The sequence below is a fragment of the Budorcas taxicolor genome, chromosome 21 (assembly GCF_023091745.1).
Source record: "Budorcas taxicolor isolate Tak-1 chromosome 21, Takin1.1, whole genome shotgun sequence".
In the NCBI taxonomy this organism is placed as follows: domain Eukaryota; kingdom Metazoa; phylum Chordata; class Mammalia; order Artiodactyla; family Bovidae; genus Budorcas; species Budorcas taxicolor.
This window is the reverse complement of record NC_068930.1, coordinates 63,951,331-64,094,515: the sequence shown is the minus strand read 5'-3', so window position 1 is coordinate 64,094,515 and position 143,185 is coordinate 63,951,331. Positions and strand designations below refer to the sequence as shown.

The following is a 143,185-nucleotide window of genomic DNA, read 5'->3' as shown; positions in this document are numbered from 1 at the left end:
CTTCCCACCCTCGGCAGCCTTACCATGCTGTGTACCCTCTGAGCAGAAGGTTAACCCCCCAATTTCTCTGTTCGTTCATCTCCCCCACACACACACATGGTGAGCTCCCCAGGGGAAAATCCTAGTTTCGTGTTTTCTCTGCTGCACCACTTGGCACCTATAAAGGTTTCTTGAACAAACGAAGGGCACTGAATACACAGAGCAGAGATTCATTCATTCACTCACCACCTCCTTGCTGAGCGCCTACTGCACACCAGATGCTATGCTAGACAGAGGGATGGAAGAATGGACACAACTGGATATTTTGCTCTGATGGAACTTACATTCTAGTAGGTTCTAGAATCATCAACCTTCAACCAGCAAGCAGTAAGTAAACAGACCTTATCAGGAGGTCACCTGCTGTGAACAAGATGCAAAGGAGAAGCGGCATCACCCAGCCCTGGGCAGCTGCTGGTGGGCTGGAGGCCGCAGGTCCATGGAGGGGAAGTGGTTCAGGCTCAGCATGTGTGGCTTGCCTCCCATGGATGCAGAAAGGATGCACCTTCCCCTGGGTGGTGGCAGCCCTACTGTTGAGTGTGGTCAACTCAGGAGGGTGGCATTTGCCTTTCATGCAAACCTGGTAGGCTATCAGTCCGTGCAAGATAATCCACTAAAGGGGACTTCCCTGTTGGTCCAATGATTAAGAATCCACCTAGCAGCGCAGGGGATGTGGGTTTGATTCCTGGTCGGGGAACCAAGGTACCACTTGCTGTGGAGCAGCTAAGCCGGAGAGCCACAGCTAGAGAGTCCATGCACTGCAACAGAAAAATCCCACATGACGAAACGAAGATCCTGACTGCCGCCCTAAGACCCGATGCAACCGAAGAAATAAATAAACGTCAAAAAGGAAAAAAGGGAAAAAAATCTACCAAAGCTAGCATTGTGCAAGAGGAAGGAAACGCAGTTTAGAAGGCCACGTGGTGTTTTTGTGCCTGGTGGGGAAGCCCCGTATGTCTGCCCTGGGCCCTTGTGGTGGGAGTGCAAAGAGCCAGGCTCACGTGCTGACCGCCCCTCTCCCCCACTGGGTGGGGGAGCTTGCCTGGCAGCAGGAGGAGGACCAGGGGCTCTGCTAAGGGATTGTCAGAGAGCCCAGTTTCTTCTGGGGAGAGGGATTAAGCCCCCCTCATCAGGGACATAAGGAGGGAGAGAAGTCTGGCACTGCACACCACAGTAGGGTGTTGTCTGCTGGGACTGATGGGGAGCTCAGCCCCAGACACAGGCCTGTTGGGCGGGAGGAGTGGAGTCCAGGAGTGCCAAACACCCCTTTCCCGGGAGAAACGCTGCTCCAGAGCCCCCCGTGGCTTCTCCCGGGGTGCTGGTAGTTCCTGGTGCTGACGTCCAAGGGGGCACCTCTGCCTCTACAATGGACCTGGCTAACCCCCGCAGGTGACCCCCTCATGGTGCCCTTTCCCCCAGAGAGTGAGGAACAAGTGAGTCCCCAAGACTGATGCCCTTGGCTTCACAGAAACACGTTGTGAACCTGGTGTCTGAAGCTCTGGCAGGAACCGGCCTGTGCTAATTATAATCTGCACAGCCTGCTAACAATTGACCTTAGACTCCAGGGAGGCAAAGGCTCCTGGAGGAAGGTCTCAGGGTGCTCTGAGGCATCCGGATGCGAGACAGGGGTTCGTGGTGCAGAGGATGGGCTCTTCTGGACTCTTCAGCGGACACCACCTTGCAGCTCCGGCAGAAGGGAGACAGTTCTAAACTCCCGGGCTCTGCTGAAGGACTGTTGGGGAGAATGAGGCAGCCCGATTGCCTTCTGTGTGACCTTGGGCAGGTCATGTAAGGACCTTGATTTCTTTATGTAAAGAAGACCGTCATTCTTACTTAAGAGGAGTTGGGAGACCTCCATGAGCTGTGTGCGAATGCCTGGCACAGGGACTTACACCTGGAAGATGCTCAACAGTGTTAGTTCTCAGCCTGTTACTCTCTGAAAAAATCCTGGAGGGCTTCCTGGAGGTAGTGATGTGGAGCTGATGAGTGAATGCCGGCAGGCAAAGAAGAGCACTGAGGGGAGAGGCCACATGGTGTGTACAAGGAGCCCCGGGGAGCTTTGGCTCCGAAAGAGGAGGTGGGAGGCAGTGGGAGGTGAGACCGCAGAGATGGATGGAGAAGGACCACAACTTTCCCAGGACACACTGCGGACTTTCTCAGGTGTGGGCTGCGGAGCCCTGGAGGGATTAACTTAGAAAGGCCTTTGACTCTGAGCCTTAGATGCCAAAAAGAGAGGGCTGTGGTCCTTCTGCCTCCTCAAGGCTGGCCAGGAAGAGGCATGCTGGTGCCTGAGCCCCTACAGGGCCGTGGGTCTCCCCTGGGTTCAGCCAGTGGTGCTCCAAGAACTCACTTACTCTGAAAACTCCCATTTGGAACAAACCCAGTTTCCTGATGGCTCAGACAGTAAAAGAATGCCTGCAATGCAGAAGACCTGGGTTCGATCCTGGGTTTGGGAAGATCCCCTGGAGGAGGGCATGGCAACCCACTCCAGTATTCTTGCCTGGAGAATTCCATGGACAAAGGAGCCTGGCAGGCTACAGTCCATGGGGTCGCAGAGCTGGACATGACTGAGCAACTAACACTAATTAACTATTACCAGCTGCCTTCCTTAGACTGTTCTTCTCACAACTGGGGTGCTATTTACTTAAAAAAAAATTTTTTTTTAAGTTTTTTTGTTTTTTTGAAGTGGACCATTTTAAAAGTCTCTGTTAAGTTTATTACAACATTGCCTCTGTTTTATGTTTTGGTTTTGGTTTTTTGGCCACAAGGCATCTGGGATCTCAGCTCCCTGACCAGGGATTAAACCCACACCCTCTGCCTTGGAAGGCAGTCTTAACCGCTGAACTGCCAGGGGAAGTCCTGTGGGGTACGATTTATTAAATGAAAGTGGAGTTCAAGTTGCTCTGTATCTTTGGTAAACCAAACCTGAAAACCATAGGAGGGGTTTTCCTTAGTTGGGAAGTAAAGCATACCTCGTTCCTGGGGATGATAGAGACCACGGTCAGCACAATCTGGCCTGTGTGAGTCCTGTGGATGTGAGAGCTGGTGCTTTATATGGAGGGTCTACTGGGCCCCAGGCTCAGTGCTAGGCCTTTGCATGCTTGTTGGTGCCACTGATACCCTCACTTTATAAACAAGGAAACAGAGGAACAGAGAGGAGGATAATAGATGGAGAAGCTAGACTCAGTTCCGTTCTGGCCATACTTCATAGACCACCTTTTCTGTGCAGCTTAATATGAAAGCTGGGCTTCCCCATTTAAACTTATTTTTAAAAGTCTAATGGAACTGTGAAATCTCTTAATTTGTTGCTATTGATCGCTTGTACCCAGCTCTAAAGTTTTTTAAATTTCCTTAAAAATGGCTACTACTTAAAGAAATTGACATGTAAAAAATGTACCTGTGGTTCCAGTGCTCTAAGAGAACTTCTTCCTTTTTTTCTGCGTTCCTTTCAATCTTTATCTTTTTTTGACACAGTTTTTGTATAATTCGCACAGCAAGGGTTGGCAAACAGCAGCCCACTGTCCACATGCTGCGTGATTTTGTCAACAAGGTTTTATTGGAACACTGCCACACTCGTCATTTACATACTGTCTGGCTGTTTTCACACGACAGCTGCAAATTTGAATAATTGTGACAGAGACCATCTGGCTTTGCACAGCCTAAAATATTTACCATCTCACCCACTCCAGAAAAAGTTTGCAACCCCTGGTCCAGAGGGCAAAGAGTTTTAATTGGAGTATAGTTGATTTACAGTGCTGTGTTAGTTTCTGCGTTAGTTAGCAAGGTGATTGATTCAGTTACGCACACAGATACAGGTGCTCAGTTGCTAAGTCGTGTCTGACTCTGAGACTCCATGGACTGTCGCCCACCAGGCTCAGACTTTGTCCATGGGATTTCCTAGGCACAAATACCGGAGTGGGTTGCCATTTCTTTCTCCAGTGTATATACCTATGTATATATAAATATATATATGCGTTTTCATATTCTTTGCCATTATATCAATAGTTTATTAGAAGATACTGATTATAGTTCCCTGTGCCATACAGTAGGACCTTGTTACTTATCTATCTTATATATAGTAGTTTGTATCTGTTAATGCCAGACTCCTAATATATTCCTCACCTCCGTTTCCCTTTTGGTTACCGTAAGTTTGTTTCTTTTTTTAGATCTGTGAGTCTATTTCTGTTCTGTAAGTAAGTTCATTTGTGTTGTATTTTAGAATCCACGTATAAGTGATCTCACCTGGAATTTGTTGTTGTCTGCCTCAGTGTGATCATCTCTAGGTCCATGCATGTTGAGCCAACAATTATTCCATTGTTTTTTATGGCTGAGTGGTATTCCACTGTGTCTGGGTGTGTGTCTGTGCGCATATGTATGCTACATCTTACCCATTCATCTGTTGATGGACATCTAGATTTCTTCCATGTCTCGGCCACTGAAATAGTGCAGTGTGATCTTTTTCCTCTTCAGACACAGCAGTAGCATTCATATCATGTTTCTCAGTGTAAATGGCCCAGAAAATTCCATGGGATGGATGTCACCAAATTCCCTTTACCATTTTCCTTTTGCTGGACAGTTAAATGACATCTTTTCCCCCCTCAATTTGCAGATTTGTATTATCTAAAACACTTTAAATAATGCCTACTGCTTACCAGCACTGTTTATCAATAATACTCAATCAGACCAATGATAAGAAGTTCATACAATTATTACTCCCATTTCACAGATGGGAAAGTGAAGTCAGAAGAGTCAAATCCGCCTTATTTTTCAGCAGGAGAGTTGGGTCTGAATTTGCTCGGCCAGTTGATTCTGAGTCTATGCTCCTAGCAGCTGTTAGGAAGAGTCCTGGGTGAGGCAGGCCTTTGTGACTGTGGCTGTGTGGGGGTGGAGGGGGATGTCCAGCCCAGTGACTCACCAGGAGCGAGCCCCACCCTGCCTGGCCCAGCCCAGCCGGCCCACCCCACATCACTCAGATTTGCTTAGCCCCTGGTCTTCCTTATTACAGGCCAGGCAGCTACAGCCACGTGACCACAAACATTGTTTCTTAGTGGAAAACAGCCCCCCAAAGAAGCCCAGCTACTGACCCTGAAGGAAAAGATGATTTCTGGTCAGAAAAATGCCATTTGGGAGGGATAATACAAGAATAGATGAGGCTCTCCTTTGTGGCCAAAGGAGTACTGATCTTGCGCAAACGTTAAATCGGTGATAAATTGGCAAGTGTTCTAGGTGAACTGAGAGGAACAACCAGAATGGGACGTAACCATCCAGCAAAATGGCAATGGTTAAGGAAAGTCTGTGACACCCTCTCCAGGGAATATTCTGGGTCATTTACAAGGAGAAATGTTAATAATTAACACCAGGGGCTGGGTGTAGCCCTAGTCAGGGAACTTTGGGAAGCTGATGGAACCTGTAGATCTTGCCAGGAGAACAAACATAAATGCAAAATGCTGTGTGAAATTTTAGGGGCCCACGGAGCCTACATAGCCCAACTCAGGGGTTCCACCTGTTTTTTGGGGTGCATGCTTAGTCGCTCAGTTGTGTCCGACCCTTTGCGACTCCATGGACTGTAGCCTGGCAGGCTCCTCTGTCCGTGGGATTTTCCCAACAAGAATTCTGGAGTGGGTTGCCGCTTCCTCCTCCAGCGGATCTTCCCCACCTGGGAATCAAACCCATGTCTCCCACATCTCCTGCGTTGCAGGTGGAGTCTTTGCCACTGAGCCTCTGGGGAAACCCGGGGTTGTTGGGAGAGGCAGATTAAAACCTCTGGTCCACAGAGACATTTTGAAAAGTGAATTTAGTGAGTGCTACTCACAGGATGTTTGGGAAGTGAGCTGGTGGATTTCAGAGGGTCGCAGGCTGAGAAATGCTGTGCTGCAGAGATTGGGGGGGAGGTGGGGGCAGAAGGGAGACTTCGTATGTTGAGAACACTCTGAACGCTGTGCCCACCTTCCAACCTGAGCTGTCAGGTCACCCAAGGGTACAGGATCTGGTTGGTTCTGTTCACTGCTCTGATTTTCAGCACCAACCACAGGATCTGGTGTAGAGCAGGCATTGAAACCAGATTTGTCATTAAATGAATTGAGCGTCTCGCGAGCTCTGGAGCAGAGAGCAGTCGGCCGGGCGTGGTTCTGGGTGAGATGAGATGGTGGCCTCCCTCTGCCTGCTCACTCGGGTCCTTTGAGGGCACAACTGTCAACATCACCCATGGGTGGAAGGAGTGAGAGACATAAAGGGGGGTAAGCCAGAGAGAGCTGGGTTTTTCTCAGCCAGTTCCTGGAAGCCTCGGCCAGGCCCCCGCAGCCTGGCTGGTGTCCCTGCTGATCTGATTTGTTTCGAGCCTACACTGAGAGGCCTGGCATCACCAGGCCCATCGAAGCCCCTGCAAGCCAGGCATAGCTCTTGGCTTGTGCTCCATCTCAGGTGTGCTCAGAGGGCCCAGCCTGGGCTCGGTGCCTCGTCGGTCTGATCCACTGGGGTTCACCCCCACGCCCACCTCCGCACCAGTCAAGTGTGGGATGGGCCATCCTGCTCTGATTCAAAGAGGAACCCCCACTTCTTTCGCCTTCCTGACTCACTTCCTCCTTTTGCGGGTCACTTTGTAGCATGGCACAGCTGCCGGGGCCCCACAGGCCTGGGCTCGCTCCCGCTTCAGTAGCTGTCTGGCCTGAGCCCGAGAGCTGGCCCCTCTGAGCCTCAATTTCCCCATCTGTGAGGTTGCACGGTCACCCCTTCCTTGGAGGTTGGTGGGTAATTGATGCACCACATCTGCCCAGTGCCTAGCACTCAGCAGGTACCTTATACATGGGAACTCTGGGTGACATCTTCCCCAACACACAGGGGCTTCCTTTGTCATCCAAAGGTCAAGACGCATGAGGACCTTGACATTCACCCAAGCGCAATCATGGGGTCACGGATGACCTGGGGTGGGGATGAGGGGGAGCAGGCAGAACATTGGTTATTCACCAAACAGCACTGGGTGTGGTGAGCAACTGGGGGCTTTGCTGGGAGGGGCCCGTGGGGACTGGCGTCGGGGACAGACACCCTGGGGAGGGATAGCTGCCCCCCGCCGCTCATCAGATGCTTGCACTTGGAGTCAGCTGCTAGTAGGAAAAGATCCTTGGACCTGAACTCTGGTTTCTTTGTCAAGGAGCAGGTTTCCAATAAAAACAATGCCTGGGAGTAAACGGCACTTCACAGGGTTATTTCCTAGCAGGTGAATGAAGGTGCCAGGTTGCTAGAAGCCTTTTCAGAGCAACATTGTGTCCAGATAATTGGTCAAAGGCTGCCCTCTGTTGCTTGTGAGTCTGTCACTGACCAGAGCCTGCCCCTCCCTTGCTCACAGACCCTCACCAGCTCCCTAGCACCCACAGTGAAGTTGGTGCACCCCTTTGAATCCTGAGCTATTCAGGCTCCCCCCACCTGCCTCTCTGACACGGCGTCCTTTTTTAAACATTACGTTTCTGTCTTTTTTTTTTTTTTTTTTTAAGGTTGGCTTTATTTATTTTAAATTTACTTCGTTATTTTTGGCTGGGTTGGGTCTCTGGGAGTTGGTGATGGACAGGGAGGCCTGGCATGCTGCAATTCATGGGGTCGCAAAGAGTCAGACACGACTGAGTGACTGAACTGAACTGAACTGGGTCTTCATTGCTGCATGGTCTTTTTCTAGCTGTGGTATATGGGTTTAACTACTCCTCAGCACGTGAAATCTTCCGGGATCAGGGATCGAACCTGTGTCCTGTGTTGGCAGGTGGATTCTTTTTTTTTTGATGGATTTCACCATTTTTAAAAATTTATTTATTTTTTTTATTGAAGGATAATTGCTTTACAGAATTTTGTTGTTTTCTGTAGCAGGCAGATTCTTAACCTCTTGACCACAAGGGAAGTCATGATTGTTTCTTTAAGAAAAGAAATCATTTTATTGATATATATTTCAAAATATACAATTTAAATGGGTACATTTGAAGTGCACAATTTGATGCCTCTTTGTATATTCACAAATCTGTACAAACATCACCACAATCATCTTTAGAATATTTTTATTACCTCCCCCCAAAAACCTATACAACCCCCAGTTTGCCCATGCCTCCACCCACCCAACTCCAGCCCTAGGCTGGACTCATTTTCTTTCTGTCTCTGCAGACCTGTTCTACACATTTCATATAAGTGAAAGAATACAATATGTGATCCACTGAATTGTGATTGGCTTCTCTGATTTAGCATCATATTTTCAAAGTTCCCGTATGCTGTAGCCCCATCACTACAGTATTCCGTTTTTATTGCTGAGTAATATTCCTTGGTATGAATATAACACATTTATCCATTTGTAAGTTGATGGACATATGAGGTGTTTCTACTTTTTTGGTTCTGATGAACATTTGTGTACAAGTCTTTGGGGGACATATATTTTCATTTCTCGGGAGTATGCCTAGTAGAGGAATTGCTGGGTCATATGCTAACTCCATGTTTAATCATCTGAGGAGCTTCCAGACTGTTCTCCAGAGTGGCTGTACTTTTTATAGTCTCACCAGCAGTTGTGTTTCACTTTCGGCATCTTCACCAATACTTTCGGTATCTTCACCGATACTTTGTTATTGTCTGTCTTTTTGATTATAGCTATTGTTACTGGAGTGAATGGTATCTCCTTTTGGTTTGAATTTGCATTTCCCTGATGGCTAATGATATTGAGCATCTTTTGATGTGCTTATTGACTATCCGTACATACATCTTCTTTGAAGAAATGTCTATTCAGATTTTTCGCCTATTTGATAATTGGGTTTTTGTCTTTCTAGCGTATGATTTGCAAAAATTTTCTTCCATTCCGTAGGTTGTCATTTCACTTTCTGGATGGTGTCCTTTGAAACACAAAAGTTTTTAATTTTGATAAAGTCCAGGTTGTCTATTTTTTGTTGTTGTTATTTGTACTTTTGGTGTCACTTCTATGAAATCATTGCCTAATCCAAGGTCATGAACATTTATGCCTATGTTTCCTTCTGTGAGTTTTATAGTTGGGGCTGTTACAATGTGGCCTTTGATCTGTTCTGAGTTAATTTTTGTATATAGTGTGAGGTAGTGATCCGGGTTCATTCTTTTGCATGTGGATATCCAATTGTCCCAGCACCATTCATTAAAAAGACTATTCTTTCCCCACTGAATTGTCTAGGCACACTTGTTGCAAATGAATTGTCTGTAAATATGAGAGCTGATTGTTACTTATCTGTGGGTTATTTTGAAGAAATGTAATGTTTCCTTCAGAGGCCCAGGATGTTTTTATACCAAGATGCGTCTTGGCCATAACTCTGCCACTGAGCTACGGCAAGCTCTTGGGTGGGTCTCTCTCCTTCTCTAAGCCTCAGTCTCCCCATCTGTAAAATGGCACAGCTAGATAAGAAGATTCCCAAGAAGTGGTCCAGTTATTACATGGTGAAATGCAGGGAGGTTTCCGCAGTTCTTTTCACTGGCTCCTGGAGGTGTCTATCGCTAAGCCTCTTGGGACAGTTTCAGGAACTCCCTATCCTGGTCTGACCTCATGGGAGCCAACCTTGCTTTTTCCAAGAAAGTTAGTGTCAGGCTCACTGAGTAAGCATCATTATTATCCTTCTCCCTGCTGTCTGCACTCCAGCCCTGGGTATACAGAGCAGGTGGGACACGGCCTCCGCCCTTGAGAGCAGCAGTCTAACGCAAAGACAAACACCAACAACAGGTGTGGAGCTGAGCTGGGCGAGCTGGTTGGTGCTGTGTATCAAGGGCTGCAGCTGCAAGGAGGGGCAGGGGCGGATGGCGAAACTCGGTTTAGTGGATTGGGCCACAGGCCCGGCCCAGATGTGAACGCTTGCTCTAGGCGATATCTGGGAACAGTAGGATGAACTGTAGAGTATATGTCACAGCCCTTTCATCCACCCAGCAGCAGCTGTTTCTTACCATCATCTAAGGAGCCCTAAGGCCCTGACCAGGCGGCTGCTGACCACTTGTCTCCAGGCAAGGCACTGTGGTTAAAGGGAAGGCTCTGGGCAGGGATGAGTAAACTGAGAGTTTGCGATGAACATGTATACGCTGCTTTAAAAAAAAAAAAAAAAAAAACCAGAAAACCAACAAGGGCCTACTATTTAGCACAGAGAACTCTGCTCAATATTCTCTAACAATCTAACTGGGAACAGAATTTGAAAAAGAAGAGATACATGTATGTGTATAACTGAATCCCTTTGCTGTATACCTGAAACCAACACAACATTGTTAATCAACTATATTCCAGTATAAAATGAAACTTTTTTAAGAAAGGTGGTGCGGGGAGGCTCTGAAGCCAAGCTGTTCAAGTTTCAATCCTGCTCTGGATGCTTTGGGGAAAGCATTTAACATCTCTCTGCTTGCAAGCGAATTCTTTACTGAGTCACAAGGGAAGCCCAAGAATACTGGAGTGGGCAGCCTATCCCTTCTCCAGAGCATCTTCCTGACCCAGGAATCAGACTGGGGTCTCCTGCTTTGCAGGCAGATTCTTTACCAACTGAGCCTTTATCTACAATCAGTTAAGTTCAGTCACTCAGTTGTGTCCGACTCTTAGCGACCCATGGACTGCAGCACACCAGGCTTCCCTGTCCATCACCAACTCCTGGAGTTCACTCAGACTCATGTCCATCAAGTCGGTGATGCCATCCCACCATCTCATCCTCTGTTTTCCCCTTCTTCTTCTGCCTTCAATCTTTCCCAGCATCAAGGTCTTTCCCAGTGAGTCAGTTCTTCACATCAGGTGGCCAAAGTACTGAAAATTTCAAAGTATTGGAGCTTATCTACACTATGGGGCCTATAATAGTACCTTCCTGGTAGGCTATTTCTTTCTAAAACATTACATATTTTAGAACATGGCCTGGCACAAAGAGGCGGTTCTTATTAAGGTCTCTGGTTATTACAGGTTGGAACTGTAGCTTGGAGCTTGGAACAGTGTAGCATTGACTCCAATATGCTAAGCCCACTTCATATTATAGCCCCTGGTTATTATACGCTGTAACATGATAACTTGGTACAATTAGCCTGCAGGTTGCCTGAGGATCATTATTATAGTTCTGTGTATTTGAATACAGCAGGGCTTCTTGGAAGCATATATTTCTCCTTCCTAACTGCTATTCTGTTAAAAAAAAAAAAAAAGTCTGGAGGTGAATTGGATGTGTTCAAAACAACTTTTCAGTTTCAAGCTCCCACATCTCTGATGGCATGCAAGTCAGTTCTTGCTCTTGATTGACCAACAGGGAGGCTGGAGTTTGGGAGTTGGTGGGTGGTGGAGCCTGCACTGGACCCAGGGCTCCCTAATCCCATCCTGGGGCCCACTCTGTCCCCAGCCGTGGCCTGAAGGAAGGCTCTGATAGGGGGTTAGCAGTCTGTGCTGATGTCCACCCTTCCCCCATCCCTGCCTTTCTCCAGTCTCCCTGAATCTGAAGCATGAGTGTATCAAGAACCAAATAAGGCTACAGAGATGCTGCTTCTGGCTCCACACTTCTTTCTAATAAAAAAGAACAGAACTAGCAATTACCAATTTCCTACTAAGAGCCAAAGGTGGTAAATATTAGTCTAGATATTTTCCAGATTTACGTATCTGCTCATGTATACTTGTGAGCACTGACTCTGTATGAGTGTCCATCTCAAGTACCCTGATCAAGACAGCAGTGATCAAGATGATCAGGGGCCGGTCCCAGACACAGTTCACATTCAAATGAGAACAGCAGCCTGAGAGTTCCATGGAAGTTATTGATTTCCATCCCTGATGCTAAGAGCCCCCATGGCGGCTGGAGACCCCATGGCAGCCACAGGAGTTGTTGAGCAGACACCCGGGTTCCTTTCGAACCAGGGACCCACAGAAGCATGGAATTAGGGGCCAAGGGAAGCACTTTGGGGACGCTCTGAGAGCCGCATGCACACGTGAAGGACTCTGTTTATCTGTTTCTCCACACTCCTGGCTGTCAGTTTAGGAGTCAGCTGGCAGCGCCCTTGAAATTGGAGCAGGTTTTTGTTGGCTTGTGTCTCCCCATCACTCAGCTCCTTACTCCTTCAGCCTCCATCCAGCAGGCCCAGCGCTGGGCACACCAGTAATCTTAAAGGAGGAGGTGCCTGGGAAGTGCTGAGCGCAGTCTGGAGCTTAGGAAGTTGTCCTGAAGCAGGGATCCTCAACCCCTAGGCCACGGACCTTACTGCCCCACAGCCTGTTAGGAACCCAGCAGGAAGCGAGTGGCAGGCGGCGGCAAGCTTCACCTCTGTTTAAGGTTGCTCCCCAACCACTATACTGCCTGAGCTCTGCCTCCTGTCAGATCAGAGGCGTCAGGTTCTCACAGGAGCTCAAACCCTACCGTGAACCGCGAGTGCAAGGAATCTAGGTAGCGAGCTCTTTGTGAGAATTATCCTCAAACCATCCCCAGACGCAGGCCCGTGGAAAAACTGTCTTTCACAAGACAGTTCCTGGTGCTAAGAAGGTTGGGAACCGCTGTCCTAAAGAACAAACATAAAAGGCAATCAGATGGTTCGCCGTTTGGGACTGCAAATTAAAAGAACAATGAAATATCACGGCTGGTTAAAAAGGGCTAAGATGAAAAAGACTGACCATCGAGGGCTCTGTGGGAATGAGAACTCGAACACACTGCTGGTGGGAGTGAAGAGTGGTGTGGCCGCTTTGGCAAATAGTGTGACAGTTCCTTAAAAACGTACACATGTACCTGCCATCAGATCCAGTCACTCCACTCCTAGGTATTTTTGCAACAGAAATGAAAGAGTATGTCTATACAGATGTGTTCAGAGCAGCTTTATTTGTAAGAACAAAAACAGTTGATCGACAAACCTCTGCATACTATGGAATATTACTTAGCAATGGAAAAGAGTGGACCATTGATACAAGGCAACAGCGTGGATGAATCTCAAAGTAATTGTGCTGAGTTGAAGAAGCCAGAACCACACCCCCTGCCCCTCTCACTACGTTCATTTATGTAAAGATCTCCAAACAATGCGAGCTAACATCTGGTGACAGTAAGCACGTCAGTGGTTGACTGGAGCAAGGTGTGGGCAGGAGGGAAGGGTGATTAGATGGGATCAGAGAATTTTTGTGGTGATAGGTGTTTGTTATCTTTGATTGGGGTGGTGGTTTTAAAGGTATATATGTTAAAACTAAAAGGTATATATGTTAAAAAGTTGGCTTAAAACTGAACATTCAAAAAACTAAGATCATAGTATCTGGTCCCATCACTTCATGGCAAATAGGTGGGGAAACAATGGAAGCAGTGACAGACTGTATTTTCTTGAGCTCCAAAGTCCCTGCAGATGGTGACTTCAGCCATGAAATTAAAAGATGCTTGCTCCTTGGAAGAAAAGCTATGACCTACCTAGACAGCATATTAAAAAGCAGAGACATTACTTTGCTGACAAAGGTCCATTTAGTCAAAACTTTGGTTTTTCCATTAGTCATGTATGGATGTGAGAGTTGGACCATAAAGAAAGCTGAGCACTGAAGAATTGATGCTTTTGAATTGTGGTGTTGGAGAAGACTCTTGAGAGTTCCTTGGACTGCAAGGAGATCAAACCAGTCAATCCTAAAGGAAATCAGTCCTAAATATTCATTGGAAGGACTGATGTTGAAGCTGAAACTCTAATACTTTAGCCACCTGATGCGAAGAACTGACTTATTTGAAGAGACCCTGATGCTGAGAAAGATTGAAGGCAGGAGGAGAAGGGGACAACAGAGGATGAGATGGTTGGACTCTGAGCGACTGAACTGATGTTAAAACTATCAAATTGTACAGTTGAAATGTGTTTTTTGTTGTTGTTGAGTTGCTCAGCTGTGTCCAACTCTTTGTGGCCCCATGGATTGCAGGATCCCAGGCTTCCCTGTCCATCACCATCTCCTGAAGCTTGCTCAAACTCATGTCATCCAAACTTATTGGTGATGCCATTCAATCATCTCATTCTCTGTTGTCCCCTTCTCCTCCTGCCTTCAATCTTTCCCAGCATCAAGGTCTTTCCTAAGAGATGAGTTTATTGTTCTTCGGTTTTACTCCCAATTATTTTTAAACTGTTAAAAATAAAGGCCACCGCATCTACAATCAATCAGTAGGATGAATCCAACCCTGCTCTCCTTCAGAGAACTTGTTTGTGCCAATAGTTATGAACAGAAAGGGCTTCCCTGGTGGCTTGGGCAGTAAAGAGTCTTCCAGTAATGCAGGAGACCCAGGTTCAATCCCTGGGTCAGGAAGATCCCCTGAAGAAGGGAATGGCAACCCACTTCAGTATTCTTGCCTGGAGAATCCCATGGACAGAGGAGCCTAGCAGGCTACGGTTCATGGGATCCCGAAGAGTTGAACACGACTGAGCGACTAACACTTTCACTTTATGAACCGTAGAGCATGAACAGTGAAGTCAGACTTCTGGGTCCCATCCTGGATCCGTGGCTTGCCTCCCTGAACCCCAGTTTTCTCACTGAGAGATGGAACTGATCAGATTACCTACCTCCTGGGGTTGTTGGGAGGGGAACATGGGAAAATTTAGAGTGTTTAATTGACAACATGCATAGGGTCCTGCGGGGATCCAACAGAAGGGGGAGGGAGCTGTTACTTTGCAGGGGAAGGAGGCTGGAAAGGTTTCTCCATTTTACTTGTTGGGAACTGAATCTTGAAAGAACAGTCATCTAGAAGGAGGTTTGTGTTGGGGAAGGGGAGGCTTACCTGGCAGAACTAAGCTGGGGAGGCATCACAAAGACTTGAAGCTTCTAGAAGCTTCAGTAGTTGCGCTGCAGCTGGCGCTTAGAGACCAGGAGCATCCTGGTGAGTTAGGGCTGTAAGTTAGGTGGGAGCCTCATCCCTGAGGGTCCCCAAGGAGTGCTGGCTTCATCCTCCAGGGCAGGGTTTCTCAGGCTGGGATGTGAGGAAGTTTTCTCCAGAGACCAAGAGTTCTCTGAGAAATTTTGAATTTTTTATGTAATAAAAGACAAAAATTTAAAAGCCTATATTTTCATGCAATGCTTTTGAATTGAGAGACATTTTCACCTAGTAGAAAGTACTCATTTCTGAAGACCTTCTTGATAAGGGTGGTTCTGAAAATATATTATTGTGCAGCAATAATTTTCCTTAAAAATTTTTTTCACAACTATATATTTTTTAATTGAAGTATAATTGATTTACAATGTTCCATTAGCTTGTGCTATACAACAAAATGATTCAGTTGTATCAGTTCAGTCACTCAGCCTTGAACAACTCTTTGCTACCCCATGGACTGCAGCATGCCAGGCTTCCCTGTCCATCACCAACTCCCAGAGCTTGCTCAAACTCATGTTCATCAAGTGGGTGATGCCAACCAACCATCTCATCCTCTGTTGTCCCCTTCTCTTCCTGCCTTCAATCTTTCCCAGCATCAGGGTCTTTTCCAGTGAGTCAGTTCTTCAGATCAGGTGGCCAGAGTATTAGAGCCTCAGTTTCAGCATCGGTCCTTCCAGTGAATACTCAGGACTGATCTCCTTTAGGATGGACTGGTTGGATCTCCTTGCAATTCAAGGGACTCTCAAGAGTCTTCTCCAATACCACAGTTCAAAAGCATCAATTCTTCGGCACTCAGCTTTCTTCACAGTCCAACTCTCACATCCATACATGACCACTGGAAAAACCTTAGCCTTGACTAGACGGACCTTTGTTGACAAAGTAATGTCTCTGCTTTTCAATATGCTGTCTAGGTTGGTCATAACTTTCCTTCCAAGGAGTAAGTGTCTTTTAATTTCACGGCTGCAATCACCATCTGTAGTGATTTTGGAGCCAGAAAGATAAAGTCAGCCACTGTTTCCACTGTTTCCCCATCTATTTGCCATGAAGTGATGGGACCAGATGCCATAATCTTAGTTTTCTGAATGTTGAGCTTTAAGCCAGCTTTTTCACTCTCCTCTTTCACTTTCATCAAGAAGCTCTTTAGTTCTTCTTCACTTTCTGCCATAAGGGTTAGGGTTTTGGTTCTATACATTTTTAATATTCTTTTTCATTATGGTTTATCTCAGAATGTAGAATCTAGCTTCCTGTGCTACACAGTAAGGCCTTGTTGTTTATCCATTCTATACATAATAGTTTGCATCTGCTAACTCCAGACTCCCTCCCCAGCCGCCCCCCCCCCCTCCTTCCTTGGCAACTGCAAGTGTGTCTGTGAGTCTTTTTGTTTTGTAGATAGGTTCGTTCATGTCATTTTTTAGATTCCACATGTAACAGATATCATATGATATTTGTCTTTCTCTGACTTACTTCCCTCAGTATGATCATCTCTAGGTCCACGTTGCTGCAAATGGCATGATTTCATTCTCTTTTATGACTAATACCCTATGGCCTGTGTAGATTTAGGTATGATATGTGTATGCCACAGCTTCTCTATCCACGTCCATTTATCTGTCAAAGGACATTTAGGTCTGTTGACGTGTTATCCAGGTTTGAGGGCCACAGGAAGTGTGTGTGGTCATTGTGGTTGAACCCGCTCCCTTGGCTGCTCAGGAAGGTAGGGCAAGTCTGGGGCGTTCAGGGGTGACTGTTGGAATCGCCCCTGCTGGGGGAAGGTTCCTACCTGAGGTGAGGAGAAGGCATGAGGCGCTGGGGGCTTGGCATGGGCTCTCGATTCCCAGGGCCAATAGGAGAGAAGCCTGGGGGTGGCGGCGGGGTGGGGGTGGGGGTCTTAAGCGTCTGTCACTGCCACGCTGTCACGGAGAACACTGCCCTGGGCCAGTGGGGAAGGAGGGGGAGGGGAGGCGCAGGGACAAGGGGCCAACATCGCATCCTGGAAGCTCTTCACCCGCTTGGCCGGGTCTTCTCCAGGCAGGGGGCCTTGGAGGCTGGGGCGGTACCTGGGATGCGCCTTGCCACGGCCCAGATGGAGCCCTCTCTCTAGGCCCTTGGAAAGTCCATCTACAGGGTACTCGGGAGTGCAGCTGGCGTTTTCACTGCCGAGGCCTGGGGTTGGGCCACGACCCACAGTGTGGCCAAAACCAACTCACCAAAACTAACTCACCAAAACTGACCCAAAGTTCCTGTTTCCAAATCAGAGTCCAAATGGGCAGCGTTGATTGGCCTGCCCATCCTCATGCCTGCGGTCTGCGACACTCAGGGTCCTTGCCAGGCCCAGACTAAGTCCCCTGATGCCCTGCCCACCGCCGCTCTGTGACCCGCAGCTGATGGCCAGTCCCTGCCTCCCCATCCTCTGGTCGCCTGCCACGCTGCAGCAGGTAGGATCCTCTCTAGGATCCCTGCAGGGAGCCCTCCGGTTCGCACCCCCTGATTGGCTGCCCTCCCGGCAGTTTGAGCCAATCACACCTGGCCTGAGGATCTGAAGCTCCACCCCTCGGAGCTGCTGGTTTGCCCAGGGACGCTTTTCCTCTCTGGGTAGTCCAGCCTTCTGTCCCTCATTCTCTCATGCTTGCCCTGCGCATTCTCTTCCCTCCCAGAGGTGCGTATTTGACCATGCGTTGCCAGGTCAGCAGGCCAGCATTTCTTGGGTGGAAATCCTCGGTCCTCCACACTGTGCCTTTTGATGGAATGCTTGGGCTTTGTTAATTTCAGTGATAGGACATACTGTTTTATAGTCAGCTGCCTGGGAAAGGAGGTGGGCCAGAGAACGGTGGTACCAATCACCATTTATCAGTGATGACAGAGCACTTGTCTTGAAAGCAGTCCCCTTTGTGGGAACTCGGCCTGTCCCCTTTGCGGCTAGAGTTGTAAAGTGGACCCCACAACCCTATTCCTAAATGACGTTTCTTGTATTAACATTTACAACGCCCTGGACGTGGATGGGTTGTGGAGCCCTGCAGTCTGTGTGGCTTTGATCCATCCAGTCCCCAATCTCCCCGAGCTGGTGGTTACCTCTGATGGGAGAAAGCCCAGCAATTGTTCCCTACTCTAGATTCAGCTACCTTGGAGGGTGGTTGTAAGTTTCAATAAGATGATGTGCGAATTCCTGGTCCAGTGACCCACTGAGCTGCTGTGGAGAGTTCTGGCCCCTGATATTTATTTATTTACGGCTGCCCTGGGTCTTGGTTGCCGCGTGGACTTTTCTCTGGTTGTGGCGTGCGGACTTCTCATTGTGGTGGCTTCGCTTATTTGAGAGCACAGGCTCTAGGTGCGCAGGTCCAGTAGGTGTGGCTCACGGGCTTAGTTGCCCTCAGGCATGTGGAATCTTCCCCCACCAGGGATTGAACCCATGACCCCTGCATTGGCAGGCAGATTCCTAACCACTGGGCCACCAGGGAAGTCCCTCCAGCTCCTGCTTTTTACACACTTGCTCTCAGAATCACCTTCCACGAATGTCAGGTGAGAAAGAAGGGCCGAGGACCTCCCCGGTGCTCTGAACGATGCTCTGAGCCCTGGCCTCTCTGCAACATTGTCTGACAATAAGTAAACAAAAAAGAGGTCCCAGAATCCACTTGGAAGAGGCTCGGGGATTAAAACCAGCTGCCTGCTGGCTTCCTGAAATTCCATCTGTGAATGTGAGAGGAGTGGGAGCGCGCAGGGCGGAAACTGTGTTGCAGGGCAGGAGTGAGTCACGGGAAAGGCGAGCGTGGCACGGGAAGGAGAGTGAGCCCCGTGCCAGGGCTCTGGGTCAGCTTGTCGGGGGGGCCCCTGGCCAGGTTGGCGGAGGAGGCATGACGGGCTCTAACTGCTTCTAGGTCCTGCCGTGGGAGCTGGGGTTTACTCGGGTCTGTATCCTAAAGTTTCTGCATTCTAGAGCTGAATGCCAGGGGGCAGCTGGATTGGCAGAGGGCCAGAGTGACTGGGCACCATGGGACTGGGGCTGCCCGGCAGTTCAGGACTCAGTCTATGATCTCCAGGTCTAGATTCTCAAGCTGAGAGGCCCAGATTTCCACACTGCAGTCTTCTTCCTGGAGCTCAGATGCTTGTAGAAGATGACCTCAGAGGTTCTGGGGGGCACAGGCAGGGGCGTGGAAGCTAGATGGCACCATGGTGTTTGAGAACATAGGCTCTGGACGCAGCCATTCTGGGTTCCAGTCCTGCCCTCAATATTTAACACCCATTTGACTTTGGGCATTGTTCTTAGTATCACTGATCCTCAATGATCCTCAGACTCAGATGGTAAAGAATCTGCCTGCAATGCAGGTGACCTGGGTTTGATCCCTGTGTTGGAGAAGGAAGTGGCAACCTATTCCAGTATTCTTGCCTGGAAAATATTAACACCATGGACAGAGGAGCCTCGTGGGCTACAGTCCATGAGGTCACAAAGAGTCAGCCACGACTGAGCAAGTAACACTTTCCTTATAAAGTTGGGATAAGTGTCTCACTGGTCTTTGTAGGATAAATGAATGAATAACTGTCAGCCCTTTATCACAGACGCAGGCACGTACAGAATGCAAGACACATGTGGGCTGTTACAATTATTATTGTTAATCTAGGATCCACCACTTTCTGGCAGGCTATTTGCTTTACTGAGTCTCAGTTTCTAGCTTTATAAAATGGTACTAATAATGTCAGCCAAATAATAGTCGACCATAATGTCAGCCAAATAATAGTCAACCAGTAGTTCACTCTGGGAACCTGACTTTGCCCCCCTCTTCCCTGGGAGGGGTCTGGTGTCATGCTCTACAGGGATTTGGCTAGGTCTTAGGCAGGATTCTTAGAGTGTCTGGATCACTGAATGGCACGCAAGTTCCCTTTTGTCTCCTGGTAACTTCTCAGCTCCTTTACCTGCACATCACCAGGTCCCTCTGGTTTGCAGCTGGACTCAGAATGGATTCACCTTGCCTAGTTGGACCCTGCTCAACCAGAGTCACCATCCTTCCCGGGACAGTTCTGCCAGCTGCCCTGACATGCAGTAGAGTTGAACTTGGTTTTAGAAGCAGGATGGTTTAGTGAGATGAGATGAGCATGGGCTTTAGAATCCAACAGAGCAAGGTTCAAATCTCAGTGCCGCCCTGATGGGTCTGTGCCCTGGCCTGGTCACTCCAGCCTCAGTGTTCTTATCTAGGGTTGTGCCCACTGAGTGCCTGGTCCTGAGGAGGTGCCCGACAACTACCCCCAGATGCTAAGAGAAAGGTACTGTGGACGGGGAGGCGGGGAAGGAGCTCTTCCCAGTGTTCAGTTGCTAAGTCGTGTCCGACTCCTTGTGACCCCCTGGACTGCAGCATGCCAGGATTGCTTGTCGTTCACTGTCTCCAGAGTTTGCTCAAAGTCATGTCCATTGAGTTGGTGATGCCATCCAACCACCTCATCCTCTGTCGTCCCCTTCTCCTCTTGCCTTCAATCTTTCCCAGCATCAGGGTCTTTTGCAATGAGTTGACTCTTTGCATCAGATGGCCAGAGTATTGGAGTTTCAGCTTTAGCATCAGTCCTTCCAATGAATATTCAGTATTGACTTCCTGTAGGATGGACTGGTTTGATCTCCTCACTGTCAAGCGACTCTCAAGTCTTCTCCAGCACCACAATTCGAAAGCATCAGCTCTTTGGTGCTCAGTCTTCTTTATGGTCCAGCTTTCATATCTGCACATGACTACTGGAAAAACCATAGCTTTGACTACATAGCTCTTCCTAGGCTCCCCCGCTAATCAGCCGAAGCTCTCAGTCCCAGAGGAGGCCCTGCTGCTCAACCTCTGCTGCCTCCTGCGTGACCTCCCCAGGAGGACCGAACGAATGACTTGTAGACAAGTGCTTAGCACGACGTAGGCCTTTCTTCATTACAGAAATGGCAGCACCCTTCTCTTCCCAGGTTGGCTTTTTAATTTTCAAGTCCGCATCACGTTTTCCAGCACCCTCTATCCGCCACACACTTCTTTAGCATTTTTGCCTGCTCATTCACCCTGAGCCTTTCCTGAGACTCTAACTAAGCTCTCCCTTTTGACATGATGGCCCAGGCCTGGAGTTCAGATTCTGGCATCGTCTTGGCCTCCTTTGAAGGACAGCCTTACAGTCCATCCCTGGGAGAGCTGTGTCCTTAGCCACACGTGGGGGTCTTGTCCATCTCCTGTGGATGCGCTGATCTCACAGGCTGATGCCTTTGACCCGGGATCCATTTAGGCACATGCCGTGCCTTGTGTCTGCTCCTCTGCTCCATCGTCTGCCCTGCCCTGCCTTGTCTGTCATCAAGGAAGAAAGATCATTTCTCTTCCGGCTGTCGTTTGTGATAACCACACGGGATGCTGAAAACCAAGGCTGCTTCCTTTCCAAGCATCTCCTCTGGCAGACCAGCGCCAGTCTGAATCAGAAGGGGCCTGCATCCTGTCTCTCACTGCTCAGGGACAGCCCAGAGGCACACTCGGAGCCCTACCCCCTTGCTGCCTGCAGCCACACCCCAGGGCTGGACTGCGTCCCAAGAAGGGACTTGGAAATGGAAACAGCTTTTTAAAGAATGCCTGAGTACATTTTTTTTTGTTTTTGCCAAAATGTTTGAAAAATGCATAGTTCCTTTTTTTTAAATGCTGTGTCCATTCAGCCAATCCAAGAAGGGCAAACTCACGGGAGATAAGAATTCTCCCCTTGCTCCCAGAGGCCTTCCCGCGTCGTCCTCAGCCTCCTGCAGCTGCTTGACTCTGCACCTTGACTCTGCCTGAGCCCATCCGCCCCCCCGAGTGTGCCTCCACCGACCGCATTGGCAAGGGCTTTCATTCTGCACCTACCCTGGCAAAGGTGACTCACCTGAACCTCAGAATCAGTCTCGTCCCCCCGACCTGGTGTGTGCTGGCTCCCGATCGCCCCCAGGGGCAAGCCTGGATGTGGCTCTGATCTGGCTCTTGCCCCTCACCCACTTCCCTCCCCCTGATTCTCATGCTCCAGCCTCCCCATCCCACAGTGTGTCCAGAGTCTTCCCAGGATTCTCAGACTGCAGTGCCTCCCACTCAGCCTGCACTCCCCTCCTCTCAAAGCTCACTGTGGTCCCCTCACTGGACACAGAACCCTCTGGGCTAGAGCCCCACCTGGTTCATCCAAATCTTGGGGACCCAGCAGCTGTAGAGATGTACAGATGCATTCGTCTATGCCCACTCACCTGCATCCTACCCTACATCCAAGCTTGGGATGGTGTGAGAACCGCTGTCTGGATGCAGCTTCCTAAGGAAGGAACACCCTCCACCTGACTCAGAGGAATTGGGGGTTAAAAAGAACTGCTTCCAAGGATGGAAGCTAGGTGGGAGGTTTTTTCATTTATCAAATCTAGGGGGTGTTCCCATGCTATGGTCTGAATATTTATGTCCCTCCCAACCCCTCCCTGGACTCCTAACCCTCAATGTGATGGTGTTAGGAGTTAGGGCATCTGGGAGATGATTAGAATGTGAGGGTGGAGCCCTCGTGGATGGGACTAGTGCCCTTTTAAAGAGTCCCCACAGGGCTCCCTGACCTTCCTCCACGTGAAGATACGGTAAGTCTTCGACCAGAAAGAGGACCCTCCCGACCAAGCTGGAGCCCTGATCTCTGGCTTCTAGCCTCCAGAACTGTGAAACGTACATTTCTGCTGTTTATAAGCCATCAGTCTGTGATATTTTATTATAGCAGCCCAAACAGACTCAGACACTCCGTTTCCGAGTAAGGGGGTGGGGACTCAGAGAAGTTAAGTGACTGGCCAGAGGTCACAGCTCCCGAAGGGTGGGGCCAAGACCACCAGGACCAGTGATAGGTCCTTCTGGCCTCAAACATCTGTCCAATCCCAGGACACGTGCCTGTGGGTGGCTTAACCAGCTAACTGCCTGCTGGCTGCTGTAGCTGCTGTGGCTGCTGGTTGTAGCCTTGGAGCATCTAGAACTGTGGTTGGCAAACTAGCCCATGGGCCACATTTGGCTGATGGTCTGTTTTGGTGTGGTGAATGTGAAATGGGCTGCTTTTTGGGGGGCTGCGCTGGGTCTTCACTGTGGCACGTGGGCTTCAATAGTTGCAGTGTGTGGGCTTAGTTGCCCCACGGCACATGGGATCTTAGTTCCCCAACCAGGGATTGAACCCACATCCCCTGCATTGGAAGGTGGATTCTTAACCACTGGACCACCAGGGAAGTCCCAAGAGCCTTACATTTTTCAGGGGCTATAAAATCAAAGAAAATGTAGCAGAGACTGTATGTGGCCTGCAGCGTCTAAAGATATTTACTACCTGATCCTTTATGAAAGAAGCATGCCCCTCCGCCCACCGCCCCTCGTATCGAATCCGACTCTGCGACTCTTGGACTGTAGCCCGCCAGCCTCCTCTGACTATGGGATTCTTTAGGCAAGAATACTGGAGTGGGTTGCCATGCCTTCCTCCAGGGCCGGGGACCGAACCCGTGTCTCCTGCATTGCAGGTGGATTCTTTACTGCTGAACCACCAGGGAAGCCCAATATAAAAGTTCCCTAGGACCATCTCCTTCGGAGTTTACATGTAGCCCTGGGAGTCTAAGGCAGGCCTTGCAATTTATCTCTGCTTGCCTTAGAGGGGCCAAATGCTGGAAGGGGTGCTGGCTGAGGAGTTCTGTGGTTGGAGAGGGGAGCCAGAGCCCAGACCAGGCTGACAGTCTGAGAGTGGAAGCTGGTTCCTAGACCCAGCTCAGAGCTGGACTTGGCATGGCTCATGGAGACCTTAGTAATATGGACCCTTCCAACCCACAACCTCAGAGACCCTTTGTTCCGTACTCACGGTGTGCAGATGGGGACACCGAGGCCCAGAGTCAGACGTACGTGCTCAGGGTCAGTGTGCAGATTCCAAGCCCAGGGCTGTCTCCTACCTTCCCCGCCGCATTTCGGAAGCCTTCTCGCCCTGCTCAGCCCAGGTCTGTGGGCCGTTTCCTTGGTTTCTTCGCTCCTTCAGTCGACATTAGTGAAGGGCTGGTAACTCGGTTCACTAACACTGGGGCGCGGAGGTGGAGAGGCAGCAAGAGGGGAGGCGGCCTGCCCAGAAAGTGTAGCTGGCGACCACGAATGCTCTGGGGCTCCGCGCCAGAAGGCAAGGCTTGGGGGGGGACGGGGATTTGCTTCTAGCAGAGGGAGCAGAGGTTACGGTCTTGGTCTTGGCTGTGTCAGAGTGAAGAACTGCAGGTTTGCCCTGGGGTTGCTGTGAGGAGATACAGTAGGAAGCAAGGCTGGAAACAGGATCAGGCTCAGGGCTTGGGGGTCGGTCGGAAGACCACGTCGCGCTGTATCTCGTAAACAGGGCACGGGTCAGCTGGCGTGGTGTTTCAGGAAGCCCCCTCTGGTTCCCACCAGGAGGGATGGGGGCTGGGCAGAAGCTTATTGGAGTCCATTGAGGTCACAGAGGGAAGGCCATGACCTTCCTAGTGAGGGAGGTCTTCTTGGTCCATGAACCAGTTGTGAGTGGGTTTTTCTGGAGCTGCACATTTACTTTTCAAGTTTAAATTTTTATTTTTAGTTTACTTTTTAAAAAATAATTTCGGTGTGTCCCTGGTGTTCCAGTGGCTAAGACTCCATGCTCCCAAAGCAGGGGGCCCAGGTTCGTTCCCTAGTCAGGGAACTAGATCCCACATGCCGCAACGAAGACCCGGCAGAGCCAAATAAATGATTAATAGAAAAATAATAATTTTAAGTAATTAAGTGTTTTTGGCCACTCTGGGTCTTCGTTGCTTTGCTCAGGCTTTCCCTAGTTGCTCCGAGAGGGGCTACTCTCCGTTGCTTTGCTCGGGCTTTCTCTAGTTGCTCCGAGAGGGGGCTACTCTCTGTTGTGATGCAAGGGCTTCTCTTGGCGGCGGCTTCTCTTGTTGCGGCTCGCAGGCTCTAGGCATGTGGGTTTCAGTAGCTGTGGTTCACTGGCTTAGTTGCCCCGAGGCATGTGGAATCTGACCAGACCAGGGTTTGAACCCATGTCCCCTGCATTGATAAGCAGATTCTTAGCCGCTGTGCCACCAGGGAAGTCCAGCCTTAAACTTTTTAATTTCCATAAGGAAACAGGCTGTCCTTTCTGTCGGCCGTGGGGTTTACAGCAGGATCCTTACCCAAGTCCATGGACTGATAGAAGGCAACAGATTGAATTGCTGCTGACCTCTGACTGAGGCAGTTTCTTCAGTGCACAGGAGGCCAAGCCCAAACCAAGCCCACTCTGCTAATAGCCCGGCTATAACTTTGTCACATATGTTTTTATGTTGCATTGTGGTCATAGTAGATATCTTGAAATGTAGTTTTTGCCCATCGCTATTTCAAAAGCCTGGCAGTTATTAGGCCCATCGTTATTAGATCTTGTGATTTAGTGTGTTGATAAGATTGTGTGTGTGTGATGAATTTGACTTTTAGTATTTTTTTATTTTTAGTATTTTATAATAATTATTTTTTCTTTGTGAATTCTGTTTATCTATTTAATTTATTTATTATTTTGGCTGCACTACTCAGCTTGAGGGATCTTAGTTCCCCAACCAGGGATTGAACCCAGGCCCTCAACAGTGAACGCGTGGAGTCCTAACCACTGGACTGCCAGGAAATTCCTGATTTTTAGTATTTTGTTGACTACGTTTTAATATGATTGGTTTCCTTGTAATCCTAGCTTTTAGTCTCAGCATTTAAAGCCTTTATTATGAGAAGGGGTGTACAGTAACAGTCCATCCCTCTCCCCTCAAATCCTCAACCTGGCTGCAGCCCTTACACATGTTCAAATGTAGCTTTTCTTCTGGAAGCTTCCTGGGGCAGGGATGGTGCCCACTTATTTGCTCCCGAGGTTGTAGCATCAAGCCTAGCTAGGAGCACGTGCTTAATTCTTGTGTGTTTCATTGACCTGGAATGAAGTGGTTTGGCAAAACCGGCCAACAGACCCTGATCTCTTGAACTCTGCCTGCAACTTCACCAAGCTTACCATTAGTGGTCCCCCATCCGAGGTTAGAAACCTACCTCTGAGACTGATTCGTGGGTCTGGGGCCCCTCTGCTCCCCGCCCCACCCTGCTGGATCCCTAGTGTTCTATGCGACATGTTTCTGGGTCTCCAAACCACCACGCCTCCCAGGCCCTAGGCATTTCCAACTGGAAGGAGTCTCCAAAACCACAATGCCTTTTGGTGCTTAGAGCTTTCCCGTGCCTTGTCATCTGAAACTCTGGGAGCTTGCTTCTGCTCCTCCCATTCATCGCTTTATAAACACATAAAAGCTGAGCTTTTGGAAGCCAGTCAAGTCACACATCAGACAAGAGATTTAAGCCACAATGAACCAATTTAAACGCCTGCACATTCTAATGTGCTTTTCAAAGAAAGCTTTCAGAGGCAGGGGGTGGCTGCAGGGAACATATTAAGCTATTAGAAAAACATCAAAACAGCTCTGAAGGAGAAACAACAGGTTGAGAGACTGAGCTCTGGGAAGCTCAGAGGGAAGCCCACCCTGGGTCCCCCACTGCCTTCCCCTTGTCCAGCGTGCATCTCGCCGTCTGATGGCAGAGCTCCCCGTGCAGGGCCAGGGTGGGGCAGGATGCCCAGATTCCCAGTTAACCTCTGTTGAACAACCGACTGATGATTGAGAAACAACAAACAATTCAGCCAATGTTAAGGAATTTCTTTCTTTCTTTTTTTCATTTTAATGATTGCCCTTTCTGGAAAATTCACAAAGTGCCTGAGAAGAAAAATAAGGAAACAGAAAAACGTCCAACTGTGATTCCACCAACCAGACAATGGTCCTTAACCACATGGCCTCCACGGACAGCATGCCGGGAGCAAAGAGGCCTGAGGTCACGTGGGATGTGGCTTCTGCCACTTGCCCACACCCCTCTCTCCAGTTCACCACGTGGACACTGTTTTTTGTCTGTTTGTTTGAGCTGCACTGTGAGGCTTTGGGGATCTTAGTTCCCTGACCAGGGATTGATCCCCGCCCCGTGCGGTGGAAGTGTGGTGTCCTAACCACTGGACCACCAGAGAATGGGCTGTGTAATGATGAGACTTACCAACCTTTTGTAGGCATAATTTTTTGTGGTTTTGGTCTTTTTGTTTGTTGTTATTGTGTTTACTTTGTTAGCCACACCATGCAGCATGTGGGATTTTAGTTCTGAAACCAGGGATCAAACCCATGCTCCCTGCAGTGGAAGCAAGGACCACCAGGGAAGTCCCTTCGTTTTTATTAGCTGTAGAGCCAGGGCTCAGTCATGCCTGACTCTTTGCAACCCCATGGACTATCGCCCAACAGGCACCTCTGTCCATGGGATAACCCAGGCGAGGATACTGGAGTGGGTTGCCATTTCCTCCTCCAGGGGATCTTCCCGACCCAGGGACTGAACCCACATCTCCTGTGTCTCCTGCATTGGGAGGCGAGTTCCTTACCACTAGTGCCACCTGGGAAGCCCTTTGAGCCAAGGCTGTTAAAGATAAATTTTGTTGCATTTTTTTGTATTATCATTAGAGCCTAAGCACTCTCCATCACAAACTCATTTCAAGCTTACTTTTTGTTGGCTGCATAATATTCTGAAGTACAAGTATGTCATACATCCCGTAATTATTCCTATTGCTGGGCATCTGGGTTGTTCCTAGTTTTGTCTGGCCATTTTAACAAATACTGTGGTTCGTGTGGGGCGCATGACAGTTTATACCAAGGCAGGGCTGTTTAAATATTGATGGAGGCTTTACTCTGTGCAAGGCATTGTGGGAGAGTGGAGGATAAGCTAGACACAATCCTTTCACCTAAGATGCAGATATAAATAACTAATCCGAAGTGGGTTATAGTTGCCATAAGCAGACAACTAGAACTGAAACACAGAAGAGTTTTTCCTGGGCTTAATGGGATTTTAAGAAAATGACAGAAGAAAAATCTGAAACTTTGTATCCATAGCTAGAAGGTAAGAGAGGAGGGGGCAGGATGGCAAAGGGGTTGGTTTAGCCGGGAAGACCTCTGCCTGGGGGTGGGTGTCCCCGAAGGCACTGGGTTTCAGAACAAAGGCAAAGTCAGTGGGTTGTCAGTGACTGCCAGGTGTAGGTCGTGTATGCTGTTTTGTGGTCAACTGAGCCTGAATCGTGCCTGACTCTCTGTGATCCCACGGACTGTAGCCCGTCAGGCTCCTCTGTCCATGGGATTTTCCAGGGAAGCATACTGGAGTGGGTTGCTGTGCCCGCCTCCAGGGGATCTTCCCGACCCAGCGATTGAACCTTCATCTCCTGTGTCTCCGGCACTGGCAGGCAGATTCTTTACCACTGAGCCCCTGGGGAAATCCCAGGTGGTATGTAGGTCAGTGGAAGCGCTTAGCCAGTATCTGCCTGGGACCCAGATTGGTGGAACAGTAGAAGTCACAAGACACCAGGCTTGCAGGGGTTCCCCAGCCTGAGATGTTCATTCCAGCTGAGGTTTAGGGGCTGACATCAGCCTGGCCGATGCCAAAAAACTGTGTTTTTTTAGTTTAAAGGTTTTGTTCCATTCCGATCAAGATTCAGTATCTGTCACAGACATCTCAGCCTGTGCGTGTTTTAGGACCGGCTTCTGAAGGGATTTCAAACCAAAGAGAAGAGAGTGGCTCCCGAGTCCCACGGTAGCATCAGAGGGGCGCAGAGAAGTTAGGACAAAGAGTCTTTGCCAACTCAACACCCTGGGCTCGCTCTCCCTGCCCAGCGCCCCTCCCCGCCCCCCACCCCGAGAGGCCAGACCTGTTTTTCCTTCTCAGGCCGTTTCCAGTCCTGTGGCTCTTTGACAAACACAATTGCCTCTGGCTGTGTCAAGTCAAGCATCAGAGCATCAGGAAGGGGTTGGGGTTGGAGGTCTGGGCCCACCCCCAGGGTCAGCCTCCCTTATCCTCGCCCACTGCCCATCAGCCAGCCGGGGCCCCTCCACAGCACCCCCTTCTCCCCTGCCTCCCTGTCCCCCCTACCCTGCCCCCAGGCATTCTCACCTGTCTGTCTGATCTCACATGGTCCTGTCTTTCAGCCCCCACAGGCGCCATGACTCAGCAGCCCCAGGAGGGCTTCGACAGGAGCGTGGAGGACGCCCGCCAGTGGATGAGGGCTGTGCAGGAGCGGCTGCAGATCAATGACAACACCCAGGGGCCCCGCACGGCGCTGGAGGCCAGGCTGCGGGAGACCGAGGTATGCGGAGGCCGTGGCCTTGATAACCCTGTGGCCTTGGCCTTGTCCGTCCATCTCAGGCCTCAGGTTACTCCCCAGCTGTTGCATGGCAGAAGTGGACAGACCAGTGTTTCTTAAACTCTGCTGTCTTGGAGTCTCTGGGGTTTAAGTGTAGGTTCTCAGCCAGGAGATGGACGTGACATTTCTGACATGCTCCTGCCGTGGGTCCTAGGATCACGCTTTCATTGTAAGGCTCCAGAGGCCATTCTCTGGCTCGCCCATCCTGCCAGGAGGCCCCATGCAGCCAGGTGGTCTCTGCCCCTAGCTGGTGCCGGCCCTGCTTCCTACCCCATCTTTGCTTCCCTGTGCCTGAGGTCCCTGCCTCGGGTCTTCTCGGGCTGGAGTCCGGCTCTACCCACTACCTGGCACAAGGCAGAGATTGGGAAGGCCAGAGTTGAAGGGAGGGGCCAAGCCTGGTGGGGAGAGGAGTTGGCAGCCAAAATCCCTTCCCTTGTCAGTCTTGGCCTTTGTCATCATTATCATTGTCACCGATCGTCGCTTATCAAATGGGTGCCTCTGCCAGGTCAGTGGGAGAAGGGTGGTGACGTTCATTCAGCTGCTATTAAGTGCTCGAGCCTGTGCTGTCCGCTTTCATCTTCAGTTCCCCAGAAGCCCTGAGATGGTGATGTAGTGTCCCCACTTTTCAATAATGAAATGGATCCCTAGACACAGCGATGGGCCAGAATGAAAGGAGTCGATCTTGTCGGGGCTTGGACCCAGGGCTGAGTTCAGAGAATCACCGGCCATCTCCATGTAGGAGCCTGGACCAGTGGAAGGGGTGCAGCACACGCTATGCTTGGGTTTATGGCCTAACAGGGACAGGTATACATGTAATCTGGCAGCCTCACAAGTATGGAAGAGGTACATCCCTAACATGGGTTCATGACACTATTCTCCTCTACAACCTTCCGTGGCTCCCCATTGCCCACCAGAGAAAAGCCAGCTTCCCCTGACATCAAAAGTCCTCCACCATCTATCTACAAGACCCTATTCTCTAGCCTCGGCTTCCCCTGCCAGCCCACCTCCCGGGCACACATCCTCTCCTGTTGGCAGGAAACCTAGATTCCCTGTCACCAAGCCTTTGTGCATGCTGTCGCTTCTACTTGGAATGCCCTTCATTTGGGTCTGAGTGTGCAATGTGAAAAGAAACGCCTGCCACTTTGCCCACAAGTCTTTTCTGATCCCCTCCCCCAGCCCCAGTCCCAGCTCCCGATGCTCCCTGTCTGCGAACAGCCCTGCACGGCACTTGCTGTCTTAGCACACTATCCCTTTGCGCCTTCCATGGTCTGGGGGCAGCTCAGTACCCCGTGGTGGTGGGTCAGGCTTAGTTAGGTGAAGGCAAGGCGATCCTTAAGGAAGGGCTGTTAGCAAGGGCAAGAGAATGGGCCCTGGAAGCCTCAGGAGCACTTCTATCGGGTGAAACCCTGAGTGTCGGGCCAGGAGCCTAGGTGGAGGGAGCCGCATCCTGGGCGCCCCACCATGTGCTCGCCCACGGGGCTCAGACCCACTCGTTTTCTGTGTGCTTCGATGTTTCAACATCGATTTTGCAGTAAGAAAACATTTCACTCCTGCCTTCTGGGGAAAAGGAGCAGCAGTACCTTCCCCGCCTGCAGTCCGTGGGCCCTCGCCCTGGGGCCTGGGGCCTAGGTGCCTTCCCTCCACCCGCTCAGCCATGCGTGTCCCCGGTGCCCATTTGGAGAGTGACTGGATGGGAGTTTCAGTCCAGCTCTGAAGCTTAGTAGCTGTGTGGCCAGGAGTAGGTCCCATGCCCTCCTGTGTGCTGAGGGCTGTGGGGTGCCCTCCTCTGTGCAGAGGAGCTGCGGAAGCCTGCCAGTCCCTCACGGAGGTGGGCATCTTCTGTGGAAGAGACTGGAGAGTGGCTGCTCCTGGGACAAGCTGGTGTCCCCTAGGCTGGCAGGTCAGGAGAGGCCTCGGGGGACAAGTGACAGCACTGCTGAGGCTTGAATGAGGATCAGTGAGCCAGGTTGGGGGATGCAGGGGGAGGGAATGGAGGAGTCTGGGGGAGGGGGAGAGCTTGGGGTCTGGGGCGGGCAGGTCTGGCATTGAATTCCCGCTGTGGCCACAGCACCCGCGGAGAGTTTCCGTTGCCCCCTGGGCTTCAGCTTAGCTCCTGGGGAGAGTGCTAGTTATCGCCTTGCAGCAGAGAGGAAGGACCAAGGCCAATAGCTTACTGGCACACTTGGCGAAGGGCAGGGCATGCTGGCAGAGCCGGCCCAGGGCAGGAAGTGTCCCTCACGGCTTCAGTGCAGGGACTCCGTCTATGGACTCTCCCAGGCCTCGCCCCGTACCTCCGGGGCTGGTCTCCTAGGCCACAGCATCTTGTCTCTTCACCCTCTGGTTCCCAGCCTCCTTGGCCCTGCACTTGGGGCCTCAGCCAGGCTGCTTCCTAACTGGTTTCCAGGCCCCTTAATGGTCAGAGAGCTGCCACATCTCCTAGGACTTGGCTTCCAAAAGTCTGATGCCCTGAACGTGCCGTGTGTTTCCAGCTTTGCCGAAGCCCCCATCTCACATGTCTGTACAGCACTGAGGCTCGGTGACAGTGCTGCCTCCTCATGAGGGCTTCTTGGATTGCCCACACCCCTCCTTGGAGCGCCGATTTTGTGGCCTTTTATGGCTCTTTTATAGTCATCTGTGCTCTTGTCTACAGACTCCACCACAGCCCGCAAGCATTGGGCCATGTTTATTTTCATCCCAGATTCTAGAACCCAGCACAGTACTCAGTATAGTACCCATCATAGTACTCAACATAGAACTTAGCATAGTACCCACCATAGTACTCAGCACAGTACTCAGGAGAGTGCCCATCATAGTACTCAGCATTAGTACCCAGGGGAGTGCCCATCTGGCCTTGACTGCATAGAGGGAAAGCCCTCACTACATTCCCCCAGCTTTCCTGACCTGCTTCTCCTCTCACTGAGCTTTTCCCTCCACCCAACCCCACCTAACTGTTGCCCTCACCTGGCTCCTTTGAATCAGAATTGCTTTGCGGTTGCAGTTCTGTGACGCCTTCCTAGCTGGCTTGAGTCTCTTGCCAAGCTCTCCTGGACTTCATCCTTGCTGGGGACAGGCTGTAGAAGAACCCCACACCAGCCCAAGAGCAGAATCACTGGGCAGAGAAGGAGGTGGAATCTGCTTCTCAAAAGTTGTTTGTCAGCTCAGCCCCAGCCTCTGGTCCCCTGGCCCCAGGCCCTCAGCAGACCTGCCTCTGGCTGATATTCCAATTTGGGGGCAGAGGTTTCTGCGTCAGGCCAGGTGGGGCTTGTGAGCTGCCGGCCTTTGTGACCAGCTCCACTCTCTTTGGCAGGAGGCAACAGGCAAACCCCCCTGCAAAGGGCAGTGAATATTGAGGTCTCCCACATCCACCTGATCCAGCCTGTACCTCCCTGGCCAGGAATCAGAGGGCAAAGGTCCAGAGGCCTGGGGCAGATCACACCTTCAGGACACTGGACTTTGGGGGAGGGGCCCTTGACCTCATGGGGCCTTTCCAGGCTTGGCTGGTTCCTTCTGGTGTGGCAGAGACTGAACTTCGCTTCTTCTCCAAGCTGCTGGCTCTCTTCATTCACAGAGCTGGGTTCTGACTGAACTTAAATTGGGCAGCAGCTCTAGAGGGGGCCTCACGAAGTGCTGCAGAGATGGTTCTGCAAAGCCGAAGTGTCTGCAGGTCCCCAGTATCCCTGCTTAACACTGGAATCACTGTGGTGCCCATCTTGCCAGCTTGGGAGTGGACGTGCGGTCTCCACAGCCCTGGATGTCAGAAACATCAGATTCCCTTTTTTTCTAATTTATTTTTGGCTGTGCAGGGCCTTCATTGCTGCACGTGGTCTTTCTCTAGATGCGGTGAGCACTTCACTGCAGTGCTTGGTCTTCTCACTGTGGTGGATTCTCTTGTCGCAGAGTGCGGGTCTAGAGTATGCAGGACTTGGTAGTTGCGGCCCATGGGCTCAGTTGCCCCTCAGCACAGAAACATCAGATTCTTAATTATTATTATTATTATTTCTAATCGAAATAGATCTCCCTGGTTGACAAGATACTCATCCTACGCCACCCTGCGGGACCCCTGCTCCCGAGTGGTGTGAAATGTTCTGTGCAGGGGTTGGGTGATGATCTTACTTAGTCCAGAACCTTCCATGGTGGCCCTGGATCCTCAGTAGCCACCAGTCACTGTGGTGTCTTTGTCTTCCCCTTTGCTGTTTGCTACTAAGTGGGACTTGGGGGTCCCTGTTGGGTCTTTGCTGCCCCCATTACCTTCTGGAGTCCTGCAAATCCTGCTGCTCAGCCTGGCTCCTAAACCCCAAACATAAGCTCTTTCCTTCTCTTGAGAAATCTCCCCGTTCTTCACCCTTCAGATCCCAACCCCACCCCACTCAGAGCACACAGACACAGCCCTTGGAAGGAGCTTGTTTAATCTCATTCTTTGCTAATACATGTAGGCGGGGAGGCCCTCTATACTCTCATCGTTGTCATCATCATCATCGTTAACCATTCTCATGTGAAAGTCTCTCAGTCGTGTCCGACTCTTGGTGACCCCATGGACTATACAGTCCATGGAATTCTCTAGGCCAGAATACTGGAGTGGGTAGCCTTTCCCTTCTGCAGCAGATCTTCCCAACCCAGGGATCGAACCAGGGTCTCCTGCATCACAGGCGGATTCTTTACCAACTGAGTTTATCAGGGAAGTCTCATATGAAGTAACAAAAAGGATTGGAATCATTGCCCATTTGCACATGTTGGGGGAGGGTCTGCATAATTCAATTCAGTCACTCAGTCGTGTCTGACTCTTTGCGATCCCATGGACTGCAGTACACCAGGCTTCCCTGTCCTTTACCATCTCCTGAAGCTTGCTCAAACACATGTCCATTGAGTCAGTGATGCTATCCAACCATCTCATCCTCTGTGGTCCCCGTCTCCTCCTGTCTTCAATCTTTCCCAGCATCAGGCTCTTTTCTAATGAGTTGGATCTTCGAATCAGATGGCCAAAGGACTGGAGCTTCAGCTTCAGCATCAGTCCTTCCAGTGAACATTCAGGGTTGATTTCCTTTAGGATTGACTGGTTTGATCTCTTTGCTGTCCAAGGGACTCTCAAGAGTCTTCTCATAATTGCTCAACGGTTCATAAAGTATACTCACATGTCAATGATCTAATTAATAGTATTTTTAAAAAGTAATTTTATAGCCCTATGAAGTGGACAAAGCAGGGTGTTGTTATCACCGTCTCAGAGTGATTGAGTGACCTGCCTGGGGCCTCACGGCTATCAGTGGGGCAGCATGGCACAGGGCAGGAGGCCCTCCCCAACCCCACCCACACAGAGGGCTCAGATGGGCCAGCCCACTGGGCCCTCAGACTGAGAAATCCAGTTACCAGCCTCAGGGAGACAGGCTGGGAACAGCTGGAGCTTTAGGCAAATGCTGTGCTGTCAGTAAATACAATCAAAAGGCAGGTAAAAGGTAGTAATAACAGTGAACAACTGTGGAGTGATGGAGTATCCCGTGTGGGTCAGGCCATGTGCTAATGGCTCTCCTATCACACAGGTTACCATAACCGTGGGTAGCGTAACCACTGTCTTCCCGCATTTCACGCCCTGGAGAATTTACATACCAAAGGTCACACAGGTAGCCGTTGAATTGGAATCCAGTTGTATTTTGACTACAGGGGTCAAGCTTTATTTGCCAAAGAGCTGGAATAATAACAATGAGTAATGACAGTAGCTGATGCTGATCAGAGTTGTACTATTTGCTAGACGTTGTGTGTCAGCCTTAGTCCTCCAAAAAAGCCAAGGCCAAGATGGCATTAAATGTGCAAGAAGTTTAAGAGGGAATCATCTGTGAGAGAAAATGAGGCAGGAACCCGGGAGGCTGGGAGGGACCAGGTCAGTCCAATGCAGGTCTGACCCCGAGTCCAGGAGGACAGGAGCTTCTTAGGCTGCCCTACAAGTCTAAGGGAGTTTGGTAAGGCCGTGGGGCATCCTGAACCCATCCGAGGAGCCCAGGGTCCCCTAGGGACAGAGCTGCCCTCACATTCCTATTTGTGGTCACTCGTGGCAGCAGCTGAGGGATTGAGGCCTTGGTGCCAGCTCTAAAGTCAGAGATAATTCTGGAGTCTCAGCAGGGGGCCCTGGCCAAGCCTGCTCTGGGCAGTAGACCCGAGAGGCAGATTCTCATGGCCGTGCATCCTGGGACATGCACTTTGGGTGCATTTGCTCAGTGAAGTCTGAAAAAAAAAAAATCCGAGAGCTGAGTACGACTATACTCCCACTTTACAGACAAGAAAAGCAAGTTCAGGGAGAAAATGACACTTATCTGGATTTACACAGCTGGAAACAGGCCAGCCTTGGAAGGGAGAGGACTCCTATCATCGGAATGCTCTGGCCGGTTCTGTGCTAATTTATCTCCGTCAAGGCTTGCTTCCACCCCAGGCCCCTCGGCAGAATGTCTGAGGTCACGGGAGAAGGGGCAGGGGCCGTGAGGCCCCTCGGCAGAATGCCCGAGGTCACGGGAGAAGGGGCAGGGGCTGTGATTTGAACCCCAGCTCCTCTGGTCTCCATGTCCTGCCTCTTTCTGCATCATGCCACCATCTTCTCAAGGCTCCGGCTGTTGTCGTGTTGTCTAACTACTGGCTTCGTGTCCACAACAGAAAATATGCCAGCTGGAGCCAGAGGGTCGCGTGAAGGTGGATGTGGTGCTGCAGGCCGCCGAAGCCCTTCTGGCATGTTGCCACGAGGACCAGAAGACCGAGATCCTGGCTCAGCTGAGAGACATCAAGGCCCAGTGGGAGGAGACGGTCACCTACATGACCCACTGTCACAGGTAGGGCGGCCGGGGACCCTGCCAGGCCTTCATCTGCAGGCCTGCTGCCGGCCCGCCACGCCCACCACTGTGCTGGCCTGGGGCTCCCTGCCCAAGCGACAGCTCTCAGTCCAGGGATGGCTGGGAACAGGATGCTCTCTTGGGATGTCAGCCAGCCTGCCTGCCTCTTTCTAATAATCGAGCTTAAGGATAATAATAGACAGCGGGAGCCCATCGCGTTTTGCCCACAATTAGTTCCTAGGAGGCTTGCCTTGTGTGCACCCTCCAGCAGAAGGGGCTGAATGGCCCCGGGGGGACGAAGCCCTGTTGCCTTGTTAGCACTGTAGTCTAGATTTTCTCTTTGTACCAGGGAGCCTGGTGGTGGTGGGCTCTGCCCTGAGATTGCTTTTTGCTCTGCTGGTTACTTGCTGTGTGGCCTCAGGAAAGCTACTTGACCTCTCTGAGCCTCGCATGTCTCATCTGGACAATGGATATCACTGAGGGATTCCCTGGTGGCTCAGATGGTAAAGCGTCTGCCCGCAATGTGGGAAACCCGGGTTTGATCCCCGGGTCAGGAAGATCCCCTGGAGAAGGAGATGGTCATTAAGTGTTTCTTAAAGAAAGTTATTAGGAGGATGGCGGGAGATACAAATGTCAAGAGCCAGATGCAGCCCTCGGCATACAGGAGGTCTCTGATGGGCAGAAGCTACCAGCCTCCTCTCCATCTTAATAAAATCAGAATGAGTGGACTGGCAGGGCTTGCATCGTGCTTTCTGCTTCTCAAGCTCTTTCATTGGAATTCCAGACAAAGTGGCTGGATGTTGGCTTTGCCGATAGTCCATCTCCATGTTACAGATGGGAAACTGAGGCGGGTGCAGAGGCCGGGTGAGGCAGAGTTCGTGACATGCCTGGGAGCCACACACAGGCCCCCAGCCCTCTGTCCCACACTGAGCAGTGATGAGCCCACAGGTTCTGTTTCCTCTGCAAATGATAATATACACACACTGCCCATGGCAGCCTTCTTGGGACAGCTAGTGGGCACCCATGTAGTAAGAGACAGAGTGGCTGTGTGCGGAGTCCAAACACCAGAGAGAGTGACTGGAGGACACTGTGCCTCTCTAATGGGAGTTTTGGGCTAGGATTTGGGGTTCTGGTGGCCAAGGGCATCAGCAGGCCGGGGTTCTCAGAGCAGGTCTGGAATCCGAACTACCCCGATGGTCAGCCCCATGGGGCTTGCTTCCCAGACAGGAGGGTCTTGTCTAGTAGGACTGGGGTGAGGCCTGAGAGGGTGTCCTTGTGCCCGCCACCCACTGTACCGGGGAGGGGGCAGTGGTACGGACTCCCCGCCCTGAGCCAGGTGGGGGCTGCTCACCGTGCCCATGGCTTCCACCCGCAGCCGCATCGAGTGGGTGTGGCTGCACTGGAGCGAGTACCTGCTGGCCCGGGATGAATTCTACCGCTGGTTCCAGAAGATGACGGTGGCGCTCGCGCCCCCCGTGGAGCTGCAGCCCAGCCTGAAGGAGAAGCAGTGGCAGCTGAGCCACGCCCAGGTGCTGCTGAACAACGCAGACCACCAGGCAGTGCTCCTGGACCGGCTGCTGGAGGAGGCGGCCTCCCTGTTCAACAGGATCGGGGACCCCAGCGTGGACGAAGATGCCCAGCAGCAGATGAAGGCTGAGTATGAGGCTGTGAAGGCGAAAGCCCAGGTGGGTGATGGGCTGTCTTCACCCATCCATGCGTTTATCCCATCTACCCGATCAGCCACTCATTTGCTCTCTAAACATCTATCCATCTGTCTATCCACCATCTACCATCAACCCACCACCTCCCATCCATCCATCTCCCTACCCTCCTATCCATCTTTATCCACTCACCACCTATCTCCCCACTAAACTCCCAAAGCTCCCATTCACTGTCTACCCACTCACCACTGCATCTACTTACCTACCCAACCTTCCATCTACCCCCCCTCTTTTTTACCCATCAGTTTACAAACTCGTCCGTCTGCCTCCCCATCGACCTAACCAGATCTCCTATTCTCTCTATACAACCACTTAATCACTTAGCCACCCGTCTATTCATTCACCTGCTCATCAACCCACCCTTGTACTCTTCACGCGCTCATGTACCCATCCATTTCTCCACCACCCACTGTCCACCCTTCACCCACGTACCTTCTCTCTACTTGTCACCTGTCTCTTCACCCACCCACTCAAGCATTTTGTAGCTACCTACCCATCAGTCTTCCACCTACCCATCCACCCAGCCCTCTACCATCCATCCGCCCACTGACACATTATCTACCATCCAGATGGCCAGTGTTGCTCATGCTTAATACACATCAGCAGCAGCAGCAATACACATGTGGGTACTTAGTATGTAGGTGTTGACTGACTGGCTGATGGACCGTGAGCTTCACTTCCGCCTGACTCGCCTCTCCTCTTCCTCCCTCTCTCCTCTTGTACTTTAGTCCTTCCTCTTTGCTCTCTCTTGCCCTTCCCACAATCCCTCTGTTCACTGTTTGTCCCTATCTCTCATCTCATTCTTTTTTTAAAAAAATTAGTTTATTCATTTTAATTGGAGGCTAATTACTTTACAATACTGTAGTGGTTTTTGCCATGCATTGAGATGAATCAGCCATGGACGTACATGTGTCCCCCATTCTGAAACCCCCATCCCCCTCCCTCCCCATCCCATCCCTCAGGGTTGTCCCAGCAAACCAGCTTCAAGTGCCCTGTTTCATGCATCGAACTTGGACTGGCCTCACCTCATTCTTGCCTTGGTTTAAACCGTCCATTGAGTTATTATGTTCAATTTTGTTTCGAGACATTCTGTTTGGTTTTGTGTTATGTCTGTTCTTTGTTCCATTGTCCTTTTTCCTTTAAACTTTGCACTTCACCCAGATAAGGATGCTATCCGTAGGCATTCTAAGCATGCATATTTTACAGTCATCAGGCTGCTCCGGTGGCTGAAGTTCCAGGCCCGATGCTTCTGTCTGGTCTCCTAACATGGTGGATTGTTTCTGTGGGGGCTTTGTAATTCTGAGCCGTGAGCTCATCCTATTTGAACCCTATCTGCAGAACCCCGTGGCTGGGCCTGGCACTCAGAGAACTTGTGTTTATTCCAGCCAGGGTGCTGTGGGAATTTACCTTCAGGATTTCTGTTTTCATGTCACTAAATTGTCTTGGGGGTTCCTAAATCAAGTGGGTTCTCTGCAATCGAAGTCCCAGCCAAAATAGTGCAGAGGCTCCTGGCTACATACTCTGAAAGGCGAATGTTTCTTCATTTGTTTTCTTAGACAGAGCCCAGGTTGAAAGACATGTGCTTCTTTCCTGGACTGTGCTGGCGGGAAGGTTTCTGTCTCTAGTTCACCCTTTGACAGAGGAGGAGCCCCTTGAGGGTTCTGCCTTTGTGCAGTGGTCTCCACCCTCTGGGAGCCAGAGTCTAACCTCTTCCCACAACCTGAGCAACCAAGGAGATGTCAAGCACACTTGTGAGTTTAGTAACCTGTTTTCTGTAGCACCTTTGCATCTGGTCCATAGGAAACTGCTTACCTTGGCGTGTGTGGTGTGTATGTATATGTGGTTCTGCATTTGAAACATGCCTGCTACATTTTATCCAGCATTTCTGGCTGGCTGTGGTAGAAGGGTATTCAGGGTTCTAGTCTCCTGTGTTGCTGGAGCTGGAAGTCTCCTGGGTCCTTCAAGTTATGGGAGACGGTTCTATAATAAGCCCAGATCTGAGAATCCGCAAGCAGGAATAGGGTGCTAGCCTCTGAATGTTTGGGGAGGGACCTGGGTTCCAGGCAGCCTCTGCTGCTTCCCAGCTGTGTGGCCCCAGGGCCGCTCACCCTGAATGAGTGTGCATCTGAGCTCTTTAAAGACTGGAGATCATTTTCCCAGGATAAAGGATGACATCTGCTCTCAGTAGCTATGATAAAAAAATAGCCACAACAGTGGTGTCTGCCATACAGCAGGTGCTGGGAGCCATTCCCTCAATGAATGAGAACCCCGCCTCTGCAGCTTGGAGGCTTGGAGGACAGGCAGGTGGGTGGAGCTTGTCTCTAGGAAATGTTACCAGTTGGCCCTCCCTCTCCACATCCAAGTGACTGGAGCCCGCTTAACAGCAATTCTCTCTTCAGGACTGCCCCGTGGGCCCAAGCAAGGGGAGATGCCTGCGCATGGCCTCCTTGCTGTGACTTTACAGGAAACAGGTTCTTGTGTCAATCAACAGAGAGCTACTCATGCAGGAAGTGGAAAGTGGCTTTGTGTATGTGTGTGTGCACATGTGTGCGCACGTGTGTGTGGAAGGGACATACTTGGGGCACCCATGAGCACCAATTCTGAAAAATGATCACCTCAGAGGTTCTCATCGTCCCTCCAGGGGATTCTCCCTCCATTGGATCCAAAAAATAAAATAAAATCATAGAAATCACAGCTCTTATTGGCGACCACTTCTTTTTCTAAGTCCCTTCATGTCTTTGACCTCACTTTATCCTCCCTGTCTTCTTATGTCGCAAATAGAGAAAGTGTGTGTGACTGGGACCCCTTTTTTTAACTTAAAAAATTATCCACAGATAAACAGCAAGGTCCTGTTGTATAACACAGGGAACTATATTCAATATCCTGTGATAAACCGTAATGGAAAATAACGTGAAAGAGAATGTATGTGCCTGTATAACTGAATCACTTTGCTGTAGAGCAGAGATGAACACAAAATTGTAAATCAACTATACTTTAATAAAAAAATTTTTTAAAAAATAATTTAAGGGTTGGATACCACTGGCCCTTAGAAAGAACTAGAAGTCCTGGCGACTTCCTACGTGGGCTCCTCCTTTGGTGGAGCCCCAGGTCCTGGATGAGCTGCTGCACCTGTGCCCGTCAGAGGAGAGTGGAGGGGGGCAGCTGGAACTCTTGTGGGTCAGGCTCAGAAAGCGGAAGCAGTGGTACATGGGAGGTTTCGAGTTCCTGGATGAGGAAGCAGGTTTTTTCCTAAGGGTTTTCCCGAGGCAGAGCCCAGCTGGCAGCCTCGTGGGCTAGGAGTGTGGGGGCTCTGCCTTTTAAGGATGAGGTTGGGGTGGCGCAGGGAGAGCTGCCGCCCTGGCTGAAGCCCTTGGAGTTGCCAGATGAGCTGATGAATTCTGACCTTGATGTGGAAACTGGAGGTTGGGAGGGGGCGTGGCAGGATGATTGGACCCCATGAAAGAAAGCAGTTTGGTTTGGACTTTTGGGCTGTTGGCTGAAACTCACAGATGCTTGATTTTCTCTTTCTGGATGTCAGAAGTTTGGGAGCTCTGTTGTAACTCATGGAAGCCCAGGTAGCTCTTGGAAGGGGGCTGGGATGGGGATGGCAGATGTGGAGCTGTTTCGTCTGTCCCAGAGCAGGCTGCAGAAGGTTGGAAGGTGCTGGATGGGGAGGGGCCAGGGCCGGCCCCTGCAGAGCCTCTGAGGTTATAGTCAAGCTGTCGTGTGAACGTGCCCTTTGCTGGAGAGAACAGCCATAGTCTCCATTGGATTCTTAGATGGTGCCGTGACCTTCAGAAGACAGAAGCTACAGAGAGGGGCAAATTTTTGCAACACCTTTACAAGGTTCTTCATTAGTAAAATGGGAGTAGCCTTCCCACATTCCCTGACATCAGCCTCCTAGGCATACCCCATACCGGGCCTTCCAGCCCCAGAAAAAAGGAGAACACTCTGGCCCCATTCTATGCGGGGTGGGGGACGTTGCATGTCCAGTAGCCCTGAGGTTCTTGGTGACCCGGATGCCTCCTAGTCACCTGCTCTCTGTACATTTGATGAAAGCCTCGCCTTGTGTTCAAGGCAGATGAGAAAGCCACCCTGAGGAGACAACTGAAATCCTCCTACCCTGGTGACGAGAGCTGTGCAGGGATCCCTAGAGGGCCAGGCCTATTCTCAGGGTGGGCACGGTCCCTGGGATATTGTCTTAGCCTGCTTGGGCCAGACAGAAAAGAACACCATAGACAGGGCAGCTTTAAAAGCAGGAATTTCTTTCTCACAATTCTGGAGACTGGGAGGGTGGAACTCAAGGTGTCAGCAGATTTGGTTCCCACTGAGGAAGAAACGATGCTGAAGCTGAAACTCCAGTACTTTGGCCACCTCATGCAAAGAGTTGACTCATTGGAAAAGACTCTGACGCTGGGAGGGATTGGGGGCAGGAGAAGGGGACGACAGAGGATGAGATGGCTGGATGGCATCAATGACTCGATGGATATGAGTTTGAGTGAACTCCGGGAGTTGGTGATGAACAGGGAGGCCTGGCATGCTGCAATTCATGGGGTCACAAAGAGTTGGACACGACTGAGCGACTGAACTGAACTGAGGAGTCTCTTCCTGACTTGCGGACATCTGCCTTCTCTCTGTGTCCTCACGCAGTGGAGAGGGAGGTGTCTGCAAGCCCTCTGATATCTATTCTTATAGAGGCACTAATCCCATTGTGAGGACCCCACCCTCATGACTTCCTCTGATCCTGATTACTTCCCAAAGGCACCCCCTCCAGATATCATCACTTTGAGGGTTAGGGCTTCAACAGATGAATTTGGGGAAGCAGCATCTTAGTCCACTGGAAATACTGTATGTATTACTTTCATTTATTTATTTACTTCTGGCCACCCTGGGTCTTCACTGCTGCTCATGGGCTTTCTCTAGGTGCGTGGGCTTCTCCCGTTGCCAGGCATGGGCTCTGGGGCACACAGGCTTCAGTAGTTGTGGCACATGGGCTTAGTTGCCCCGCTGCATGTCTGGAATCTTCCCAGACCAGTGATCAAACCCATGTCCCCTGCATTGGCAGACAGTTTCTTAACCACTGGACCACCAGTTCAGTTCATTTCAGTTCAGTTCAGTTGCTCAATCGTGTCTGACTCTTTGCGACCCCATGAATCACAGCACGCCAGGCCTCCCTGTCCACCAACACCCGGAGTTCACTCAGACTCACGTCCATCGAGTCAGTGATGCCATCCAGCCACCTCATCCTCTGTCGTGCCCTTCTCCTCCTGCCCCCAATCCCTCCCAGCATCAGAGTCTTTTCCAATGAGTCAACACTTCACATGAGGTGGCCAAAGTACTGGAATTTCAGCCTTAGCATCATTCCTTCCAAAGAAATCTCAGGGCTGATCTCCTTCAGAATGGACTGGTTGGATCTCCTTGCAGTCCAAGGGACTCTCAAGAGTCTTCTCCAACACCACACTTCAAAAGCATCAGTTCTTCGGCACTCTGCCTTCTTCACAGTCCAACTCTCACATCCATCCATGACTACTGGAAAAACCATAGCCTTGACTAGACGGACCTTAATCGGCAAAGTAATGTCTCTGCTTTTGAATATGCTATCTAGGTTGATCATCACTTTTCTTCTAAGGAGTAAGCGCCTTTTAATTTCATGGCTGCAGTCACCATCTGCAGTGATTTTGGAGCCCCCCAAAATAAAGTCTGACACTGTTTCCACTGTTTTCCTATTTCCCATGAAGTGATGGGACCAGATGCCATGATCTTCGTTTTTTGAATGTTGAGTTTTAAGCCAACTTTTTCACTCTCCTCTTTCACTTTCATCAAGAGGCTCTTTAGTTCCTCTTCACTTTCTGCCATAAGGGTGGTGTCATCTGCATATCTGAGGTTATTGATATTTCTCCCGGCAATCTTGATTCCAGCTTGTGCTTCATCCAGCCCAGCGTTTCTCATGATGTTCTCTGCATAGAAGTTAAATAAGCAGGGTGACAATATACAGCCTTGACGCACTCCTTTTCCTATTTGGAACCAGTCGGTTGTTCCATGTCCAGTTCTAACTGTTGCTTCCTGACCTGTATACAGATTTCTCAAGAGGCATAGACTTGGATTACCGGGATATTGAATGGTTTGCCTTGGAGATGAACAGAGATCATTCTGTCATTTTTGAGATTGCATCCAAATACTGCATTTTGGACTCTTTTGTTGACCATGATGGCTACTCCATTTCTTCTGAGGGATTCCTGCCCACAGTAGTAGATATAATGGTCATCTGAGTTAAATTCACCCATTCCAGTCCATTTTAGTTCGCTGATTCCTAGAATGTCGACCACCAGGGAAGTCCTATTAACATCTCAACTTTCACCAAGGAGAGTTCTTTCCCTCATTTATTCTGCTAGTTAACAGGCCACTATCTTTGCCTCTAAAAATCCGGTTTTGACTTCTGATATGTTAATTAGCAAGGCCTCTGGTGTTGGTAGGGACAGGACCACAGAAGCATGGTAGGGCCCACTCTGGACTGGGGCCTTTGAGACCACCCTGTGGCGTGGGGCGGATTGTTGACCAGGACAAAGGGCTGAGCCTGGGGATGAGCAATGGCACAGTCAGCCGAAAGCAACTGAAAGTCAGGAAAGGACAGAGCAGGCTGGTTGCCAGGAGGCGGGGCCTGCTTGTTTACTTTGCTAGTGGTTTTCAATCCAGTGATTCTGTTTTCAGAGGGCCAGGCAAATAGTAGCATCCGCCTCCTCCCTGCCTCCCGGGGCAGGGGCCGTGTTTGTTTGGCATCTCAGCCCGGAATCAGGGCCCTTCCTGCAGCTCTTTGCAGAGGCATGATTCCGCTGCCCCTGTTAATTGGTTGGGTTTTGACATTCCTGACGACTCTGCCCACACAGATGGGTTAATTGTTGGGTCTAACGAGAGGAGGTGGAGCGCTGTCTCATTTGTCAGGCACATTCCTCCGACGTGGCCCGCCGGGCCGCGGCTGAATTGTGTTCTGTGATCTTGTTCTGCCTGGCACGGAACGCGGCTGGATGCCTGCCCTACTCGGCCGCGTTCCTCTCTGAGTGCCTGCTCACCATCACAGAGGCTTTTGTTTACTCTGGATTTCCCCGAGCACCAGCACCTCGTCCTTCACACACGCAGAGCCACCAGCCGGCACTTTTCTTGGACAGTTGGCTTCGGTACAACATTTATCACCATCAGCGTCAAACCAGGGGCCCAGCCTTTAATTCTCTGCGTAGTATTCTTGACCCACTTTGTTTTATGAGTTAATCTTCCCGTGGAGGGAGGAAGCTGTGAAGGATGCTGGTGGATGCAAATAACCCCGGGAGGAGGAGGAGCCAGCAAGGGAGACATGAAGGAGCCTGTCACTGTGCCTCTGTCCACTTTCAGAATTCAAGCAGCCCCATGTTTCCCATCCGCCAGGTGCTAATGGTGAAGTTCTGAGCCTCACTCCCATAGGAGAATTTTCAGCTCTTTACTGAAAGACTTGGTCTTGTACCTTGATTTCCGCATCCCTGAAATGGGGATATTATTTCTCACTTGCTATGGTAGTTGCAAAGGTTTAAATGGGGCTTCCCAGGTGGTGCTAGTGGTAAGGAACTCGCCTGCCAATGCTGGAGATGCAAGACGGGCTTCATCCGTGAGTCAGGAAGATCCCCTGGAGTAGGAAATGGCTACCCACTCCAGCGTTCTTGCCTGGAAAAATTCCATGGGCAGAGGAGCCTGATGGGCTACAGTCCGTGGGGCTGCAATGAGCCGTGTATGACTGAGCATACACACAGCCATGCTTAGATAGCTAGAGACTATCTTAATAAAACATATTTTTAAAAAGGGTTTCAGTGAATCAGTATTTCTAGATTTGATGAGGAGCCTTCTCCATGGGAGGCGAAGGCACATACAGATAGCCAGGGAGGTTATTCCAATCCACGTGTCTATCTACCCTTCCCAGTTAAGAATTGTTGACTTAGCATTGTAGAAGGTCAGGACCTTCCTGAACTCGGCCTGGCCCCATGGCTGAGAGCTGAGGTCAGCAAACTATGGCACGTGGGCTCAAGCCAGGCTAATGCCTGATATTTTTATGACCTGTGAACCAAAAAGAGTTTTTATATTTTTCAATGATTGGGGGAGAAGTAAGACAGAACATTTCATGACATTGTGAAAATGGTAGGAAGTTCAAACGTTAGTGTTCATGATTCATTTGACTGGAATACAACCCTTCCTTATGGATTTGCCTGTGGCTACTTGTGTCCTACAAAGTAACAAGCACATAAATGGTTGAGAAGTTGCAACAGAAACCCCGGGGTGTCTACCATCTGCCAGAAAGAAAGGGTCTGCCACCGTCTGGGCCTGTGCAGTGATTTTGGAGTCTGGGACTTGCCATGGTGATCATGTACACGGAGGTCTTAGGGCAGCGCTGGCGCCTCAGTAAGCGCTCGGATGGTGGTGATATGTAGTTGTTGCTGTTCAGTTGCTCAGTCGTGTCCAACTCTTTGCGACCCCATGGACTGCAGCACGCCAGGCTTCCCTGTCCTTTACTGTCTCCCAGAGTTTGCTCAGATTCATGCCCCTTGAGTCGGTGATGCCATCCAACCATCTCATCTTCTGTTACCCCCCTTCTCGTCTTGCTGTCAATCATTCCTAGCATCAGGGTCTTTTCCGATGAGTCGGCTCTTTTCCGATGAGTCGGCTCTTTGCATGTAGTTGTTGCCACGGCCACTTTCCGAGGATGTGGCAGGAAAAGAGCCAGCTGTGTGGTTGACAGACCCAACGTTGACATGCTGTGGTCTGTAAAGCCAAGAGTGTCTTGGCTGGTAGCTAATAAGGCAGAAAAGAGTGTCTGAGATCTTTGTGTCCAGTGAAGGGGTTGAGAATCGGTTGCATCACATGCTCTACACACACACACACACACACACAGAGTCAGGTCTGGGAGGCCAGGGACAGGCTGGGCTGGGGACCCTCGTGACCCTCTCCTCCTCTCCCACAGGACAGAGTAGACCTGCTGGAGCAGGTGACCCGTGAGCATGAGCGTTTCCAGGAGAGCGTGGACGAGTTCCAGCTGTGGCTGAAGGCGGTGGTGGAGCGGGTACATGGCTGCATGGGGCGGAAGTGCCGGCTGAGCACCCAGGACCGTCTCTCGGCACTGAAGGTGACCCTGGCGAGTCTCCGCCAGAGGAGGGAGGGGTGCTCAGGGCTGGTGGGTCTCTGTTAGGGTTTATTTACTAGGATGGGGCCGGGAGGGCGGGGAGCCCAGGAGGTACAACCATCCCCACATACAGGCCCCGAATGAGGATAAGCATGGGATCTGGTGTAGAACGTGTCTGGGGCCTCAGCTGCTTTATGGAAATCTCTGAGCCAGCAGGACGTTTAGACACCAAGACCACGGCAGCATGGTCTCACATGGGGACATCTGGCCATGGAGATGTCTTTGGCTATCACAGCTGGGGGCAGGAGTGCCCCTGGCATCTGGTGGATGGAGGCCAGAGATGCTGCTAAACATCCCACAGTGCACCGGACAGCCCCTACAGCAAAGCATTATCTGGCCTCACATGTCAGAATGTGAGCGTAAGGAACCCTGGGGTAGGCATGGAAATTCAGCGGGGAGAAGCTGGGTCCACTCTGGCCTACCTGACTTCCATGACCTCAAATGTGCTCTGCTGCTGCTGCTGCTGCTAAGTCGCTTCAGTCGTGTCTGACTCTGTGCGACCCCATAGACAGCAGCCCACCAGGCTCCCCCATCCCTGGGATTCTCCAGGCAAGAATACTGGAGTGGGTTGCCATTTCCTGCTCCAGGGGATCTTCCCAGCCTAGTCATCAAACCCACGTCTCACATGTCTCCTGCAATGGCAGGCAGGCTCTTTACCGCTCTGCCACCTGGGAAGCACGTACAAGGCGTATTTGTCACTAAAAAGGAATAAAGTGCTGTTATACATGACAACATAGAAGAATCTAAAAACATTATACTGAGTGAAAGAAGCCAGTTTTAAAAATTAACTTATTCTATGATTTCAAATAGATGAAATTCTAGAATATTCTGGCATGTTAGACATGCTCTGTATTTTGATAACAATATGAACTTCATGGGCATGTATATTTCTCAAAACTCTTTGAACAGTAATACTCAGGAGCTGCATGCTGTTGCTGCTGCTGCTAAGTCACTTCAGTCGTGTCCGACTCTGTGCAACCGCAAAGACGGCAGCCCACCAGGCTCCCCCGTCCCTGGGATTCTCCAGGCAAGAGCACTGGAGTGGGTTGCCATTTCCTTCTCCAGTGCATGAAAGTGAAAAGTGAAAGTGAAGTCGCTCAGTCGTGTCCAACCCTCAGCTACCCCACAGACTGCAGCCTTCCAGGCTCCTCCATCCATGGGAATTTCCAGGCGAGAGTACTGGAGTGGGGTGCCACTGCCTTCTCTGCTGCATAGATTTCCTCAGTTTACAGTGTGGCTGCATTTGGATGAGCCCATCATTGGTTGAAAATACTGTAAGCTGAAAATACATTTAATATAGCTAACCTACAAAGCATCCTAGCTTAGCCCAGCCTACCTTAAGTATGCTTAGAACATTTCCATTTGCCCAAAACCTTCTAACACAAAGCCTGTATTATGATCGTGTTGAATATCTCAAGTAATTTATTGAATACTATAGTGAAAGTGAAAAATAGATTGGTTTACACTCATTGCCACTGCCCAGCATCATGAGAGAGCATCGTGCTACTTATCACTAGCATGGGAAAGGATCAAAATTCAAAGTGAGATTTCTGCTGAATGCATATTACTCTCATGCCATCGTAAAGTCAAAAAATTGTTAAGTTGAACCATTTTAAGTCAGAGACTGCCTATACTTTACTCCATGTAAATTACACTTCAATAAAAGGTGAAAAAAAGATTTTGAAGGTATTTTCAAGTAAACCAGACTTAAAAGTGTTTATTTAGGAAGTTTTATAAAAGCGTTTATATTTTTAAAGTTAAAAGTTGATGAACATTTATTTTAAATGAAAGATTGTATCATTGTTATGAATGAAATACCAGTTCTCATTCATAATTAGTAGATAACGATACAAATATGTGTAATGACGCCAGATGGGGTCGTTAGGTTCTATTCAGGTCTGTACTTTTGCCAGCTGAAGGCTCCAAGCCTGAGGCTGCCTCTGTCTTTGTTAAAAATGAAGCTTAGGGTCTTCACTGCAGGTCTGTTCATTAAAGACTCCACACTTCCGATGCAGGAGGCATAGGTTCCATCCCTGGTCGGTGAACGAAGATCCTGCGTGCTGCATGGTGCAGTCAAAAATAAATACGTAAAAATTTAAAATAAAATAGGAAGATTAACAAATGTCAGAGAGTGTTGAAAACAGAGAAGTACCCAACAGAGACTTTCCCTTTGGCTTAGTCAAATAGCTTGTAAATGACATGGGAAGGGAATTACATCCTTAATGTTATAAAGGCAGACAGTCCACCCCTTGGAAAGGTGCCCAGGCTCCAGCCCAGCGATAGGAATTAGCACTTGGCATGATGTTCCCAGGGGCCTTGGGAAATGCAGCAAATGTTTCCTTTTCCTCTCCTATTTTTTTTTCCCCATCCTCTCTCCGCTCTAGGGCATTGCCGATGATTTTCCTAAGGGTGAGGAGTCCTTGAAGAGGCTGGAGGAGCAGGCCGTGGGGGTCACCCAGAACACCTCTCCTCTGGGTGCAGAGAAGATCACCAGAGACCTGGAGGAGATGCGGGACGTTCTGGAGAAGCTGCGTGGGCTCTGGGAGGAGGAGGAGGGAAGGTTGCGGGACCTAGTCAAGTCTAAGGGAGCCTGTGAGCAGCAGAGGGGGCAGCTGGAGGCCGAGCTGGCAGAATTCAGGAAGGACCTTCAAAGGCTGGCAGAGGAGGGCCTGGGGACCACAGCCAAGGCAGCGACCGAGGATGAGCTGGTGGCCCACTGGAGACTCTACTCGGTAAGCGGAGTTTGGCGACGCCACAGGACGATCCAGGTGCTGTGTGTGCCTCAAGGCATCCCCACTTGAAGCTCCTCCATGTAGTGGAAAGATCCTCTAAGTCTCAAGCAAACTTGATCTGGTTTTCTTGATTTTGGATCATCTAAGTTCTGAGTATAGTAGGCAAATTGAGTGCTTGTACCCATTTTCCAGATGAGGAAACTGAGACCTAGAGATTTTTTTTCCCCCCTCAACACTCCGAAGATGACATGGTAAATTGGTGGGTAAATAAGAGGTATATTGGCTCCAAGTTTGCCATTTCCGTGCCTGATAGTAGGATATGGGGGACACTTTCTGAGCACAGAGCAGGGACTGTGACATCAAGGGAAGGCTCTCAATGTAGGGAAGATCAGGTGTGTACACAGCAGGAACTCTGAAGAGGCCGAGCAGACGATGCCTGTCCTGGGGAGGGTGGAGTGGGTTCCAACCCAGACACGGCATCCAATTGGAGCACCCTCCCCCTGTGCACACCCACTCTCGTGCACACTCGCGAGAGGTTTGGCTTGAAGACAGAGAAATTTTTTAAATAAGGATTGCCACCACTCCTTTCATTCCTTATTGTACCAGCAGCCTAGCTCGTCAGTTCCATTAGGAGAAATACCTAAAAGAAAAGCCCTCGGGCCTTACCTCCACTCCTCACTGTTCTGTTTTTTTCTCTCCCGTCTAATGTTGCTCATATGCAGAAATATTTGTGCATAGATAGAAATAAAGTACACACACACTGTAGCATCAGTCAGCCTTGCAGGAGACCAGATTCACCTCAAGGGTCAACTTGGTGCCATGGTGGGAATTGCCTCCTCTGTGGGATTGTCCTCCTCGGCAGAGGGCAGGGGTGGGGTGGTGCAGCAGTGAAGGGCGGGGACTTGTGGGTCAGATTGCCCGGGTGCAAATCTTGGCTCCTCTCCTTGCCAACACGCTGACTTTGGGAAAATTGCTTTAGTCTTAGTTAAACGTGATGTGGACGTGATGATAACAGGATCTGCCTCCCACATTCCTCATGAATGTGTGAAGACCAAAAGTGCTCAGAACAGCAGAGAATCAGCACTCAGGGAGTGTATGGCTTTTACTAGGAGCTCTAAGTGAGGGACAAGGTCAAAGGGTGCAAACTCGGCAGGTTGGGGGAGAGTAAGTTCTGGAAAGCCCCGGAAACACTCGCCTGTCCTTACAGTCACCTGTCTGTGCAAGTTGCTCAGTCGTGTCTGACTGTGACCTCATGGACTATAGCCTGCCAGGCTCCTCTGTCCATGGAATTCTCCAGGCCAGAATATTGGAGTGAGTAGCCGTTCCCTCCTCCAAAGGATCTTCCCAACCCAGGGATCGAAGGTCTTCCACATTGCAGGTGGATTCTTTACCAGCTGAGCCACCAGGGAAGCCCCGTGCCCGGCTACGATTCAGAAGGCCTTTCCCAAAGCAGGAGGCTGAACACATTCCTGCAGGCGCTGTCTGTCCCTCCCGATTCAGGTGTCAGTTATGACCAAGATATGACTAACTGGAAATCAGTGAGAGGGAGTTTCAGGACTTAGTAGAGGACTTTTCTTCTTAAGCTAGCTCTTATGTTGTAAGAAGCATTCCTGCTCCGTACTCGGCGCCTGACAAATGGGGTGGCTCCCTGTTACCGTGGCAGCCGGGAAGTGGGTTCTCAGGCCAGCCGGGGTCCTGCCAGAGCCCATTCGCTTTCTACTTCCCCACCCTGCCTCCTGCTGAGTGTGGACCCTGCAAGGGTCAAGGTGAAACTCATCACTTCCTGGGACTGCAGGAAAAGGCTGTATCTCAATGCGATCGGGGCCTCCCAGGTGGCGCTAAGTGGTAAAGAACCTGTCTGCCAGTGCTGGAGAGACAGAGAGATGTGGGTTCAATCCCTGGGTCAGGAAGATCCCCTGAAGGAGGAAATGACAACCCACTCCAGTGTTCTTGCCTGGAGAATCTCACGGACAGGGGAGCCTGGCGGGCTACAGTCCATAGGGTCACAAAGAGCTGTACATGACTGAAGCAACTTAGCCTGCATGCCCTCAAACGGTTGAGTGGCGTGGTTCGGGTTGCCAGGTGGAAATATCCTGTTGACTTGCCGACAACAATAACTGCATCTGCAAATGACCTGGTTTTTTAAAAAAATTATTTGTAGTTGTGGCAGACAGGATCTTGAGTCTTCATTGCAGCATGCAGAACCTTTTTCTATCTTAATTTCAGCATGTGGGATCTAGCTTCCTGACCAGGATTGCACCCAGGCCCCACTGCTTTGGGAGCGTGGAATCTTAGCCACTGGACCACCAGGGAAGTCCCGCAAAGCATCATTGTTTCCCTCAGTGCGGGTGAGAAGTGTCAGGGGGGCCAGCTCCGACATCAGGTCCACCGTTTCCCAGCTCTGCAACCGTGAGAAAACTCTTAGCCAGAGTTTCCTTGTGTGTAAAGTGGAGATGCAGAGGACTACCCTCCAGGATCATGGCGAGACTTAGTGAAGGGGACCCCAGGGCACTGAGCACATTGTCCTGGTTCCCTGGGTGTTAGTTATCTGTGTAATTCGGTGCCAGTCCATGGCCACGCGGTGAGGTAGGTGATGAGAAAGAGAAAAACCAGCTCATCAGGAGTCAACGTTATTTGGGGGTCACAGAGCGGGAGCAGGGGGTGCAGGGGCTGAGCTCTCGGGGCCCCCGTCACTGCCGTGGGCGACCGTGTTCCCCCAGGCTGGCCCGCCCCTACGGCCCACGTTCAACCCCCTGCTGTCTCAGAACCTCACCCGCCCCCTGGGTGTCATCTGTTGCTGCAGGCGACCCGGGCGGCGCTGGCCGCGGAGGAGCCACAGGTGGACCGGCTGCAGGCCCAGCTGAAAGAGCTCATCGTCTCCCCCCAGGACCCACAGCCACTCTCAGACAGCGTGGTTGCTGCCATCCAGGAGTACCAGAGGTACCGGGTGGGCCGAGGGAGGGCCTGGACCCCACGCTCAGGGGCCTCTGCCCATCTGGCACCAGCTACAGCCAGCTTGTGCCCTCTCGCTACCTGATAACTAATAATTCTTGCTCCTCTCAATGACTGGCTGTTATAGGGTCTCCCTGGGCTCAGGCACTGACCCCTTTCCATAATATTTTGCATTCTGCTTCCAGAAAGAGACATGAACTTTGCTTTTTCCTGTGCCAAGTGGCCTTTTCACTCATTTCCATTCAGTCTCCTTATGCAACTTTGCACCAGAGACGGGTCTCCTGTGTAATGGTCCAAGGGAAGGGCTTTCCACTAGGCCAGCATCATGCCCCCACCTGCTGGCGGTACTGATGGAAGCACCTGGGCCTGACTTCAGGCCAGCTTCTACCTCCTGTCAGCCCATGGGCTTGGGCACAGTCAGAGCTCAAGGCTCTTAGCTCAGCAAAGACCAGCGGATCAGATATCCACCCCGTGTGGAACTGGGCACAGTTTAAATTTGGAATCGGTGCCTGTTTTTACTATGTGAGGCTCAGAGGGGTTTGGAACACAGCCCAGCCGTTCCCATCTCTGTTGCTGTTGTTTTAGTCGGTCAGTCGTGTCCAATTCTTTGTGACCCCATGGACTATAGCCCGCCAGGCTCCTCTGTCCATGGGATTTCCCAGACAGGAATACTGAGGTAGGTTGCCACTTTCTTCTCCAGGGGATCATCCCCCACTCAGGGATCGAACTCGCATCTCCTGCCTTGGCAGGTGGGGTGTTTTTTGTTTTTTTTTCCCCCACCACTGAGCCACCTGAGAAGCACCCCCGTCTCTGTAGCATCTCTCATTCCCTTGTCTGATACAGGAGGTTCCCCGAGGAGGAACTCAGGGAGCTCCCCCCTTGCTGGGTGTCTCTCACCCCACAGTGTTAGCAGGCCACCCTTCTGTATATTCAGAGCAGCAACCTGGTTCCCCCAGGGTGCTAGTGGGCAGTGGGGCAGGGTGGCTGAGGTCTCCTTCGCTGCTCTTGTTGAGGTGGCGGGTGCTGGTTATCTATGACTGATGCTAGACAGTCTATATACATTATATATATACATATGTATATACATGTGGGCTTTCCAGGTGATGCTAGTGGGAGAGAATCCAGCTGCAGTGCAGGAGATACAGGTTCGACCTCTGGATCAGAAAGATCCCCTGGAGGAGGGTACTGCAACCCACTTCAGTTTTCTTGCCTGGAGACTCCCATGGACAGAGGAGCCTGGCACGGTGTAGTCCATATGGTTGCAAAGAGTCAGACACGACTGAAGCGGCTTAGCATGGCGTGTCACGTGTAACTGATTTATAGTATTTTGTTGGTTTCAGGTGTACAGCAAAGTGATTCAGTTATACATATAATATATATCTATTCTTTTTCAGATTCTTTTCGTTGTAGACTATTATAAGTTATTGAATATAGTTCCCTGTGCTACATGGGCATTATATTTGAAAAATTATCTGTAGGAATTATTTGGGCCTAGTGTAACGGCATCTTACTCAAGAAGGGATTTTGTTGCTTTTGTGAGTTGCCGGGGGCAGGCCGCCTGAGTCTGAGGTCTCCATAATTCCTCTTCGAGGCTTGTTTCTTTCCCTGGTCTGGAAGCTGGGCTGCACGTCTGTTGGAGGACTGGCTTACCTCCAGAGCACTTGTATCCGGAAAGCCTAGGCCTCAGGGTCCCCTGGACAGCCCGGCAGCCTATGGAATAGGGAAGAGCTTGCCCCAGGGGCAGCACACGCGAGGTGCTCTGGGGGTCCGGGGGGAGGCCTGGCCCCTGGACTGACCCACTCTCTCCTCTCTCGGTGCCCCCTCTCCTGCGCTCACAGAATGAAGGCCAAGAGCAGCAGGCTGCACAACACCCCAACCACAGAGCTGTGGCAGCGTTTCCAGCGGCACCCCCAGAACCTGCAGCTGTGGAGGGAGCTGGCCCAGAGACTCCTGGATGTCACCGCCAGCCTGCCAGACCCGCCCTCCATCCACACCTTCCTGCCGCAGATCGAGGTAAGCCTGGTTCTGTCGGGAGGGATGGTGGGTGCCCCTGGGGGAGACCACCAGCCAAATGTGGCATTTCAGCCATCCCCGCAGGGAAAGACGTATCTCTCGGTCCTCCGGGTATCTGGGTAGAGCTCACTGTAGCAGCCTGGCGAGTCCCAAGTGCACACTTGTAATTATCAGGGATAAAAGTCACCCTCAGTTCTTGGAGAGAAGGCGAAGCCTGGTGCTTGGTGTGGCCCCAGGACTCTGCCGTGATCCGCCCACACTGGTTCTCTTCCCGACCCTGCTGCAGACAGTCCTCTGCTGGAAGTCTGAGGATGTCAGGCCATTACCTTTAATGTGTACCCACTGGGATGCGTGTGACAAGTGGTAGAAAACTGACTTTCTGGTGGTTCCAGAGCTGGCTTGATAGCTCAGTGGTATCTTCCAGAACCCAGGCTCTTTGCAGCTCTAAACTACATCTGCCTTCAGGTCCCGGGGTGGCTGCCGGCACTGCCCGTGTGCATCCTAACTGGTGTACTGGGCTCATGATATATGGCTGTGTGTCCTCGTATTTTCAGTTGACACATCTGAGCTTTTTCTCAGCATCCTTTAAAATGGTTCAATAGCATGGTTCAGTAAATCACTTTAAATGGATGCAGACTATTCCATTTGGGGGCATGCCCTTTTATTTTATTTTTTAAGTAGCCACAATTCGATTGTTGAGGTTGTTTGCAATTTTCATTGTCATAATGAATGTACATTGAATGTGTATGTACACGGAGTTTTATTTCCATTGCTAGCATTCTCCTCATTTTACTGATGAGGGATCCGGGCCAGGGAGAAGTGAGAGAGCATGTTCAAGGTCTGGCTGCTCAAGAGAAGCAGAGCTGGGGCCAGAACTGTGGGTTATAGAGTCTTGGCTAACATTCTCAGCCCTGTTTTCACTTTGGCTTCTGGAAACAGCTCTGCAGAACAAGCAGAATGATTCTTATCATTTGACTGTTGGGGAGCCACTTGCTTGAGGTTAACACAACCGTTGAGTGACAGGGCTGGCTTTGACCCAGGCCTGTCCAACTTTCCCTGCTGTGTCAGGATATTGCCTCCTGTCCTTCCCACTGGGGCAGAAAGCAAACGGGAACCTTCTAGAGGCAGGAGAGAGGTCCTGTCGCTCTAGAGTGGGACCCAGGACTCCCAGGGCAGGACTTTCACTGAGCAGTGGGTTGGAACACGTGGGGCCAGGACTTTGGCTTACTCACCTTTGGAGTCTGTTTGCTGGTTGGGAGTGTGTCTTGCATCACTCCCACTGGCCCGCCTGGGCAGAAGGGATTTCACAGGTCAGGGCTCAAGCTGCCAGCCCTCTCTTTTTTGGCCACACCATGCGGCATGTGGGATCCTAGTTCCCCAGCCAGGAATTGAGCCCGTACCCCTGGCATTGAGAGTGCAGAGTCTCAACCGCTGGACTGCTGGGGAAGTCCCAGCCCTCTCTTTTCTCGACTCAGCTTCTGCATCTAGCCTCAGAGCGGCTTGTGGATTGAAAGTGAAAGTGTTAGTTGCTCCATCATGTCTGACTCTTTGCGACCCCATGGACTGTAGCCCTCCCAACTCCTCTGTCCATGGAATTCTCCAAGCAAGAATACTGGAGTGGGTAGCCATTCCCTTCTCTAGGGGATCTTCCTGATTCAGGGATGGAACCCAGGTCTCCTGCCTTGCAGGCATGTTCTTTTCTGTCTGAGCCACCAGGGAAGCCCTGTGGGTCTGCAAAGCTCCAGCCAAAACCTGGGTGTGGCTGGTATGTTAGTTCTCTAGGGCTGCTGTAACAAAGCACCAAAAAGTGGTGCTTTTATATAAAAAAGAAAACAACAGAACTTCATTCTCTTAAAGTTCTGAAAGCTGGAAGTCCGAAGTTGACGTATCAAGAGGATCTTGCTGTCTCCAGTGGTTCTAGGGGAGACTCCTCCCTTGCCTCTTCTAGCTTCTGATGTTCCCTGCCGGTTGCTGGCATTCACTGCTTTGTAGATCCACCACTCCGATCTCCGCCTGTCATCATGGACCATCCTCCCCCTAAAGATCTCCACCACCTCTTCCCTCTGTGCATGCTGCTGCTGCTAAGTCACTTCAGTCGTGTCCGACTCTGTGCCACCCCATTGACGGCAGCCCACCAGGCCCCCCCGTCCCTGGGATTCTCCAGGCAAGAACACTGGAGTGGGTTGCCATTTCCTTCTCCAGTGCATGAAAGTGAAAAGTCAAAGTGAAATCGCTCAGTCGTGTCCGACTCTTCGCAACCCCACGGACTGCAGCCTACCAGGCTCCTCCGCCCATGGGATTTTCCAGGCAAGAGGACTGGAGTGGGGTGCCATTGCCTCCTCCGTCTGTGCGTGCATCCGGGTCTAAATCTTCCCTTTCTGTAAGGGCACCAATCAATGACCTCATTTTAACTTGATTGTCTCTGTAAAGCCCCTCTCTCCAAAGAAGGTTGCATTCTAAGGTGGTGGAGTTGAGACTTGACCAAACCTTTTTCCCCCCCACCATTTCTCTTTTGAAGGTCACAATTCAACCCAGAACAGCTGGTCAAATAATAATGGCTGAGAAGATCTATCTTTTCTTGTGAGTTCAGTGAGGGTCCTGCACTGTGTTAAATGCTTTTTAGGCATTTAAGCCTCGTGACAGCCCCACGTGCTGGGATATGCCTATTGGTCATTTACCGATGAGGAAACTGAGGCTTGGAATTACCCAGGTTCTCCCAGTCAGTGGTGGTGGTGGTGGTTTCGTCACTAAGTCGTGTCCCACTCTTGGGATCCCAGGGACTGTAGCCCACCAGGCTTCTCTGTCCATGGGATTTCCTAGGCCAGAATATTGGAGTGGGTGGCCATTTCCTTCTCTACTCCCAGTCAGTGTGCCATCCAAACTCGTGATTGCAACTTCCCAGCCTGAATTCTTCACCCTTGTGATATTGCATCTGAGTCTGGCAAAAAGGGAATGAAGGTGGCCCCCTGCCTCAAGAGGCTTGGCCTCTGTGTGGCTAATCACCAACTATACACATCATCAGCAGGTCACCTACCTGGGCTGCAGTCTTACTTCCTCTCCCAGCCCCATGCCCAGCTCATTGTCTCTGTAACATCATCAGATATCAAGTGGAAGGACTCTGGCCAGCTGAAAACAAAACACCTGACCTCCAGACTCCTGAGCCCTTGGTGAGAGAAGCAAGACATATTTACCTCCAAGAGTTGGTTGATCAATAGGACCCTGAAGTCGGGCAAAGGGCTTTGGGGCAGGAAGAGTGAGTGTCAGGTGGGAATGTGACCAGGGCAGGCTTCTTGGAGGAAGTGGGGCCTGGGCTGTGCAGAGTTCAGGCTATCTGCATGGGAGCTGGCTGCCCGTTACACGAGGCTGCAGAGTTCCCTGTTGGTCCTCTCTCTGCCCCATGAGCTCCTGCGCATCACGACCCCACTGAGATGCCACCTCCTCTGGGAGGACTTCCTGAATTCCCTCTGATCATGCTCCCCTAGGCCCTTTTGTGGTTGTTCAGTTGCTAAACTGTGTCGGACTCTTTGCAACCCCATGGACTGCAGCACGCCAGGCTTCCTTGTCCTTCACTATCTCCCGGAGTTTGCTCAAACTCATGTCTATTGTCTCAGTGATGCCATCCAACCTTCTCATCCTCTGTCACTCTCTTCTGCTCCTGCCTTCAATCTTTCTCAGCATCAGGGTCTTTTCCAATGAGTCAGCTCTTCACATCAGGTGGCTAAAGTATTGGGGCTTCAACTTCAGCGTCAGTTCTTCCAATGAATAATCAGGGTTGATTTCCTTTAGGACTGACTGGTTTGATCTCCTTGCTGTCTGAGGGACTCTCATGAGTCTTCTGTAACACCACAGTTTGACAGCAGCAATTCTTTGGTGCTCAGCCTTCTTTTGGTCCAGCTCTCACATCCATACATGACTCCTGGAAAAACCATAGCTTTGATTATATGGACTTCTGTCGGCAAAGTGATGTCCCTGCTTTTTAATATGCTGTCCGGGTTTGTAATAGCTTTTCTTCCAAGGAGGAAATGTCTTTTAAGTTCATGGTTGCAGTCACCATCCACCGTGATTTTGGAGCCCAAGAGAAAATCTATTGCTGCTTCCACTTTTTCCCCTTCTATTTGCCATGAAGTGATGGGGCCAGATGCCATTTTAGTGTTTTGAACATTGAGTTTTAAGTCAGTGTTTTCACTCTCATCAAGAAGCGCTTTAGTTTGTCCTCACTTTCTGCCATTAGAATGGTATCATCTGCATATCTGAGGTGGTTGACATTTCTCCTGGAAATCTTGATTCTAGCTTGTGATTCATCCAGCCCAGGATTTCGCATGATGTACTCTGCATATAAGTTAAATAAATAGAGTGACGATCTACAGCTTTGACACACTCCTTTCCCAGTTTTGAACCAGTCGTTTGTTCTGTGTAAGGTTCTGACTGTTGCTTCTTGACCCACATTCAGGTTTCTCTGGAGACAGGTGAGGTGGTCTGGTATTCAAAATGTCCCACACGCCAACTTGGGGATGGCCCTCTGCTGTCGGTGATGGAGAATCACTGAGTAGAAGATCAGACTGGTTCAGTCTGGGTTTGGCTGCAATGTGCAGAGTCGATCTGAGGGGCAACTGAGAGGCAGCAGATGGTCAGGAGCTGCAGGGGTCCAAGTGAGCAAGGCTGAGAGTGCACCACGGTCAGTGCGAGCCAACGGAGCGGAGACAGATTTCTGACACTCATAGGAGGCAGCCTTCTTGCTCAGGATTTGGTAACAAGATGGATGTGGGGGGTGAGAAGGGAATCAGACTGACCCTGACATTCAGGGCCTCCCGCCACCTTCCCACCTGCCTGTTTCTCCTTGCATTCACCTCTCCCTCGGCCACCAGCACAGAGGCCCAGCCTCCCAGGCAGGTGCAGCCGGACCAGGTGTGTTCCTGCTCCAGCTTCATGCTGCTCTCCTGTTCACGGAAGCCTTGTCTCCCCCAGGCGGCCCTGATGGAGAGCTCCCGCCTGAAGGTGCAGCTGATGATGCTGCAGCTGAAGAAAGACCTGCTGGGCAGCATCTTCGGCCAGGAGAGAGCCACAGCCCTGCTGGAGCAGGTGGCGACTTCCGTGAGGGACAGAGACTTGCTGCACAACTGCCTTCTGCAGAGGAAGAGCAAACTGCAGGTGAGCCCCGTCTAGGCCCTCAGCTCAGCCTCCCTGCAGCCACAGCCCTGTATCCTGACCCCAGCCCTGCCACTCGCCACCGCGTGGCCCTGGGCATGTCCTTTGTTCCACACAACCTCAGAGCCCTCATCTATATCATCTGGGTAGGATTATGGTGGGATCCTTCTCATTTGTCTGCCTCCTGCCTCTGCCCCCAAATTCCATTCTATACTCATCAAATCAGTCTTTTGCAGAGAGCTGGGAGGCAGTTAGATGGGAAGATGCAGAGAAAAACACTTGTAAACTTTAAAGCTGCGAGAGCCGGAAGCTATTTTTGTTCTTATTGCTGTTCAGTTGCTCAGTCGTGTCTGACTCTTTGCAACCCCATGGACTGCAGCGCACCAGGCTTCCCTGTCCTTCAGCAACACCTGGAGCTTACTCAAACTGACGTCCATTGAGTCAGTGATGCCATCCAACCATCTCATCCTCTGTCACCCCCTTCTCCTCCTGCCCTCAATCTTTCCCAGCATCAGGGTTTTTTCCAGTGAGTTGGCTCTTTGCATCAGGTGGCCAAAGTATTGGACAGTTTCTCCTTTCAGGTAACAATTATTTGCTAAGCATCTGAGAATGATGATAGTGGCAAAGCGATATCTCTAGGACACTGACCAGAGGCCAGGCACCTGCGAAAAGCCCCACACCCATGGTCTGAGTTATTCAACGGAGCAGACATTTAGCATACATTTTAGGGTCTGCAAGGCCTGTGATCTCTGTTGCAGCTTCTGAACTCTGCTGGTGTAGCAAGAAATCAACTGTAAATGAATGGGCATGACTGCATGTCAATACAACGTTATTTACAAGCACTGGCCTCTGGTGGGACTTGGGGTATGTGGTAGGAGATGCAATTTGCCAGCACCTATTCTAGAAGCAGAACAATTGTTAGGTGAGGACACAATGATCCTCAGAGAGGGGCATCAGATCCCCTCAAGAACTCCAGGAAGGCTTCCTGGAGGGGGTGGTTCCTGAGTGAGTAGGAGCCGGACAGGAGAAGACTGGAGAAAAAGCAGCCCGTCTGTGAGTGTCAGCTTGTGCCACAGGGAGACCGAGTGGAAGGCTGAGTTGTGTGCTCTTTGTTGTGTCTCCGCAGAGCTTACTTGCTCAGCACAAAGATTTTGGGGCGACTTTCGAACCTCTGCAGAAAAAGCTCTCAGACCTCCAAATCCGGGTCCAAGCCGAGAATGGGCTTCGGCGGGACCTTCCTGAGAAACAGGCCCAGCTTCTGAGGTTGCAGGTAAGAGGTCTGTCTGGCCTGAGTCACCTCCACTCAGATATTCACCTGTGCCGGAAGCAGCCTCCTTGCAGTAATAGTGGCCAGCCAAGCGGCAGTCAGCCCAAGCCAGAGATTGTGATCCCTCCCTGGCCCCTGAGATCTGACCTTTCCTCTCAGCTGAGTTTCGGCTGGTATGCCTGATGGTTCCTGGCCTTTAGCACCTCCAAATGGCTGATACTTGAGCCCAACAAAATAAGGTTTTTTTGCTTACTCTGTGGTCCTAAAGTCTAACATGAATACTTGCTTCTAAAGTTGCTTTGCTAAGTGTTCCTAATGAGGCCAGAGGCCTTCAGTTAAATAAGTGATTTGAGGATTAAGAATAAATATTTTAAAACACATGGACTGTAGGTAGGCTGATCATGAATCATTGTTGGCTGGGTGAGGAGCTTGCTGGTTTTTAAAATGCCCATGAAACAACAGTTACGTTTTTAAAATCCAGGCACAACTCATACATAACTGGGAGTGTTCTTTGGAAGGTATTAAAAATGATGCATTTGGGGGATTTAAAACTAAAGCTAAGATGCGATTCTCCATAAGAAGAGGTGGTCGTCAAGTAGGAGTCCAGACATGAGTCTGTCCCCCAGCGACACCTTCTGGTCTTTAGCAGTTTATTTTCATGGTGTCGCAGGAATATTTTCATCTCATTTAAAAAATTCTCACCATTCCTAAGAGTGGACCCATCAGACAGCCGTATGGTGTGGCTGATGGAGTTGGGGAGTCCCGCCATCCCTGAACCCTCCTGGTCTTTGCATTCAGGGTCCCCACCCTGATCAGCATCCACGAGAAGGAGAAAGGATGTTCCACTCATTCCTTCCTTTCCTGCAGGGGCTGCAGGAGGAGGGGATGGACCTGGGGTCTCAGGTGGAGGCCATGAGGCCCCTCTTCCAGGGGAACCCTAACCATCAGCACAAAATGGACCAGCTTTCTGCCGCCCACCAGGCCCTGCAGAGGTCTCTGGAGGTAAGGGGCCAGCAGAGGGTCTGTGTCAACAGACGCCAGGTCCCTGGAATCTGTCCGCCCCTCCTGAGGACTTTCTCCCTCTTTTCTTCCGTCGTTCCTTCCAACCCTTCTTTTTCTTTCTCCCTTTCTTTCTTTTTTCCCTTCCTCATTTGTTCATGATTGAGCGTCTCCTGTATGCCAGGCAGGATGCTGGGTCCTGAGGATGAAGACACTGTGAGCAGGACAGCGAGCCCCCTGCCTTCCTGGGGCTTAAGTGCCGATGGGTAGATGGACAACAAGTCAGCAACAAGTTAAACAAACGATTCCACATGTCAAACATACGCATCCACAAGTGAAACATACAATTCCGCACATGCCAGGAGACCAAAGCACGGAGCATGCTGCACCCACACAGGAGCCCCCCGTCGTGTTTGCTGCGTTCATGCCAGGTTGCAAGTTGGGTCCCGATGGCTGTGAGCTCTGTCTGCGGCGCCCTCTGGTGGCCACCTGGATCCTTCTTGTGTCTGTGGTGGACTGACCGCAGTGTGGAGGAGGCAATGGCACCCCACTCCAGTACTCTTGCCTGGAAAACCTCATGGACGGAGGAGCCTGGTAGGCTGCAGTCCATGGGGTTGCGAAGGGTCGGACACGACTGAATGATTTCACTTTGACTTTTCACTTTCATGCATTGGAGAAGGAAATGGCAACCCACTCCAGTATTCTTGCCTAGAGAATCCCAGGGATGGGGGAGCCTGGTGGGTTGCTGTCTATGGGGTCGCACAGAGTCGGACACGGCTGAAGCGACTTAGCAGCAGCAGGGTGGTGTGGGTAGTGGGACAAGCTGAAATGTCTGTCCCAGCCCTACCCTGACGACACTGATTCAAGTGAAGTCCTGGGTCTGCATCTGTAACAAGAGTCCCAGGTGTGCAAAGCCAGCTCTCAGGCATCCGCAGCTCAGGAAAGTGTTTAGTTTAAGGCAGGATTTCTCACCCTTCCGGACCCTGTGTGCTCTATTTTAATAAAGAATTTCTGGCATCGTCTTTGCAACCCTGAAATTCATAGATAGTACAAGTTACCCACACGATTCACAAATTTAATATAATGCTTTTTCTATCATCAAAAAGTGAAATAAAAGCAAACAAATGATAAGGAAATAATATGTTAATAATAACCTATAATGGAAAAAGACTCTGAAAAAGAAAATGTACATATACAGATATCTATATAGATGTATACATATTTATATTGATAGACATTTAATGAAATCACATTGCTATGCACCTGAAACACTGTAAATCAATTATTGCTGTTGTTCAGTTACTCAGTTGCATTTGACTGTTTGCGACCCCATGGACTGCAGCATGCCGGGCTACCCTATCCTCCACTATCCCCCGGAGTTTGCTCAAACTCATGTCTATTAAGTCAACACTGCCATCCAACCATCTCATCTTCTGTTGCACCCTTTTCCTCCTGCCCTCAATCTTTCCCAGCATCAGGGTCTTTTCCAATGAGTCAGCTCCTCACATCAGGTGGCCAAAGTACTGGAGCTTCAGCTTCAGCATCAGTCCTCCTAGTGAATAGTCAGGGTTGATTTCCTATTCAACTATATGTCAATGAAAAAATAAAATAATGCTTTTCAATAAAGTAAGTGCTTCTAGATGGCGATCAGAATATACCCACTCTATTCGGCCGCAAAGTGAAGTTCACACCTGTTGTGTTACATGCAGGGGTGAAATGGTTGTGCCACACAGATGCCTGTTCAGCTTTAGTAGGCACTGACTGATAGTCTTCCCAAGTGGGTGTACCAGTTTATACCCCACACTGGTGGTGGAAGAGAGCACCCATCGCCCATACCCTCACCCAGACTTGGTACTTCCCATAAAAGCAGAACAGGCTTAGAGGCACTTTAAACCAGACTTGGTCTTTCCAGAGTCAATTCCTTGCATTGTGCAGAAGAGAAGATCAACCTCTCGTGTTCCTCCCTGGGTGGGGAGCCCTGGGGGCCATCTCACCCCAGGGCTCTGGCAGGGCTGAGGGTCCTGCAGGATGGGGTAGCCAGGGGTTTCAGCCTGGTTCCCCTGGGGCTGTTCCACAGGACCTCCTGGAAGGACGCCAGCAGAGCCTGCAGGAACATTGCACCTTCAACCACGATCTGCTGAAGCTGCGGCAGTGGATCTCTGTGATCACACAGAAGCTGGAGGCTTACCGTGGGGACACGGGCCCATGGGATGCCCAGTCCCGGGAGGCTGAGGTTGAGGTAAGATGAATCTCCTCACAGAGATGCTTATTCTCTCCCCTGCATCCCAAAGGCAGGTTCGGGGGCGGAGGGTGGTGAATGGTGCTCTCATACCAGGGAGCAGACACCCCACCACCCCAGGACTTAACTGTGTGTGTGTATGTGTGTGATTGTATGTCCTTTAGAGGCTGCTGGCTGAATTCCCGGAGAAGGAAGCCCAGCTGCCCGTGATGGAAGCGCTCGGCCGGCTGGTGATGGAGGCGTCTTCTCTGGAGGGAGCTGCTGTGGTCCAAGGGGAGCTGGAGGAGCTGACCAAGTCATGGAGGGCCTTGAGGCAGCTGGAGGAGAGCCTGCTGAGGTGAGAGGGCCTCCTGGGTTGGAGCCTGGTCTCAGACAACCCTCCTTCCCAGCAGGGAGAGCTCAGCCGTGTTCCTAGAACAGATGGCTGGGGTTCTGCTGTGTGCCAGGCGTGGTGCCAGGTGCCTCCGGGCATCCCCAGGCAATTCTAAGTAGAGGCAGTATGAGCAGGGAAGCGTCCCAGTTTAGCCTCCAGCCCCTGCTGGCTGGGGCCTCACCTGCATCGGTAGATATATGCCCCTTGATGATGGTAATGTGAGTCTCGGGCAGGGAACTGAAAACGCAGGTGCCCTGGGGAGCTTCAGCTTCTGACCCGAAGGACAGGCATGGGCTTGTGAGGACCAGAAGTCACCTCCCTCCCCAGTTCTGTTACTTCTCCCGTGATCTGGGAAGTCTCCATCTCATCATCACGTTGACCGGGCGGATTTGACTTCTCAGCCTCATCAGAAACCGGCAGCTGCAGAGGATGACAGAAGTGGATTCAGGGAAGAAAATGATTTTCACCAACAACATCCCAAAGACTGGGTTTCTCATCCTCCCCACAGATCTTACTTCCCGGCGTCACCGTCAGGTAAGTCCATCTCATGGGCTTCTGGGGAGGGCCCAGATCTGAGTCAGGTGATGGTGGGAAGGTGTCACCAGTAAACCCCCTCCCCGCCTGGGGCCACATGCTCAGCTCAGGACTGGGGCTTGTCCTGTATCTGGTGAGCCTGCCCAGTGGTGACACAAGAGTGCCCTGGGCCACTGGGCAGAGGGACTCTGGGACCCCAGACCCAGGGTCTGCACTGAGGAAGGTCCTGGGCATCTCTAGGGCAGGCAGGCCCTCACCCTCAGAAAATCCGACTGCTTCCCTTGCAGGGAAGAGAGTGTCAGAGTGTGAAGCTTGCTAGCAGCACCAGACTGCAAACTAGAAGTACACACGATAGGTATTTTTGGTGCCCTGGTGGCTCAGATGGTAAACAATCTGCCTGCAATGCAGAAGGCCCGAGTTTGATCCCTAGGTTGGAAAGACTCCCTAGAGAAGGGAATGGTAACCCGCTCTAATATTGTTGCTTGGAGAATCCCATGGACTAGAGGAGCCTGGCGGGCTCCAGTCCATGCGGTCGCAAAGAACTGGACACGACTGAACGACTAACATATAACACACAGAAACTACATTTTGTAAAAAGAACTAACCTCACTATATCATATCATCCATCCCTCTCCTTGACAGGCTTAAAAAAAAAAGAACCACAATGAGAAGAAATTCATTCCTTGTTCTTCAAAGACAGCATACTAATTCATTCACATGTCCATTCCTTCTCTCATTTCCCCATCCAGAAAGCTCTTCATGAGTCTTTCTGTGTTCTGAGAACTGTGCTTGGAGCTGGGACACAGCTGTAAATAAAACAGAGATACTTTCAACCCTCAGAGAACGTAGCATCCAGCACAGAGTTTTTCAGATTGTCGTGTGCATCCAGATGGTACCAAAATGCAGATTCTGATTCAGTAGGTCTGGACTGGGACCCCTCACCCTGCTTTTCTACAAGCTCCCAGGTGATGCTAAGCCTGCTAGGCCTTGGAGCACATTTTGAGAAGCAGGGAAGCAGGAACCGCAAAGCAATAGTATAAGGGTTTACAGAACACGTGGTTCATGGAGCCAGAAGACCCAGAGGCCACGGCAGCCTGCTGCAGAGTGAAGGACTTGGGGGTAGCGAAGCCCTCCCTGGAGAGATGAAAATGAGATGTTCAGGGCGCCTCACAGCTGAGTGAGAGTCAAGGAGAGGCGGAACGGAGTGTGTTCCATGCAGAGGAGACTGCCTGCAGGGACCCGAGGGAGACAGCACCAGTGCCGGGTGCTAGATGTCTGTGGGCCCCGGCTCAGACGATGGGGCAGGCCTCATGAGCCACAGAGCCAGGCAGGGCCAGAATCTGAGGCTCTCCGGCCGCATCGAGTGCGAGAAGCCACTCAGCTGTGTAAGTGATGGCGTGGCTGAGTGGACTTGCATTTTATTTATTTATTATTTTTATTTTTGTTTATTTTTTAATCGTTGGCTTCACTGGGTCTCCGTTGCTGTGCATGGGCCCTTCATCGCCACGCACGGGCTCCCCTAGCTGTGGCCGGGCAACTCTTCGCCGCACGGCTCGGGTTTCACACTGAGGCAGCTTCTCTTCTTGCAGAGCACAGGCTCCAGGGCACGTGGGTTCCGTAGCTGTAGCCTGTGGGCTTCCGTAGCTGTAGCCTGTGGGCTTCCGTAGCTGTAGCCTGTGGGCTTCCGTAGCTGTAGCCTGTGGGCTTCCGTAGCTGAAGCCTGTGGGCTTCCGTAGCTGTAGGCTGTGGGTTCAGTAGTTGTAGCTTGCAGGCTCTAGAGCAGAGGCTCTAGTAGGTGTGGCTCACGGCTCAGTTGCCCCGCGGCATATGGGATCTGAGTTCCCAGACTAGCGATCGAACCTGGGTCCCCTGAATCGACAGCTGAATTCTTAACCACTGGACCACCAGCGAAGTCCCTGGACTTGCGTCTTAGATCAGTCTGGCCACCTAACTTGAAGAGGGACAGAAGTGGCAGAAGGTAGACATCCTGATAAGGGATGATGCTGGTAGCCTTCAGGAGACCAGAGAGGTGGCAGTGGGGAATGTTCTTGGTCCCTAATCATGTCTACATTGAGTAGAGATGCTTGCCTCATCCCTTCGCCTCCCCAGGTGCCTCTTATCTCCCTCTGGGCATCCTCATCCCCCACCCTCTGCTTGGATGGAATTCCGAGGACACATGGCCAGTGGGCTGTTTGCAGAAACTCTGAGGCTTTGACCATGCTGTGCCTTCCTGCAGGCAGGTCTGCTCAGGGAGGAAGGAGGCAGCCATGAGGATTATCCCCAGTCCCTGAGGAACTTTGAGGACTGGTTGCAGGAGGAAAATTCCAAGCTGGTTAGGATCATCGCCATGAAAACTCCCACCACCGAGGACTTGAGGACCAGAGCAACAAAGCTACAGGTTTGTGCCCAAGGAACAGCCTCTTTATTTCAGAGGATTTGGCCCCCAAAGATGTGTTTGCTGCCAGAGAGTTCTCAAAAGAAAAAAAAAAAAGAGCGCATACCTGTTATGGCTTATGTATAAATTTTTTTAAAGATGTATTTATTTATTTATGGCCGTGCTTGGGCCTTCTCCATTTGCAGTGAGTGAGGGCTGCTCTCTAGTTGCCGTGCACAGGCTTCACATTGCAGCGGTTTCTCTTGTGGAGCGTGGGCTCTGGGTGTGCGGGCTTCCGTAGTTGCAGCACTCGAGCTCAGTAGTTGTGGCTCACGGGCTTAGTTGCTCCGCACCGTGTGGAATCTTCCCAGACCAGGGATCGAACCTGTGTCCCCTGCATTGGCAGGTGGCTTCTTATCCACTCTACCACCAGGGAAGTCCTAAATAATAGTTTTAAACTTTTTTTTTTTTTTTGCTTCCAGTATTATAGGAAAACCATCCATCCATTCATTCATGCCTCCTGCTGTATTGCCCAACTTGGAAAATATCACCACTAATCACGACTTGTCTAGTCAGTTAACTCTTGCTATGTAACAAGCCATTCTGACAGTTTGTTGCTTAAAAGAACAGCTGTTTGTTTAACTCATGATTCTGAAGATTGGCAGTTTACTCTGAGGTCCACTGGGCAATGCTTCTGATCTTGGCTGGGCTCCCTGATTTATAGACCAGCAGGGTGGCTGTACTTCTGGAGGTTGGTGGGGCTATTCTAGATGAGCATGGGATGGACCACACATGTCTTATCCTCCTATGGGATAGCCTGGACTTCCCAGAGCAGGGGCAGGTCTGAGAAAGCGAGTGGGAACATGCAGGCCTCTTCGGGCCAAGGCTAGGAACTGGCACATCACTTCTCCTGCATTCTGTTGGACAAAGAAAGTCACAATGCCAGCTCAGATTCAAGGGGAGAGAAAACAGGTTTCACTTCTTGATGGGAAGTATTGCAAGACCATATTGCAAAGGGCATGAATATGGCAAGGGGGTGGAAAGACAGTCCTTCTACCACAAAGCTCTCTCCTCCACTCGCACATCGACTTATTCACCAAGTCCTTCTTGATTCCACCTCTTGGGTATTCATTGTTTCTGTTTCCCCTCATTACCACTGTCTTCATCTAGACATTTATCATTTTTGACCTTGACCTTGACAATAGCCTCCAAGCTGGCCTCCCTCCTTCTTCCTGGGTTCCCATCTCAGTAATGACTCATTCTGAAGCCAGAGTGACCCTTCAGAATCCTAAAAATAACCTTGTCCCAGTAGTGAACACTTTTCAAGATAGAGTTCAATTTCCGGAGTTTATCACTCACAGCTTTTCTCAATCAGGCCCCAAACTATCTCTCTTTTTCGTAATATTTTCTGAAATTTACCCTAATACCTTAGAGTTTGGTTTTATTTTTATTTTTCTTGCTTGAGAGTCATCTGGATTCTTGAATCTGTGGCCTAGGATCTTTCTGGAAAATTATCCAACCTTATCTCTCAAACTGTGGCCTCTGCCTTGTTCCCTGTTTCCTCACCTTCTGAGATGCCTTTTAAACATATGCTCTTTCTTCTCACTGTGTATTTCACTGTCTCTTGTGTACTTTTTCATCCTTTTGCTCTTTTGTATTACTTTCTGAATACTTTTTTCTAACTCATCTTCCGCTTTACTAATTCTCTCTTTAGTTGTATCTCATTTGCTATTTCACATGTTTATTAAGTTCTTAGCTTTTAATATTTCATTTATCATTCCTAGAAATTCTCCTTGGTGCTTTTTAAAATCTGCTTTGCCACTTTTCACAGCTTTTGGGTCCTTGCTGAAAATTTTCAGTTTGTCTTTTAATTCTTTCAACACAGTAAACAGTTGGTTTAGTGAGTGTGTCTAATAATCTCAGTATCTCAAGTCAAGACTCTTTCTGTTGCGTATTGTCTCTGCCTCTTCCTCATTAATTCACTAATTTTATTTATATTTGGCTGCACTGGGTCTTTGTTGCTGTGCATGGGCTCTCTCTAGTTACGGTGAATAGAGGCTACTCTTCGCTGTGGTGTGAGGGCTTGTCACTGGGGTGGTTTCTCTTGTTGCAGAACAAGGCTCTAAGCATGTGGGCCTCAGCAGGTGCAGCGTCTGTGTTCAGTAGGTGAATCACATGGGCCCTAGAGCTCGGGCTCAGTAGTTGTGTCATATGGCTTAGTTGGTCCAAGGCATGTGAGATCTTCCTGGACCAGAGACAGAACCCACTTTCCCTGCATTGGCGGGCACATTCTTAACCACTGGACCTCCAGGGAAGTCCCAGCTTCTGCCTCTTCTTGGAGTCTTATATCTGTGTGTGACTGCTTCGATTGTGTGCTGGATATTGGGTTTGACAAATAGGTGCAAGAATAATTTGAGATTAAGAATAATCTTCCCTTCAAAGAGGATTTTGTTTGCAACAGCCAGGCCAGTGTGGGCTTTTATCAATCTAGAACCACTGAATCTAATTTCAAAACTTGAAGCTCCCTGGACTCCTGAGATGACTTGGCACTGGTCTGCAAATCCAAATAAGGTGTGGGTTTACTTCCTATTCACCTTTAGGGGCCTCTGCTGAAGACAGCAGTTTCTCAGTCTCCACTTGTGTAGGGTGCAGACTTTGACCTCTGTCTCCTGAATCCTGCAAGGCTGCCAGAAGCATAGATCTGTTTCACAACTATTTTTTCCAGATTAGCAAATATCCTAAGTGCAAGAGGAGGTCTGAACACTGGGCTTACTTCTCTGCATCTTAACCTTTCACATGTCTTGCCTGACTCTTTTTGTTGTTGTTGTTAACTCTCTGATGCCTTCAGTTCCATTCAGTTCAGTTCAGTCGCTCAGTCATGTCCGACTCTTTGCGACCCCATGGACTGCTGCACGCCAGGCCTCCCTGTCGACTGATGCCTTAAGAATGTTTGTAATGTTTTGTCCTCAGTGGGAGCTTTGGTCCCAGCTACCTAGCCCTCCTGTCTACCTCCTACCTCAGCCACTCCTCTCATCCCCTGCCACCACCACCCAGCCCCAGGTGTATCAGAGGTGACTTGCAGTTCCCCGGGTAACGCTTCTTTGTAGAGTCCCCACTCTCAAGGGCTCTGAGAAGCTAAGCTGTGTGCCTGTATCATGCAGCTGGTGGGATGGGACAGATTCTGGATGCCAAGCCAGAATTTAAACTCAGGCTCTTTGACTTAGGACCCAGATCGTATCCTCACATGGCACTCCCTCCCAGGAGTCCTAAGGATAAAAGATGCCATCCTGGGGGAACACAGTACTGTATTCTGATAGAAGAATCTGCCCAGTCCCAACCTCACTCTGCCAGGAGTAAAAATGCCAGTAGAAAGACATATTCAACAATGGTAGCTTTTTATTAAAAAAAAATTTAATTTTATATTGGGGTATAGCTGATTAACAATGTTGTGATAGTTTCAGGTGAACAGGAAAAGACTCAGCCATACATACACTCATATCCATTCTCTCCAAAACCCCCCTCCCATTCAGTCTGCCATGTAACACTGAGCAGAGTTCCATGCGCTCTACAGTAGGTCCTTGTTGATTATCCATTTTAAATATAGCAGTGCGTGTATGTCCATCCCGAATTCCCTAATTATCCCTTCCCCTCATCCTTCCCCCTAGCAACAAGTTTGTTCTTCAAGTCTGTGAGTCTCTCTCTGTCTTGTAAGTTCTTTTCATTCATTTCTTTTTTTAGATTCCACACATAAGGGAAGTCATATGATATTTCTCCTTCTCTGTCTGACCAACTTCACTCAGTATGTCAATCTCTATGTCCATCCATGTTGCTACAAATGACGTTACTTCATAATTTTTAATGACTGGGTCATATCACATTGTGTGTATGAACCACGTCTTGTCTATCCAGTCCTCTGTCGATGAACAATGGTAGCTTTTATAATGACGATAACTCTGATGTCAAGCCCTCTGGAGAACTTGGCTCTAGAATGCCAGAAGGCTTCCCTGGTGGCTCAGTGGGTAAAGAATCTGCCTGCAATGCGGCAGATTGGGTTCGATTCCTGGGTTGGGAAGATCCCCTGGAGAAGGGAACAGCTGCCCACTTCAGTGTTCTGGCCTGGAGAATTCCATGGACAGAGGAGCCGGACGGGCTACAGTCCATGGAGTCACAGAGCCAGAGGTGACTGAGGGACTTTCAGTTTCCCTAGTCATACATAGTGTAAATCTGTGTCGTATTTATGATAGAATGCCAGAGCTAGAAGTGACCATGGAGGTGAGCACGGCAGCTCCTCTTTCAGGCAGCAGTCCATTCTGCAGTGTTGCGGAGAGCAGCTCCTGGCCTTGGCTTCCGTTTATTTGCCCAATGAGATTCTCTGTTTATGTGTTCCAGTTGCCCAGCAAATGGAATTTGATTGGCTCCTCCTTACCAACCAGGTGGGGCCTCCTCAGCCGTTTGGAAGGTGCATGTGACCCTGTCTTTTCCCTCTAGGAGCTGGAGGCTCGAATACCAGAAGGTCAGCATCTCTTCAAAAACCTCCTTCGTCTCAGGCCAGCCAGCAGGTCCTCGGACGAGCTAGAGGACCTACGCTACCGGTGGATGCTCTACAAGTCCAAGCTCAAGGACTCCAGCCACCTGCTGGTAGGTGCTAAGGTTGCACGGTCCCAGGCCCCGGGGAGACATAGCTCAGTCTGCATCCACTCCACCCCATCCCTCGACAGACCAGACCGAGAGGATCACTCAGGGAGAGGCGATGGAGACTCATGGGTCCTAGGCCCTTGATGTGCAGTTTGTCTTTTGGCCATTCTGCCACCCAGCGCGGCTGAGTTCCAAGAACGACAGCTTTGCTCTCCCAACCTGAAACCTCTCTGTGCATCATCCCAGCTCAGTGCTCACAGCAGCCGTCCGCCAGAGTCATTGCATCTCCAATTTCCAGAAGAGGGATGAGAATATGAGGAGTTAAAAACTCACCCGAGTTCACCCGGATAGCCAGGGACAGAGCCAGCAGCAAACACACCTTGATGGAAGCACGACCCAGGGAACACTGGCGTGGGGGCTACGACCCCTGGGATCTAGGCCGCCTCCTCCACTAACCTGTCTGTGGCATTGAGGAAGCACCTCCCCCTGGGGGACCCGTGCATGCTGTCCCTTCACTCGTGTCTGACTTTTTGCGACCCCGTGGGCTGTAGCCCGCCTGGCTTCTCTGTCCACGGGATTCTCCAGGCAAGGATACTGGAATGGGTTGCCGTGCCCGCCTCCAGAGGGTCTTTCCCACCCAGGGATTGAACCCACCTCTCTTATGTCTCCTGCATTGGCAGGTGGGTTCTTTACCACTAATGCCACCTGGGAAGCGCCCTAGGGGCCCACCGTCTCACACAAAACAATAACAGCTAAACTAGTAATAGCCTTTGCTGCTGCTGCTGCTGCTAAGTCGCTTCAGTCGTGTCTGACTCTGTGCAACCCCACAGACAGCAGCCCACCAGGCTGCCCCGTCCCTGGGATTCTCCTGGCAAGAACACTGGAGTGGGTTGCCATTTCCTTCTCCAGTAATAGCCTTTATTAAATGCTATATCCTCATTACAGCCCTATAGAGGAGGTACTGTTATTATCCCCTGTGAACTCATAGGGAAACTGAGGCATGGAGGTTAGTCCGAGGAAAGTGTGGTTGGGATGGCCACTGAGGGCCCTTTAGGCCCGCAGACCCCAGACTCCAAGCTTTGGGACTTCAGCTCTGCCGGCACTGAAAGCAGCCGAGTCGTCGGCCACTAGGTGTCAGCCCAGCCCCAGCCAGGTCCGTGCGCCCGTGGCCTCGGCCCAGGCCTTCCGAGACAGGATCCCACCTGGGCCCCAAGTGCGTTAAAAAGCTCATTAAATTGAATCACCTGCTGGTTCAGCCTGTCCAGAGGACCAGAAGTCTTAAAGAAACACTCCCCTGACAAAATGAATATTCCATTACAGGCTCTGCTGGGATTTAAGTTTCACTCACTTAACTTCTTTTTTTTTTCCCTTTCCCCTTTTCCTCTCCTTCCCTAAAATAACAGACGCAGAGTCCTCCAGGGGAGCCGACTGGATTCCGAAAGGTAGGGTGTCTGCCTTCTGCTCCACACGGGTAGAGGGCAGGGCGTCTGGAGGGTTGGTGGGCCTGGGATGCTGGGGCAGGACCCCTGGGCTTTCTGGAAGGTTCCATGAGAAATGCTCCTGGGGACTCAGTTCTGGGCTGCCCTGTGGTGGCCCCGGGGGTCCTTGTTCTGCAGGACGCACAGCGTGTACTCAGCTGAGACGGGACGCAGGGGTATGAGCAAGGACACGGTTAGTGATTATGCTGTGACAACAGGCGTAAATCGGGCCGGTCCACGGAGACCTGGGCCACTCCAGGGCATTGGACCTTGCGGCCACCTGAGTAGTGGACGAGCATCTGGGGTCCATGGGGGCTGAAAGAGGAAGGGGGCTGTGCCAGTCATGTTCGACCAGCCGGTGTCTCCACTGCCAGCCTCTGAGAAGTGCTCAGAGCCTCTCTCTGAGGGCTTGCTGGCCAGAGCCATGGCAGTAAAAAGAGCCATACTTACAGGAATAATGAGGAATAATGATTGTTACTATAAATGCTACGTGTTGACCATCCACTCTGTGCCAGGAACTGTACCAGATCGTGCCTAGGGCATTTCACGTCACCGTCCCCCAGACATCCGACAGGCATCATTACCACCATGCTAGGCATGAATGAAGCAAGGAATGACAAGATTGCAGTGACGTGTTCACTGGAGTCACACGGCTCCTGAGTGGTCTCTGCCTCAGACTCTAAGCCCACCCTTGCCCTTCCGCACCGTGCCTTGGAGAAGGCATCCCTGGGCCTGGTGGCCCTCCCCACCTGTGGAACGGTCCAGTGTACACTGGCGTCCCTGGTGCCACCGTTTCTGAGAGCAGGCTTGCTTTGGAGGAGCTCCGGTTTGGATTTGTATTTGAGTGCTTTTGGACGCGCGGGGTCTCGGTTGCTGTGTGCGGGCTTTCTCTAGTTGCAGCAGGCGGGGGCTGCTCTCGAGTTGCGGTCGTGGGCTTCTCACTGCAGTGGCGTCTCTTGTTCCGGATGGACTCTAGGCGCCTGGGCTTCAGGAGTCACAGCGCGTAGGCTCCGTAGTTGGGGTGCACGGGCTTAGTTGCTCTGCAGCACATGGGATCTTCCCGGACAAGGAATGGGACCCATGTCCCCTGCATTGACAGGCCGATTCTTATCCCCTGGACTACCAGGGAAGGCCTCTGAGAGTGAGCTTGTTGTCCTGTCGAGCACTGCCTCGTGATGACATAAGCCTCTGGCATGCTTTGCTCCCGAGAGCCCCGGGACCTCGAGGTCTCTCTGGCTGTGGAGTCTGTGTTCCCAGGGGCTCTGCCCACCCAGGTGTCTTGGTCTCCAGCTGGTGTTCGTGTCTCCATCTGCAGTATAGTGTGTGTCCCCAGGACTGGACGGGGCAGTCACCAGACCAGTGCTGTGCTCTGGGCCTGGCGTCCGAGTTTTGTGGCCTTGGGCAAGTTGCTTGGACTCTGGAGACTTTCTTTCCCCATCTGTAAAATGGAACTATCAATGCTGGCTTTATTGACGTCATGAACGAATTTTGAAGATCATGTGAACGGTTGTTCTTTCTTGAGAGGAGAGCCTGAAGCCCTAAATTCGTTTCCCCTAATTTAGGAGAACAAAGGGCTTCTCGTGAAGTAGGGGAGTGCATCAGGAAGGCTGGGTCACCACACAGCCCAGCCTGTGACCCCTGGTGGCACCTGAGAGCCCAGGGCCAGATGTCCAGGCTGCCTCCAGCTCCTGCCCTTTAAGCCCCACTCTGGTTGGGAGCCTCTGTCTAAGTGGCTCCCAGGCCAGAGTTCAAGGGGAGTCGTTTCTGGGTCCCCTGGTGTTTGTGAGTGGGGGCTTGCTTGGCTGGCTGACACCAGCCCTTCAGGGCAGGCTCCTGTCCCTGGCAGCCTGTCACCGGGTTCGTATGGACACAGCTCCATGTTCATTGGCTGTCTCCTCAGTCAGTGACTCCTCAGTCACTGATTCACTTCACAGATGTTTACTGAGCTCTGACTTTGTACCAAGCACTGATGCAAGTACCTGGGATAGATTACCAGAGCAAAGGCCTGCCAGGGTAGGCTTTGCATGCTAGCGGGATGGGCGGGGTGGAGAGGGGAATGGGAGAAAGGCTCTCCCCGCAGCTGGCATTGCCCAGCACAGTAGCATGTTTCTGGCCAGGGAATGTCCAAGTATAGCAGTGGCTTGCGGTCTTGACAGCTACAGGTGTGTTTGTTTTTTTAAATAATTTTATTTATTTATTTTTGGCTGTACTAAGTCTTCATTGGAGAAGGCAATGGCACCCCACTCCAGCACTCTTGCCTGGAAAATCCCATGGACAGAGGAGCCTGGTGGGCTGCAGTCCATGGGGTTGCTACTAGTCGGACACGACTAAGCGACTTCACTTTCACTTTTCACTTTCATGCATTGGAGAAGGAAATGGCAACCCACTCCAGTGCTTTTGCCTGGAGAATCCCAGGGACGGGGGAGCCTGGTGGGCTGCCATCCATGGGGTCACACAGAGTCAGACACAACTGAAGCGACTTAGCAGCAGCAGCAGCAGCAGCAGCAGCAGGTCTTCGTTATGTGCAGACCACTCTCTAGTTAGTTGCTGCGCGCAGGCTTCTCATGGCAGGGCTTTCCCTGCTGCAGAGTACAGGCGCTAGGGCACACGGGCTTCAGCAGCTCTGGCTCGTGGGCTCCAGAGTGCAGGCTCAGTAGTCGCGGTGCATGGGCTTAGTTGCCCAGCGGCACATGGGGTCTTCCCCGATCAGGAATCGAACCTGGGTATCCTGCGCTGGCAGGCGGATTCTTTTATCCCTGGACCACCTGGGAAGCCGCAGACGCAGTTGATCTTATCTATAGCTGGCAGGTGTTGGACTCCTTTTCGTGGGATATGCAAAGCAGGCAGGCTCTAAATGGCCCCTAAATCTGCTTATTCAGCTACATTTAAAATCAAATGGATGTGTGAAAGTTTTGAGTTTGGTGCTGGCTGGCTTTTGAGCTCTTGGGTCTCAGCTCCCTGTGAAGAAGCAAGCAACCCCAGAGGCCAATATTCAGAGGCCATCTGGGGCCCCTTTATATCACAGCTTGTCTAAGCACAGATGTCTAGGTTCCACCCCCAGAGTTTCTGGTGCGTTAAGTCTGGGGTGCCCCGAGGATCTGCGTTTCCAGCAAGGTCCTAGGTGATGCTGCTGCTGCTCCCCTGGGGACCAGACTTGGAGAACCATTGCTTTATGCCCTCGATTTGCATCCGGGATCCACCATTAGTGTGTGTTCCCCTTTGCAAGGCTCTTAACCATGGTCTTCCAATGAGTGAAATGCGGGTGCTCAGAACTGAGAGTTCTTATAAACCAGAAGTTTCTGAATTGCTTCGTAAATGAGGACCTGGATGCTGGCAGACAATGTCCTGCTTCTCTTTCAGACGGAAGCCGGCTAACGCCACTTCTGGGAGTGGAGATACATGGGGATGGGGGTGGAATCCTCCCCTTGGTGCACTTCTCATGTTGTTTGCCGGGTGGGGTGTGCATACGCGTGTGTGAAGGCATGTACACATGTGCAGGTGTGCACAGACGCATGCAGGTCTGACAGGTAGAAACTAGACACTGTCTTCTGGGCTTGTAATCTTGCCAACTTAAAAACATTTCGTGTATTATTTTTAGTCCAAATGGAAGAGGGAAAAAAAAACCCCTACTCCAAAGCTAATTATTTATGAGCCGTCGGCCCTCCACACTTTTTTTTTCTCTCTACGCCTCAAGCCACTGAAAGGTCCAGCTACGTCAGTGGCTTCAGCCCGCTTGTTTATATAAACAGAATAATTAAGATTTATTAAACTTGCAGCTGCCTACACACTTGCCAGCTTCATGCCACCGGATATGTCTGCCTGCAGCTTTCAGACACATGAAAGGTCAGTTGCTTTTTGAGTTGTGATTGGGCTGTGAGTCAACTGAATTCGTGCCTTGGTGCAGGGGAGCGGTCCTACCTGAGTCAGCCTTCGAGCTGAGGAGTGGATTCGCCAGTGTTTGCGTTTACCGGGGTGAACTAGGCAGGGTCACAGGCCCGTGTGCAGGCGTGGAGAGCGGATGCCAGTATGCATGCCATGCTGTGGACCCTGGGAGGCGGGTCCAGATGGGGAGAGACTACAGAGCGACGTTTTATTCACTGGCCCATATTTCACAGATTTTAAGACTTACAGTTTTTCACGTTTTCACGTCTTTGGAGTTGCCGTTGTTAGTCACTCAGTCGTGTCCGACTCTTTGCAACCCCGTGGACTGTAGCCTGCCAGGCCCCTCTGTCCATGGGATTCTCCAGGCAAGAGTACTGGAGTGGGTCAGGGGACCTTCCTGACCTAGGGATCAAACTGGGTCTTCCGCATTGCCTATGGGTTTTTTACCATCTGAGCCACCAGGGAAGCCTTTCCTATTATGGTCCAGTAAGGACTGGAATTTGCTTTCCTCTGCCACCCAGAACACTTCCACCTAAGGTTTCTTTAAATTAAAATCTCTTCTTGAGGGTTGGATTTTAGAGGGTTTTTTTGGCTGCGCCATGCAGCATGTGGAATCTCAGTTCCCCAACCAGAGATGGAACCCCGACCCCTGCAATGGCAGCGGGGAGTCTTAACCACTGGACCGCCAGGGACGTCCCGCGGTTGGGTTTTGTTTTGCTTTCCTTTGGACCACACCGACTGTACCAATTTAGACGACCCAGCTCTGGGAGCTCTGGCCTCCGGTTCAAGTTCTCAGGGCAAAGTTTTGTTTCTCACCCTCTCCGGGTGCCAGGATAAGACCTAGGATTTCCTTGTTTCCCATTTCAGCGTGGGGGAGATTAGCCCTCGGGTTCCCTGGCCCTGAAGGTGCAGCCCTGCGGTGCCCCCGCCTTATGTGGGGTCTCCAATCAGATGTTCCATCTTTACTGTTGGGTTTTTTCTTCCTTCAGTTCAATTCAGTCAGTTCAGTCACTCAGTTGTGTCTGACTCTTTGCGACCCCATGAATCGCAGCATGACAGGCCTCCCTGTCCATCACCAACTCCAGGCGTTCACTCAAACTCACGTCCATTGAGTCGGTGATGCCATCCAGCCATCTCATCCTCTGTCGTCCCCTTCTCCTCCCGCCCCCAATCCCTCCCAACATCAAGGTCTTTTCCAGTGAGTCAACTGTTTGCATGAGGTCGCCAAAGTACTGGAGTTTCAGCTTTAGCATCATTCCTTCCAAAGAACACCCAGGACTGATCTCCTTTAGGATGGACTGGTTGGATCTCCTTGCGGTCCAAGGGACTCTCAAGAGTCTTTTCCAACACCACAGTTCAAAAGCATCAATTCTTCGGCGCTCAGCTTTCTTTACAGTCCAACTCTCACATCCATACATGACCACAGGAAAAACCATAGCCTTGGCCTAGTGGTATATAAAATAATAGTGCTCCTCACAATGAGCCTGCTAGAGCAGATGGACTATTGTAATACCGCATCTAGGAAAGCAAGCACCAGGGCTTTCCTTCTTAGGCAATAACTTTCTCTCACAATAGCTGCAGTGTTGTTGTTTTTTAAAGAATATATTTATTTATGCTGGAGAAAACTCTTGAGAGCCCTTGGACAGCAAGGAGATTAAACCAGTCAATCCTAAAGGAAATCAACCCTGAATATTCATTGGAAGGACTGATGCTGAAGCTGAAGCTCCAGTACTTTGGCCACCTCATGCAGAGAGCTGACTCATTAGAAAAGACCCTGATGCTGGGAAAGATTGAAGGTGGGCAGGAGAAGGGGATGACAGAGGATGAGATGGTTGGATGGCATCACCGACTCAACGGATATGAGTCTGAGCAAGCTCCGGGAGATAGTGAAGGGCAGGGAAGCCTGGTGTGCTGCAGTCCCTGGGGTCACAAAGAGTTGGACACGACATAGTGACTGAACAACAACAATTTATTTATGTCTCTTTTGGGTGTCTGTTGCAGTGTACAGTTGAGGTGCTCAAGCTCAGTAGTTGGGGTGCCCAGGCTTATTAGTTGCCCCATGGCATGTGGGATCTTAGCTTCCTGAGCAGGGATTGAACCCAAATCCCCTGCATTGGAAGGTGGATTTTTAACCACTGGACCACTAGGGAAGTCCCTATTATGATGTTTTAAAAATCAGCATTATTGGGACTTCCCTTGTGGTCCAGGGGCTAAGACTCTGCACTCCCAGTGCAGAGGTTTGGTCCCTGGTCAGGGAACTAGGTTCCCCATGGTGCAACTAAGATCTGGTGCAGCCAAATAAATTAAAAAATTAAAGGAAAGAATCATCATTATTAACTGGAGTTCCTAGTTGACATTAGGGTGCACTTTTTGGGTTGCGTATCCCATGGGTTTTGACAAGTGCGTAGTGACATTTGCAGACGAGTGTCACCACCTTCCCCTCCTCCCCAGCGCTTCCTCTTTACCCCTCTGCCCTCCCCCAGAGTCCCTAGCAACCACTGATCTTGTTACTTCTTTCATTCAGCAATATGCACTTGAGTTTCATCCATGTCTTTTTGCGGCTAATATTTCATTTCCTTTTACCACGGAATAACATCCCTCTGTGGGGATGTACCATTCACAGTCTTTTATAGCCTTTTCCCCTCAGTCCAGGATCCAGTCTGGGATCACACATTACATTCAGTCATCACACTTCTTTAGTTTCCTCTCCTGGGACCAGTTCTTGGTTTTTCTTGACTTTGACCTTCTTGAGTGCAGGCCAGATATTTTATAGAATGTCCCTCAGGTTTTGGGTTTCTGGGGTGTTTCCTTGTTGTGAGTTTCTGGAAAGAATGTTCTAGAAGTGATGCTGTGTTCTTAGTGCATCTTATTGGTCATAGTTGCTGCTATTTTAAGAATTCATTCATTCATGCATTTCTGTCTTTGCTGGATCTGTGTTGCTTTGCGTGGGTTTTCTCTAGTTGCAGCAGGCGAGGGCTACTGTTCGTTGTGGGGCACGGCCTTCTCACTGCAGGGGCTTCTCTTGTTGCGGAGCACAGGCTCTAGAGTGTGGGCTCAGTAGTCGTGGTGCATGAGCTTAGCTGCCCCACGGCACGTTGGCTCTTCCTGGATTAGGGATCAAACCTGTGTTCCCTGCATTGGCAGGTAGGCGCGCCTAACCACTGGACCACCAGGGAAGTCCTTGCTGCTGTTTCTTATGAGAAGTGCCATGTAGGGTGGTAGAAGGAGACATGCTGATGATTTGAGCCTGTCCCTGTGACCTTGGGCTGCTTATTTCCTGTGGACTCAGTTTCTTCCTCTGAGAAATGGGCACAGGGTACCTCCAGACCTGGGCAGCAGCTCAGGAAACCCGCGAGCGTGGAGGTGAGCTGACTGTGGGGCCAGAGCATGCTTGGGGTTGTTCATTAACGTGTGGAGTCCACGTTCTGGGGGAGCCATCGGGATGGTGCGGACAGTTCACAGACAGGTCAGAGAGTGTGTGCCTGGTCACATCAGGCACCAAGGGAGGAGCAGACAGTCAGACGCCCGGGAAGGGAAAGAGCCTTTTATTTCATTTATTGAGCAGATGTTTACCAAACATGACTGCGGATACAGCAGTGAATCAGACTAGTGTAGACCCTGCTCCAAGGAGTGAAGGGGAACACAGAGTTTGAAATCAGTAACCCAAAGGAAAGGTGTTGATCCATGAGGATAAGTAAGGGGCTTTTTTTGGTTTAGAGGCAGGGAAGTTCCCTCTGAGGAAGCGACTCACAAATTGAGATTAGAATAAACAGTAGGAGTGAACTAGATGCATTGGAGAAAGAAAGGAAATGGGTCTTCCAGCGGAAAGTATAAGCTTTGCAAAGGCCCTGTGGTCAGAGGATGTGAGGGCCTTTAAGGGACCGAGAGCAGGTGTTTTGGGAGAGCAGTGTTTTTCTCTCTGATGGGGCCGAGGAGGCTGATGGTATCTGGTCCTTGGAACCTGGGTGCAGGGGAAGCTCAGGGGGCTTGTAGAAGCCACCCGTCTGCCCTGGGTCCCATCAGTTGGAGGAGGAAAGGTATGAGTATTTGCCGAGCACCAGCTATGCGTGTGAGTGTAGCCTGTGCTCCCTCATTTATCCTTGTGATTCTGGTAGGCAGGTGTCAAGCTCCCTTTGCCTCAGTAGAAGGCTCTGAGGCTCAGAGAGGCTGAGTGACTTGTCCTAGGTCACACAGCTAGGAAGTGACAGGGCCAGGGTTAGAACCCAGGACTCCAAATCATTTCTTTCCCCCACATCCTTTTTCATCAATGGCAGAAGATTCAATCACCCTTACTGTGATAAATTCTTCCTGCCAGGATTCCTCAAAACTCTAGAGCCCCAGGTTCATGGGATATATTAAAGGACTCAAGCATTTAATCACCCTCTGTAATATGACCTGTTCCCTCCCCACCACCACATGCTGTCGACCCTCTACTTCCGCCCCCTAAGTGGTGGGGAGCGTCCTGAGGAAGCCCCTTCTCTCTTTGTTTTGTTGTGGTTCAGCTGCTCAGTCGTGTCCGCCTCTTTGTGACCCCCTGGATTGCAGCATGTCAGGCTTCCCTGTCCTTCACCACCTCCTGGAGTTTGCTCAAACTCATGTCCATTGAATCGGTGATGTCATCCAACCATCTCATGCTCCGTCTTCAATCTTTCTCCTCCCGCCTTCAATCTTTCCCAGCACCAGGGTCTTTTCCAATGAGTTGGCTCGTCGCATCAGGTGGCCAAAGTATTGCAGCCTCAGCATCAGTCTTTCCAGTGAATATTCAGGGCTGATTTCCTTTATTTATCTTTGGCTGCGTCGGGTCTTAGTTGCAGCCTGCAGGATCCTTTGTTGGAGCACGTGGGCTTCTCTCTAGTTGTGGCACGCGGGCTCCAGAGCACACGGGCTCAGCCGTTCCGGCACATGGGCTTGGTTGTGTGTGAGATCCTAGTTCCCTGACCAGCGATTGAACCACATCCTGCTGTGTTAGAAGGTGGATTCTAACCACTGGATCTCCAGGGAAGTTTCGGCCCCTTCTCTCTGTGGATAGTTGTAACTGCACAGAATACACGTAGTACTTTCTATGGGGAAACTCAGGCACAGAGAATCTCCCAGATCTGAGAAGAGCTGAGATTGTCAATTTCTTTGTTGGCTTCTTAGACAGTGGTTCATGCCTGTTTATGTGTGTGTGTGTGCATGCACATATGTGTTTTCTAAGCATGTGATAATACTATTAAAACGTGCCTTCTATTTTAGAGGGGTTTTTAGAATCCAGGTCCCTCAAAGTGAAGATGTGAGGTCTAAGTGAATAGAGAGTTGGCAGGCAGCAGGAGTCATTGAAAAAGACCACTCCGTGTCAACACTTGTAAATGCAAGAGAACTTTGGACTTCAAAGAGATTTGCCCCAGAGGATTGTGGCCAAGTTACAACTCCTCACTTACATAAGCAGAGTAGTAGCTCTGAACATGGCGAGGCGAACAGAAATAGGACCCTTAGACACAGATCTCCACTGACTGCTAAGTCACTTCAGTCGTGTCTGACTCTTTGTGACCCCGTGGGCTGTAGCCCGCCAGGCTCCTCTCTGTCCATGGGATTCTCCAGGCAAGAATACTGGATTGGGTTGCCATTTCCTTCTCCAGGGAATCTTTCCAACCCAGGGATTGAACCCATGTCTCTTACATCTCCTGCGTTGGCAGGTGGGTTCTTTACCACTAGCACCACCTGGGAAGTCCACCCCTACTGGGGAGACCATTAATTACAGGTTTTCAATTGTAGTGTGAACCTAGGTTAGTGTGTACCTGCATCTCACCCTCTTTCACTCTCCTGGGTGGGTCAGAGATTTGGAGTCGGGCAAAGTCAGCATGAAGTATCAAGCCATCAAGTTAGAGCACTCGTAGACTGAGGCATCAGTAGGTGAGCCCCGTCGCGGGGAGGGTCAAGCGCACTTGGCAGCCAGGTCTGATCCCGCCTGGCAGCTATGGGAAAGTCTGTCTCCTCTGTGGGTATCATTCAACTGTTTAAACGACGTATTACACACACACATACACACACACTCCTGAAGTCACTGCTGAGATAAACCCAGCCAGGAGTGCTTCTCCATTGTGTGGGTTACAGGAAGTCTGGTTTTTACAAAATCAGTGCCTGGGATCTTTGGTGAGTGAGAACACCCGAAGCTGGAGGCATAGGGTCAAGTGTGATCAACCTGGAGGAGATAGCTGGGACAGGAGAGTGGGTGAGATCATTCAGGCATGAGGGAGAGAGATGGAAGTGCTCAGGTCAGAACATCCCAGGAACACCTGCGTATTTCCTATTACCATCATGCCCACCACCACCACCACCACCACCATCATCCTCACCAGAATCACCATCTCTATCATCAGCATCATCACCATCACTGATATCACGTACCATCATCACCCTCCCCGTCACTGTCGTCACCTTCTCACCGCTATCCTCATCCTCATCCTCCTCATGACCGTCATCAGTACCATTACCATCACTAGACTCGGTACCCTGGACAATGACTCTTTGGTTCCTCTTGGAGCTAGTAGATATATTCTATGGTAATTGTACTAGTCATAAGATTATATATACTTTTTAATTGGTGTATAATTATACTTTGCGTCCTCGCCAAAACCTGGAAAATAGAGGTACGTGTTTAGTCCCCATCTTGCAGAGAAGGAAGCTGAGGCTCAGAGAAGTTCCTGACTTGCCCAAAGACACATAGCTATTATGGGACAGTCTGCACTGGAGCCTAGATGGCCGAGTTCCTGAGAGCTGGGCCCCTGCCCTGCACCATGCTGTTCCTTGACGGTGGGGCCTCCACTTTATTGAGTGGCCAGCTGTTGGCCCTGCATGCCCATGAAGCTGCAACTCAGCCAGTCCCTCGAGAATTTGGGTAATATCCTTTGGCTACTCTCATGGATATTTGTGCAAAGAAGCCCGTTAGGTATTTGGACATGTGCGGGTGTTGATGAGGAGGATGGCGATGAGGAGCAAGGAGAGGGAGGAAAAGAAGACGAAAGAGGGAGAGGAAGAGAAGATGAAGAAAGTGGTGATGGAAAACCCGATGATGAGCCTGGTGGCAACGATGGTGCTGGTGGTGGTCAGGGTGATGGCGCCGATTGTAATGGTGAGCCTGGCGGTGCTGGTGGTGGTCAGGGTGATGGCGCCGATTGTAATGGTGAGCCTGGTGGTGCTGGTGGTGGTCAGGGTGATGGTGCTGATCGTAATGGTGAGCCTGGCGGTGCTGGTGGTGGTCAGGGTGATGGTGCTGATCGTAATGGTGAGCCTGGTGGCAATGACGGTGCTGGTGGTGACCGTGACTTAGATAGTGGCAATAATTCTTGTGTTTTTTTATTGTTATTTTTTCGAACTTTTGTGTTAAGAGCTGACTTTTGCCCCCTTGAATGTGTCTTGTGTAACAGATGAGGGGTCAGCCTCCTTTCACCAGCAACCCCTTTTTCCTGGGAAGAGGGGGGCTCTGCACGGGGCACATGGTGAGCTCAGAGGGACACTGGCTATCCGAGGCCAACTGGGGCCCTGCAGGGCTGCTGTATGGTCTTGCCTGGGAGGGATTCTGACGTAGAGGTCTTTAGTCGTAACCCCGCAGATGATAGCTTCACCTCATTGGCCAAACACATACAGCAAAGATGGTGACTCTAGTAATGATGCATAATAATAATGGCAGCAGCTTTGAGTCCCTACTATGTGCCAGGCTCGGTTTCATTGAATCCTCACCACAACTCTGTCAGGTAGGTACCATTATTCCTCCTATTTATAGAGGAGAAATCTGAAGTTTAGTGAGGTTGAATGACCTTCTTCAGATTCACACCCAGGATTCTTATAAACCAGGCAAAGACTAATGTGACAACGGAGAAAGCCTGTAACTCTTTTATCCTCTCCCTCTCTTGCCTTGAGTGGTTTGAGAAAACTAGAGAGCTTTGTTTCTGGGAGAACGGACATTAGCCCCACTTCACAGATGGGAACACTGAGGCCGGGTGCAGTTGGAGAGTCAGTCCGGAGCCAGTGAGGCTCCTCATGTCGCCTGGGGGCCTTCCCCTCCCCTCGCCCCCCGTGCCAAGCCCCGAGCCCCCAGCCCCGAGCCCGCTCACGTCTTCCACTCTGGTTTTTCAGGCCGCGCGGTGGCGAGGGCTCGGCTCTCTCTGCCGGAAGGTGTGCCGTGTGGCGCTCCCCCTGCAGCTGCTGCTGCTGCTCTTCCTGCTGCTGCTCTTCCTGCTCCCGGTCGGGGAAGAGAACCGCAGCTGCTTCCTGGCCAACAACTTCGCCCGCTCCCTCACGCTCATGCTCCGCTACGACGGCCCTCCGCCCACCTAGCCTTCTTCCCCAACCGGGGGCACTCAGGGGATGCCCTTCTCCAAACTTCCAGCCACCCCAGCCTCCTCTGGAGGATGCTGGGGGACCTGGAAACAGAGGCAGGCCAGAGCCCGCTGGGCTGCATCCATGTAAATACTATATCGATATTCTCAGAACAAAATTATTTTTTTATACAGCGTTGTCTCAGTCTATTTATACCAAATGTGTACTACATGTGACTTAGGGGATAATGCATAGCCATTTTTTTAATATGCTCTGTATGTAAATGCTCAGTATGTATCATTTCACATATGACCTCTATTTGTCATGGGGAAAATTCCCAACAGTGTTTTTGTCCAGTGGGATCTTGTAGCATTTTGGCCTTGGTCTGCAGTCAGCCCTGGAAAGCAGGGACAAGAACGTGTCACTTGTATGGCCATCTCCTATCCAGAAACCAAGCCCCATGTCCAGATGTTCGTGAAGAGGACTCTGAGCCGTCGACGCAGAAGAACAGCGCTGGCGCTCGCTCAGAGCCCAGTGACTCTCGGTCTAGGCACAGTCAGAACAGCCGTGCTCATCTAGACTTCAGAGTGACCGCAGACTAGATGCTGTGGGTGAGAAGCAGAAAAAGGGCTGATTCTGGGCTGGCCCAGACGCAGCAGTGAAAAATGGCAAGTGATAGAGTGAAATTAACGGAGGAAAGAAGAACTCCAAGGAGCACACCCAGAGCCAAGAAAAGCACAGCAGGGGGACCTTGGGGAGCGTGAATAGCCCAGACAGTGAGGAAGGTCCATGGTCTGAGTCTTCAGGGAGTGGTTAGGTCGCGCTGCCCATGTTCTCTGCTCTGCTTGGGAATAAAATGAAGGAGAAGGAGCCTGTTGTTAAGATTCCCACGTGGGAGGATAAGCACGCTGTCTGTAGCGCCCAGGTGCCTGACAGTGCCGGAAAGATGTGTTACCTCCGTCGCGCCGAGGCTGAGTTTTTCATCATCTACGGCTCCGGCTGAAGCGACAGAGGGAAGCATCTGACCCACCAGGGACCAGAGATCAGGGGTCCAAGACAGAGAGGAGGGGTCATCCGCAGAGCTCAGCCAGCCTGGAGGGCTCTCTCCTTCTCCCAGAAGGGACTTTGGAGAAAGCTGGGTCCTCTGGGCCACGAATGTCCCACACAGGACCCCACAAGGGACCCAGGGTCCAGGTGCCCCAAACCAGGCCCTCTCTGCAAGAGCTTGGCAGTTGGGCCCATGAGCCACCTGGGCCTTGAGGCTGGAAATATTGAATTGGCCAAAAAGTTCATTCGGGTTGTCTGTACCATCTAATGGAAAAACCCGAACAAACTTTTGGGCCAACCCAATACATCCCTTCCTCCCCCGGGGAATTCTGGAACGGTTCCTAAGTGTTTCATCACTGGATCCTATTTTCCCCAGATCAACACTAAAGTTTCCTTTTTTAAAAAATGCTTAGTGCCCACGCTTCACCGATTGATTTTGTCTGTTCAGCTATGCATCAGAGACCAAGAGGGTCCTCAGGCCTTTGAAATCAGTGTCACAGACCCAGAAAGGCCTTTAAACAGAGGGGAAGCTGAAGACCCCGGAGGGTCCAGGCCCCCAGCACTGTGCCCCCCTCCCCCACACTGCCCTCTGGGCCTCGCAGGCCCAGCCTGCTCAGGGCTCTCGGCCCAGTGACTCAGGCTCCCTATAACTGGGAAGAGCTGGACACTTACGGTGCAGGAACGTAGGGTCGCAGAGAGGAGACCTCCAGGCCGACGTAGAAAGTGAGCTTTCCTCCAGATATTCAGAGACCAAGCCACAAGGCCATTCTCCACAGGTGGCGGCTTTCCTGGAAAATCTGGGGCTGCGTGAACCAAGACCTCAGGCCCAGGCGGCTGAGCCCAGATGCTCACTGGGTTGAGTCGGTCCAGCCTGAGAAGGTCAGCGCTGTGGCAGGACCTTTGAACATCTCCAGGCAGGCGGAGGACCAGAGAGGGGAAGTAACTTACCCAGAGTCACACAGCAGCGGCGGCTAAGGCCAGAGCCGATCCCAGTCGCTGCTGCCTCTGGGTGGTATCCGACTCCCTGTCGCGCCCCACCAAATCTGTAACTTCAAACAGGCTTGAGTGACATGAATTCAGTTGGGTCACGTGTCCTACATGTCAGGGAGGGAGAATCTGTAATGTGTGGGCTGGCGGGAGGAAATGAACGTATATTTTTTAAACTTTGATACCATAGAGCTTGTTTGCATAACTTTTTTTTTTTTAAGAGAATTAATATTTTCATTACTTTCATATAAAGACAGTTGTGATACGACATAACCATTGTGTACTGGTGCTTCTCAGGTGTCATCTCTTTTGCTTAAAAGTAGGTGCAGATAATTATGAATTTTATGACGTTCTAGCTTCCTGAGGACCAACCTCAAAGAGCTTTCACGTGCCTTTTGAGAAGGGTGTCGTGGTGGGACCTTCGTGCGTTTATTTTTGTCTGTCCCCTGGAGGGTGAGAGGTGGTAAGACGTGTCAGGTTCACTGCCCAGCCCAGTGGTGTGTGTCTGTGTGTGTGTGTGCACGCGTGCAATGTGTGTAAGACGAGACAGGGAGAGAAGAAGGGAGAAAGAGAGAAAGAGGGAGAGAGAGAGAGACAAAATGATGGAGAGAGATAGAGGGGGGGAGAGAGACGAGGAAGATGAAGAAGAAGTGGGGAGGGAAGGGGAGGGGAAGGAAGACAGAAACAGTGGAGCCTGATCAAAGCTGCCCTCCTTAGCTGTCTCTCTATCCCCTGAAGCGGGGCTCCCTGCCCCCAGGGTGGCCTTATCTGGGCCGTGCGGGTGGGGTGGGGAGGGGTCCCTGCCTGCTCTATGAATCTATGGCTTCCCTGAGGGTCTATTATCTGCGTGTCCCGCTAGGGGCAGCACAGTGACCTCCAGCAAGCCTCTCGCATCCCTGGCCCAGTCAGGACTGCAGCCTAATTCCTTCTCTTGTGGGAACTCAGCTACTGGAGTCGGGGCTCCGCCTGTTCCTCTCACTCCAGTAGGATTGTCACCCGTCTGGGTCCGCAACAGAGGAGAGGGGATGAGGTTGTGGGCGGTGGGCGCAGGCTCAGCATGAAATACATGGCATCTACCCCCATGGCTGCATCCACAGCAAACATCAATAATCGACCACCAAGCCCTTCCCCTCCCCAGAGACCTCAAAGGACTTCACAGTCCTTCCCAAAACCAGTCCAGGCAGCTGCTGCCACTCACTCACATTTGTCATGTGAGAAAAACCCATTTGACATCCTTGTACCCGATCCTAGTCCCCTCAGAAAACTCTCAATTCTGGCCTCCTTTTTAATTTTAAAATTAGGGTGTCCCCAATCACTTCCCTTTAGTCTAGCCCCTAGGGGAGACAAACTAACCCCAGAAGGCAGGTAATGGGCTGAATTATCACACAGGACTTTTCAGAAAAGGAGATGGAGTAGGAAATGCTGAATTGCCAGTGTTTGTATAGACTGTCTTGGTCCAACTTTTTGCCCATTTTACAGATGAGAAAACTGAGGTCCTGACAGCTCCTCCTCATCCAGTGAATTCAGAGAATTCGTTCAGGAGGTGGGGGTAGATCTCTGCACCCACTGGGTGGCAGAGTGACCCTGCCCATTGCTGAGCAAGGTGGAGCTGGAGCTCTGGTGTTAAGAGCTTATGACCTTTGGTGAGTCACCTGCCACCTCCCAGCAGCCCCTGGTAAAAAGGGAAATTAACCCTGGAACATCCCATCCCTACTTGAAATATTAGATATTCTGGGAAGATGATGGTGGGCTTCTGTCTTGAGGCAGAATCTCTAGAGTCAGCCACAAATGTCAAAACCTCCTCTTCTACCAACTTGGACTTAAATCAGGGGATATTGCTCATCCTTCATCCTGATAAGTCAAGAGGTGGGCAGCTGTTGGCATCATTTCCTCACTTCAGGGATGTCGGAAACAAGGTTCTGTGGCTCTCTTTTCTTTCCCTTATGATTACCTCATGGCCCAAGATGTTTGCTCTATCTCCAGATTTTTCATCTGGATTCCAGTTGGAAGAAGGGGAATGAGCTGGCTAGAAAATTTTCAGGAGCTTTCCCAGAAGCCCTATCCAGACACTACTGTTATATCTCAGAGGTCAGAACCATGTGACATGGTTCCTTAACATCTGCAAGGAGTCTGGAAATATATCCCTCCAACAAAATGGGCATCTCTTGGCAAGAACGAGGGGTTGAGTGGATTGGGGTATCACTTAGGTGTCTCTGCCCTAGTCATCTTGACCCTCTGTGTCTTGGTTTCATACTCTGTCAGCAGAACTCAGAGGCATTCATCATTGAGGGGTGAGAATGACCTTACCAACACTGCCCCCCACCTGCCTCCCCAGGTGACGGGGGTCCCTGAGTCCTTCGAGTCCCTCCCCCTTTGCAAGGCATCATAGCTTTTCCCTCCATACTTAGGACACTTCTAGACCCACTTTCTTGCAAATAAATCAAGTGCCCTTCTTGACCAGAGTGTGTGCAAAGGCAATCCCCCTACCCCCAGCCCCTGGGTCTGTATAGACCCAGGGATAAGCCTTTTAACACTTTTGTGTTTGAATTCAGCCCAGGAAATTTATAGTTGCTTTAATTTCTCCTGGAACATGAGTTACTCCTGGGCACAGATCCTGGAAAGAGAAGCTTTCTGAGCTTTTCCAGGCTTCCCCCGACCCATTTTCCAGCTAAGCCCCCAAAAGAGAACTTGGGAGGACACATAGCATAGGTGGCTCCCAACTTCCACCTGATGGAGTCCACGGCGCCTCCAGCAGAGGGGCAGGTTCAAAAGACTTAGACCATCGCTTCTCAGTTTCAATTATAAGAGAAAGGCCTCCTGTTTGTCAGAGTGAGAAAAAGTGGAAAACATTTTTTTTTAAAAGAAATTAAAAAGACAAAAGCTCACCATCTAAAAACAGATCTTCAGGCAGAGCACCCAGAGCCTTTGAGAATAGTCAACCTATTCAGCATCCCTCAGTGCCTGCCTTTTGGTTGTCATGGTAACAGGACAGCTGCTTACAGGTCGGTACCCAAGCACCTTGTCCAGACGGGGGCCAGGAATCCTCCAGAGGGACCTAAGTTTTCCCAAAAGGCCCTAGGCTTCCCTTCAGGAAAGTTTACTTCTAAGCTCGGCAGCCAGAGCTCAGGGAGGCAGCCCTTCTTTCTGTTCTGATGGAAATGAGAGGGAAGAAACAAACAGGATCTGCACGTGAACCCTGACTTCTCCCAAAAGCCCATGGCCTGAAGTCCTGGTCTTGTTCTTAGATGATGAAACCAGAGCACAGAGAGGGTTAGCAGCCTGCCCAGAAGCAACCAGCTAGTGGGCAAGTGGTCGAGTTGGGACTTGGGCACCGTGGATGAAGGGCTCCAGGCGTCTCCTCTTCAGCCTCAGCTGCCTTTCTTTCCTTGGCAGGCCTGGGTTGCTGCTGCTTTGGCAGCCGCTTAGCTAGTTGAAGGGCTTCCCAGGTGGCTCAACGGTAATGAATCCCTCCGCCAATGCAAGAGACGCAGGTTCAATCCCTGGGTTGGGAAGATCCCCTGAGAAGACAATGGCAGCCCACTTCAGTATTCTTGCCTGGGAATTCCCATGGATGGAGGAGCCTGGTGGGCTACAGTCCATGGGGTCGCAAAGAGTCGGATGCGACTGAGCATGTGTTCATGGCGGCTAGTTGAAGGCAATGTCCCAGAGCAGGACTTCTTTCCGATGCCCACTACCCCAGGGAGCTGGCAACACCAGGGTGACAGGCCGGGAGATGGAGGCAGGGTGCTTCCCTCTCCTGGAAAAATAGAAACAGACTACCTCTGCAGGGCAGCTGGAGGGCAGGGTTGGCTTTGGGCTGCGGCTGCCTGTAGGGCTGTTCTGATTCCTTCTACTAGAGGGAAGAAAGAGGCGTTTTCTCTACAGAAACAGTGGCCTTGCATGTTCTAGAAGTTTCATGGGTGAGAAAGAAATGGACAGAAGTTTTGTGTGAACATGGTGTGTGTGTGTACACGTGTGTGTGAGAGGCGGGAATGGGTGTGTTCTACACACTCCTCTCCACCCAGAAGCACAGAGGCGCAGCCCAACAACAGACCCACCAGCCCGTGGTTTCCGGGACCCTCAGGGCGACCACGCTGGACCCAGTACCTGTCCCCTGATTCCAGCATTTTATGCCTCTTGAGGGGAGTCACCGGCTGTCTCCACACAAAGGGGAGGGCAGCTGACCCCCGAGGTCTCTGCCTTCTGAAAAGCTCCCTGAGGCTGGTTTGGAAACACGCATCCTCTTTTTACTGGGCTGGCACACAACTTGCTGGGAGAGGAGGACTCCATTCACGGGGTCCTAGTTTGCCCATTTCTATCTTACTCTGTGGGTCTCTGTCTATTAGAAACCCGTGATGTTCAAAGAGGCTAAAAAAACAACAACAGGAGATAATCATCGAACAGCTCAAGAATGCTGGCTTCTGTCCATTTTTCTGCTCTCAACCACTATTTCTTAAAGCATTTATGATCTCAGTGTATGTAGATGAGGAATGACTAACTCTGCGTTCATTTTTCAATTATGTTTGATTTTGTAGGGCTCCTCTGAGGAAGGATCAGCTTTGATTCTTTTCATTTGCTTATGTATATTCATTCCATGTTTTCTTCCAGGAAAGGTTTAAGGCAAGATTTGAGTGTATACATGGTTAACATGGTCATTGTAGGGCTAGAAATAACCTGTTTATTGAGCATACAGTCTATTTTTAACCAATAAATGGACTGGCTAATTTTTTTAAAAATGTATCTGGGATCCAAAGGAAGGAAGGAAGAAACCAGTGGCTGTTCATAGAATATGTTGAGCACCTAAGATGACAGAAGTAGGAAAAATGGCAAGTTTTTAGTATGAGCTTTGGAGGTATCACTATCCCCCACCCACCCTCTTCAAGTCCAGAAGACCAACCCTCTCATCCCAAAACACTTGAGCCTGATGGATTTGTTAGTTTCTCTTGTCCCCCTCTCCCAAGTCAGGGCTCAGGAACCAGAGGGTCCCACACTTCCCCAGAACCCCCTGTGGAGGCATCGCCACCTTCCTGCTGTCTGTCTACCATCAGTCAAATCCACAGAGGCAAAAATCAGCCCATCCTTGCCTTTGAAATCCGGTGACAGTAGCGTAGTACCGACCAGCTATTCATGTGGCCGGACTGGTCTGGTTAAGGCTGGGCGAGCCAGGTGAGGGCACAGTCAGGTGTGTGTGTGTGTGTGTGTAGATGCTGTGTCCGTGGGTTTTGTCGTCAAAAGCAAACTAATTTTTTATCATTGTTTACAATGTCCTACTATATAAACAGTAGGCACAGGGACCATATTCACTCCTGTCATATTATTTGTGCTGGTGAAACACGCATTTGTAACAAATTAAGCTTTCTGGGAAGGCAAGCAGAGGGGGAGCCCAGTGACTGCCTTGGAACATGTGTGTCTTATCTCGGTTCACATCAAGTCCAAAAGCAGCCAAGAGCCTCCCCTGCCTTCCCTGCTGGGGACCGAGAGGGACTCCAGGGCCCTTGGAATTCCTCCTCTGTGTTCTGTTTTAAAGTTGCGTGAAGCTTCTGTCCCCTTCCTGTTGTTCAAGCTGGAAATGGCCGTGTTCTCAAAGATGGCTCGACATTTTGGCGGTTGCTTTATGTTTCCTACAATGTATCTGCCTTATATTTGGAAATAAAAATCTCTATTTTGGCCTATGAAGCTTTATGTGGTTTCTTTTTCTGAGATTAAGGGGTGTGTCTGAAGAGGTTATAAGGAGAAAGACGCCCCGTGTGGTCAAGGCTGACTGAGGGATGAACCCTGATTTCTGGGCAGAACGAGGGCCCGGTTTATGCAGGGGTCGGGGTCAAGGCAATAGCATCTCAGTCCAGTGTGAGCATCGCATCAGCTGGGAAGCATCTTCTAAAGCTCTGCCTGCATCTCCCCAGACCTCCTGGGTCACAGGGTCAGGGATGGGGACAGGCCAAGCAAATTTTAGAAATTCCAAAATGCACGCTGACTAGAGAAGTGGCCCCACACAGATCCAGGCATAAGGAGCTAACAGAATGGCTTCTTCTAACACTGCTCCCAACGCCCTGGATCAGAGCCCCATTGTGACGGTTTGTTTAACAAACAGTTCTTAGGCTCCGGGATCTGGTTTCCTAACCCACAGTGCATTGGAAGCTGCAAGCAGAGGACACATTTTTAGAATCAGGAAAAGGGCAATCTCGAGCCCATTTCCAGGAAAAGTCTTAAGAAACCAGCAAGGAAACCCAGTTGATGAAGGCTCCTAATTTAGGGCCCCAGCTTGCCAAGAAAAGGGAAAGTTACGTTCAGAATCTGCTGACAAAGGCAGAGATGTGTGTACTTCAATCTAGAACACGTTCCAGGAGAAAGATTTAAAACAGAAAGGCTAGGGCTTCCCTGGTGGTCCAGTGGTGAAGAATCTGCCTTCCAATGCCAAGAACACAGGTTCTGACCCCGCGTGTCGCGGGGCAACTAGGTCCACACAATGAAGACCCAGCACAGCCGAAAAACAACACCCCCCCCACACACACACCGCCCCGAAGAAAACAGAAAGTCTCTGCCCCTTGCATAATTTATTCCCCACATTTAAAAATCTGCCATTGTTTTAATAATGCATGTAATAGTTTTTCTAATTTGTTATCTTAAGAAATCTCCCTCACCTTCTGGGAGGAGAGAGAGAAGTGATGTGTCTGTAACCCCTCATTCCTAAAGTGCTGGGAAAAGGTAGAACCACGTTCTAGACTCTTCCTTAACCTAAGCAGCATCCAGACAGTGAATGAGAAAGACCTGGAACCTTCTAATTGAAGACTGGGTTCCATAGCACATGCCCTAGGGTTCGTTGAAATCACTCTCTGAGGTTCCCCCCACTCCGATCTTAACATGCTATACTTTAAATTTATTTTCTTGTTTTTAAAAAATGTTTACTGAGATATAGTTGCATTATAATGCTGTGTTAGTTTCAAGTGTACAGCAGTGATTCTTTTTATACATACATATATATATATATTCTTTTTTAGGCTCTTTCCCATATGATAGGTTATTACAAGACATTGAGTCTAGTTCCCTGCACTCTACATCTGAGTTTTTGACTTGGTAGAGCAGTTCTGCAGACCAAGATCAAAGAATGGAACTGTCTGTCCTGTTTGGAAGGGGTCCTTGGTGGCCACAGGTCACCCTTGTTGAATGGCGACTAATGACAAAAGACAGGATGACTTTTCACCGTCAGATTCCGACAACAACAAGATTTGTTTGCTACAAGGAACTTCGAACTGGAAGAAGCGAATCCACCAGGCATCTCAGACCCCACCGGCTAAAGTCTCAGGGTAAGGCCATAGACCTCTTTTCCCTGTTTTTGGCTGTGCCGAGTGTTCGCAGCTGCACAGGCTACTCTCTGGCTGTGGTGCATGGGCTTCTCACAGAGCCCTGGCTTCAGTAGTTGCAGCGTCTGGCCGCTAGAATGCAGGCTCAGTAGCTGTGGCACACGGGCTTTGTTACCCTGAGGCATCTCCCTGGGCCAGGGATTGAACTCATGTCTCCTGCACTGGCAGGCAGATTCTTTACCACTGAACCACCAGGGAAGCCCCGGCCACATACCCTTGAACAAACCCTTACAATCATGGGGCCAGAGATATGGAAGCCTCGCTCTCCTAATCTCCTAATTAGTTCTCTAAAAGATAAAGCATATAGAAAAATATATATATATTTGCCCCTTAGGTGAATATAGAATTGGTCATGGTGTTCCTGATTTTAAGAAGCTTTAATTTGCATAATGGAATATTATGCCAGGCCTCATATATGGTAATTAAGCATCCTATACATGTTTATTTCTACAACAGCAGCTTCCCATCTTGGGTCAGAAGCTTCAGCTTTAAAACACTGATTCGGTGGGAAAACTAGATTCAGTCTTTTTTGTTTTAATTTCACACCTTTGGGGGAATCTAACCCACTGTGAAAGTTACATTAAACACACACATGGTTTCTAAACCTTTACAGAACTCTCTCCTACTCCTGGCTGGGTGATTAACTCATTTTTATGACTATGCTTTTTTTTCTTTTTCCCACAACCAGGCATGCTATGGAAGTAATTATCTTACCTCTGTTTTCATCTGTGGCTTCCAAGCCCAGCCGTGACATGTTTAATTGGAGAGATTCATCATCTTTCGTAGAAACCCCTTGGTGAGGACATTATTCACTACTTGGCCTTGGCCCCTTCCGTCACCGTCTCGCCAACCCTGGCTCCAACAGCTCCTGCCATGACCTTTCTCCACCCTGCTTCCCCCAATTACACATTGAGATGGGCCACTGGCTTGAAGCCTCCATCACTGGTACGGCCGTTGCCCTTACTCATGCATCCTAGTACCTCCTCCCGGCTCCCACTTGGTCTTCATCGCGGCTTCTGCTGCCAATTTCTAACAGGAGGGCTCCTCTACCAATGGACATCAAGGGTAATTGTTCCAAATTGTCCTGCTGCATGGGCTGTCTCACGTGGAGGGTACATTTTCCCCATCCTTGAGCATGTGCAAATAATTGAGGCCCTTTTGCTTTGGAATAAGCTGACGAGATGACAAAAAGAAAAGCAGAATTTTAAAAAGGAAGCCAAATGGAAGGTGGTAGCCTGGATTGCATCCTGGAATAATCAGAGGACACTGGCCGAACACCTGATGAAATGCAAATGAAGTCTGTAGCCCTGTTAACAATACTGCCCAGTGTTAGTGTCTTGGTTTTGAAAAATTTCCCATGTGACATAAGACGTGAGCGTTAGATGAGATCAGGTGAAGGATATATGGGAACTTTGTGCTCTTTCTGCAGCTTTTCTAAAATTATTCCAAAATAAATGTTTTTAAAATATAGATTTTTATGGCCTTGGAAAAAAAATATGAGCATACTTTTTTGCCCTTAATGTGAATGCTTAGAATGGGGATGACTGTTCTCAGAGCAGGATTGGAGGCAACCTGATCTGCTTGGCTCTTAGCAACTGCATCACAATCTCAATCGAACTTGAGAAAGTTCTTCAATCTTCCTGAGTGATTCAAAGGGATGTGGTTGTGGGGATGAATGAGGCTATACCAAAGAGCTTGTACAGGGCTTGGCACAGAATAAACACTTAACATTGGGAGCTATTTATTCAACTCCCTTCCTAGCGGCTTCTCAGTCATGCTAGGCAGGTTCAGAAGAAGTGTCATGTTTTAGCCATCTGAACTTGGAGTTTCTAGGATACTTAGCTTGATTCCAAAGTACTTCCCTGTAACAACTATTAGGGGTTTGGGGTGTCCACTGTGCGCTTTCAAGTGTCCTAGAGATACTTGTTGGGGGGACTCTGGAATCAGGATTCAGTTGCAGACAATAGAATCCACTCTAATTAGTATGAGAAAGAATTCATTATGAGATATTAGGCTGATGGGGCTCAAAGAGTCAGACAGGACTTGGAGACTGAATAACAACAAAATTAGGTGGTTTGCAAAATTGTTGGAAAAAATTGAAGTAGTGGGCTGTAGTCTGAGAATCCAGGAATAGTTTTGGCCCTGGAACCTCTCTGCCTTTTCCACGAGGAAGAAAGAAGCGCTCAAGATGGTAAGAAGCTGCCAAACCAGGAAGCTACCGAGTGAAGTCTCATGGTCTCCATGCCATCCTTAGCGGCAAAACAGATACCCCATGTCAGACGGTCTCCTCCGCACTCCCCTTCCATACTGAGAGTTGTGCAGGAAAATCTGAATGAACAAAAACCTAGGTCACACCTAGAACCTGGCAGCAAAGGAGTTGGGAAATGTCATTTTAGCTTTCTCCTCTCTGCCTTACAGGAAGGCATCCTGCAAAGGAGTCTAATGAGTGATGAAGGAGCAAAATCCATTCGGTGCCCCACAGTCCACACCTCTGGAGACTTCATGTCTGCACACTCCCATTTCCATATCCAAACTTCCAAGCAGAAACCATAGCAGAAATAATAAGATCACACTCCATCTAATGCAGTTAACCTCTTTATGCACAGGGGCATGCTTAGCAACATGTCACTAGTCAGCTTTTTTTTTTTTTTAATTTCTATGCTCTATCATTTTTCATAATCTTGATTTGATGTCCTGGAGGCTGAAAATTAAATTAGAAGGTTAACCACCCCACTTCCTGCCACCATGCCCAAGCGGTTCATGAGCGGGCACTGGGGTAGCTGGAGGAGGAGGCTGCGTAATGTCCACAGGATGGACCACCTTGTCCACCTGGCTATCGGGAACCTCTTTGGCATAGACAGACTTTTGGTGAACATTCCTAGACCCCACCCACACCTTTACACTCAATATCCATTCCGAAAGGGCTACCCACAAGTCTCTTCCTCCGTCCTCTTTGTTATCAATCCTCAGTCTTAAACTCTTTTCAGGCCCTTGATCATCGTTAAGTCAAGAAGACTTGCCTGGTGGGCTTCCCAGGTGGCGCTAGTGGTAAAGAACTTGCCTGCCAATGAAGGAGACCCACAAGACACAGGTTCGATTCCTGAGTCAGGAAGATCCCCTGGAGAAGGAAATGGCAACCTACTCCAATATTCATGCCTGGAGAATCCGATGGACAGGAAACTGGAGGGCTACAGTCTGCTGTCACAAAGAATCAAAAAGAGCTGGACTCAATTGAAATGACTCAGCACGCATGCACAGACTTCCCGGGTGGTCCAGTGGCTAAGATTCCTGCTCCCAAAGCAAGAGGCCCAGTTCCATCCCTGGTCAGGGCCACAACTAAAGATCCCACATGCCACAACTAAGACCGGGCACAGCTAAATAAATGAATAAATTTTTTTTTTAATTAAGGAAAGAATATTTAAGTAAAGAATACCTAAGGTCAGGTATGAATAAAATGGTGAACAAAACACTAACCTCCTGCCCTCCTAGAGCACACTTTCTGGTGCTGGCTGTTGCATTAATCCATGTAGATTTGTACTCCCAGTGACTTCACAAAAAAATTCAGCTCAAAGATGTACGTGGGAATCTCCCTCCCCCACTGTCTTTCATCATCAGCTTTCCACACGGTTATGATCCTAAAGAACGATATATTCCAAGACCAAATCCTTTCCTTCTAAGACAATTGGTCATAGGAGCCTCCAGGTGAGGCCATGGGGGAGTGGGTTGAGGGGAAGGGGGCTGTGTAGCAGGGGAAGGTGCCCTGGGGTGTGAACCACATGTATTTGGCTCAGTGACCAAACAAGGCAGTGGGCAAAGCCTGCAGGCCTGGGCACTCACCCAGGAACTGCCCCGTATTCACTCATTCAGTTGTGTCCAACTGTTTGTGACCCCTTGGATGACAGCACGCCAGGCTTCCAGTCCTTCACCATCTCCCGAAGTTTGCTCAAATTCATGTCCATTGAATCAGTGATGCCATCCAACCATCGCTTTCTCTGTCGCCCCCTTCACTTCCTCCCCTCAATCTTTCCCAGCATCAGGGTCTTTTCCAGTGAGCTGGCTCTTCACAGCGGGTGGTCAAAGTATTGGAGTTTCGGTTTCAGCATCAGTCCTTCCAGTGAATATTCAGGGTTGATTTCCTTTAGGATGGACTGGTTGGATCTCCTTGCAGTCCAAGGGACTCTCAAGAGTCTTCTCCAACACCACAGTTCGAAAGCATCAATTCTTTGGTGCTCAGCCTTCTTTACGGTCCAACTCTCACATCTGTATGTGACTACTGGAAAAACCATGGCTTGACTATATGTATCTTTGTTGGCAGAGTGGTGTCTCTGCTTTTGAATACACTGTCCAGGTTTGTCACAGTTTTCCTTCCAAGGAGCAAGCATCTTTTAATTTCGTGATCCCGTGGCACTGGGGTCAGACAAGGTGTGGTTCCCACTCGTGGTGAGATGAAGCGGTGGGCTCCTGACCCTTGAGCAACGCCCTTGCTGTGGAATTTGCCTCCATCTTGTGCTCCTGGGACGCAGTCCCTCCTATGACAACACTCTGTGATAGAGCTTCCTATACCTGGGACCTGACGCTCCATCTCTGAAAACCAATTTGTGACTATTGTTCTGCACCTTCTCACGCAACACCTACGCTTGCTCTTGGTTTCCTGTTTCCATCTCTCTTCCATCAGTTCCTCTGACCCTGCTGTCCTTGCTCCAGTCTCTTCCTTTCTTTCTTTTTGGCCTTGCGGCATGTGGAATTTTAGTTCCCCGACCAGGGATTGAACTTGCACCCCTTGTATTGAAAATATGGAATCTTAACCACTGGACCTCCAGGGAAGTCCCCTTTGCTCCTGTTTCTGGTTGCATAAATTCAGATTCGTTTTGATGGTCATATCCTCCAAAACAGGGACTGGCCTGTGTGTCAATCTCAGTTAATGGTTTAAAATTTTTTTAGTAGTTATATGTTTAAATGGTTATATAAGTAACATGTAACACCTATGAAACATCTTCAAGTTTGCCTCTTAGCCTATTAAAGTCTAAAATATCTCCTATTTGGCCTTCTGGGGAAGCATTTGTCAACCCATGCTTATGGTATTGCTTGCACAATTTCCCACCCAGGCACTCCATGTATCTGAGCTGTTCACCATCACCACCACCCACCTCTTGCCATACACACAACCAGTTTCCCTGGCAGGCTGGCCTTGACTCCCTTGAAGGGGATCAGGGAAAAAGCACATTGGACGGGGCGTCAGGAGAAATTGCTTCCAGCCCCCAGCAATGGCCACTAACTTGCTTTGCGACTCTTGGTTAACTCAAGTAGCTCTTCTGCTCCTCCATTCCCTTGCTGTCGAGTGGGGAGTTCGGGAGTGAATGACTCTGGAGACTGCCCACAGCAGCGTTGGCTCTTTTCAAACCATCGACCACGTCCTCACAAGGAACACATGGAGAGAACAATGCACCAGGCAGGGCTGAGGAACCGCAGGGTGGAGCCCACGATTCGTCCTTTATGCTGGGACCGGGGACGAGGAGCCAGGGAGGCACGGGTGCACACCCACACAGACACACACGCTACACACACGTGATAGCTGCACACACTTGCACATGTGCTCAACATACACCTGCAGGCAGCATGCACATGTCACACACACACCAAACACACACGTGCACATATACAGACACACTCACACCACACCCAGCTATCACAGACAGACACACAGACACACAGAGGCAGACACATCACACTCAGAGGCACACCTCGCACCGCGAATGCACAGACCCACAGAGACACATATGACTTTTCATGGGTCGTTAAACAGGGAGCTCCCCCCGCCCCCGCTGTTCCGGGGCATATCCCTGGGGAGCCCTCCTTGACTCCTGGCTTGATTAGGTCAGGTCTTCAAGAAACCAGAAAATTAAATTTGGGGCCATTTCTCTGTTCCGGATATTGTGCATGATTTGAGGATTACTCTGGGCAAGGAAAAGAGAATGAACTTTCTCTTTTTAAAAACTGGGCTTGAAAAGGAAAACCCTGTTGTGAGGGTTAACGAGTGTGCTGGCGGGTGAGGTCAGGAGGGGTGGGGCCAGAGAGCCATAGCTGAGCACCAACCAAATCTCCTGTTGGGGTCAGGTCAGTAATGCAGGGGCTATAAAGAGAGATTGCATTTAATTAAAGAAACATCTTCTTACAATCTTGGTTTTGCTGAAACGCATGCCCAACCGAGACCAAACACCCAGGGGACCTAACACAAATTGTGTAGCTGGGGTTGCTAGAAAACCTCCCATGAGTTACCTTTTAACACGTGTCAGAACCCGAATTTATCCAGAAGTTGGGGGAAAGGAGGGAGGGAGCCCTTCATTTGATGGGTCCTGCATACCATAGGCGGAGAAGGCAATAATACCCCACTCCAGTACTCTTGCCTGGAAAATCCCATGGACGGAGGAGCCTGGAAGGCTGCAGTCCATGGGGTCCCTGAGGGTCGGACATGACTGAGCGACTTCACATTCACTCTTCACTTTCATGCATTGGAGAAGGAAATGGCAACCTACTCCAGTGTTCTTGTCTGGAGAATCCCAGGGACGGGGGAGCCTGGTGGGCTGCTGTCTATGGGGTCATTCAGAGTCGGGCATGACTGAAGTGACTTAGCAGCAGCAGCAGCACGGCTGCTAAGTTGCTTCAGTCGTGTCCGACTCTGAATGACCCCATAGACGGCTGCCCACCAGGCTCCCCCGTCCCTGGCTTAAGAAGATGAGAATGAAATACTCGCAGCTTGTTGGGGACTTTTATGCATATTGCTTGGTTCTTCCAACAGACATCAAAGTTATAACTGTGTCTAACCCCCAGGCCATTGACCGGGTGTAGAAGTAAGAACAAGGCCTAAAGGATAATAGAGCAGAATTGGAGAATCTTGAGCAAGATCTCTCAGCCCAGAGGTGCTTGAATGACTGCCCAGAGCACTGTGATAAGAAGCGCTCTGAGGGTGTAATTGAGCAAAGAGCTCCAAGTACTCTTGGTGTGGTCTCTCACGGTGGCAGTGAGGGGTTGGGGAGTTGGGAGGTGTGGGGGGCCGTGGAGGGGGCACCCATTCTGCATTCTTTCCTTTAGCCTTAGTTTCTTTATCTGTAAAAGTGAAGAGCTTGCCTTCCATCTGAGCTCATAAACTCACACACCGATAGAACACAGAGCGGAAGCCCAAGTGAGAGACTAAAAAAGCATAAAAAATATCATGAAGGAAGCTTCTGGGGACCCTGTCCCGTTGTTGTCATGTGGGTACCCAAGCTTTGGGTTCCTGAGTCTGACAGTTTCGAGATCATTGGAGATTTCAGATTTTAACTTAAGAAATGGGTTAAACTAGACCATTGTCTTATATTATAGTATGAGTTGATGGTTTCTTCAAAGAAACTACAGAAATAAACATTTAGTGTGTATCATATTGTCTTGACTTTGAAATATTGCAGAGACACAGCATTGTATCTCTCTCTCAGCCCTTACTTGAGCAAACACAAGTAAATACCAGGGAAGCCCCAAATACAGCTCCATCATCTTTCTAAAAATAAAGCAATTTATCAGGAGTCTGACTACTTTCCCAACCTTTTGTTATTAACCTGTTTATGGATCTTATATTTTTCAGAGTTAAGATGTATTTTTGGTATGTGGCCACTGGTAAGAAGCTTAGTCATAAAAAGTGAAAAAAAAGATTCCAGATCTAAAGTTAAAAAAAAACCTATTTTTAAGTGGCAATTAATTTGAATACTTAAAAAATACCTGTGCAAGCTGTATGTGTGTGTGTGTGTGTGTGTGTGTGTGTGTGTGTGTGTGTGTGTGTATTTTGGCTGGATATGGCCCCAGGCCTTTGCTTTGCCTCCTTTGGTCTTAATGGTCCCAAAGATTCCTTTCAGCTCAAAACTTTTAGAAGTCTGTATGGGTTGCAGAGCCACAGACCGCATGCATATGATATGTTTCTTAGTGGACCCACTGTTCTAAACCTGTCCCACATCCCCTTGGCCTGATTCAATCTAAGCACCTACTCTGGGCCCACCACCAGGCTTTTACATATTTTATTGCACTCGAGCTTCACAATGACTCTCTCTTTTTTGTGGCAGAAGACAGGCTCAGAGAGGGTACAGACTCGCCCAAGGTTGCACTGCACGTAACAAAATTAAAATTCAGTCCTTGGTGATTTTTCAAGCTCTTGGCATTTTTGGGGTGGAAATTCCCTGACACAGCACTAGCAGAAAAACACTCTCTAACACGGATAACTACACAAAGCCACTGAGGGCACGGACCCAATGTCTCATGTAGATCCACTGTGCGTTTCCAGTGCGCAGAGGATTGTAACTTGATCCTCTTCAGTGAGGATAACCCTGCAGGCGTTATCAGGGCTGAGTGGGTATCAGAGGCCCCTGGGTGAGCAGTCCCTTGGCTGACTTCCAGCCCATAAATTGTCCTAAATGGCCTCCTGGTTTTGGCTGTTGGTGGAGGGTGGGAGATGGAGAGGCCCTGAGAGGCAGTATCTTTCCCATCTGTTCCACATTATGACGCTGTTAAATATTTCATGCTCTCCATTGTCCCAACAAACACAAACATAACTAATCTCTGTGCTTAAGCTTCCTTGACTGACATTGCTGGTGATTAAAGAACGTACTTACTTTCCCATAACTGGGGAGGACTGGTTCTTCAGGAGGTTTGGAAGGGAAATAGGTTCTCACTCACAAAGCGGAGTGAGAATCCTCCTCATGCTGACAGGGTAGAAAAAAGTGACATCTCTAAAGATAAGGGCGGGGGGGATGAGAGAGGCTTTGCAACTGTTTCTGCCTTGGAGATGAGACCTAGAGGAGACAAAAGGTTTTCTGGATGTCCATTTATCCACCCATCCATCTATCCATCTGTTTATCCATTCATCCATCCATCCATTTATTTATCCAGCCAGCCAGCCAGTCATGCATCATTTTATCCTTGTTGCTGCAAGGGAGCCACAAGCCAAGGGATGTACGTGGCTTCTAGAATCTAGAAAAGGCAAGGAATTGATTCTCCCCTAGAATCTCCAGAAGGAACACAGTCCTGCTGACACCTAGGTTTTAGCTCCATTTTTGGACTTTTTATTAGTTTTCGCAAGATTATTAAGATAACTTTTAAGATAATGAATCCATCTTATTTTAAGCCACTAAGTATGCAGTGGGGCTTCCCTGGTGGCTCAGGTGGTAAAGAATCTGCCTGCCATGTGGGAAACCTGGGTTTGATCCCTGGGTTGGGAAGATCCCATGGAGGAGGGCATGGCAGCCCACTCTAGTATTCTTGCCTGGAGAATCCCTATGGACAGAGGAGCCTGGCGGGCTACAGTCCATGGGGTCTTGAAGAGTCAGACTGAGCAACTAAGCCCAGCACAAGTACGTGGTAGTTCGTTACGCAGCCAAAGGATAGTAAATCACAGCCTCACAGGAGCATTAAGTGAGCTAATACGTAAAACTCACAGTGCTGTCACAGAGCAAGTACTCATAAAATAGTTTCTCTTGTTATTATTGTTACCACTGTTAGGACATGCTGTCCTCTGAGGAGCCCTCAGCCTAGTCGGGGACAGGACCACGTGCCTAACTTGATAAACCCTGGATAAAGGGAAGATAAAGAGAAGCCCCAAAGGGTGAGTGAGGCTGCAGAATTGCTGTCTGAGACTGCTCATGGGCTCTCCAGAGCTACAGAAGGACAAGGGGGTGCCTTACCCTTTCATCCTAATGTCATGGGCGGCATCTGAGCATCTTAGTCTGATCCAGAGCAGATCACAGGCCTGATGGAGATAAGAGCTCTGTGTACTCTCCGGGGGTAGGGGCCACGGGCTTCATTCTGAGCAAATCATGTTTCCACACTCCCTGCAGCTTCCAATCTGCTCCCTCAGGCTCTGACATATTTAAATCACCTTTAATCCTCAAAATAATCCTCTTTTGTTTCCTCAGCACCATTTTTGTTTCCAAGTGGAAATAACAGTTGTTTTTTTTTTTTTTTCTGATTGAAAAATGTGATGCATGATCATTGAAACAAATCTGGTAGACAAAGGAGGTACAATTCTGTTATTTTCTAAAATGCTATTAATACTTGCTATAGAGAGGTGGAGCATCCCGAATCGTCACTCTACCTTTGTCCCCTCCCTCTGGTGTGTCATTTATCAGGACCCTCCCACTCCCACTCTGGGTGGGTTGCTGTCCATGCCTTGCCGGGTGATGTGTTTGGCCACTGAGATGATAGCGGATGTGACAGAAAGCGGAAGCTTGGAAGTGCTTGAACTCTTCCGTGTCTGTGGGAACATGTTTAGGCTAGCCAGCTGGAGGATGGGAGTCTTGTGGCCAGGGTCCTGCATGGTTCCAGTTGACAGTCAGCTGACGTTGGACCTGTGAGTAAGCCCAGCCAGAACCAGAGCTGCCCAGCTGAGCCCAATCTAAGTCACTGACCCCACATATTCACTGACTATATAAATACTTATTGTTTTGAGCAGTGGGATTTGGGGGGCGGTTTGTCATGTTCCTTTATTGTTGTAATAGATAACCGAATCAGAATAATAGGGCTTCCCTGGTGGCTCAGATGGTAAGCAATCTGCCTGCAATGCAGGAGACCTGGGTCTGATCCCTGGGTCGGGATGATCCCCTGGAGAAGGGAATGGCTACCTGCCCAGTGTTCTTGCCTGGAGAATTCCACCGCAGAGTAGCCTAGTCCATGTGGTCACAAAGAGTCGGACATGACTGAACGACTAACACTTTTACTTTCACAGAATAATAATTACAACAACTTCCAATGACACGTACCAAGGATTTATTACATGCTGGGCTCAGCACTAAATCCTTTTTAAACATCAGTGTTTCTTACTGACACACCTGGGTGAGAATCCCTCTCGCAGCTTTTAGAATGTCCCAGAGTCCCAACTTAGCTTTACTTAATAAGAGGGGAAAAAAAAAATACTGAAGGGGCCTGGGAAGCTATATTTTAGCCATCTCTCCCTGACTCCTGTGCATCCTAACCTCTAGGAACCACTGCCACTCATTGCCTCATTTCAGTTTCACAGACTCCCTCCACGCAGAGATCTTCTTGCCTGCTTTACAGAGGGGGACGTGAGGCTCAGAGAAATGAAGTTTGCAAGTCTGAGGTGGAGCCAGAACTTGAACCCATGTGTTATGACAGTCAAAGACAGGCTTTCCATTAGTCAGCGCACACCACTCTGTGGTTAAAGCCTGAATCCCACCCTCTGCCTGACATTTGGGGCCCACATGGTGGCTCAGACGGTAAAGAAGCCGCGTGCAAAGCAGGAGACCCAGGTTTGATCCCTGAGTCGTAAAGATCCCCTAGAGGAGGAAATGACAACCCACTCCAGTATTCTTGCATGGAGAATCCCATGGAGAGGAGCCTGGCAGGCTACAATCCATGGGGTTGCAAAGAGTCAGACACAACCTAGCGACTAACCCTTTCTTTTCTGGGGACCAGGGATAACTGTTGTTCTGGGTCCCCTTGAACCTGGACCTGCTCCGGACAGAAGTGAGAAATATCAGGGGATTGATGAAGTCAACTTTCTTTACTGAAATGGAAGTTGTTGCTAAATAAAAGCATAAATATTTAATTACGTATCGTGACTCCCCCCTGCATAACAATTTGGAGTCTAGATTCAATATGAAACAGGCTTAACATAAGCACAGCCCCTGGGTTCAGTCCGTGCCTCCCTGACCGAAGGCGGCTGTGCCCTTTCTTCAAGCCTGGCTTCCCACGTCTGCCCTGAAGAGAAGAAGCCTTTTACTGATTCATCCCTCAGCCACGGTGCTTCTAGGCGACGAGCAGCACCAGGCACCTGTCCGCAGCCTTCCTTCACCACTAATGGATCTGATGCTAAAACTCTCACCTCTTTGCTATGAAAGACCCTTCGAGAAAACACCTCCCACCGTCTGAGGTGAGAGGTGCTGGGGGCATGGTTTCCTCCTGCCATTGGCTGCTTCTCATGGCTCCCCAAACAGCAAGTTTTAGGGAATACTTTGAACCGTCCTCTCATCATGTAGAGCTCTCTGCCTAGATTTTCCCTCTTCTAAGTTCAGGGCAGAAAAGGGGCAGCCACAATCCCCATCTCTGCCTGGTGTGCAGTGGGTGGGGTTGGGGCGGGGAGGGCTACCTCTGGCCGGCCCAGGATGCTTTTCTGACCCGAGGACTCTTCTCTCTGAGGTGTTTTCTTGCCAATGAAATGGTTGTTGGTCGCAGATCAGTTCTCAGGAAAGTTCTCTAGCACTCCCTCCCTCCTTATTTCGAGCTTCCTGTCTCCTCCTTCTTAACACTTGAAAGACAGCAGAGGAACCGTGAAACAAATTCCATGGAAGTTTCTCCAGCTGGGTGGGACAGTGAAATGGTCTCAAATGTTAGCCTTTGAGAGGCTGGAGGTTGCCTTTGGGTGGCTGGCGTGTTGGGGGCGAGAGGGTGACAAGACGTAGAGATGGAAGGACAACGGCCAGGTCGTTAGGGAAGGCCAGGCCAGTAGGAAAGTGACAAACAGTGAAACAAACGAACAGAAGACAACAACAGTGATGGAACAGCTAATTCTTTGTGCTAACCATGCCAGGTATGTGTATTAACTCAGCCGATCCCCAAACGCCTCTATGAAGCAGGCACTGTTACTATTCCCATTATACAGATCACAAAACTGAGGCTGTCTTGGTTCCTGCCCAAGTCTAAGCTCTGTCTTCTAGCCTTTTCTTATTTTTAAGGACTGTTCCTCTATCTCTGCTCTATCTCTCCTATACGTGGCCTCTGGGGGACGTTAGCCAGAACTGACTCCCGTCTTTGCCACCAAAGGTCCTAACCAGTGTGGGGCCACCTGAGGAGCTGCCACTTGTTCCCATGATTGGATCTGTGTTTACTCTGTAGTGTCTGGGTCTGCCCCCGCCAGATTCCAAACCTGTTCAGTCTTCCGGTTCAACCAAGGACAGTACTCACCCCACCCCTATCCCCCACCCTGGGAACATTTGCAATACCTGTCTGGAGACACTTTTAGTTTTCATAATTGGGGACATTGTATCATGGAGTATTATGGGCATCTAGTGTGTGTAGGTCAGGGATGCTGCCAAACACCCTTCAGTGCCCAGGATGGCATCCTATGACAAAGCCTTGAGTGTTAACAGCACCAAGGGTGAGGAGCTCTGCTCCTGCCTGCCTTGTATCTGATCCCTAGTGTGAGGGTCTGACTTCTAAAGCCCCTCTTCTTTTTAGATCCCACTTGTGGCCACCTGGTCCCCGTCACCCTCGCCACACGCCGTGGACCATGTCGACATCCTCTCACCATCCCCAGTGGGTTCCCTCTGGGCCCACCTGCCCCCAGTTCCAAGCTTGCCACCTGGGCTTGATGGCTCCTAGGTCTTGGCCAAGACCAGCTGCAGTCACCAGAATCTTTTTTTTTCAGTCACTCGGTCATGTCCAATTCTTTGAGACCCCATGAATTGCAACACACCAGGCTTCACTGTCCTTTACCATTTGCTGGAGCGTGCTCAAGCTCATGTCCATGGTGTCGGTGATGCCATCCAACCATCTCCATGGAGGCCTTCTCCCTCCAGGACGCGGTGTCCAGCTCAGACGGAACACCACCCACCACTCCTGCTGCAGCCACTTGCTTCCCAGGCATCCAGAAGCCCAGTTCCCTGGAGCTCTGGTGTGGGGGCGAGTCTGGCGGTAGAATGAAAAGGCTCGCTGACCCATGCCTAAAAATAAAAATATTATCCAATTGTCATGTGTTACAGACCGAGCGCCTGACGTAGAAGGCAAACCCATGGCAACCAGATAAACACGCTGAAAACCTTTTGTCTTGGGTGGATCAGCATGCATCTCAGCTGGGCCTTCTGGAGCTGGAGCTGGGATGGGCGTCTCCGCAGCTCTCTGGTTTCTGGGTTTGGGTGGGACTGCTTTGTGTGCGTGGGAAGGAGAGGGCATTGGGTCCCCTCAGCTGATCCTATTTGTTGGCGATTCCACTGCTTGGAAGTGGATTTCCATTAGAACAGGGAGGACCTGGATTGCAAACATGAATACTCCATTTGCATTTCCAGTTAAAGAGATCCTGTTCCTTTTTATGAGCTTCAAAGGTGGAGCTAGTGGTAAAGAACCCGTCTGCCAATGCAGGAGACATAAAGAGAGGTGGGTTCAATCCCTGGGTCAGAAAGGTCCACTGGAGAAGTGCACGGCAACCCCTTCTTGTATTCTTGTTTGGAGAATCCCTTGGACAGAGGAGCCTGGAGGGCTACAGTCCATAGGATCACAAAGAGTCAAATGCGACTGAAGTGACTTACCGTGCACACACACTTCCCTTTTATACTCGTGGGATTATTTGGGCTCTGGACTAGCCAGACAGAACTCCCTCTTTGTTCCTCCGAACACTTCCCTGCCTTTAAGTCTTTCTTCTGTTCATTGCCTTGTCCAACACATTCTTCCCTGCCATCTCCACACGGCTGACCCAAACTCCCCACCCAGTTAAAATGTCACTTCTTCCAGGAAGGATTTCAAGATTTTTTTCCCCCCTGTGCCAGCTCCACCCCAAACATTTGCAGGCAGCCAATCCTTTATCCTCCCAGGCTTCCCAGGGTGCTTTATCAATCTTTGTCCTGTGTTCCTTATCTCAGCAGGATGGAGCCAGGCCAACCAACTCAAATCCCAACTCTGCTCCTAAGTGGTGGTACGACCCAGAACACTGAACCTCTCCATGTCTTAACTTTGTTCCCTGTAACATGGACCTGACCTAACTGGCAGGGCTGTTGTGGTTTTAAAACTGCAAAAGGTAAGGAATTGCCTGCACACAGCAGCACCCCGAAAACGCCAGTTGTCAGTAGCAGCACCTTCAGGCAGGACGAGTGTGTGTTCCACAGTCAAACTTGGGTTTGGGGCTGGCTTCATTGCTCAGTGGCTTTTAGCGATTAAATTGTCCATCCCCTAAAATTATCTTGAGGTCCTAACCCCCAGTACCTCTGAATGTGACCTTTTTTTGGGAAATATGGTCATTGTAAATGCAATTAACTAAGATGTGATCACGAAAAGGGTAGGATAGGTTTTTTTTGTTTTGTTTTTTTTTTTTTTTACTGCACCAGGCTGCATGTGGAATCTTGTTTCTTGACCACAAATCGAACCTGGGCCCCCTGCATTGGGAGTGCTGAATCTTAACCACTGGACTGCCAGGGAATTCTCAAGGGAGAGTTCTTAATCCATATGCCTGATGTCTATAAGAAGACGATGTGAGGACACATGAGAAGATGGCCCTGTGACGATGGAAGCAGAAATTGGAGTCAGGAGTTTACATGCTAAGGGATGCCAAGGGTGGCTGGAAACTCCCCAGTGCTTGGAAGGAGGCAGGGAACAGATTTCCCCTCACAGCCCTGCCAACACCCTAGTTTTAGACTCCTGGGCTCCTCAACTCTATGAGAATGTATTTCTATTGTTTTAATTCACCACTGTGTGTTGTCCTTTGTGACAGCAGCTCCCGGACACTAAGATGATGATATTCACCTCTCAGCTTTGTTCCCTCCGCTGTAACCCAGCACTTAGATGTGAAAGCCCCGGGCATCTAGGAGATCCTGACTTAATATTCATGGAATCTGGACTCAACCACCTTCAGAAAAAGGGAAAACAGAGGTGAGGAGACATGTGTATTCCCAGCCCAGACTAAAGAGAGGTCAAGTGAGAAATCTAGTCAGAAGTGTCAGCTGTTGCATTTCTGCATTTACACCCGGGAGACTTCCAGTAGTCATGAATGGATGTGAGAAGTGGGCCATAATGAAGGCTGAGCTCCTGAAACCATCATAACAGTGTTAATTGGCTATGCTGCTGCTAAGTCGCTTCAGTCGTGTCCGACTCTGTGCGACCCCATAGACGGCAGCCCACCAGGCTCCCCCGTCCCTGGGATTCTCCAGGCAAGAATACTGGAGTGGGTTGCCATTTCCTTCTCCAATGCAGGAAAGTGAAAAGTGAAAGTGAAGTCGCTCAAGTCGTGCCCAACTCTTAGCGACCCCATGGACTGCAGCCTACCAGGCTCCTCCGTCCATGGGGTTTCCCCAAATACAAAATAAAAAGTTCAAAAGAAAAAGAAAAGGAAATTGCGTGCCAAAGAATTGATATTTTCAAATTGTGGTTCTGGAGAAGACTCCTTTGGACTGCAGGGAGATCAAACCAGTCAAATCCTAAAGGAAATCAACCCTGAATATTGGACGGATTGTTACTGAAGCTGTAGCTCTAATACTTTGGCCACCTGATGTGAAGACTCATTGGGAAAGACCCTGAAGCTGGGAAAGATGGAAGGCAAAAAAGACTGAAGGGGGCAGAGGATAAGATGGTTCGATAGCATCACTGACTCAATGGACATGAGTTTGAGCAAACTCTGGGACGTAGTGAAGGGCAGGGAAACCTGGCCTGCTGCAGTCCGTGGGGTCACAAAGAGTCCGACACAGTTTAGGGACTGAATAACAACTTTTTGGAGGTGGGCGATGTCCCAGCACACTCACTGGACAAGAAGATAGAAAAAGAACCTGCCAGATAAAGTACAGATAGACCGGAAAGGTGAAGAAGGGGAATAAATACCACTGAAAACCCAGGAGTCCTGCCAACCTCCACCCCCAGACGAAGTGGCAAAGAGGTCATCTCCTGTTTCTATTCACCCAGCATCTCTTCCCACGATCCTGTTCTTAAAATAATCGTCCTTCCATGAACAGCTCTGTCCTCCAGGCGCGTGAATCTAGCACAGCTGTCAATCACCCCGCTGTGGGCACGTGACCCAGGCCTGCGCAATCAGCGCCTCCCACCTCTCTGGCCATAGTCAGGTCATGCTACGAGAAAGGCAGGTGACCCAGTTTGCCCAGCCCCCAGCTGGGATTCTCCATAGGGAGGCTGGAGGGAGAAGGCCTCCTTAACCTCGAGATGGCTGAGCCGAAATGACCCTCACCTGTGGCTCCTGCACAGGCAGGCAGACTCTTTACCGCTGAGCCACCAGGGAAGACAGTCTTCACGGTGACTTTAGCCAGTTTGAGCTGAGATTCTGCCACCCACCGTGAGAAAGTCCTGCCCCACCCAGGAGGGCTGGTGGACAGGCAGAGGATCCATCAGGGAGGTCTCCAGGCCCGCCCCAGGGAGATCCAAGGAAGAAAGGTTGCATGCCCCAGGGGAACCGCAGGGCATGGGTTTGTCTGGGGGTGTTTGGGGTAAATCTCAGGGGAGGGGCTTTTCTGAACTGCCCCTGGTCATCCAGGAGGCCTCCAGCCTATGCTCTGGAAGTCCCTCCCAGAATTGCTGCCTCCTGCTCCCATGCTGGGCTTTTGCCCTCACTGCCAGCTTAGGCACCATGGAGAGGAAATGCTGGCTGATTGGCTATCTAAAGCCAGATCCAGAGTACAGAGGGAGGCATTTGGCCCCAGACTAGAGGAGGGACAAACCTAGATAGTGTATTAAAAAGCAAAGACATCACTTGGCCGACAAAGGTCCGTAAAGTCAAAGCTATACGTACGGATATGAGAGTTGGACCATAAAGAAGGCTGAGTGCCGAAGAATTGATGCTTTCAAACTGTAGAGCTGGAGAAGGCTCCTGAGAATCCCTTGGACAGCAAGGAGATCAAACTAGTCCATCCTAAAGGAAATCAACCCTGAACACTCATTGAAAGGACTGATGCTGAAGCTCTACTACTTTGGCCACCTGATGTGAAGCACTGACTCGTTGGAAAAGACCCTGATGCTGGGAAAGAGTGAGGGCAGGAGGAGACGGGGACAACAGAGGATGAGATGGTTGGATGGCATTACTGATACAATGGACATGAACTTGGGCAAACTCCGGGAGATAGTAAGAGGCAGGGAGGCCTGGCGTGCTACAGTCCATAGGGTCGCAAAGAGTTGAATACGGCTTAGCAACTGAACAATAACAGAGGAGGGCAGCCTCTTCTGCCAAGAACAGGTGAGTGGACAGGTGAGTGGGGGGCGCAATTGGCCGCTGCTAGGTTAAATACAGGCTGAGGGGGTGCAGAGGCCCTGGGGCTGGATGGAGGGGGAGGGAATGGCAGCTTAGCAGATGTGAGGAGGGGCAGAAAGGCCGCGGCTTGGGCCCTGGGTCCACAGCCCCCTAGACTCACACCCTCTCCCTGGCCAGCCTCTGCCCAACTGTCCCCTTGTCCCAGCAGACCCCCGAACTGCTGGGTTTTTCTTGTTTGTTCTTGTCACCCCTGGCCTTCAGGTTCATCTGTGGCTACTGTATCTTCCCTCTAGACTGTAAGCCCTAGGAGGAACGCGGACTTGGTTCTGCTCAGAACCTCGCCTAGCATCTGTCACGTGACAGGCCTCCGGTCATGGACTCAGACTGACCTGGTTTAATCCTATCTTGATTGTGTTTGACCTTGAACAACCCCTTGGGGTCCCCATTCCTTCACCTGTGATCCCCCTGGGGTTGCTGTAAAGACAAACTGAAGCCCTGTGCCAGGTCTGGAGAAAGAAAGTTATCATGTTAGTTTCCTCTTCCTGCCTTGGCCTGCTTTTTAAAAGCTGGGACTGTCTTGGTTCAGGACAATGCAGCCTGGTTCCCGGCCTTGGGAGGGAGCTGAATGATGTTGGCAAATTGAATTGACTAGGGACAGAAACCGCCCAGAGAACACAATTTGATAAATTAATCCTATTTTGGAGACTTCTGCTTGCCTAATTGTAAGGAAACCAAGATAGTGAACTTCGATGACAGTCTCGTCTTCCACAAGAGTTGTAAATCTTGCCAACAACTTCTCAGATAATAAATAAATAAATAAAACTTTCCTTGTGAAGTTTTAGCATTCCCTTGAACAATAAAGGTGACCTTTTGCGCTCACTTATCGCATTTCTCGATAGAGTCAGGCCTCATTGATGGGCCGGTTTGGAATCATAGAAACATCTGTTCAAAAGCGGAAGATAATATCCACTCACAACAAGGGCTTCAAACGGGAGAGTTCTATGCAACATAAAATCCCGGTTTCACTTGCAGTGTTGATAAAACTTCCTTAGAAACTCAAATCTGATTTGGACCCCAAAGGAGAAAATTAAAACCAGAACTGAGACACGTATACCATATTTTGTTTCGTTTGGTTTGATTTTTGCATGTGCAACTTAAAGAAATGCAAGTATCCTCCTATTAGGATTCTACTTTCAGTAAGGTTAAATTCATGAGTCATTATTCCCAATAGCAAAAATGTGAGTTAAGAGACTTGGAAGTATTTTATGCAGGTGCACAAAGTTTCAATTTTATGAACAGGATAAGAGGAACGAATTCCCCTGAGCAGCCCCTATCTGTGTTGTCTGTCTCTGTCCCCAGCACCTAACACAAGGCCTGTCCACAGCAGAAGCTCACCCAGTATTTGCTTAATAAATGAAGTAAGCCACAGTCATAAATATCATAATCAGTTTGGCCACCATTTTAGAGCCACAGTGCGCTTTGCTCCCTATGTCAGTGGAAAGCCCTTAATAATTCAAGTCCAGTACATCCGGGCTTCAGAACAGACATTCGCCCAAAGGAACATACTTGGCATTTACCATTTCCTATTAGAGCCCGTCCAGTTCTGGCTCATCCAGTATCTAGGCTACACTTGACTTCCTATTGTGGGTTAGTTGTCTTCTCATTTCTCTCTCGAGGAACGTCACTCACACAGGGAAGCCTTCAGGTCTTTCTTCGTCAGTTACATGTAGGTATTTCACTTTCAGAAACAGTCTGTGAAATTCCTAGGAAAAGTCCAAAGTCAAGGGTCTATCCATTTCTAGCTGTGTATTAGAAAAAGTATAAAATTGGGATCACACTGAGGAGAACCTTCTAAAAGGGGAATCAAAGCAGAGTAATAGTGGGACAATCCGAGTGATGGAAAGAAAGCGACATAAACGCTGGGGGAGGAACAGTCAGACTCAGACAGCTGGGCCCCGTGCTTTTACGCACTCCGTGAAAACAACCGAAGAAAGAGCTCTGTAAAGTAAGAAGAGTTATCTGAACGAAAGGTCCTTGAAAAGGTTCATGGAAACCAAATTAACGTTAAAATGAGCAGCCAAAAATTATCTGGGAAAATTCTATACCAAGTCGGTTTAAAAAGAAAGAGAATAAGAACAATATACCTGCAGGCTGTGAAGCAGACAAGAAAGACACGCTCACAAAACAGGTCAAGACGGAAGCCTGCTATTATTTTTTTAAAGCTATAAGTCTTTAATAATATGATAAGAGACACAAAAATATGTAAATTATATTTCAAAAACTAAAAAAATGAGATAGAACTCCAAAATTGGAAATGGAAGGAAAAACAATTTTAGAAATAAAAACAGAAATCAAAGAAACCTTAGCAAACAACGTAGCAGAACATGCGTTAAGATAAAAAGCAGATAAACTTTTTAAAACAAGAAAGAGACCAAAAAGATTTGATAAGTAATGACAAATACTGAAAATAGGCAAAGAAAATATGATATAAAGGTAATGGGAGACCCTACCAAAGAAAACCAGAGCAAGAAAATAGAAGAAATAATAAAAACCATCATTCCAGTGCACTTTCCTGAAAGAAAAGATCGAAAGCTTCATACTGAAAGATCGCTGTATCCGAAGAGCATTGACCAAGACAGTTTATCAAAACCACAGATTTAATGAAAAAGTCTTTTGGGAGCTGAGATACAAAGAGCATGTGACTTATAAGGTAAAGAAAATTGGATTACGGTCAATTTTTTAAATATCAGCAATGTATGCCAGAAAATGTAATAACTCAGTTAACATACTCAAGAGGAGAAAATGTGAGTCAACGACTTTAGAAGAAAACCGATTTTTAAATACAGAGGGTATAAAAATGACACAAACTGTCATCAACATGCAGGAATCAGAAAATAGATTTTCCCCATAATTCCTTCCTAAGAAATCTACTAAAGAATGAGCTCAGATGACCATAATGATAGAGACATCACAGATGGACTGTGGTGAGCATCACACGCATACTTATCTGGAGATGTATTGGTCATATGTTTGCCATGTGTATAGGGGAGATACAGCAAAAAAAAAAAAAAATGGAAAGAGGAAAGGGAGGCAGATGTAGAAACATCTTCAACTGTTTTCAGTATTCATAGTTGGTGGTGGTTGTATGAATATTATTATCATGACAGCTGAGTGTATGACCTAATGCGAATAATTATGGGATCTTTTTATTCTCACATCCCCTGTGTCCCTGATTAGTAGAGTGTTCAGTGTGGAAGAAAGAAGAGAGGGATGCAATAGAAAAGTGAAGTCACATTAAAAAAAACAAACCCCTGTAGTCCTGATTTGACTTGGAAACATTATGGTGAACTGATGAGGAATTTTTTGCATATTACAGCTATCCTAGCTCTATCTACTGAGAAGGTAGACAAGTAACACTCATCACCATAGCGAGTGAGGAAAGTCGCTCAGTTGTGTCCGACTCTGCAACCCCACGGACCATAGCCCACCAGGCTCCTCTGTCCACGCAATTCTTCAAGCAAGAATACTGGAGTGGGTTGTCGCCTCCTTCTCCAGGGGATTTTCCCAACCCAGGGATGGAACCTAGGTTTCCTGCCTTGTAGGCAGATTCTTTACTGCCTGAGGCACCAGGGAAGCCTATTACCATATGCAAACATTAACTCAGATGTATCACCCCTAAGTGTAAGAGCTAAAACTGTGAAACTCCTAAAACAAAAGAAGAAAATCTTTCTGACTTTAGGGCAGGAAGATTTTTTAGAATATGATAATAGAAGTGCTAACCATCAAAGAAAAAAATGGGTCAATCGGATTTACTAAGTTAAAATCTCCTTTTAAGAAGACACTCCTGGGGCAGAGGACATAAGGGAAATTTCTGTACCACACACTAAGTTTGACTGTGAACCTAAAATTTCCCTAAAATATAAAGTCTATTTAGAAATCTTTTTCAGCCAAAGAGAAGGCCAAAGTCTTGCATAATTTTGCATAAAACTTTATTGTTACAATTTTCTATTAAAACAGTAGTGACTTTTTGAGGGCTGACACACAGTGCAGAGCCAATTGATGGGACTCATCAATTAATGAGATGCTTGTGGTCCCTCTACCGAGGTGCCACATCTTGCAATGCTTGTTTTCATTCAATGAATGTTTATTTACATTCAACCAAGGTAGGTTTTTTATAATATTCTGACTCACAAAAAGGATATAGCGTCTTTCCTAAAGTTGTCACCCTGCTTATTTAACTTGTATGCAGAGTACATCATTCAAAAATGCCAGGCTGGATGAATCACAAGCTGGAATCGAGATTGCCAGGAGAAATATCAACAACCTCAGATATGCAGATGACACCACCGTTATGGCAGAAAACAAAGGACTAAAGAGCCTCTTGATGATGTTTCACTGTCGGGAGAGTTGGGGAGAGTTAAAGAGCTGGCTTAAAACTCAACATTCAAAAAACGAAGATCATGGCATCCGGTCCCATCACTTCATGCCAAATAGATGGGGAAACAGTGGAAGCCGAGGCAGATTTTATTTTCCTGGGCTCCACAGTCACTGCAAATGGTGACTGCAACCATGATATTAAAAGGTGCTTGCTCCTTGGAAGAAAAGCTGTGACAAACCTAGACAGTGTATTAAAAAGCAGACACATCACTTTGCTGACAAGGGTCTGTATAGTCAAAGCTATGGCTTTTTTCAGTAGTCATGTATGGACTGAACAACAACAAAGTCGTCTAGCTAACATACTCTCTCCTACCACTCACATTGTCAGCTACTCCCCGATTTATTTTACTGTTTGAAAGTTCATAATTATATTTGTGCCTAAAATGAACAATTTCTACACTCAGTTATTATTGCACATTTGTATAATAATACATGCACTTTGATACTTCAGTTGTTTGATGGAATTTCAATATATATAGTATGTATTTCAAGATGGGTGTTTAGCCTGAATAAATCTGAATGCCTTGCCTTATTCATATTGCTGCTGTTATTAAAATGATTAGAGATGAGGCAATCATGTGACTGTTGGCCACACACAAGTTCAGGGATGCCAGAAATGATACTGAAGTTGGCATCAAGTAATTGGCCTTCCAAAGGCCAAGCCAAAGCTGAAGACAAATATCGTATTTTGGCCACTACCAAAAGACTGAAGTTGAACTTTGGTGTATCTTTAACGTCTTCTTGTCTACATTGTTTAAGAAGTGAATATTTCTTTTGTGATTATGAGCAAATATTTCTATTAAAATCACACATTAAGAAAAAACAAACTTGTTATCTTCTGCTAAGTAGCTTCAGTCGTGTCCGACTCTGTGCAACCCCAGAGACGGCAGCCCACCAGGCTCCCCCATCCCTAGGATTCTCCAGGCAAGAACACTGGAGTGGGTTGCCATTTCCTTCTCCTAGTTATCTTCTAGTCCATGGGAAAAAACTATGGATAAGAGCATTGGATTGAAACTCTAAATAGTTTCCATCCTTTTTTTGAATAGAGAAAGGAAAAACACACACACACTCCAAAACCAAATGAATTTTCATTTTTTAAAAAATTTGTATATTTTTTATTGAAGGATAATTGCTTCACAGCCAAGAGAATTTTATGGTGTGTACATTATACCTCAATGAAACTGTTAAAGATTTAAAAACATACTCAATATTCTATAATAATCTATATAGGTAAAGAATCTGAAAAAGAATGAACGTATGTATATGTATAACTGAGTCACTTTGCTGTCTAGCAGAAACTTTTACATTATAAATCAACTATACTCCAGTAAAATTTAATTTAAAAAATTCAAAACAAAAAGAAAGAAAGGTAGAAGAAAATACAGCTTTTTTTCTTAATTGTAAAAACAAGAAGAAAGACTCCATATGTGTTGTGTGCTTAGTTGCTCAGTCGTGTCCGACTCCATGGACTGTAGCCCACCAGGCTCCTCTGTCCCCGGGATTCTCCAGGCCAGAATACTAGAGTGGGTTTCCATGCCCTACTGCAGGGGATCTTCCCAACCCAGGGGTAAAACCCAGGTCTCCCACATTGCAGGCGGATTCTTTATTGGCTGAGCCACAAGGGAAGCCCGAAGACTCCATGAAGGAATTGAAAAGGGAAAGCACAGACTGGGAGATCATATTGGCAATCCATCTACTTGATAATGGACATGTACCCAAAAAACACAGAGAACGCTTACAACGTAAAGAAACAACCTAATTTTAAAAACGGGCAAAAGTCTTGAACAGCCTTTTACAAAAGAAGATATGAATGTACGACAGAGATGAGATACCACTAGATGTCCACCAGAGCAGTTAGAACTTTTAAACCTGAAAGTGCCAAGGGCTGGAGGTGGCAGGGAGCGATTGGAACACTCGTGGGTAGTTTAGAGTGTGCAATGGGGGCGATCCTTTGGGAAAACAGTTTGGGAATCACCGGTAAAGTTAAACGTAAACCCACCACACGTCCCAGCAATTTTACTCCTAGGTATTTACCCAAGAGAAATAAGTATATAGGACTGCACAAAGTCTTCTACAATAGATGATGAACTTGGTGATGAAAAGGAAAGGACACTTGTGAAAGAAGAGGGCATTCTATATGCTTCCACAAATGTGAACCTGCAGTACAGGCAAAACTACTCTAGAGAGATTGAAATCGGCTACAAGTTGCCTGACTGGGATGGGTGTGGATGTTTGACTGAGATAGTGCCTCGGGGGACTTCTAGAATGATGGCAATATTCTCTATCCTGATAGGGGTGTAATCTCTCAGGTATACAATCTGCTCAAATTCATCAAACTGTATACTGTATTGCCTGTAAGGGATATATCAGTAAAGGTGATTCAAAATAACAAAAGGGAGGGAAGGGTTGGGAGTTTGGGATTAGCAGATGCAAACTATTATACATACGATGGGCAAACAACAAACCCCGACCATATAGCACAGGGAACGATATTCAATATCTTGTGATAAACCGTAATGGAAAAGGATATGGAAAAGAATATATATATATATGTATGTCTAACTGAATCACTTTGCTATACAGCTGAAATTAACAGAACATTGTAAGTCAACTACACATCAATAAAAAATTTTTTTAATGAAGTAAAAAGATAATCTTCTTCATAATAATAAAAATGGAGTTTGGGGAAATGCTAGTTAACCATGCGTCTTTGCTCTTTATGCTTAGAAATAATTGAGAAGCAGATTCAGGAGCCAGACGGAGTTTTTTTAATTTTTTTTTTTAAATAGCTTTCTTAGTGAAATGGCCAGATTTAAAAAGGCAGCAAAGTTATGTGACCACAGCTGGGGTCCCTAATCCCCTGCCTAAGCTGGCAAAGCAGAAATGCTCAGAATTATGCCATCCATACATTACACCCCAGCACTGGGCACAGAGAGGTGGAGTCTTCATGTGGATTCTCTGATGGCAAAGCTTGACACATGGACTTGGGTGAAGGCTGTTTACTTAGGAGGTGATCCAGGGAAGTAGGAGTGAAAGGAGTGGTTTTGGAGGGGATGGGGGAGGAGCCAAAGCAAGGGGACCTGGTCCAGATCGCTGCTATAGGCGTGCGGGGCTCAATCCCAGGGGACCCTCTGAGAGGCATCTGTACACAACACTTCACAGAACTCTGCCTGAAGGAAGCAAAGCTGGGACATTTAGCCACCATATCCCTTCTCACACCTGTGACTCTTGTGGCCACTGAATTGACATGCAGCTCTAGACTTTTAGAAGGTGGAGCAGTTTGGGCTGGGCTGACTGATATGTGCAGAGCGAGGGGCAGGGGTGCAAAGCTGCTCTCATCATCAGACTGGGAACCCCTCCGAGCGCAGCGACCCTGAGTTACTCTCTTGGTGTCCCCTGGGATCTTGCTGGCCACAGGCAGGTACTCAGTGTCCCCTGCATAGTAAGTACTCAACAAATACTGGAAGGAGGGCAGAAGGGAGGGGATAGCTGTATCCCCAGGAGGGGCTGGTTCTGGGGCAACTTCACAGCCTCAGGGCAACACCAGGTGTCACGAAGGGCAGCCAAGTGATGGTGTTACCCATCAGGGCTCTCAGCCTCCTTTATCAACAGAAATTAGAGGTCAGACAAGAAATTCAGGCAAGGCTTTACAGGGGCTCCTGCTGCAGCAGAGGGGAGCGTGAACAAGTAACAGGTTTCCTTGCTTGCTGGATCTCCAAAGGGGGTTGAGCCTATCCCTTGTATGGTGGGAGGGTAGGTGCCAGGGGTCAGGCCAGAGTGACTTAGGCCATTTGCCTACCCGTTAGGTGGTGTTGGGTTTCCCTGGTGGCTCAACCAGCAAAAGTCTGCCTGCAATGTAAGAAATCTGGGTTTGATCCCTGGGTTGGGAAGATCCCCTGGAGAAGGGAATACCAACCCACTCCAGTATTCTTGCCTGGAGAATCCCATGGTGGACAGAGGAGCCCAGTGGGCCACAGTCCATGGGGTCACAGTGGGACGAACACGTTCACTCTTCTCTTTTGCGTCAGGTGGTGTTGAGTGCAGGCGATGTGCAGTACCCTGCTCTGTGCTCCCCATCCCTGCTTTTGCTTCAAGATCTTCAGAAGTGCAGTTAGGTTTTTTGCTCTCTTTGTATCTTTTGTCCAGAATTTGGCCAACTGTGCTGGCCTGCAGTTATTTTTAGTCCTGTACCGTTTCTCTGTATTTTGTTGTTCAAGGAGAGGTGTGTCCAGGGAAAGGGTCCCAGGTCCCAACCTGTCTCAGTGGGCTGGGGGGTTCTGGAAGTGGGGGAGTCCTCAGCATAAGAGGGGCTCCTGTCCAAGGGAGAGAGCACGGGGGTGGGGGACATCCTGGAGACACAAAGTGTTGACAGATCCCAGGGCCTAGTGTGGATCCAGGGTGAAAAAGTTGGCTGAGGGAGCAGAAACAGGTCATAGTGAGGAGAAAGGGGCCTAGAGGGTGTGGACTTTGTTCTGAGCAGCATTTACAGAGGCCCTGGGGTCAGTGAGATCACGGGAGACAGAGGGAGGGGTGTGAATGAGCAGAAGCCGTTGGTGCCCCATCCCTGCCCCGAGAAGACATTTCCTGCCCCCTGTGGGCTTCTGCGTCTCTGGCCTGGCCACCTTCTCCAGCAGCTGGAGTAAACATACAGGGGTCACCCTCCACAGACAAGGGATGGGAAGGCTGGAAAAACACCCCAGCTGCCTGGCCCTTGCAGGGATGGCTCCGAGGGGAGCTCCAAATAGCGTTTCAGAAGGTCTCCAGCGGTACTGACCTCTTACTGCCGACAACAAAAATCATATCAGTAGTAACTCACCTTTTTTTTACTTTCCTCCCTTCCCTATCCCCTCACCTGCTACCTAGAACCACATCCCAATAAGCCACTTAAACCCAAGTCTTGGAGACCACCGCCTCAGTTCAGTTCAGTTCAGTCGCTCAGTTATGTCTGACTCTTTGTGACCCCATGAATCTCAGCACGCCAGGCCTCCCTGTCCATCACCATCTCCCGGAGTTCGCTCAGACTCACGTCCATCGACTCCATGATGCCATCCAGCCATCTCATCCTTGGTCGTCCCCTTCTCCTCCTGCCCCCAATCCCTCCCAGCAACACAGTCTTTTCCAATGACTCAACTCTTCGTATGAGGTGGCCAAAGTTCTGGAGCTTCAGCTTTAGCATCATTCCTTCCAAAGAAATCCCAGGGCTGATCTCCTTCAGAAAGGACTGGTTGGATCTCCTTGCAGTCCAAGGGACTCTCAAGAGTCTTCTCCAACACCACAGTTCAAAAGCATCAATTCTTCGGCACTCAGCCTTCTTCACAGTCCAACTCTCACATCCATACATGAGCACTGGAAAAACCATAGCCTTGACTCGACGGACCTTAGTTGGCAAAGTAATGTCTCTGCTTTTGAATATACTATCTAGACTGGTCATAACTTTTCTTCCAAGGAGTAAGCGTCTTTTAATTTCATGGCTGCAGTCACCATCTGCAGTGATTTTGGAGCCCCCCAAAATAAAGTCTGACACTGTTTCTACTGTTTCCCCATCTATTTGCCATGAAGTGATGGGACCAGATGCACCTCCTTAGGGAACCCAAACACAGATGAGTGAGTGATTAAATCAAAGGACAGCCAAGATGAGCTGCAAGTCCAGGGTGGACAGGTACAATTCACCACCCCGGGCACCGGGTGGGCCAGCGTACCCAACTTCACACTCAGCTAAGAGGCTGCCCCCTTACTTCGGTCAAGTATGAAAAATAGAATTCGACCTGGTGACTTCCTTCTTGTTGTTAACTGTATTAGTTTGCTGGGGCAGTTTAAACAACAGAAATTTGTCTTCCTCACAGTTCTGGAGGCTGGAGTTCCAAGACTAAGGTGTCGGCAGGGTTGGTTTCCCCTGAGGCCTCTCTCCTGGCCTTGCAGATGGCCGCCTTCTCCGTGTTCACGTGGTCTCCTGTGTGCATCTGTGTCCTAATCTCCTCTCCTTATAAGGATACCTGTCAGATTAATTAGGGCACATCCTCGAGACCTCATTTCAGTTCCATCACCTCTTTAAAGGCCCCATCTCCAAACATAGTGACATTGTGAGGTCCTAGGGGAGGGGACTTCAACATATGAATTAAGGGGACCGCAATCCAGTGCCTAATATTAACCTGGAATCTTTTATGAAAAGTAGACTGGTTGCTCATTTGGTTGGGGGTTTGCCAGATGGAGAAAGGACCACACAGGCCCTCTCTCCCACAGCATTTCCTTCATTCCACCGCTCTAAGCTGAGAGTGGCCTGAACTCCCAGTGGAGTTTTAAGATGTAAATCCCCTTGCAGAATATTAATCTTGCCCACCTCTTTTTCCTGTTCTGGATCCCAGAGGGGTTGGCATTCGTTAAGACCTGGCCATTCAATCTCCTCCCAGGCGAGCTTGGGTTCCCAAAGTGCAGACAGTTTGGAGGGAATTTTATTTGTGTTTTAGTGTCTTCAAACTCCAGAGCACCAGAGGGGCCTGAGTTCTTTCTGTTCTACCTGCGCTTGTCCCCAGGCTATGGAGGGGCGGTCACCCTGCACCATCTCATCCCGCCACAGCCACAAAGGACCAACACAAGGTGGGGGTCAAAATGGGCAGGCCTGGCACTGCCAAGCCAAACACAGAGGAAGCAGGATGTGAGCCCAGCTAGGAAACCAGATTCCCCTGGAAACTGCTGCTTCCCAGCGCGTCTGGAAGGCTAGCTCCCATAAAGCGGCTCCGGAAGCCCTGCAGAACCCTCACAGCCCTTGTCTTGATGGAGATGCCAATAAAAATCTCAGCACATCCAGCCTACAGGCCCCGAGGCTCTGCCCTGGGGCTGTAAACTTCCTGATATGAGCAGCTGGGGAGCCCAAGGGAAGAGTCCTGTGCTAAGAAGGCCACCAGCCAGAAGCCTGCAGTCCGGAAAGTTGGAAAGTCGAGGAGACACAGTTAGGTAAAGAGGCCAAGGTTGGAGAGCGGGAAGGGAAGCTGCCCACCCCACCCAGGCCCTGTTCCAAGACCAGGCCAGAGCTGTAACATCCAGGAGGACTTGAGGGAGGAGTAAGGACTGCCCAGAAACTGCAGGTTCTTGGAGAAACTGGGGAGGAACCGGCCTCAGGAAGCAAACGTAAACAGATGCCATGGTTGTCAACTCAACTTTGAGGACATCCTGGGAACTCAGTTGCACTCACTGACAAAGGGGAATGAAGTGAGTGTGTGTGTGTGTGTGTGCGTGCACATGCAAAGGTGCACTCATACACACGTCTGAATCCACAGGTGCTGGACATACCAGTCCTCTGTGTTATTGTTGTTTAGTTGCTAAGTCGTGTCTGACTCTTTGCAACCCCATGGACTATAGCCCGCCAGGCTCCTCTGTCTATGGAAACTTTCCAAGCAAGAATACTGGAGTGGTTTGCCATTTCCTGTCCAGGGGATCTTCCTGACCCTGGGATCGAACCTGCATCTCCTGCATTGGCAGGCAGGTTCTTTACCACTGAGCCACCAGGGAAGCTGGTCCTCTGTATACATGAGCACATATTTGTATATGTGGAGTAGGTGTTTGTGCATGCAGAGTCACATGTCCAAATGTATCTATTTGTGTGTACATAGGGTTGCCAGATTTAGCAAATAAATATCCAGAATGCTCACTTACATCTGAAATTTAGATAAGAAGTGAGTACTTTTTTGCTGGTACACGTATTCCCAAGTGTTGCATGAGACATGCTCAGACTGAAATTATTCAGTGTTTATCTGAAATTCAGATGTAAGTAGGTGTCCTGTATTTCATCTGGTAACCTGATGTGTCTGTGAGTGTTCAAATTTAGAGCTGTACGAAGCATTTTAGACTACAGAAGGGGATTCTAGTAAGGAGGCCCCAATACCTACATTTATATATTATTAGCATGATCGTCCTTAAAATCTCTCCTACCAGGTGAGCTACTCCCTATGAGAGGAAGGCTGTTTGCCTTATATGTGTGGCGCACCTATAACCGTGTTGTTGCTGGTGTTCAGTCACTCAGTCGTGTCTGACTCTGTGACCCCATGGACTGCAGCACACCAGGCTTCTCTGTCCTTCACCGCCTCCCAGAGTTTGCTCAAACTCCTGGCTGTTGAGTTGATGATGCCATCCAACCGTCTTATCCTGTGTCACCCTCTTCTCCTGCCTTCAATCTTTCCCAGCATCAGGGTCTTTTCCAGTGAGTCAACTCTTTGCATCAGGTGGCCAAAGTGTTGGAGCTTCAGCTTCAGCATCAGTCCTTCCAATAAATATTCAGGGTTGATTTCTTTTAGGACTGACTAGTTTGATCTCCTTGCTGTCCAAGGGACTCTCAAGAGTCTTCTCCAGCACCACAGTTGAAAAGCATCCATTCTTCAATGTTCAGCCTTCTTTATGATCCAACTCTCATCCATACATGACTCCTGGAGAAACTATAGCTTTGACTATATGGACCTTTGTCGGCGAAGTTATGTCTCTGCTTTTTGATACACTGTCCAGGTTTGTCGTAGCTATTCTTCCAAGAGCAAGCGTCTTTTAATTTTGTGGCTGCAGACACCATCTGCATTGATTTTGGAACTATAACCTAAATACATTTAACTTGCAAATGTATCTACAGAGCCTTGCAGAGAAAGAAGCAACACGTGTAAATGGTGTATTTGTGTTTCCCGCAGTTCCAACGAGTGAACTTGCGAAAGTACCAGTTGAGAGACGCTAATCTGTGCTCCCTCCGCCATCTCAGCCCCGACACCCCTCCTGAGAGGAGCACTGATCATCCTGGGGTCCTCTATGGTTTAAATATACCCATTTTGGGGCCTTCCCGTGTGGTTCAGCAGATGAGAATCCGCCTACCAGTGCAGGGGACATGAGGTCAATTCCTGGTCTGGGAAGCAACTACCTCGGAGCAACTAAGCCCGTACGCCACAACCACTGAAGCCCGAGCGCCCTAGAGCCCGCGCTCCATAACAAGCGCGGACCACAGCTAGAGACTAGCCCCTGCTCTCCACCGCTAGAGAAAGCCCGCGCAGCCATGAAGACCCAGCGCAGCCCAAACAAAATTCATTGAAACAAACACATCTGTCGTCCTGCCCTTTGATCCTGAAATACAAGCCAGCTCCGTCATTCTCAGCTTGCCATAGGTACAGACACTTGTTTGGAGTGAAATGGGGAAAATTGATCTGCATCCTATTCAGTCCCACATAAACTTGTGGAAACCAGCCAGAATTATGCCCATTTTACTACATAAAGAAACTGAGGCTCCAAGGAGGAGGAAAGTGCCTCGGAGGAGCAAACACAGACAGCCTCATTCTTCAGCGATCTTGTCAGCAGAAAAGAAAAGGGCAAAGAGTGATTAGGATTATCTTGTAGAAGAAACCAGCAAATTCCTTCCACGCTGGCTGAAACAGGAAATAAAGCGGACTGCTGATTTGTAGCTGTTAGAAATCCAAATACATCACTTGGAATAGAATTCTAGAAATTAATAGGGTCAAACAAACAAAATAACCAAAGACACACGCATTTAGTTTCTTAGGTGATGGTATCGATAAAACAGATACTAATCCAAATCACATCTGTGATTTTAGTTTTTAATTATCCTGATGAATAGTTCCGGGCGATAACTTCCCACACTGTTGATTAAGCTGACGTGGCTCCAGTTTCAATGTGAATTGTGTTAGCTATAATTGTTTAGTCGCTAAGTCGTGTCAGACTCTTCTGCAGCCCCATGGACCATAGCCTGCTAAGCTCCTCTGTCCATGGAAATTTCTCAGAATACTGGAGTGGGTTTCCATTCCCTTCTCCAGAGGATCTTCCCAACCTAGGGATCCAACCCATGTCTCCCGCACTGACAGGCAAATTTTTTACCACTTAGCCACCAGGGAAGCCCTAGCTACAGTCTTTTGCATTTTATTTTTAATTACACTTAATTAGAGCTTCCCTGGTGGCTCAGACGGTCAAGTCGACTTGCAACGTGGGAGACCCAGGTTTGACCCGTGAATTGGGAAGATCTCAAGAAGGAAATGGCAATCCACTTCAATAGTCTTGCCTGGAAAATCCCATGGATGGGAGAGACTGGAGGGCTACAGTCCATGGGGTTGCAAAGAGTCGGACACGCCTGAGCACACACATGACTAATGTACACAATCGCACTTGCATTTTATTCTGTTATTAATAAAATGGTATTATTTATTGAGGATCACCTACTATATATCAGCTCTGTATAGTCTTTGATAAATCTCACATCACCTGTATGAGATAGTTACTGTCATTATGCCCATTTTAGAGATGAGGAGATGGGAGTCAAAGGCATCCTTCAGCCAGAAACCAGAAAGTTGGGATCTGAGCCCAGCATTGCAAAGCCAGGGTTTCTTCCAGAACACAAGTGCCCAGCGTAGCAGTACATGTGCTGAACTTAGCAGGAAATGTTAAAGGGGGTGTAGGAAAGAGTCTTCACCGCCTCCTCTACCCCAAGGGTATGTACAGAGGTCAAGGGCAAGTCCAGACACTGGGGGAGATCTGGGTGACGTGCTAAGTCCTAACCTGTGCTCTGGCTGGTGACTCTGACCCTGAGCCTCGGCTCACTGTCTGCTCATTGTGATCACAGTGGTCAGGGTCGGGGGCAGGCCGCCGGCCCCTCAGGGGGCTCTGATGAGAAAAGCACAGGCTTTGAAGGCAAACAGAGCTCCATCTGAAGCCTGACTTTACTACTTACCAGCTGTGTAGCCTTCAAGCTGGGACCACCTCTCCCCAAACCACAGAATCCTCGTTATAAAGTGTGGGTCAGTAAGACCTTCCTGGCAGATAACACTGTGAGATGAAATGCTCGTTCCCTTCCACGCCCCAGCCCTGAGGAGCAGGTAAGCACACAGCTGCAGCCCTCCTCCCCGAGACAGGGGACTGACTCCACAGAGGTGGTCACAGGTGTGCAGGGACAAGGGATCAGGGCAGGCTCCTGCCCCGCGCTGCTGGATTACTGGCCATCTTCATTGCAGGAGGGAAGAGATCGCTCTTTCTCCCTTCTCAGGAGGAAGCTGAGCTGCCACTGAGGGACTAAGCACAGCACCTCCTCCTCTGACAGCTCCAAACCCCAGGCCTTCCTGGACACTTGGCACGAACTCGCCACTTCTGTGTGCCCCCCCAGCTGCTATTTACTAAATACTTTCCTTCAGGTCGATTTGGTGTCTTTACTGAAACTCTCATTCAGAAGAACTTGTATTGCTGTGAATAGACTATAGCGCCAACAAAGCATTGGATTGATACCAACCAGGGTTCTCAGCCTTCCCCAATCAATAGGAATTGATGAGAAGCCAGACGAGAAATTCAGGTAGGGCTTTGCTGGGGCTCCTGTGGCTGCAGGAGGAAGAGAAAGCAGGTAAAGGGTTCCCTTGCTCCTCCCCATGGGGGGTAAGCTAGTTCCTTACACGGGGTGAGGGTAGGGGTGTGTGTAGGGGTCAGGCCAGAGGGCTGGCTTAGGTGGTCTTGTGCAAGGGGGCGTGTGCAGAACCCTGCTTTTATTCCCAACCCACTGTTTGTGCTCCAGCTCTTCAGAAGAGGCAGTTGGCCTTTCTGGTCTTTTTGAATCTTTTGTCCAGAATTTGCCCCAACTTCACGTGCATTCAGTGGTTCCTTATAGTTCCTTAGTATTTTGCTGCAATCCAGGAGCAGTTTGTCCAGGTTCAAGCACTGCAGCAAAGGGGCCCAGGTCCCAGCCTGTCTCAGGATGACAGGAAGTCCAGGTTAATAAATCCCAGCCGGGCAAGCCACCGCCTGCCCATGGCTCTGAACTTGGGCCTCCCCACTCCAGTTTGAGCCCAGAGGGAGATGAGTGAAGGTCAAAGGAGCATCCAGGACAGAGCAGCACCAACGGGAGACTTTCTCCTCGACTCAACCAGAGGTTCGGAAGCAAACTCAAAAGGGAACAATTACATCCTGGTGTGGTCCCATGGTATTTAAAGCGACGGTCCCCGAGTCACCAAAATCATGATTGGGCTTCCAGAACCAGCCCACTCTTTAGGAGCCACTGTTGGACACGACCCTCCTTAAGATCAGGATGCTGAGTGGCCTGCCCAGTGGCACACAGTAGGAAAACAGAGAACCAGCTTCTGTGGCTGGCCTCTGGTGCAAAGTCCAGCTAACCCCTGCTGCCCACAGGGTCCGGAAACGCTCAGGGAAGGACTCAGAAGGCTTCGCTTGGCCAGGAATTCTGTTTCTGGACGTGGCAGATACAAATTTTCTTCCACGGATCATCCCCAAAGTGGGGCAATCTGGAGCCCTGGTGGGTTAGAAGCAGCTGTCTCCTACATGGAGATGCTTCATCCCTCATGTCTGCTAATTTAGACCAGCATTTCTCAACCTCAGCATTTGAGGCCAGATAGGTCTTTGTTGTTGAGAGGCCTTCCTGTGCACAGGGGGATGTTAAACAGCAACCCTGTGGCCTCCATCCACTTGATGCCCATAGCACCCCTCCAACTGGGACAGTAATAAATGCCTCCTGGGGGGCACACACTCCCCACCCCATTTGAGAATACTGCTGTCTATCGAATGAATATGGTCTTTAGTTCCAGGGGGGAGATTCTCATATTAGTGAGGTTTTAAAAAACCTTTCAAGAAAAAGGATGAGAAATGTGTAAGTAATATTTATTATTCTTGCTACCTGAAAGTCATCTGCATAAAGATTGATAAGCATGCAGGGTGCAGTCATGTATTATTTATGTCACTTGAGGCAAACTAAAAGCTAAAGAGAATGGACCAGAGGGTGGGGGAGGAAGGAAGGAAGGAAGGAAGGAAAGGAACAGACATTTAGGAGCATCCACTATGTGCCAGCTGCTTGACACACGTGCTATCCTTTAACTCTTGTGAAAATCTTCAGGGAAAGGATGAGGAAGGGAGATTGGAAAGGTGGAATCTTCTGCTGCTGGGAAGCCCACGCTCCCTGCCCCAAAGGACAGAGAGGAAGACAGTGTTGGTCCCCATACTTGGAGGGACTTGGAGCCTGGCTGGTCCAAGCTCCCCAAGCTCAGAACAGTGATGGGATGTCCCGGAGGCCATCAGCTGATGTGACTAGAACCCAGTCTGTCATCAAGAGAGCAGAGAGGTTAATTCGTGAATGTTCTCCACTCCCCTAAAGCCTCACACAACCCCATGAAGCAGACACTCTCCTTCCTCAATTAAGGGAAGGGGAAGTCATTGCCCACACTGAGCTCGTCACAGCGCTGGAGGAGGCAGAATAGGTTACAACCTAGACGGTCCATCTCGTTGTCCTCTGCGCCAGACTTGGCTCAACCAGATAGCCCTTCCTGCAATTATGCACAGATGGGGATGCACCTGGAAGGAAGGCATGTGAAACCACTCGATCCCTCATCTTCTCTCTCCGTCTCCTTTCAACTTAGCAACTCACTGCTTGATGGCAGAAACTGATGTCTGATGGAGAAACCCTTTGCATCTGGAAAGCCAGAGCCCACACACGGGTCACTCCTCGGGTCAGGAGAGCCCTCCGCATTTCTAGCCAGGTTAGGAGATAAAGTCCGGCTGCCAGAGTGAGGACCACATTTGCTCATTAAACAGCAGGAGAGGAGTCAAAGCTACTTCCCACCTGGCCATCCTGACATCAGAGTGAGTGTGCCGGGAACCTCATCACTGCCCTCAGCTTCTATGGAAACACTCAGCGGACTAAAAGGGGTCGTCATTTCTAATGAAGTTCTACCCAGGGGACACTCGCCCTCCTCCAGGATTCTCTGAGTGCTAGGTGCCCAGCTTCACATTTGCTCCATGGCAAGCTATTAAATATTAGCTGAAAAGGACTTGGAGAAAGATGAACACTATCTCCTTCCTGTGATGGGAGACCTTCTCAGCAGAGGAACTTGCTCCGGGGCCCAGAGCCCTGCCCAATGCTCGTGGAGGCCACGAGCAGGCTCTGCCTGCTACATGGAGCCCCACTCATTTGTGAAGATTTCTGTCTACTTTTGTTCTCGAGAGGAGAGATGCTGGCGTTAACTTAGAGAAATGGGAGAATGAACCGGGGTGAATCAAAGAAGGCAGTCCTTGGCAGGATGCGGCTCCTCCGGCCAACACAAAAGGATTCACCTGGGAAAGGGGCCAGCTCAGGAAGGGCTTTGTGAGCGGCTCCTTGGCCGGAAGCTTCTGCCAAGCTGGCCAGTGGAGTGCCAGCCAGGCCATAGGTCACTCCTGCAGGGGCATTGGCCGAGCAAGGTGGCCGGTCCCTTCTCCACTCAGCCAGCTGTCCAGTAGGGGGTGCTGTGGCCTCCACACTGGCAGAGCTCAAACATCTGCCTCTGATGGACCCTGCACTCCCCAGGACTAGGGGCCAGTCGCCAGCTCTGCAGCTGGCAAAAGTAGCTGATGCTTACAGGCTGCCCAGGCCAGGCCTCCCTGGCAGTCCTGCATCCTTAGGGATGATACATTACATGATACATAGTCATCATTATAGTGGCTGTTTACTGAGCACCTAATGTGTGCCAGGTGCTTTAACTCTGTTACTTCACCAAAATTTCACATGAAGCTCCTGGATTAAGTATAATTATGCCCACTTTACAGATATGAAAGGCAAGGCTCAGAAGCCACATGGTCAGTGAGCAACAGAGCTGGGGCTTTATGGACAGGTCCAGGCTCCTTCCACTACCCACAGAACCTCACATCTTGTCATTCCAGCTAGGTTGCCTCTCCTCTGGGATCCAGGATTTCCTCTACTGGCTAGCACAGCCTTCAAGGATACCACAAAAGGGAGTCAAATAGATTCTGGGCCCCAGAGGGGAGAGATCAGGTTCTAAGTGGCCGCATGAGATTGGGCAAGTCATGTTCCATTTCTGATGGAACTTCAGATCTCTCATCTGTAAACATCATCTCCAAGGGTTATTGCAAGGCCAAGGGAGATGATATCTGGAAGGGCTTTAACGTAGCCTGGAGAATCTTGAGGGGTTCTTGGAGGTGGTGATGCCTCATCTTGAACCTTAGGTCCCACTAGGGTCTGGCCTGGAGAAGCCACCTGGTGAATCCCTGCAGAACTTGTTTCTTGTGTGAATGCTTATTGCATGTTGCAAGCTCTGGGAGTTGGTATGGACAGGGAAGCCTGGTGTGCTGCAGTCCATGGGGTCACAAAGAGTCAGACACGACTGAGCAACTGAACTGAACGGAACAGAACCTGAAGATGAGGTCCCTGTGGTTATGCTGCCTGCAGTCCCCAGCAGAGCCTTGGGCACAGGTAGGTGTTGCCTGCTCCTCATCTGCTCTATAGGCAGAAATGGAACATCACCTTACTCCAGGGAACACCTGGCAAGTTCTGGGCACATTTTTCTCATCACAAACGGCAGAGGTAGAGGGTGCTACTGGCACCGGGTGGGTAGAGACCAGGGATGCTGTTCAATATCCTCCGATGCACCAGACAGTCCCCACTGCAAAGACTGACCCAACTTTGGACTTGAACTAAAGTGTCCATCTTGTTGATGGTGAGAAGCCCATTCGAGCCCAGGTTTACTGCCTTCTAATATTTTACCGAGGGGCAACTGAAGTCCAGAGGGGGCATCGGCTGACTGGGCTATGTTGAGGCCCACGTGTCACAGTTCTGAAGGTCCCTTTGTGAATCCTCATGACCAGATGCCCATGAGCTTGGCTCTGTGTACAGGCCTGGCATGTGTTATCTCACTGAATCTTCACAAGCAGATTGTGAGGCTGGTACTATTATAAACCAAGCACAGAGAGGTTAGCAACCTTCCCAGAGTCACACAGCTGTAGCAAACAAAGCAGGGATTTGAACCTAGGATTCTTGGGATCCAAAGCCCATATTTCTTGCTTCACCTGGCCCCCCTGTGGCAGAGTTCCCATCAGAAACACAGCAGTCTTGTTTTCCAAAATAAATAGAGGAATCCTAGAAAGATTCTTAGGATCTTCATCCCCATTGCTCTCAGGGTCATAATCACTGGGCTTCTGCCGTTTGGGGACTTTCTAGTCCTTTTCAGGATCAGCCACCCTCATGTGGCCTTGGCCAAATGCTCTGGCCTCTCTGAGCCTCAATTTCCCCACCTGAAAACAGACTCCAGGGCCAGTGCCTGCTGGGTGCTCTCTGGAATGAGATCACACATGCCTGGTCCAGCCCCCTGCAGAGAACAAGCCAGCTCTGTTCCTCTTCAAAGCCCCTCTCCTTCCTGGTAGCAGCAGTTCTGGTTCTGGCTTTGGAGTGACCTGGTGGGCTTTTTCCATGGCCAGGATTAAGGAGTCTTTACATATTTGTGTGGGCGGCTGGGTAGCTGCCCCGCTTTGCTCCTGAACAAAGACGCCTCATAGCACTTTCTTCTGCTCCCGCCTCCAGGGTGCTGGGAGCTGGCTCAATGGGGCGCTTGTGCCCTTGTGAGCAGCATTGTGCATTGTCACAGGCCAGACCAAGCCGCCTGGGGGTCCGCGATCAAGGTCACAAATCACGTGGGCCGCCTCCCAGGCAGCCTCCCAGCCCCGTGGATTGGTCCCAGCCTCTGGGCCGCGGGGACTTCCATCAAGCACGCCTTCCCCAGCCCCTCTCTGAACCTAATTAAGGCACCCGTTGCTGGCTGACTGCAACCCTGCCCGGCTCAGGCGAAACCCCGCATTCCTTAACGGAGCCCTGGACTGAAATGACCCAGGAAGCCAAGGGGGAATGAACCCCCAGCTGAAGCCAAATGTTTGTTTTTCACTGAACTGGAACAGCACTTGTGCGCTTTCTAAAGTCATTCACTCGGAACGGTTGTGCATTTGTTTATTCATGGAACACACACTTAACTGGCCACTGTCCTGTGGGTCAGACCCGGTTCAAAGGCACAGGGTGTATGCAAGTGGGGAGGAAGACATGGCGTCTGCCTCAAGTTGTGGAAACAGATAAGGTGAAACACTTCGAGACACGGCGGCTGCAAGGGTAGTGACTGCTTCTTGGAGCTCAGTAGGGAAAGGCAGGTAGAGGAGGCTGGGAGAAAAGTGGGGAGCAGGTGCCCCTATAGAGTGTGACCAAGGGCTAGAGGAGCAGAAAGGGGAGGGCTGCTCCTTCTCCTGGCGATCTCAACCTGAAGCAAACTGGAATTTTACCTCCCTGAAGGGGAGGAGGAGCTTCCCTGATGGCTCAGTGGGTAAAGAATCTGCCTGCAATGCAGGAGACATGAGAAATGTGGGATGCAACCCCATGGGCTGTACAGTCCGTGGAATTCTCCAGGCCAGAATACTGGAGTGGGGAGCCTTTCCCTTCTCCAGGGGATCTTCCCAACCCTGGGACCAAACCCAGATCTCCCACATTGAAGGTGGATTCTTTCCCAGCTGAGCCACCAGGGAAGCCCAAGAATACCAGAGTGGGAAGCCTATTCCTTCTCCAGCGGATCTTCCGAATTGGGGTCTCCTGCGTTGCAGGCAGATTCTTTACCCACTGAGCTATCAGGGAAGCCCTGTGGATCCCTGCGTAGGAAATTCACCCAGAGGAGGAAATGGCAACCCACTCCAGTATTCTTGCCTGAAAAATCCCAGGGACAGAGGAGCTATAGCGCAAAGGGTTGCAAAGAGCGGACCAGGACTGAGCAACAGAGCACGCATGCGGGAACTGCAGGAAACTGTGCAACACGAGCAGGATAAGGGATGCAGGTGAAACTTCAAAGGTCCAGAAAGTATCCTGAGTAGAATGCTGGGTTACTCACTCATTCATCCCCCATTCTTTCATTCAAGCAGCATTTATGGAGCACCCACCCTAAGCCAAAACCTGCCCAGTCTTAACCCCATGCCCTTCCAGTTTCCATAGCAATGCAAAAGCATCTTCTCGGCAAGCCATTCAGTCAGTGGGGCTCGCAGACCTGGGTTCAAATCTCACAACAAATTACTGGAATAAAAATTTTAATTTGAGGTTTTGTCCTCATTTGTAATACAACCTGCCTGACAGCAATGTTGGGAGAGTAAAGTGTGAAAAAGAGCATAGATCTAGAACCTTGAAGTTTGACCTGATGCTGTTACCAAGCCTCATGATGATGTCTGGAGGCTCTGAGGATTGATACTAAAGTGATGAGTCACACCTGACATCTGGGAGAGACTTGGGACCAAATATCATGCATCCCACCCCTTCACGGCATGTTAGTGGTCAAGGAATGTTCTAGGTGGACTGCCTGGTGAGACAGATTTTATTTTCCAAAGGTGATCACAGCAGTATCTCCTTGTCTGCATTCTCTGCTCTAATGTGACTCTTCCAGTCTCCCAGCATGACGTGGAATCTAATTCCTCTCTCTTAGAATCCGGCCTGGCCTTACCGACTTGCTTGACTGCAGAAAGTGGCTAGGCTCTAGGGCTAGGTCATAAGAAACTCTGCAGCACCCACTGGGGTTTCCTGAATTGATCTGGGAGTGATCTCAGGACCCAGCCACCATGCAGGAAGAAGTCCCCTCATGGACAGCCCATACTGGGATGTGCTTGCTGCTGTCCCACTTGACAACCAGCCTGCCATCATGCTGTATAAGCTCTCTCAGATATCTGCAAGGTAAAGTCTGCAGATAATTTCAGCCCCAGCCAAATTCTGATATGCAAACAGCATGAAAGCCTGTAAGCAAGAACCATCCAGTTGAGCTCAGTCAAATCACTGAATCATGAGAGATGCTTCATTATTTTAAACTACCAAGTTGTGGGTTTTTTTTTTTTTTTTAACATACATGGTGATGGATAACTGGAACACTTAGGGGTAACTTTCAGGACATTTTGATTAAAGAGAATTAAGGACAAGACATTAATCAGGGCTTCTCCTCTAGGCTCCCAGAGATCACAATCAGAGTACCCTGAACCCAAATCATTTGTTTACTTGTCTCTCTCACTAGACTGTGGGATCCTGGAGGGCAGGGAAGATGTTAGGATTCTGGGGTTGCTAACAACAGAAATTTTTGGCTCCAAAAATTTGGGGCTCCAAAATCACTATAGATGGTGACTGCAGCCATGAAATTAGAAGATGCTTGCTCCTTGGAAGAAAAGTTATGACCAAACTAGATAGCTTATTAAAAATCAGAGACATTACTTTGCCAACAAAGGTTCACCTAGTCAAAGCTATGGTTTTTCCTGTAGTCATGTATGGATGTGAAAGTTGGACTATAAAGAGAGCTGAGCGCCGAAGAATTGATGCTTTTGAACTGTGATGTTGAAGACTCTTGAGACCCTTGGACAGCAAGGAGATCCAACCAGTCCATCCTAAAGGAAATCAGTCCTGAATATTCTTTGGAAGGACTGATGCTGAAGCTGAAACTCCAATACTTTGGCCACCTGATGTGAAAGACTGACTCATTTGAAAAGACTCTGATGCTGGGAAAGATTGAAGGCGGGAGGAGAAGGGGACAACAGAGGATGAGATGATTGGATGGCATCACCGACTCAATGGACATGAGTTTGAGTAAACTCCGGGAGTTGCTGATGGACAGGGCGGGCCTGGTGTGCTGCAGTCCATGGGGTCGCAAAGAGGTATACACGACTGAGCAACTGAACTAAACTGAACAACAGAAACAAACAGTGGTTTATATATGTGAAAACAGAATTGATCAGGAGAATTTGGGAGAACTGGAAGAGTCTCAATAAAAATCTAAAACTGGGTTCAGAAAGGAGTGAGGGAGCTCTAGGCAACAGGGGTATCAGGAGAGACCTTCAGGTGCCAGCACCGTAAATGAAGAATAGCCCTTTGTCATCCTCATGTCGCTCTGTGTGCGTGTGTGCTAAGTCGCTTCAGTCGTGTTTGACTCTTTGTGACCCTATGGGCTATAGCCCTCCAGGCTCCTCTGTCCATGGGATTCTCCAGGCAAGAATACTGGGGTGGGTTGCTATCCTGGAAGATCCTCCAGGGGATCTTCCCAACCCAGGAATCGAACCCGCGTCTCTTATGTTTCCTGCATTGGCAGGCAGCTTCTTTACCACTAGAGCCATCTGGGAAGCCCTCCTGTCTCTCTGCTCAATATGCAGATTCCAGGGGAAGACTCGGGTCACAGAAAAACAGGCCCAGCTGGACGACAGTCCCACCAAGGCTGTATCTGTTAGATGGAGCTGCTTCCTAGACAAAAGGCTGGGGAGTGGGTGAGCAGGCAAAGCTGAGTCCCCCATCATTTACCTTAGAGACCCCATTACTTGGCTTGATGTCTGGCACATAGTAGGTGCTCAAGAAATATTTGTTTAATGAGTGAACAATTGAATGAATAAATCTGCATGAATTAATGAATAGAAAAATAACTGAGTGAATGTGGGCGGGCAGTGTGCTGGCCTGTGAAGATACTAGCCAGATATTACAGCAGGCCTTTCTCCTCCACCCAGCCAGACTTTTCTCCTCTCAGGAGAGTTCCCAAGGCTGGATTCTAGAACAAATAGAATTTTAATCCCCTTATCCTCTCTTAAGAACATTACACACTTGGAACAGTGTGATAATTCCTGATAACACTCCAGGAGCAGCAACTTCCTAGCCCTGCTCGATTTTAAGTTAAGTTTTCAGGGGAAAGACAGTGATGGAGACAGATGTGAGGAAGAGTCGACTCTGAGGCTGGAAACTGGAGTGTCTGATGTTTCTTTTGTGGAACCAAGCGGCTGTTAAGCAGAAGGCAGGTGTATGATGCCTGGTCTGCTGGAGGCTACACTTCACCCAAGACAGATGGGTCATCCACACATCTGCCCAAGATCTGCCCATAAAGGACGTCAGATGGTGCCTCAGCCTTTTCACGGTCTCCTGAGAATAAATGGATGGATTTCATTAGCCCCTAAACAAGCTCCTGCAACTTCTGTTTATTTTTTATGCTCTCAGACTCCTTCTAACACAAAGTGGACACACAAGAAGTGTTTGCAATATGAAATGAGTCTTTGATGCCTTCACAATTCCTTACAGCATACACAATGGAAGAAAAATTTAAAGCAATTTGGCTCAAATGCTGGGGAAAAAAAATTGAAAGCAAAAGGAGAAGTGGGTGGAAGAGGATGAGCTAGTTTGATAGCATCAATGACTCAATGGACATCTGAGCAAACTCCAGGAGATAGTAAAGGACAGGCGAGCCTGGTGTGCTGTAGTCCATGGGGTTGCAAAAAATCCGGCAGGACTTAGTGACTGAATAACAGCAACAATATATCAATATTTAGAAACATCCTAAATTAATTACCTAGAGGTAAGTCGATGGGCTTCCCAGGGGGCGCTAGTGGTAAACATGCCTGCCAATGCAGGATGGGTTGGATCCCTGGGTTGGGAATATGCCCTGGAGGAGGGCTTGGCCACCCACTGCAGTATCCTTGCCTGGAGAATCCCCATGGCCAAAAGACCCTGGATGGCTATAGTCCATAGGGTCGCAAAGAATCGGATATGACTGAAGCAACTTAGCACACACACACATGCACTGTAAGTTGACAGCTGTTCTCCAAACAGGAGGAAAAGAATGAAAGGAGGGAAAGTCATTCATGGCGGCACCTGCCATGCCAGCAGCTGTGCAGGGCACTTTCACTATATTATGTCCTTTTATCCCTACGGTAATCTGGAGATTCCTGTTAACCCCATTCCATGAGTGGGGAAACTGTCCAGAGAGGTTAGGTACATTACTCAAGGTCATGAAGCTGCTAAGGGGCAGAGCCAGGATTTCGACTTGGATCCAGTCAGATTCTGTGGCCTGCTCCATTTCATTACATCACACTGCCTCCAAGGAGTAAACAAATGAGGCTTTTGAGCTGAAACTCAGGGACCTTATTCATGAGTGAGTCTGCCAGAGCCATTTAGCCTTGCTTTTACACAACTCTCACGAGTGTGATCATCTGATCCCTTAGTTCACAGACTTTCTAAGACAGCAAATAAGAAACAGGAGAGAAGGCTACAGAAGAAGACACTCTGGTAATGACAAATAGTGAAGCAGGGCTTACATTACAGCAAATGAATTGGTTGAATGAGAGTAACTCTCCCGATTGTAACAACTAAAACCTCTGGACAGCATATTTTAAAAAAATAAATTAAAAAAAAAAAAGCATTTGAAGGCACTGAAAAGAAAAAAATAGAATACAACTCTTGGGAAAAAAAGAAAATGCACAATTTTATTAATCTCAAAGATAAAGCTTTTGGTTTCATTCTTTGCTTTTCAGTTTCATTGGTTTCTAATTTTATTTTATTACTTCCTTTCTTCCTCTTTCTTTGACTTTAATTTGCTCTCCCTTTTCTTGTTTTCAATGTGAAAGTGTGGGTCATTGCTTTGAGAACTTTTCTCTTTCCTCCTGGCAATTAGTGCTATAAATTTTCCTCTAAGCCCCCCTTTAGCTGCGTCTTGTGAATGTTTTCATTTTCATTCAGTTCAAATTATTTTCTAGTCTCCCATTTGATTTTTTCTTTGGCCTACGTGTTAGAAATGTGTTATTTAGTTTCCAATACTATGGGACTTTCCAGATATCTTTGGAGTATTGATTTCTAATATAATTCCTTTACCACAGAACATACTTTGTGTAATTGGAATCCTTAGACATTTACTGAGACCTGTTCTGTAGTCCAGGCCTTGGTCTACTTAGGTATATGTTTATTGTGCTTGAAAGGAGCCTGTATTTTACGGTCCTTGGGGGAAGTGGTCTATAAATGTTGACTAAGCCACGTTGGTTGATAGCATCCCATTTGGTTTTTGTTCCCTTTTTCCTCTTTTTCTGCCTTCTTTGGATTATATATTTTTTAACTCATGAAGTATTTATTTCTAGGTTTATTCAGTGCTATTAAAGTTCAATCAAAATGTAAAGCTTAAGGACTTCCCTGGGGATCCAATGACTAAGATGCCACACTCCCAACACAGGGGGCCTGGGTTCAATCCCTGGTCAAGGAACTAGATCCCACAGCCACAACTAAGAATTAAGACACCACAACTAAAAAAATTCCACACGCTGCAACTAACCTGGCACAGCCAAATAAATATATATTTATTTTAAAAAATGTAAAACCTAGCAGACAGCCCCCAGTTGTTAGGATTATCTCGAGGGATATGGAGTTGTATATTGCAAGTCAACATAACCTGAAACGAGCTGGACTTAAGCTGTTGGGTCAGTCTTTCCAACCAAGAGTCCCTGCTTTGTTCCACCTGGAATGTTCCCAGCCCAGCCCCTCAGTGAGAGCTCTGGGCAGCAGCAGCAGTGGGGTGGGGTGGGGTGGGGGTGGGGGGTTGGAAGCTATTGGTATTGACATTTGCTTCCAGATGGATTGTACTTTTTATGATTCCATTTTATCTTTTTTGTTAATTTCTTAATTATGCCACTTTGACTTAGTGCTTGCTTTAGGGTTGTATTACACGTTTTTAACTTATCACAGTCTTACCTTCAAATGATATTCTATCACTTCACATACTGTATAAAACCTTAAAACAGAGTACCCCATTTCCTCCCTCCTGGCCTTTGGGCTAATGTGCCATATACTTTTACTTCTATATATTATAAACCCTAGAATAAATTGTTAGTATTTTCACTTTAGTCGATTACCTTTTAAGCAGATTCTTTAAAAGAGAAAATACATATTTTACATTTACCTACATATACATCATTTCCAGTATTCTTCACTCTTCCCCAAAGAACTAACTAAATCAAGTATTGTCAGCAATGTGAAGCGACTGGAACTTCCATGCACTGTTGATGGGGAAATCATATTGTGTAACCATTTTGAAAGACAATTTGGTGGTTTCATGCTAAACACACACCTACATATCTAGATATTCTCATAAGAATTTATACAAAAGAAATATAAGCATATTTCCACACAAAGAGAAGTAGATGAATATTCACAGCTGTTTTTTCTATAACTGCCCCCAGCTGGAAGCAACCCAAGTGTTCATCAACAGGTGAATGAATAAACAGATTGTGGACATCCATACAACAGAATACTACCCAGCAATAATAATGAATGCATGAGGTCACCTATGGCAGTATAGATGAAGTGCAAAATAATTATGATCTAAGAAAAAAATCCAGAAAGAAAAAAAATGCATGTTGTACAATTCCAATTATATATAATTCTAGAAAATGCAAACTAATTGGTAGTAGCAGAAAGCAAATCAGTAGCTGCTTGGGAAGGATAGTGAGAATGGGGGATAGATTTCAAAGAAGCACAAAGAAAGTTTTAGGGGTGATGGGTAAATCCATTATCTTAACTGTGGTGATATTTTATGGTTGTTCCATATCTCAAATTTCATCAAAGTTTACACTTTAAATATGTGTAATTTACTGTATGTCGATTATACATCAGCAGAGCTGTAAAAATTTATTGGATGGCTTTAAAGCCAATTGGACACAGCAGAAGAAATGATCAGTTAACTTCAGGAAAACATATTGCTTCCACTGAAGAAAAATGAGAGACTAATATTGAAAAACAAAGAGGAGATCCTAAATGATTAGTGGGACAGATCCAGCAGATTAACAGACGTTCAGCTAAAGTCTTGTAAGAGGAGAAAGATAAGCAGAGGGAAAAAACCAGAGCAAAACAGGAAGAGATAAGGGCCACATTTCTCCTTTTCAAACTTGCAGTACATTAGAGGTCCAAAAAAGATCAACAAACCTCAAGCAGGAAAAGGATGAAGAAATCCACATCGTGGTCAAATGTCTGAAAACTAAAGATAAAGAGAAAACCTTTAAAACATGTAGCATAAAAAAGGATACATTCAGTACAGGAAAAGACCAACAGGAGTGACAGGTACATTCTGTTCTCTATAGAAACACGGAGAGACAGAAGACAATGGAATTACAGCTTTAAAAGTGTTGAAAGGAAACAACTGCCAACCTAGAATTCTATATCCAGCAAGAACTTTCTTCAAAAATACAGGGAAATAAAGACATTTTCTGATAAACAAACACTGAGAGAATTTACTGCCAGCAGATTCACACTGCAAGAGATGTTATATAAAATGCCTCTGGTTAAAGGGAACTGACACTTATGGAAAAACAGATCTAAAGGGAAAAAAGAAGTGTCCTGAAAATGTTGACAATGTGGGTGAACATAAATGACTAGTTTAAAAAAGATTTCTTTAAAATATGATTAAGCATTTAAAGCAAAAAATATTTAAATGTGTAAAAGTTTATAATGTAGAAATAAAATGGATGACAAGAAAAGCACAAAAGAATAAGAAAATAAATGAATTTATGCCATTGTAGTTCTTACATTTTACATGAAGTGGTAAAATATTAATTTAAGGTCAACTGTAAAAGTTCAGAGTACATACTGTAACAACTGAAGTAACCACTAAAAAATAATACAGATGCCAAAGTGTCAATGAGAAGGGAGAAAACTGGAACACTGAAAACTACTCTAAAGAAATTACCCCCAAAGAAAACCTGAAAGGAGTAAGAAAGAAAGAGGGAAAGAGACAAAAAGAAAACCAGTAGAAAATGAAGGCTTACACCCAACCATATCAGTAATTACTTTACATGCAAAATAAACACTCCAATTAAAAGATAGCAGCTATCGGACTGGATTAAAGAGTAAAGAATAAAAAATTAATGCAAGACACAACTCTATGCTGTTGACAAGACAGAACTTTTGATATAATGAAGAAAACAGACCTGAAGTTCCAGTGACAGAAAAAGTACGTAACATGAAACCATTAAGCACAGAAAAGCTAGTGTGGATACAATAGCAAAGTCAAGCTTACGACAAGATGTGTTGCCAGACAAAAAGAGGAACATCTCATGTTAAAATCTTTGATTAATAAAAACATCATAGCAACCTTCAGTATATATGTATGGATAATAGAGTTTCAAAACCGGTGAAGCAAACATTCAGAGAATGAAGGGGGACAGTAGGCAGCTGCAATCACAGTTGTAG

At 49.2% G+C, this 143,185-nt stretch overlaps 1 protein-coding gene across 1 annotated transcript; it reads left to right on the top strand.

Moving 5' to 3' along the window:
- The first annotated feature begins 28,811 nt into the window (after positions 1-28,811).
- On the top strand, positions 28,812-85,680 carry SYNE3 (spectrin repeat containing nuclear envelope family member 3). The gene is made up of 17 exons (XM_052659890.1): positions 28,812-28,961; positions 35,652-35,824; positions 37,200-37,509; positions 46,523-46,684; positions 49,126-49,473; positions 52,277-52,413; positions 54,264-54,438; positions 59,404-59,586; positions 60,710-60,853; positions 61,718-61,852; positions 63,927-64,088; positions 64,253-64,425; positions 64,863-64,995; positions 67,232-67,393; positions 71,858-72,007; positions 73,408-73,446; positions 85,480-85,680. The coding sequence occupies exons 1-17, from the start codon at positions 28,818-28,820 to the stop codon at positions 85,678-85,680; spliced, it is 2,931 nt and encodes a 976-aa protein (XP_052515850.1). The 5' UTR covers positions 28,812-28,817.
- Positions 85,681-143,185: the final 57,505 nt, after the last annotated feature.

Coding starts and splice junctions, on each gene's coding strand:
- SYNE3 (XM_052659890.1), top strand. CDS start 28,818: ATGACTCAGCAGCCCCAGGAGGGCTTCGACAGGAGCGTGGAGGACGCC. Junction 37,510..46,522: donor CTGTGAAGGCGAAAGCCCAG/GTGGGTGATGGG, acceptor CCTCTCCCACAG/GACAGAGTAGACCTGCTGGA. Junction 64,996..67,231: donor CTTCCCGGCGTCACCGTCAG/GTAAGTCCATCT, acceptor GCCTTCCTGCAG/GCAGGTCTGCTCAGGGAGGA.